The sequence below is a fragment of the Lutra lutra genome, chromosome 3 (genome assembly GCF_902655055.1).
Source record: "Lutra lutra chromosome 3, mLutLut1.2, whole genome shotgun sequence".
NCBI lineage: Eukaryota > Metazoa > Chordata > Mammalia > Carnivora > Mustelidae > Lutra > Lutra lutra.
The window spans coordinates 180,718,410-180,862,588 of NC_062280.1; positions in this window are offsets into that span (position 1 = coordinate 180,718,410).

The window sequence follows — 144,179 nt, forward strand, 5'->3', positions numbered from 1 at the left end:
AGTAGGATGGAAAAGGTACATTTCATTAAAAGATCACATTTAAGCATTAGATTCTTCAAGGTTATGAAGGTGGCCCAGGTGGCTGGTTGAAGTAATCAGGAGGAAAGAAGTAGGAATTGAAATTTGAGAGGTAACACAAGGCCAATCAAATAGTATCTGTAGCCCATTACAGTGATATTGCTGCTTGTCTGTGTAAGATAGGAAATCACTGGAGGGGGTGGGGGGTTGTGTATAGACAGAAAAATGACATTGACTGGCTTACAGTTTCGAAGTTTCACTCTAGACACTCAAGAATTTAGGGAATAAAGGAAAGAAGAAGGAGACTCCTGTGATGTTCAAGGATAGCCTTCTACTGACTAAGAACAAGTGATGAAGAGTTAGAAGTAGAAAGAAGCTAGGTATATTTTCATGGTAGTGACAACAGCATTTGCTGTTATATTTATCATGCTTATGAAAGAGAGAAAACAAGGATGACTCCAAAGTTTTATACTTAAATGAGAATAAGAATGGAGTTGCCATTAAGTGAAGGAGAAAACTTCAGGTGAAGGAACATGACGTATGTTCAAGGAAGAAAGAACTGAAATTGGGTTGTGGACGTTGATGGATATCTGTTAGGCGTGGATATGAATTGGTTTGATGGATTGGAAATTCCAAACAGTTGTCTGGTCTGGGAGAAAGACTTGACAATTATTGGTACATAGATGTCATTTAAAGACAAAATTTGGTGAAAGCATAGAACGAAATTATTTAGATAGGCAAGAGAAGAGGATCAAAACTGAGAACTGGAATAGTCCAACCCTATCAGATGAAGAATTCACAAAGTTATTAAGAAGAAGGCATGATTTTCCAGGTAGGCATTGAAGTAGTATTTTGTGGCTGCCATAACAAATTACTATAAACTTGAAGGTATGAAACAGTAGAAATTTATTCTCTCACAGTCGTGGAAATCAGAAGTTCAACAAGAGTTTTACTGAGCCACATTTCTTCCGGAGACTCTGGAGGGAATCCTACCTTGCTTTCTATAGCTTTCCCCAGGGTTCCTCTACTTTTCTGCACAACACTCTAATCACTGCTTCCATCCTCATGTCACCTTTCCTATAGGTACCAAAAACATCTTTGCACCCCTATTTATAGGATAACTGTGATTGAATTTGGGGCCTGCTTAGAAAATCCAGAATATTCCCATGTTTAGATACTTGACCTGATCACCTCTACAAAGACCTTTTTTTTTTCCTTACAGGTTAGCCTTTATAGGCTTCAGGGATTAAGAATTGTTATTTTGGGGTAGCTGTTATTCAGCATAAAAATACAAGTGTGCTGATCAATTGCAACAGAAAACCTAAAACAGAAAATCACTCATTAAATTTAGCAATATTGAGATTATGTGTTCTTGAAGAGAGCAGGTAATGTGTAGTCATGTGAGTAAAGTCCTGAATGAGGTGGAATTAAGAAAGGGAGACTAGGAATCACACAATGATTTCAAAGAATTCTGCTACAAAAGGGAATGAAACAATCAGATATAAACTGAAGGGTAAATTTAGACCAAGTTTTGTTTTGTTTTGTTTTTGTTTTTTGTTTTTTGGTTACTTTTTAGGATTAAGGAAATGTGATGGAGGTAGAGAATGGGGATTGATGATGTTTTAAAGGGAGATGCAAATATCACTGTTGATGTTGTTTATTAGGTGAATTCCCTAGAAACACACCTTAACATAAGAATGAGTTCAAGTAGTATATTTGAGTAATGGAGAGAGACAAGGAAGGGAAGGAAGCCAGTAAGTGCGTGTTATGATAAGAGGAGCGCTGTGGGGAATTGGTGTTCAGTTCCACTGAGATTTTGGGATACCGTGTGGAACACAACTCAGCGTTTCATCTGTCAAGGAGCAAGAGAGTTAAAGTACTTTACTCACTAACTCTTGTCTGTCATGGGATGAGGGCTGCTCTGAGGAGTCTTCACTCCAGAATACTTCTGACCCAACCTGTGCTTAGTCTAAGCATATCCCTACAGATGAAGTCCTCTTGGAGAGAGTCATAGGTGTTGGAATAGGAATTCTTCACAGTTTGTGAGCAAAACTGGGCTATAGACAATAAGAACTGCAATAAAAGGGGAGGCATGTGGGATTAAATCTCAAAGATCTTTGCATATTTTGTTTAAAAGCTTTCACATTGCCTACTGGGTATCTATCTATATGAGTCTATATGTATATATTTAAATTGAGTGCAAAGGAGAAGTTAAATAAATTAGTACACTGAAGCCTAGATGAAGACATCCTTACAATTCAGCATCTATCACCTTTCAAATAAATGTTAATGATGGCAGTTACAAAAATTGTTCCCAAAACCTAATGAACTTTATATGGTGGAAGTGACCATTGCATGACTTGTATTTCTATAATATGGAAAGCAGAATCTTTGCTTCATTGAAACAGCAAAAATATTTTTTGAATGTGTGCCAAAGAAACATTTTAACCCTAGAGACATGGTTCTTAATTTTTTAATATTTGCATTGATGATTTAACCTTTGCTGGAAAAGAAATGTTTAGTTTCTGTTCAAGCTATTTGAACAACAGCATTATGGCCCTTAGATAAATTTAGCATATAATGAGCACAGGAAGATGGACAGATTTTTATTACCATCTGTCTTTGGGAATTACAATGGAATTAAATATTGTTTGTTTTCTCTGATAAACTTACTGAAAAAGAATGTCAGGAATTATCGATGGCAAAATGAAATGTGTATATTAGCTGCTTTCCATTTCTGTTGTGTTTTTGTTTGTTTTATATGCTGACAATTTCCTTGAAATTGATTGGTTATTAAAGAAATAAGTATATCGTGGTTTTATAAATCTACTGAAAGGAAAGTCATTATATCCTTCTAGACTCTAATAGATTTTAAAATGGCAGACTGATTCTATTCACAATACTAAGATACTCAAACAGTAACTATATTCAATTTCTAAGCTTTGCCTTTCATATTTTTAGATAAGATAATATGTATCTTTGTGACCTTGAGAACATCTTTTAAAACACTATAGTCAGTATCTCTAATGTCAGGAAGTACACATCTACTCATAACATCCTTCCTCTCTGCCTTTTGGAATTTAGACCAATCATCACCAAAATCACAATATTTCTGGTTGGTTTTAGCTTCTTGCTGTAACAAAAAGTTGATTAAGCCCTGAGAATATCACTTTATCTGCAGATCTCCTAGGTTCTGTATTAGTTTCAGTAATAAACTGTCAGAAATTACATAGCTTAAAGCAATAGAAATTTTTTTGGAATTCTGGAAGTGAAAAGTTGGAAATCACAATGTGGGCAGAGCCACACTCCCTCTGACTGCTGTACAGAGGAATCCTTCCAGCCTCTTGTAAGCTTCTGGTGGTTGGTAACAATCATGGCATCCCTTGGTTTGCCGCACATCATTCCAATCTCTACCTCTGTCATCATGTGGACCCCCCCTATGTGTCTATATGTATGTGACTCATTTTATAAGGACACCAGTCATACTAGCTTAAGGCTCACCTTAGTGACTTTGTCTTAACACAATTACATCTACAAAGGCTCTATTTCCAAATAAGGTCACCTTCCCAGGTACTGCGGGGTCAGGATTTCACCTATCATGTTGGAAAATACAATTCAACCCACAATAGTCACTGACTACTTTTTATAAGTTTAATTTAATGAGGACTAGTATAGAGTAGTATAGTTTTTTTGTTTGTTTGCCACAGCTCTAATAACACTGGATTGGGAAATGTTCTCTTTCTGAAAGTCACTTTTAAAACATTTTGCATTCAACGTCCATAAACACAAATGGATTTGAATCTTGTGTTTTCTCATTATGGCAACTAACGCCCTCTCATTTCTTGATGATTTTAACTCACTCTAAATATTTAAATCTATGTTAACCAAATATTAGTGGTTTCCATTCTATCTGTGGAAGGTCCCTTCACAGTCTGGACACTTGACGCCTTGAATATATCTCACCCTATGATCTTTTCTCCCATCCTTCTGGGGCCAATTACTCCATGGTTATACCTAAAACCTGTGTCTTAATCAAAGGCAACATGCTATCCATAATCAAAACTCCATGCATGGCACTTGCTGGCTATTGTGTCCTATATTTTAAGCATATATTCTCCAGTTTTCTCTCTCTAAAGAGTTCCTCCTACTTTTCATTTTGTGACTATCTGAGCTCCATTAATTCTATCAACTGTACATTATCTTCAGTTTGATGTGTTCACTTTACTTTTTTAAAAGCTGAAATTCCATAGTCAATAATTTTTATGATTGACTCTCATTCTCTTCAGCTCAATTTCTTTGTCTACTTTGTAGTGCTCATATGACAAAGCAGCCTCAGTTAAATACAAATTTTTGCCTAATAAACGTCCAACCTCTGTAGTAGAACTTAGCTGAAATACATTATGTAACGGTAACCATGTTTTACTATGTTTTTAGATTTCTTAAAATTATTAAATATTTAAATTTCCATAATTTTCCTGAACGTCTCCTATACCTCTTTTTTCAAACTTTTTAAAAATTGAAATGTGTATATTAGTTTTAGGTTTCTAGCATAGTGATCCAGTATTTTATACATTATGAAGTGATCTGTTGGTTATAACTACAAAACTGTATCCTTAATGTAATTTGCAACCTTAAGTGTGCTCTTACTGCTGTCCCCAAATCTTATTTTTTGTATTCATTACTCACTCTACCTCTCTCTTTGGGGACTATTTCATAACCTTTTAAATTCTACCTCTCCATCCATCTCATTGGAATTGATTGATTATATTGCTTCCTATTTCACAAGGAAAACGAAAACAAGAGTGGAAAGATTCAGATGTCGCTGTCATTATTGCCTGTATCACAAAGATCTTGCTGAGGAAACCAGCATGGAGAATAATGATGACGTGGAGCCAATGTAAACAGACTTTTATTCTTGAACTATTTCTTTCTGCTAGTGATTTTAGGATCATTTTGCAACAGCTTGGAAGGCTGCTCTATGTTAGGGCAAACTAATACTTTGATAATCTGATATTACAAGGGTTTTTTTAAATATCTTTTTTTTTTTTTTTTTTTTACCGTGATGCCAGTAATTTGTGAGGAATCCTGTAGTTTGCATTTGGATGACTTCAGTATACTTGGACCTTTTTGATTTGACCTAAGGAAGCACTAATAGGCTTTGAATGTTGCCTGTGTGTTTGAGAGACCTGAAGTCATTAAGATCTAATATCAAAAATTGGAAGCCAAGTAACTTGTGCAGAAGGAATACAAGAAAACTGGGTGGTTTGGTAAGCAAAATTAGGGTGGGTACATATGCTAGATTTTCTGGTTTTCTGACATTGTAATAAAATTTTTTTTGTTGTGCTCTTTCAGTTTCCAGTAGGAAGTGTGTAGAGGATCTTAATAAAATTGAGTTATTTGAAAAAAAAAAAAGAGAGAAAAAAAAAGCAGTAGAAGAGGGCTTGATCAGAATTCTATCATCTTACCTATGGAGATATTTGCATGCACAACCACATAATATGGGCTCTTACCAAAATAAGGAAGATGCACATTTGTATCATTTTGAGTTCTGTTTGTACATTTGTTTTTACATGGGCAAGTCCTATTTCATCTTGTTCCTAATTTTAGAACTGAAATAATTTAGAGAGAGGACTGACAAAGTCTTTGTGTATATGTATATATTTGTATGTGTTTGTATGTTGTGTGTGTGTATGTGTGTGTGTGTATGTTTTCTCAGAAAGGGTGTTCTAGTTTTCAGCAGATTCAAATCTTTAACCTGCATTGATGTCATAAAAGATTGTAGAATATTTTGTATAATTTGTTGGATACAATCTACACTGATCAAAGGAAATTAATCAAAGATTCTTATCTGTGAAATTGTCTACATTTGCTATCTGCATTGGATGTTGTATGTCACAATATTTTGCCTCATTCATTTTCTCTCCTTTTTATGTGCTATGTTTTCCTCCTCCTGCTAATAAATTTCAATTAACTAATTCAGAATATTTTTTATTTTGTATAAGGACACAGTTTAATTATTATACAGAAGATGGCTGGTAAAAATTAAAAGACAATAACACATTTTATAAATGAAAATATTTGTTTGTATTTGTTACTTTGACATATATACACATTCAAAAAAATCTACCTTAGTGGACTGGAAGTTCCATAAGGAAAAAAATTGTGTGTTTATCTTTGTATACCTCACCTAACCTAGCAAAATGTCTGGATCCATTGGTTAAAGTTTTTTCAATCCATGATTTACCAAAGAAAGGAAATATAGCCATTGTTTACTGAAGATTTAAACTCAGCTGTGAATGATTTCCTTATGATTTTTCATGCATTCCTAAAACTCTGGGATTCTATAAAGATCATGGCACCATATATCATCAAGATGCCTTTTTATGTAGTTTACTATTGATTTTTTAGATGAAACATGTGGTTAATGGGAATAATGGAAAATATAGCTATCTTCTCTGTAAGCACATGAAATACAGTGAAAGTAAAAGATCTTCAGAAACATGTTATTCAGAACTAACTCAACATGGGAATTGCTCTATTCTAACATTACATGTGATTAATGGGTGGTATAATTCCCATGTGCATTGTCACATTAAAGAGTTCCATCAATCCAAAATTTTATTGTTAATGGCAATGAGCACTGTGTGTAATAGCTGACACATTAGCACAGAAATGCTTCTTTTTTTGTCACAAATGTATTGTTGAAGCTGTTTAATACTTGTTTGCTTACCCATAATGGTACAAAATGCATCTATAATTACTGTCATGGGGCTGAGACTATACCATCTGGTATGAAATAGAAATGTTTGTATCTAGGCTTACTAGAGCAGAATATATATTCTGAGCCATTATTGTAAAGCCATTCATTCTATCTAATAACTTCTTCACTATATGAGCACAGACTAATGAGTATAAACACAGTTGAGGCTGAAAAAGTTTAAGAAAATATTATGTTCTATAGAAAGTGCTTGATCTCTCAGGAAAAAAAAAAATAAAGTTTATCTTCAGCACCATTTTTGATGCTACTCGATGTCCAAAAACACATTTGTCCCCTTGTGAATATCAGAACATCCTAAGGTTAAATAAGACATAATTTTTCAACCTGAGTATTGCTTATGGATTCCTTGTTTTTATTTCAATAATTATATTATCTTGGGTTTACACTATTTCTCTTTCCTCTTAGTAAAAAAATATCGAAAGCCTTTCACCTCTTCCATGTATTTCCTGTCTATAGAACATCTTATTATGGTGAAAAGGAGTCATATTTTTTAAAAAAGCACACTAGAACAAGATATCCAAAACCTATACAAAGAAAATCATAAGATTACCTTATCCAGAGATGTTTGTGACATAAAAGAGATGTGAACAAATAGAAAACCAGTTTATTTTCTTGAATAGAAATGCTCAAGAGGTATTAGTTCTCCCTGAGGTAATTTATGCTTTAATGTTACCCATTAAAATAACTAGTTGTTATTCTGGAGATAGATAAATTGATTATAAAACTTATTTGGAAGAACAAGCAAAAAAAAAAAAAGTAAACAGAAAAATACTGGGGGGAAAAAAAGAGTGAAGAGAGAATAAGTAGTCCTGCCAGATATTAAAATATATTTTAAAGTGTATATAATTACAATGGTGTGTTATTGGCAAATGAGAAGAATGATCAGCTGATGACAGAATAGAAAATTAATTTCCCCATTTGTGTATCTATGTGGCCACAGTGGTTACATTTCAGACCAGTAGAGGTATTGACAGACTTAAATAATTGATGTGATTAGCCATAAACAATAAAAAAACAAAACAACAACAACAAAAAAATCTAAACCCATTCCTGTGTATGGATGAATTTCAAATGGGGCAGAGTTAAATTAAAAAACCAAACCAAACCAAACCAAAACAAAAACATAAAAGAACTGGAACAAAATATGAATAAATTCCACTTGGCTCTTCTGCTTGGCAGGTTTTCTTTCCTGGTCTGGCCTTCATTTATCTCAGTTTGGCTTCATCACATGTCTGCAGTCAGATGATGAGTTAAGTGGGGGAAGGGCTGGCTTCAGATGGCCTTATCCCTAACTCTGAAAGTCAGCTGGGGTTGTATGTCTCTGAGCATCAAGCCAGCTAGTCCAAACTAGGCTGAGTCTCAATGCAGGAAGTCAGTAACTCCCAAAGTGCAAGCATTTTGCAGCCTCTACTTGCACCTGTCACTCAGCAGTGCTTCATTGGCTATTACATTGCAGGTCCCTGAGTCAACCCAGCTTGCAGGGTTGAAAAACAGACTTCATTTTTTTTTGGAGAGGAGTGAAAGCTTGTGATCAGTTTTACAATCTACTATACCTGAAAATGAACAATAAACCATCCTAGCCATGCATCAAATCCAGAACCACTAAGGGAAAAAGATAGATAAATTTGATAAATTAACATTTTTTTTAGTTCATGTTAAAATAAATCATAAGCAGAGTAATGAGAAATCTAATTGGGAAAAAAAAATTTGTCACATATCACAGACAAGAAGTTATATTCCTACCATAGAAATACCTTCTAAAAATAGACATATAAATAACACCAACCCAACTGGGGAGGGGCATTAAAAAATGTGAAATACAGAAATAAAAAGACGTTTGCAGAAAAAAGAAATACAATACAAATTGTTCTTAACAGTATCTAATTATGCTCAACCTTTTAAGAAAAATAAAAATAGAATTATATTGAAATATCAATTCTCACCTGTTGGATTGGCCAAAATTTAAAAGCTTAAACTCAGCTTCTGTTGGTGAGGTAGTGAGAAAAAGTTCTTATATGAAATATTGGGAATCCCAATGTTTCATATCCAAGGAAGAGACTTGAGTAATATTACCAGCATAGCCATGTTCCATTTGATGCAACATCTCACTTTAAGGAATTTATCTTAAACATAAAGTGTCAAGTATATGAACAGAAAAATGAACAAAGCTCTTCATTGCTGAACTGTTTTTCATAGAAAAGACAGGAAAAAACCCAAATGCTTATCCAATTGATTGAATAAACATCCACACAAAGTGAATTCTGTAACCATGCAATATTTTTTTTATATCCTTCTATTGGATGATTATTTGGATCTGGACATTAAAGAAAACTAAGCTATATTTAAACATTAGTGACAGTTAGGGCCACTGGGTGGCCCAGTCCGTTAAATGTCAATTCTTGGTTTTGGTATGGGTCATGATTTCAGGGTCTTGAAAATGAGCCCATGTTGGGTTCCATACTCAGTACAGAGTCTGCTTGAGACTCTCTCCCTCTCCCTCTGCCCCTTCCCCATTCTCTCATTCTTTCTAAAATAAATAAATAGGGGCGCCTGGGTGGCTCAGTGGGTTAAAGCCTCTGCCTTCGGCTCAGGTCATGATCTCAGGGTCCTTGGATCAAGCCCCGCATTGGGCTCTGTGCTCAGCAGGGAGCCTGCTTCCCTTTCTCTTTCTCTGCCTGCCTCTCTGCCTACTTGTGATCTCTATCTGTCAAATAAATAAATAAAATCTTTTAAAAATAAATAAAAATAAATAAAAAATAATTATGTCTATCAATGATTTATATTAATTATTAATGATGGTTATGCAATTGGAAATTTTAATGCAGGATATTTTAAATTATTAAGACATATTAATAATTATTTTTAATTTTTCGGAGTAATAATGATAACCTGGCTATTTTTATATTGTCCATAAATTTAAAGACACATAATGCAGTATTTAAAGTTCAGATAATGAATGTGGGATTTGTTTTAATAAAAAATGATGGAAGAATGTGAATGAAGATACTGATAATTGGCTGTAATTAGTAATTTTTTTTAAAAAGATTTTATTTATTTATTTGACAGAGAGAAATCACAAGTAGGCAGAGAGGCAGACAGAGAGAGAGGAGGAAGCAGGCTCCCTGCTGAGCAGAAAGCCCGATGCGGGGCTCGAACCCAGGACATGGGATCATGACCTGAGCTGAAGGCAGCGGCTTAACCCACTGAGCCACCCAGGCGCCCCTGTAATTAGTAATTTTTGAAAATAGTGAATGGATAAGTGGATAATTTTGTGTATGTATAATTGTATGTATAATTTTACATAACATAATATTAAAATAAACAAACAAAACAATCATATTTACTTTCAAATATCATGGAGAAGCAAATATTATGAGTTTCGCTATACCAAAATGACTCAACCAATATTTCAAATAAATGTCCTGAGATAGATTTGCTAGAAATTTTATCTTGGGAATTTTGTTAGATTTTTTAAAACAAGCTGGAAGTCAGGAAAGTTTTGCACTCGTGACCATTCATGGAAGCTTAATGTAAGCCTCTTCTATTTACTCCTGGACCCTAAACATTAAAAAAAATAATAGTAACAGTGGAGTTATTTAGAGAATAACTGTCAACAGGACCATTTGCCTTAATTTAAGATTTTATGTTGCGTATTTTCAAACAAAATTGGATAGAATAGATAATTACATTTAAGAGTTATATCAGATATTTTGAAAGCTTTAATAGTATCTCTTGAATAATTCAAAATTTGCTTTTATAATTCCACAAAAAAAGTATGATTATGTTAAAAGCATTCACTACTAAAGAAATAAAAGAGGAAGTGTTTATTAATGTTGCCTAGTACGTAGAGGCATAAGCCTTTTCTTAAAGGTCAATAGGCCACAGGTAAAGGGTTGGAGAGTTGTCAGTTTCTCAAAGGAAGAAAGCGAACGAGGGCTCTAAGAAAAAATAGCAGCCTTGCTACAGTGCCAAAACCTGACAAAGATTGGCAAAGAGGTAGAAACCACAGATCGATAACAGTATCATTTATAAATATACATATGAGTTCCCTACATAACGTGAAAGTATAGAGGTTCATGTTTTAAGAAGGATTAAATATGAGTAAATAGTTAAATATGTTTTATAATAATAATGGATCTGAGGACTAAAAGCATGAATTTCCTGAATAAACATCTAGTAATCATTTGACAAAAATCAGAATAGATCTTAATTAAAAAGTAAAGCCCTTAAGTAAACTAGAATTAGCAAATAAATTTTTGCATTATATGTATGTGTGTGTGCAGAGATATGTATGCATAAATTTATATGTATGTACAAGTGTGTATACATGTATACATGTAGGTGTGTGTATATAAATGCCTAAATATATATATATTCATGTATATGCAATCTAAATTACACATCATGTAGGTATGTATATGTTTATATCCACACAATACAGACACACACATATACTTTTTACATATATAGATGCAAACATCTGTGTGTGCCTTTCTATGTATGTCTGTATTAGTCCTTAAGCCAGGATCATATTTAATTTGGTTTAATTTTAGGCAGTCCCATTAACATCAGGAACAAAAGAATAACCAACATGTTTCTATATTTAATATTGGAGATGATGGCCTATAGACTTTTATCAAGTAGAATGGTATGATGTGTATATAAGTGGACAAAGGTTTTATGACTAACATATCTAAGCACTTGTCAATATCAAATTTTAAATATTATTTTATTTATCTAGTCTAAGAGGATCAGTTGAAAATTGTGACTACAAATAAATTCAGTAAATTACTGAAGTATAAAATTATTATGCAGACATCATTAACTCGCCTATATAAACTTAATTTGAAAACGTAATGGAGGAAAACACTGAAAGGTACAACTTCTAGACATAAGTTATATCTAGACATAAACTTAACAAGAAATGTTCTAGATTAAATAAGAATTCCCTTGGGAGGTGGTCAGGGGATGGGCTAAATGAGGTGGATATTAAGGAGGGCACTGGGTGCTGTATGTAAGTGATGAATCACTAAACCCTACTCCTGAAATGAATATTATACTATGTGTTAATTTACCAGAATTTAAACAAAAAATTTGAAACAAACAAAAAGAATTAACTTCAGTACACTTCTGAATAACAGAAAATTAAATTTGAACATAAGAAAAGCTACTTAATAATTTTCAAGAGAAAGAATAAGCATCACAAAAATATCATGTAGGTCTTTTATTAATATATTCAGATGTAATCTAATACATTTCTGAAATTAGACAATTTTAAAATTTATAAGAAAATAAACAAAAATACTATAAAAATCCTCTGAAATAGTACAGCAAAGGTGGTGCGATGTCCTCATCCAATTTAGTATTTCATGGTACAAACAAATGAATAGATGGTATTTTAACAAAATATAAATTCCTAAAACAGACACAAAGACTTATAGTAAATTTAGCATAAATTACTTATAGTAATTTAGCATATAATAAGTTAGAATTTCAAATCAGTGGTACTTCAAATCAGATGTACTTTTAAATCTGGTTGCAGTAAAACAAATGTATTAGAAAATAAAACCATAAAATCTAATGCTATGTGAATTGTTAAATAAATTGGAGTGGCTCTGGTATTACTAAACATTACTAAAAAAACAGAAATAACAAAATATTCATATATCTGACTACAGAAAATTATATATTTCCCCTTTAAAAAAAGACAGCATTCAAAAACAAATATCATATTAGGAAAAATAATTTAAAGCATGTATCACAGATAAAGGGTTAATTTTTCAGATACAGATGGCTCTTAGACATCAGTAAAAGAAGAGCACACATCCCTTTAGTAAAAGTCACATAAAAGAGATAGACAAGTCTTAAAAATATATAAATGGTAATAAAACATACGAGAAGGTGCTTAGTCTCACTCATAATACAACAAATATAAATTAAAACTACAAGTAGAGACCATTTTTCACCTATGTGATTAGCAGACATCCAAACATTGACAATATATTCTATTTGCGAAGTCGTGGAAAATAAGACACTCTTGAACATGGCTTTTGGGAATGCAAAACCTCAATGTGGGGAATTTGTCATCCATTGTAATTAAAATTAAATTAAATTTTCCCTTTGATTCTGCAAGTTTCTTCTGCAAGTTATCCTGTGTTTGTACATCATTATTTGTTATAGCATTCTTTCCAGTAAGAAACAAAAAAGGGGGAAAAAAAACACAAAATACTTAGCTAAAAGAGACAAGCAAACCATGAAAACAGACTTTTAGCCATAGAGAACAAACTGAGGGTTTGCTGGAGGGGAGGTGGTCAGGGAGTTGAGTTAAATGGGTGATGGGCATTAGGGAGGGCACTTGTGATGAGCACTAGGTGTTGCATGTAAATGATGAATCACTAAATTCTACTCCTGAAACCAGTATTATGCTACATATTAAGTAGTCAGAATTTAAATAAAAAGTTAAGACAATACTTATCTTTGGGGATCTTATAAAATAATTTATGCTATAATCACTTACTGGAATATTCAATAGCAATACAAAAACAATGAGAAAGATGTCTCTACTTAGAAATATTTCCAGGATATATTGCTAAGTGGAGAAATATGATGTTGAACAGCACACATAATACAGTGTCTATTGTGAAAGAAAGAAGAAAATAAAAATTTTTCTCATCTGTATAAAGAAATATTAGAAAAAATTCCTGAAACCTAAAAACTTATTCCCTTCAGGATTTAGAAAGTAGGTATGGGATTAATGAAAAAGTGGATAGGGGAAAGAGTTTTTGCTCAATACTAGCTTGTATTATTTTTATTTTAAGCTATGTAAGTGTTCTAACAATATATCACCTCTTTGAAAAAATAACTTTTTAAAAAGACACCATCTCAAATATTGGATGACATGATAAAAGGTGCATAGTTTGGGAATGCCTGTGTGGCTGTCATTAAGTGTCTGCCTTTGGCTCAGGTCATAATCCCGGGGTCCCGGGATGGAGCCCTGCACCCAGCTCCCTGCTCCTCGGGAAGCCTGCTCCTCCCTCTCCCACTCCCCTTGCTTGTGTTCCCTCTCTCACTGTGCCTCTCTCTCTGTCAAATAAATAAATAAAATTTTAAAAAAATTTAAAAAGTGCATAGTTTGAAAAGAGTCCCTGAGCATACTAGTAATTATTGAACATTGGGAAAGGGTAACTGTGGATACAATTAGTTAGCCTGTTGCCTGTGTAGTGATAGAAATTGCTCTTCTGCCTATTATAAATAGTTCTGTTCTGAGAATAGCCTTACTTTAAAGGAGTAATTTTGCAGTGTCTTATTGTAACCAGCCATCGTAAGGCTCAGCACATTTCTTAGGCCATCAATTATTGATGTACCAAAACCAGAGATGACTTCTAATTTGCTCTCATGAACAATTGTGTATGGGGATTTTTATAATTACTTTATCATTTGGAGGCATATTTTACATAACACTATGAAAATGACAGTGCTGCTGGCTTTCACGGGCAATGGATGCCAAAGATGACAAGGCCTAGTGGTTCAAATTGATAGGATGCTTGTTTTTACTTCATTTTGATAAATTCTGAATGTCATTTGTTCTTTAGGTCGGTACTTCATCTTTAGAGTCAGCTTTGTACATCCTGGAATCTGTCCTTAATGTCTGCCTGTCGATCATGTGAGTGAAGTCAATATTTCTAGACTGTTTTCCAACTAACCCAAACCATTTCCTGCTACAGGCATAGCCACTAGTGCACAAGAGGAAATACAATAGAAACAGCTGGTCCAGAATCTGTAGAGATTTTCTAATTCTACTGGGTATTCTATATCACAAAATAAGTAGTAAGCAAAGTCTCAGTGCCAAGCCTGAGTAAAAGATGATTTAAGAAACATTGTTATAAACTCCAGGATTGTAATAGCTGATTTTAGGACTTGATATAGTGGTTAGAAACCTCTCCCAATCCAGTATATAGCCATGCACACATGTGTGACAAGTGTGTAACATGGAGGAAAATGTTTGAAAAAAGACAATCTTCCTTCTGTACTATTCTTTTTGGAATCTCTGAGCGATTAAAATTCACATTTTCTCTTGGTTTTATGAGTACTTCAGCACCAACCCTTGAAAAATCCAGATTCCTAGAAATCCTTTTTCAACCTATTATAACTCAGGGGCACCTGGATGGCTCAGTGGGTTAAAGCCTCTGCCTTCAGCCCAGGTCATGATCTCAAGGTCCTGGGATCAAGCTCCACATCGGGCTCTCTGCTCAGGGGGAAGCCTGCTTCTTCCTCTCTCTCTCTGTCTCTCTCTGCCTGCCTCTCTGTCTACTTGGGATCTGTTGGTCAAATAAATAAATAAAGATCTTAAAAAAAAAAAACCTATTATAACTCAATTAGCAGCAAAGTAAAGGAAAAAGTGAAGTTCTAATCATTCAAAACCCACAACCTAGGACTGTTGCAAAGTTCTCTTTCTTTCTGAAGATATTTATATGCTAATATTAAGTATGTTGTCAATAAAATTACTATAATTTAATAAACCTGCTGTCATTGAGTTTACATACTCACTGCTCTAGAGTAGGTCAAAATTATAATTTATACTTTAAAAAATTATTCAGTTCTGTAATTATTTTCCTCTATGTATTTTCTAAATTTCTGTATAAATCCTCATTACTTTTTCATGTTTATTAGCTAGAAATCTATCTTACTTTTAGTTTTCATGTAATCTAGATTTCTAGCTCTCAACTATCACACTCTTTCCTAACTCATTAAGTTCTTCATTTATATTTACTATTATGTAATTCTTATTTCCATCCATATACTTGTGTTCTTTGTTTTCAATAATTGGAGTTGCATACTCAACCAGGTGATTTTAACTCTACTTTTTATTGATAAAACCATATAAGATAGAGAATTTTCTCTGAGCCTCAGTGTATCTGCATCTGAAAGTTTCTTATATTAGTATTTCAATTACCTCTCTTTTCTAGAAAAATCAAAGTGCAGTTTGTATTCCTCATTTGACATAACAGAACAGCTGCTTAAAAATATAGTTGTAAAAATTCCAGATGGAAGCCGGTGTTTGATTTCTGAGTTTTTAAAATTAATTTCTAAGTCTACTGCAATAGAATCAGAACATATTGCTATAACTACTATTTAACATTTTAATTTACTTCTGATTTTTTCCTGATAGTTATAGTATACACACATATAATCTTTTAGATCCACATTAGCAATAAAGTTCCTTAGATTTTCTAGTCTTTCTCTATTAATTTTCGTTCTTGTCCTCTTGAATCATACTGGAGTGAATGAAGTGCATTAAAACCTTTTTTTGTTGTTGTTGTGTTTCTATTATACCCCTATTTCCTGCTTTAAGAAAAATTTTCTCTCATATCTGCTGCATAGCTATGCATGTCTAATGTGTTTAATTATAATATTTAGCAGTGTGATGTGCAATCATTGTCTTATGCAATATTTCAGTATTAATTCTATCCATTATTCTTTCTGCTTTCTTTATCTTTTCATGTGAATACATATGCTTAATCTTTTTTTTTCTTTTACTCTCTTAGAGCATAGTTGAGTTGTATTTTTTAGAGATAAGAATATATTTTTTAGAAACAATCCTCTTAATTTGTTTTTGATTTTAAGTATTTTGAATTGTATTAAGATAATTATGATTTTTAAGAATTTCTTTTGTGTCCATATTTTTTTCCTTGATATTTCTAATTTTGCTTATTTATGCTCCTCTCTTTCTTTTTGATGACATTAGTCAGGGTTCACCAATTTTATCAATTTTTTTCACATTATTGTTTTTTCTTCATCAGTGCTTTAAATTACTCCCTTTTTTAACACACAGGGAATATTTCTTCTGGTTTCCTTAAGAATACCAGTCCTATGCCTGTGTCCCATGAATATCATTCTGTTGGAGACAGATGATGCCTGTAGCTTGCATGAATCTTGTATGGGAGGTTGTCTATAGGGGTCTACCAGATGCCTGATGGCTGCAGTAATAGCCTCTAGCTAAGTAGAGCTCACTAATGGAAAATATGTCCACTACATATCAGCTCCCCTACACCTTCCTGCCTTAGTAGATCTTTCTCTCCACTCTGATTTATTCTTTCAATAATTATTCTTCTTTCCCCAAATTAAGTCACATGTGTGTCTGGGAAGAAACATCTTTGCAAAAACATAAGTATTTCTCTCTCATAAGTTCAGTTGGCCATTTCTTTCTTTGAATCTTTGATCTGGCATATAAGTGTGCATTAGGCCAGGAAGATACATCAGGATTGAAGCTGTAGTGAGAAAAGAGAGCAAGAGGAAAACAGAACAGGCAATCACAGATTAATTCTTCATGATATAACTCTGCAACTTTATTCCAATAGGAATTTAGCCACCCTTTATATAATACATTCGTATCAACTTCAAAACAAGTTCTATATAGGTCAGAGCTATTATTAATGTCATTATTGATGTCATGCGGTCTATCTAATAAGTAGCATCATGATGTTGATGTTCCCAGGGTGTCTGGATAAGCATTCATTAGTTCCCAATAGTGCCATCTCACACTGATTTTTCTTCTTTGGCTATGAGAACTTAGGGTCACCTTAAGGGAATGTGCCCTTTGTGGCTCAATAGCCATTAGTGTAAACAGGTAATTTTGAGAAGAATCCATGCTGATAAAATGATTAGGCTTGCAAAGTGGGGAAGACCATTATGTATGCAGGAAGTGCAGAGATCCTATGGTTCACAGTAAGTTATTTTGTATGTGATTATGTTGCATCTGAGTCTCTGCTGAGTAACATTAAGACAGAATTTTAATGAAAACAAAACACAAAATAAATGATTAAAAAAAGTTTCATTAAAGACCTACTTATTTTTGTTGGGGCGCCTGGGTGGCTCAGTGGGTTAAGCCGCTGCCTTCGGCTCAGGTCATGATCCCAGGTCCTGGGTTCAAGCCCCACATCGGGCTTTCTGCTCAGTGGGGAGCCTGCTTCCTCCTCTCTCTGCCTGCCTCTCTGCCTACTTGTGATTTCTCTCTGTCAAATAAATGAATAAAAAATCTTAAAAAAAAATAAAAAATTAAAGACCTACTTATTTTTGTTATCATTTCTCTTCTTACAAATACCATTAACCATATTCAAAAAATATTAAATGACCATCATCAACTGTGTGTGCAGTAATATGCTGGAACAACAACAAAAAAATCTTGGTCCAAAAGGGATTTGGAGTTAATGTTTACCAAAGCCCACTTTCATTTTATAACATATTGATTCTAATTTAAATAAGTGCATGTTTATGTATAAAATTCATCATTACATGATTACATGGAGAAACAAAAAGTTATATACACACAGATATACATAATTTGGTCTTTTTTTTTCAGATTTTTTTCCCTGAAAATGCATGTGTGTGTGCACACACTCATATTTGCATATAGTGTTTTTATCATTCTGCTTTGAATTTCATTGTTCTTTTTTTTTCAAAAATAACTCATTTTACTAAGTCACATATAAATACATATCAAGAATTAATCTAGATAAACTGTGTTCCATGCTTGCAGTGTTTTTATTTTTGAATGATGTGTTGAACAAACATCTTACAAGTACATAAAAGACTTAAAAACATTATACTTTCTAGGAGGTAGACTATCTATATCTCATGAATAACTGTGAATCATCTTTATTTAAAGAATATTCACATGGTATTAATTATAGCAGTTATATAGGATGCATGGAGGATGTAATAACCATTATGACTAACTATCAATAATATATCAATAATAGTTTGCATGTTGATTTCATTAAACTGCAGAAATCATACAGGCTTTATATTCCTGGTAAGGAGTTTGTGGCTAGAATGAATAAGATAGTTGGTGAATGAATGTAGGTCTCGTAAATATGTGTTAAATAAATGAATGGTGTTGCTTGTCCACAATTTTGCTGGCTCAACCACTCCTTGTAATGATTTTCAGGAGGGGCAGATCAGTTTTGCCTTATTTTATGGAAGAGTAAGGCCTTTTCTGGGCACTCTTTGGACTCTGTCTTTCCCTCTGTCTGCTCTAGCTCACCATGCTTCTGTAAAACTTAGCAAAGATGAGATATATTTACCAGATTTCCCCTTTTAGGAAGATTTCAGCCAAACTTCAGAGACCAACTTAATGTCCTAGAATCCTTAGAAAACAAAACAAAACAACAACAAAATTCATAGGTATTGTCCCAGGGAAGATTTATTCACAAATATAATAGGCAGAATCAACATGCAATTTTAGCTGAACTAGAAATAAGGATCTACACTTTCTAGACAAAGAAAGAAAACTATTGCATTTTCTTATTTATATGTGGAATTTTAAAAACCTGAAGTCCTAGAAATAGAGAGTAGAATGGTGGTTACCAGGCTGAGGGACAGGAGAAAGGGGGAAATGTTGATCAAAAGGTACAAAACCTCAACTAGAAGATGAATGAGTTCCAAGAATCTAATGTACAACATGGTGACTTTGGTTAACAATATCGTATTACATCCTTGAAAGTTAAGAGAGTAGATCCCAAAAGTTAACACTACCAAAAATGGTGATTTTCAGGGGGATGGAAGTGTTAACTAACCCCATGCTCTTATTAGGTTTTTTCTTTCATGTTATGACTAGACCCTTATGACTAAACCCTTTTTCCTGATAGGTAACGAATCTGCTGTTTCATTTTTATCACGATCATTGTTCTCTTTTTCCCTTCTAGTATACAAAAGACAACACAAGAAATCTACAATTAAAACATCCCTGAGGGAGGAGTCAAGATGGCAGAGAAGTAGCAGGCTGAGACTACTTCAGGTAGCGGGAGATCAGCTAGATAGCTTATCTAAAGATTGCAAACACCTACAAATCCAACAGGAGATTGAAGAGAAGAAAAACAGCAATTCTAGAAACAGAAAATCAACCACTTTCTGCAAGGTAGGACTGGCGGAGAAGTGAATCCAAAGCGAAGGGAAGATAGACCACAGGGGGAGGGGCCAGCTCCCAGCAAGCAGCAGAGCAACGGAGCACAAAATCGGGACGTTTAAAAGTCTGTTCCGCTGAGGGACATTGCTCCAGAGGCTTAACCAGGGTGAAGCCCGCGTGGGGTCAGCATGGCCTCAGGTCCCGCAGGGTCAGAGAAGGATCGGGGATGTCTGAGTGTCGCAGAGCTTACAGGTATTAGAACGGGGAAGTCGGCTACAGAGACAGAGCCAAGGAGTGAGTTCTAAACTCGGGGTTACCTTGAACCGGTCGCAGGCTCGGTCAGCTCGGAGCACGGCCAGAGGCCAGGGTGACGGGAGTCATTGGGCGCTGTTCTCTGAGGGCGCACTGAGGAGTGGGGCCCCGGGCTCTCAGCTCCTCCAGGCCGAAGACTGGGAGGCCGCCATCTTCATTCCCGCCCTCCAGAACTCTACGGAAAGCGCTCAGGGAACAAAAGCTCCCGAAAGCAAACCCGAGAGGATTACTCAGCCCAGCCCCTGGTAAGGGTGGTGCAATTCCGCCTCGGGCAAAGACACTTGAGAATCACTACAACAGGCCCCTCCCCCAGAAGATCAACAAGAAATCCAGCCAGGACCAAGTTCACCTACCAAGGAGTGCAGTTTCAATACCAAGGAGAGCATCGGAATTCCAGAGGAGGAGAAAGCAAAGCCGGAGCTCATGGCTTTCTCCCCAAGATTCTTTAGCCTTGCAGTTAATATTTTTTTCTTTTTCAAATTTTTTCTCTTCTTCTGCTAAATTTTTTAAACTTTTACCCTTTTCTTTTTTAACGTTTTTTAACTAGTTTAGCTAATATATTTTTCCTTTTTATATTTTTTCTTTATTAATTTTCTTCTTTTGTTTTTTTTTTTTTTCTTCTTTCTGAACCTCCTTTTATCCCCTTTCTCTCCCCTCACAATTTGGGATCTCTTCTGATTTGGTTAAAGCATATTTTCCTGGGGTTGTTGCCATCCTTCTAGTATTTTACTTGCTCCTTCATATACTCTTATCTGGACAAAATGACAAGGTGGAAAAATTCACCACAAAAAAAAAGAACAAGAGGCAGTACCAAAGGCTAGGGACCTAATCAATACAGACATTGGTAATATGTCAGATCTAGAGTTCAGAATGACGATTCTCAAGGCTCTAGCCAGGCTCGAAAAAGGCATGGAAGATATTAGAGAAACCCTCTCGGGAGATATAAAAGCCCTTTCTGGAGAAATAAAAGAACTAAAATCTAACCAAGTTGAAATCAAAAAAGCTATTAATGAGGTGCAATCAAAAATGGAGGCTCTCACTGCTAGGATAAATGAGGCAGAAGAAAGAATTAGCGATATAGAAGACCAAATGACAGAGAATAAAGAAGCTGAGCAAAAGAGGGACAAACAGCTACTGGATGACGAGGGGAGAATTCGAGAGATAAGTGACACCATAAGACGAAACAACATTAGAATAATTGGGATTCCAGAAGAAGAGGAAACAGAGAGGGGAGCAGAAGGTATGTTGGAGAGAATTATTGGAGAGAATTTCCCCAATATGGCAAAGGGAACAAGCATCAAAATCCAGGAGGTTCAGAGAACCCCCCTCAAAGTCAATAAGAATAAGTCCACACCCCGTCACCTAATAGTAAAATTTACAAGTCTTAGTGACAAAGAGAAAATCCTCTAAGCAGCCCGGGGAAAGAAGTCTGTAACATACAATGGTAAAAACATTAGATTGGCAGCAGACTTATCCACAGAGACCTGGCAGGCCAGAAAGAGCTGGCATGATATATTCAGAGCACTAAACGAGAAAAACATGCAGCCAAGAATACTATATCCAGCTAGGCTATCACTGTAAATAGAAGGAGAGATTAAAAGCTTCCAGGACAAACAAAAACTGAAAGAATTTGCAAACACCAAACCAGCTCTACAGGAAATATTGAAAGGGGTCCTCTAAGCAAAGAGAGACCCTAAAAGTAGTAGATCAGAAAGGAACAGAGACAATATACAATAACAGTCACCTTACAGGCAATACAATGGCACTAAATTCATATCTCTCAATAGTTACCCTGAATGTTAATGGACTAAATGCCCCAATCAAAAGACACAGGGTATCAGAATGGATAAAAAAACAAAACCCATCTATATGTTGCCTACAAGAAACGCATTTTAAACCCAAAGACACCTCGAGATTTAAAGTGAGGGGGTGGAAAAGAATTTACCATGCTAATGGACATCAGAAGAAAGCAGGAGTGGCAATCCTTATATCAGATCAATTAGATTTTTAAGCCAAAGACTATAATAAGAGATGAGGAAGGACACTATATCGTACTCAAAGGACCTGTCCAACAAGAAGATCTAACAATTTTAAATATCTATGCCCCTAACGTGGGAGCAGACAACTATATAAACCAATTAATAACAAAATCAAAGAAACACATCAACAATTATAAAATAAGAGTAGGGGACTTTAACACTCCCCTCACTGAAATGGACAGATCATCCAAGCAAAAGATCAACAAGGAAATCAAGGCCTTAAATGACACACTGGACAAGATGGACATCACAGATATATTCAGAACATTTCATCCCAAAGCAACAGAATACACATTCTTCTCTAGTGCACATGGAACATTCTCCAGAATAGATCACATCCTCGGTCGTAAATCAGGTCTCAACCGGTATCAAAAGATTGGGATCATTCCCTGCATATTTTCAGACCATAATGCTCTGAAGCTAGAACTCAATCACAAGAGGAAATTTGGAAAGAACCTGAATACATGGATACTAAACAGCATCCTTCTAAAGAATGAATGGGTCAACCAGGAAATTAAAGAAGAATTGAAAAAATTCATGGAAACAAATGATAATGAAAACACAACAGTTCAAAATCTGTGGGACACAACAAAGGCAGTCCTGAGAGGAAAATGTATAGCACTACAAGCCTTTCTGAAGAAACAAGAAAGGTCTCAGGTACACAACCTAACCCTACACCTAAAGGAGCTGGAGAAAGAACAGGAAAGAAACCGTAAACCCAGCAGGAGAAGAGAAATCATAAAGATCAGAGCAGAAATCAATGAAAGAGAAACCAAAAAAACAATAGAACAAATCAACGAAACTAGGAGCTGGTTCTTTGAAAGAATTAATAAGATTGATAAACCCCTGGCCAGACTTATCAAAAAGAAAAGAGAGAGGACCCAAATAAATAAAATCATGAATGAAAGAGGAGAGATCACAACGAACACCAAAGAAATACAGACAATTATAAGAACATACTATGAGCAACTCTACGCCAGCAAATTTGACAATCTGGAAGAAATGGATGCATTCCTAGAGACATATAAACTACCACAACTGAACCAGGAAGAAATAGAAAGCCTGAACAGACCCATAACCAGTAAGGAGATTGAAACAGTCATCAAAAATCTCCAAACAAACAAAAAGCCCAGGGCCAGATGGCTTCCCGGGGGAATTCTACCAAACATTTAAAGAAGAACTAATTCCTATTCTCCTGAAACTGTTCCAAAAAAATAGAAATGGAAGGAAAACTTCCAAACTCATTTTATGAGGCCAGCATCACCTTGATCCCAAAACCAGACAAGGATCCCAACAAAAAAGAGAACTACAGACCAATATCCTTGATGAACACAGATGCAAAAATTCTCACCAAAATACTAGCCAATAGGATTCAACAGTATATTAAAAGGATTATTCACCACGACCAAGTGGGATTTATTCCAGGGCTGCAAGTTTGGTTCAACATCAGCAAATAAATCAATGTGATACAACACATTAATAAAAGAAAGAACAAGAACCATATGATACTCTCCATAGATGCTAAAAAAGCATTTGACAAAGTACAGTATCCCTTCCTGATCAAAACTCTTCAAAGTGTAGGGATAGAGGGAACATACCTCAATATTATCAAAGCCATCTATGAAAAACCCACCGCAAATATCATTCTCAATGGAGAAAAACTGAAAGCTTTTCCGCTAAGGTCAGGAACACGGCAGGGAAGTCCGTGATCACCACTGCTATTCAACATAGTACTAGAAGTCCTAGCCTCAGCAATCAGACAACAAAAGGAAATTAAAGGCATCCAAATCGGCAAAGAAGAAGTCAAACTATCACTCTTTGCAGATGATATGATACTATATGTGGAAAACACAAAAGAATCCACTCCAAAACTGCTAGAACTTGTACAGGAATTCAGTAAAGTGTCAGGATATAAAATCAATACACAGAAATCAGTTGCATTTCTCTACACAAACAACAAGACAGAAGAAAGAGAAATTAAGGAGTCCATCCCATTTACAATTGCACCCAAAACTATAAAATACCTAGGAATAAACCTAACCAAAGAGACTAAGAAACTATACTCAGAAAACTATAAAGTACTCATGAAAGAAATTGAGGAAGACACAAAGAAATGGAAAAATGTTCCATGCTCCTGGATTGGAAGAACAAATATTGTGAAAATGTCTATGCTACCTAAAGCAATCTACACATTTAATGCAATTCCTATCAAAGTACCATCCATTTTTTTCAAAGAAATGGAACAAATAATCCTAAAATTTATATGGAACCAGAAAAGACCTTGAATAGCCAAAGGAATATTGAAAAAGAAAGCCAAAGTTGGTGGCATCACAATTCCGGACTTCAAGCCCTATTACAAAGCTGTCATCCTCAAGACAGCATGGTACTGGCACAAAAACAGACACATAGATCAATGGATCAGAATAGAGAGCCCAGAAATAGACCCTCCACTCTATGGTCAACTAATCTTTGACAAAGCAGGAAAGAATGTCCAATGGAACAAAGACAGCCTCTTCAATAAATGGTGTTGGGAAAATTGGACAGCCACATGCAGAAAAATGAAATTGGACCATTTCCTTACACCACACATGAAAATAGACTCAAAATGGATGAAGGACCTCAATGTGAGAAAGGAATCCATCAAAATCCTTGAGGAGAACACAGGCAGCAACCTCTTCGACCTCAGCTGCAGCAACATCTTCCTAGGAACATCGCCAAAGGCAAGGGAAGCAAGGGCAAAAATGAACGATTGGGATTTTATCAAGATCAAAAGCTTTTGCACAGCAAAGGAAACAGTTAACAAAACCAAAAGACAACTGACAGAATGGGAGAAGATATTTGCAACCGACATATCAGATAAAGGGCTAGTGTCCAAAATCTATAAAGAACTTAGCAAACTCAACATCCAAAGAACAAATAATCCAATCAAGAAATGGGCAGAGGACATGAACAGACATTTCTGCAAAGAAGACATCCAGATGGCCAACAGACACATGAAAAAGTGCTCCATATCACTTGGCATCAGGGAAATACAAATCAAAACCACAATGAGATATCACCTCACACCAGTCAGAATGGCTAAAATGAACAAGTCAGGAAATGAGAGATGCTGGCGAGGATGCGGAGAAAGGGGAACCCTCCTACACTGTTGGTGGGAATGCAAGCTGGTGCAACCACTCTGGAAAACAGCATGGAGGTTCCTCAAAATGTTGAAAATAGAAGTACCCTACGACCCAGCAATTGCACTGCTGGGTATTTACCCTAAAGATACAAACGTAGTGATCCGAAAGGGCACGTGCACCCGAATGTTTATAGCAGCAAGGTCTACAATAGCCAAACTATGGAAAGAACCTAGATGTCCATCAACAGACGAATGGATAAAGAAGATGTGGTATATATACACAATGGAATACTATGCAGCCATCAAAAGAAATGAAATCTTGGGCGCCTGGGTGGCTCAGTGGGTTAAGCCGCTGCCTTCGGCTCAGGTCATGATCCCAGGTCCTGGGTTCGAGCCCCACATCGGGCTTACTGCTCGGCAGGGAGCCTGCTTCCTCCTCTCTCTCTGCCTGCCTCTCTGCTTACTTGTGATTTCTCTCTGTCAAATAAATGGATAAAATCTTTAAAAAAAAAAAAAAGAAATGAAATCTTGCCATTTGCGACGACGTGGATGGAACTAGAGGGTATCATGCTTAGCGAGATAAGTCAATCGGAGAAAGACAACTATCATATGATCTCCCTGATATGAGGGAGAGGAGATACAACATGGGGGGTTAAGGAGGTAGGAGAAGAGTAAATGAAACAAGATGGGATTGGGAGGGAGACAAACCATAAGTGACTCTTAATCTTCCAAAACAAACTGAGGGTTGATGGGGGGAGTGGGTTGGGAGAGGGAGGGTGGGGTTATGGACATTGGGGAGGGTATGTGCTATGGTGAGTGCTGTGAAATATGTAAACCTGGTGATTCACAGACCTCTACCCCTGTGGATAAAAATATATTATATGTTTAAAAAAATGATAATAAAATTTAAATTAAAAAAAAAAAAACATCCCTGAGGAATTCTGATCAACTTTATTCAAAAGTATTTCAACCTGAGGAGATCTTGAGCACTGCCTTTCCCTGGAAATCAGAAGAGGTAGGAAAGAGTGGACATGAGAGCAATTCTTTAAAATGGTAATTGTGGCTTAGCTTATTTAAGGTAGGAATTAAAGTGAATACCTGAAGAAAAATATCTAGTTTTAAATATGCTGGAGAGCTAAACAAACAGACAAAAATGCCAGAGAAAATAGAAGTCATTTTTTTTTTAAGATTTTATTTATTTGACAGAGAGAGATCACAAGTAGGCGGAGAGGCAGGCAGAGAAGAGAAGAAGGGAAGCAGGCTCCCTGCTGAGCAGAGAGCCCGATGCGGGGCTCGATCCCAGGACCCTGGGATCATGACCTGAGCCAAAGGCAGATGCTTTAACCCACTGAGCCACCCAGGTGCCCCAGAAGTCATTTTGATAGTAGATTAATACTTTTGGTCCTTGGGAGAGCCATAACAAGAGATGCCATTCAAATGCACAATGAATACATGAATACATTCCCAACCTCACTGGTCATCAGAGAAATAAAATTTCAAACCAAAATACATTATAACCTTGTACCTAAGGCAAACGGTATGATAAATAAGATGATGGATAATTACAAGACTGGTATGGAGGTAGAGCAATTCAAAATCAGACAATGTTGTCGAGGGGGTAAATTGGTACAACTGCTTGAGAAAAGTGCTTAATAATATTACTAAAATTGTGTATATGCATACCCCTGCAATATATTCCTCAAAGTTACTGACAAACATATATACCTATGTGCAAGAAATGACATATTAATAATGTTTATATTATGAATTATAATAATCTCAAATTAGAAAAAAGAATACTAGTATAATAACTACTAGTATAAGTATAGTATATACTACTAGTATAATGAATAACTACTATATTATAACTAGTATAATAACTACTAGTATAAAGCAAGGTGTACATATACAATGGAATAAAACTTAACCATGAAAACTAAAGTTCTGCTGCACACAACATTGATGGCTCTTGTGAGTATATTATGAAAATATTATTTTTTAAAATATTTTATTTATTTATTTGACAGACAGAGATCACAAGTAGGCCAAGAGGCAGGCAGAGAGAGAGGAAAGGAAGCAGGCTCCCTGCTGGGCAGAGATCCTGATGTGGGGCTCGATCCCAGGACCCTGGGATCATGACCTGAGCCGAAGGTAGAGGCTTTAACCCACTGAGCCACCCAGTGCCCGTATTATGAAAATATTATTAAAAATAAAATATAAAAGGGGTGCCTGGGTGGCTCAGTGGATTAACCCTCTGCCTTTGGCTCAGGTCATGATCTCAGGGTCCTGGGATCAAACCCCTCATCTGGCTCTCTGCTCATCAGGTAGCCTGTTTCCCCCCTCTCTCTGCCTGCCTCTCTGCCTACTTATGATCTCTCTCTCTCTCTGTCAAATAAATAAATAAAATAGTATATATATATATATATATATAAAATCAATTATAATATTTATATTATTTGTAAAATAACATAAAATATTATAGAATACTTACATATTATTTTATAATTAAAGATAGTGACTTCTACTGGGGAGCAACTGTACAGAATGGGGTAGCATGTGACCTGGCCGATGGGATGTGTGTGATGTCACTGCATCTTTGCCAAGTGAACGCATAATCTTGTTTTATGTATCTGTTTAAAAATACTTTGTTGAAGATATACCTTGAATTCATTAACATTGAATTTATGTCGAGCACTATAATTCGTGCTTTAATGAACCTTACCTAACACAATGGTTTTATCTATAACGTGTCTCACAGAATTCCTGTGCCTGGAAAGCCCACAGAGCACCTCAGCAGTATCTTAAGAATCAATTTTAAACATTAAACAAAATTTATGTAAAAAAAATAACTAACAAAAAGCACAAGAATGTGAAAGACATAGCACTAACTAGGAAGTAAAAATGACACTTAAAACATGAGAGCTACATCAAAAAGGCAGTGTTGTGACTTTGTTGGAGCTTGGGTGGGAATGTGCGCTTGGGTGCTCCTATTTTTGCTGCTAAGCAAGTGTCTGAGAATGGCCATGAAATTACTGGTAGTTTGGTTTCGGGGATTACCCGTCAATTTTAGTGAGTAGCAGAATTCACTAATACAGAATCCATTAAAAATGAAGATAGGCTCTGTGCCTATGTGAGTGTGTAAATATATGATACATGATATGTATCTATATTTATACTCACATATTTGTTTTTTTTTCTGATTGTATATATGATATTGTTTCCTGAACATGGACATTTTCTAACAAGTTTAACTGGTATTTTCATTCTGACGCAGAGCAGATCCTAGCCATTTCTCATCAATCTCATCCTGGAGAGGGATGATATACTCCGAATAGTTCATTTTCTCACCTCCTTCATGCCTGGAAGCAAGACTTCGGGGAACCTAAGACTCTTAACCAGCAGGAAGTCCCGTGGTGCTGACTTCTATGCCAATGCCTGTGTCGCAAAGTTTTCTTCCACATTCTAAAACAAAATTCTCGTCCCTAAACAATACCCAAGATTGCATTACTATTCCTCATTCTCTCTGTCTTTGACCATGATAGTGTCAAGGCATGCTTTTTCTACATGATCATTTCAGTTGCATAGAATTACTTAACCATCTGCCAATAACAAGGCTGGAATTTACCTCTGAAACTTTACCCTTTTCCTTGTGTCCAATATTTCTTCTAATTAAAAAAAAAAAAAAAAAGACCATGACATTGCCATCCTGTTGCCTCTTACTTTCTGTGTCAGCAGAATCAGATTTGTGCTCAGCAAGGATGGCCTCTAATAGCTCAAAGAAAAGATGTTATTTCCTCAAGAGTTTTCCCAACAAGTTTGTTAACCAGTCATCAGTCATATAGTCTTTAGTGTTAAGTTTAGACAAGTAAATCTAAAAAAGTAAGAAGTATATTCTAATCCCTGATGTTCTTGGTTTGTTTGTTTTTATTTGTTTTGTTTTTAACTGATACTGCCAAACAGAGCAATTTGATAGCCTTCATGTAGACCATCTGTGAACTGGTCATTAACTGGCCCAGTCCCCAGAGAGATGACAGCACCAGCACTTTGTTTCCTATTTTCATCCCTATTCTACTTTCTAAATCTGTCCACTAAATTATGCTTTCACATAGGCTTTGGCCAAGGATGGATGACTCTTTTCTCAAAGAGTAGCTATAACCAGAGACGTTACCTTTCTTTGATGTCATATACTGCACCAGGTGCTCCTTGGGAAAAAGCTTTGTCATCCGAGAGACTTGTGTATGCTGTGTATGTGAGATTTTCATTGTGTGCATGGGTAACTTAAGGATGTTAATTCAGGTGAGAAGGAAAACAGGGGAGGAGGCACTGAGGAAGAAATATGGAGATATTACCACTGTGACCCATTGTTACCAGAGTATTCTAAAATTCTTGCTTGCATGCTAGCATGTGACTTACAGAGAGACAACAGTTGATATGCACCAAAGCACAGGCTCTGTTTCTTTATATCTGTACCTCTGACACCACTGAAATGATGTATTGTTGAAGCCATGCCTTACAGGATGTCCAACGATGAGAAGGAAGTAGTGGTCAGAACATCAGCCCATCTGTGGCTCAGGGGCTCTGGCCCCGTCTGAGTCTGAAACCTTGGTGTTCCCTCCTTGCCTGATGCCCAGTCCCATGTAACCTACTGGCTTCTGCATTAACCTAGGAGTGCCTCACTTGTATATGTGCATTTATCTGGGAACTTGCCCACTATAATGAACTGAATAAGCTGTTTATACACATAAAAAATGAAATATAAAATGACCTACCAAAACAATTGAATAATTTCAGCTTAATTCATTTTTGTGTCTATTTAATAGACATTTGTGTTTCCTTTCTCTCTAAATTTGCATTGAAAGACCCTGCCCAAGCTTATAAGAACATTCATTACATTTATTTCCTAAAAATTCTATATGAAGTTCAACTCTTTAGGAACACTCTCCTTTCTCCAGAGATTTGGCAGAGTTTTTCCTGTTCTTTTTTTTTTTTTTTTTTGAAGATTTTATTTATTTATTTGACAGACAGAGATCACAGGTAGGCAGAGAGAGAGAGAAGGAAGCAGGCTCCCCATTGAGCAGAGAGCCTGATGCAGGGCTCTATCTCAGAACCCTGGGATCATGACCTGAGCCGAAGGCAGAGGCTTTAACCCACTGAGCCACCCAGGCACCCCAGTTTTTCCTATTCTTGCCTTTGTCTTAATGACTGGACACTCAGTTTATCATTTCTACAATAACAAATATAGTTCCCTAAAACTAATGGTACTATTTTTGGGGGGTGGTTTTCTGAAGGAAGAAGTGGCTGAAAGAATAAAATTAATGATGGGATAGTATTCAGCTAACGTTTGTGGAATCCACATGATATTCGATATGGAATATATGTATATATACAAGATATACTCCGTTGTATGGAATCCATACAATATTAGATCCGCTATTTTACACCACAAGTTTGTTTGACTCTATTTTAAGTACATGTTTCTTCAGTACTTTCATTTTCATATTCTACACTCAAGATTATTCTAAATCATCTTGTTTTTTACACTCCTGTTCTGGGCTACATATTGTCTTTGCTTGTTCTTCTCTTTGTTCTTTGCCCTGTGTCAGGTTCCACAGAACTTTGCAGCAATTTATAGCTCAGTGAAAGGTAACTGGAGTTTTATGACCATTAATTATGTAAAGAAGTCAACCAAGATATTTGGTACCTGTGTCCATAACTGCAACCACTCACTGAACCTCGTATCTATAGAAAACAGCTGTTCTGGAGTAAAGCAGTTCCCTCTATCACGGACTGACTGACCTCCATTTGTGCCTCATGACTAACATCTCAATATAAAATGTAATTTGTTAGAGTGCTATTCCTGCGATATTCTCTCAATTTCCAACCGAATTCATCTCTTCATTATTTTCTCTCATGTCACTTTATTTTCTTTTATGCACTTCTCATCACTGAAAAAGAAAAATAAAAAGATTTTTTTAAATACTGGTATTCCCATTTGGATAAAAATTTCATAAGGACAGAAATTATTCACTGTGTGTCTTTTCTGTAAAGCCCTGTCTGCAAGAACAGAATATCACAGACTAGGAGGCTTATGAACAATAGAAATTTATTTCTCATAATTCTGAAGGCTGGGAAGTCCGAGATCGGGGCACTAGCAGATGAAGTGTCTGGTTAAGGCCCACTTCCTTCACAGAAATCTCCTTGTGATATCCTCACATGGCAGAAGGGACAATAGAGCTCTTAGGGTCCTTTTATAAGGACACTAATTCCTTTCATGAGGGCTCCACCCTCATGACCTAATCACCTCTCAAAGACCCCTCCTCCTAACACTGTGACATTGGAGATTAGGTTTTGAACATATGAATTTAAGGGGACCTATTCATTCCATTGCATTTTGTGTATGGTTTCATTCACTATGGTGAGTCCAGCACAGAGCCTGCCCAGTGCCCAATGCTCAGAGACTATTGCTTCAGAGAATTTAAAAACATAGTATTGATGAAATATCTCCAGATGTCCATACGTGCTTTTCAGGACACTCATCTCTTTGCCCTTCATGCTCTCTTTCAGCCACAGTCTCTCCTGTCCCCTCTGCCAGTGAGTCTCCAAGGTACCACAGCAAAAGACATGCCCACTAGCAAGCACACGTTCCTAGCCACAGTGTTTGTGAAGAATCAAGCCGAGTGCAGGCCCCCGTGAAAGAAATAAGGTATGTTGCCTTCTGGGTGTACATGGGTGTGTATGTAGGTATTATTTAGCAGCAGGTGGTATAGCAAATGAACCAAACTAGGCAGCAGCCAGGCCCTAGTTCCTGAGCAGTTGTCAAAGGACACAATAAAGATGAGTGAGATTGGCAGAAAGAAACACTTTTTGTGGGGCTGCCTGGGTGGCTCAGTGGGTTAAGCCTCTGCCTTCAGCTCAGGTCCTGATCTCAGGGTTCTGGGATCAAGTCCCACATCAGGCTCTCTGCTAGGCAGGGAGCCTGCCTCCTCCTCCTCTCTCTCTCTCTCTCTCTACTTGTGATCTCTCTCTCTGTCAAATAAATAAAATCTTAAAAAAAAAAAAACACTTTTTGTCTATTTATATACACTAGCATAGGATTTAGCTGTCTTTCAGCAAAAGCACTTGGAGGCCCAGATGTAGGTTTCTGAGATTGATATGATACTTCGGAACAAGAGCTACCTCATTCCGCCCAGGCTAGGTCAGCTCTACACCCCAAGAGCCAGATGTAGAAAAAGAAATTGTCCTGCATGGACATCCTCAGCTTTTACAAGCTGTCCTGGCCTCTCATAGTGGATGGAAGTCAGCCACATTTCAAACTGTTGATCTTGGAAAAGGTTGATTTCACCATTCCTAATTTTAAATCTACCTCCACCTAGCAGTTCTCATCAATGGTATGGCATGTTAGGACTGAGTTTGTATTCCCCATTCTTTATAGTTCCTAATTTCTACTGGGGTTTACGAATTCCTCTACATAGGATTACTTGATTGTTGGGTTTAGGAGAAGGAAAAGTCTGCTCGGGACGTCCTCCTAGGCCCCCTCTCTTTTAGATCCTGCTGCCTGAAGATAAAGTAGAATATATTAGCTTGCCCTTTGGGTCAAGTTTACAAAGGCGATTCTCCCTGGCAAAGGCATTTTGCATATCTGGTTTTGTCAGTGACCCTTTGAGAGAATGTATCACACGAAAGAAGTACATTCGCCTGCTCATTGGCTCCATAGCCAAAGCTGTGTCTCCAATCTGCTTCATGAGTATTAAAGGATATCTTCTCTCTCCCTCTATTTTCTTCACCTGTTTTTTTCTCAGTTAGTTGTGAATGACAGAAAAAAAAAGAAGGGTTGCAATATATTGGCCACTCAGAACTGCACTGTGTAAGGAGCAAGGAGACTAAAAAATATGTGGGGGGAGAATCTGCTTGGATAAATAAATTCATTGTAAGGAAGGTGACCATGGAGTAGAGGATTAAAACATGAGTACATTTTCACTAGACAAAAAAGCAGGTTGGGAATAAGGCACAAAAAGCAGAAACAACAAGTAAACTTTCATGTTGTAAGAACCAAAGTCAGTTTACTTACGGCAGACTTAGATTTCAAGATGATGAGGAAAAGAATGCAGTGAGAAAGGCAGACAGTGTGCATATGATATCTGATACCCTGAAACACTGGTATCATTATTATTATATTATAAACCTCATATAAGATGTGTTGTAATGACAAGTATTGAAAACTTCAGGACCTTCTAGCTGAGGGTTAGCCTTGTGGTATTATTGAAAATTTTTTTTCCATGTTCCACCTTTTATTGCAGTATATGGATTTCTTTTAACCAAATAAAATTACACAATGTTAATACTGACAAGAGGACAGGGGACAAGGATTTCAATCTACTGGTGCAAGAAATAAAAGCTTAGCTTTAGGGGCGCCTGGGTGGTTCAGTAGGTTAAGCCTCTGCCTACAGCTCAGGTCATGATCTCAAGGTCATGGGATTGGGATGGAGACCCACATGGGCTCTCTGCTCAGCAGGGAGCCTGCTTCTCCCTCTCTCTCTGCCTGTTGGGCTCCTCTCTCCTCCCTGCTTGTGTTCACTCACTCTCTGGCAAATAGATAAATAAAATCTTAAAAAAAAAAAAAAAAACTTACCTTTAAAAGAAGAGCTGATGGTTGAAAAACCAGTAAAGTCTCTGGGTTTGGTTTGTTTGTTTGCTTCCATTAAACATAACAGAAAGTTCTGTTGAGTGGTACTAGCCTCCTAAGGAAGGTGTAAGTCAGTCGGTGTCCAGTGGTTCCAGACAGGTAGATGAAGACATTCTGAGAAAGAGGTTGCATAATTTCATTTAAATTTCATTTAAAAAACAAAAGGTGAAACCAAACTATAAACCAATGCCTGTTATTTGCAGCTATCAGAAAACACCACTTTTCTTTAAGGAAAAAACCTGGGGAGTTTTTGTGGAAAGGATCTATAGGTGTTAAGTGATCATGGTTGGGGAAGAATAGAGTCTATAGGAATAATGAATTTGACAAAATGACTTTGAGACCTGATGAGTTATGGGAATATAATTTATTTTAAAATAAGTTCTCTAGTTAAGAAAAAGATGAGAGATGCTAGCGTAGCTGATCTAAAATGCCTCTTAAAAAATGCCTCTTAATAAGCATCAATAAAACACAATGAGCAAGGACAAGCAAATAACATCAACAAAAGTTCAATTTCAAACTTTAAACACTAAAAAAAAATCAGAAATTAGGTATCTCAGCATGATAAAACATAATCCCTAAAGGAAAACATATTTTTATGTCTATGTTGGTAAATATTAATGCTATGCTAATAAGCACTATTTTAGTTCACATACCGAATCTATTTTCAAAACAAATCAGAACAGAAATATTTTTCAAAATGAGTATTAAATTAAATATAAACACAAAAATTCATTTTGTTTTTTTATATTAAGAATCTATTTTTTCTCCAGTTTTCCTGCATAATCTAAATAACAATGAAATGTCTCATTTATTTTTAAAAACAAACAAAAAAATCTCTGAACATAATTTGCTAGATAAATAAACCTGTTGGGATTGAGAGTCTCACTGAATATTAATACTAGGACAGAGACACTTTGGAAAATGTCTCCATCTATTGAGAGCTCCTTATATAAGACTGATATTATTACTTCTCCAGGTAATTTATTATCTAGCTATGTTTTCTTACACAGAGTTTTAAACATAATGCAAAATATTCTTATTTCTTCAGTGTAGTTTACACATTCTTCTGTGTGTAGCCTAACTGCTCCTATATAAAAATAGATTATTTTATGCTTATCTGTTATCCCCACTATATTGAAAACCATATAGGTCAGAAACAAATTATTAGTGTTCTATTTTTAATACTGAGCAAAGAACATGAGACATAACTCTTAGTCAAAGATGATTTTATTGAATTAAAGATGTGATTAATATGTATTTGATGTTCAACTTCAGACACTTGAAACAAACTGGATTTTCTATTATACAACAAGGTATATAAAACAATTTCATTGGGGCTCCTGTGTGGCTTAGTTGGTTAAGCATTTCACTCTTGATTTCAGCTCAGGTCATGGTCTCAGGGTCCTGGGATTGAGCCCCACATTGGGTTCCATGCTCAGCCAGGAGTTTGCTTAAGGATTTCTCTTCTTCTCCCACTGCCTTCCCTCCCCCCCTCTTTCTTGCTCTCTAAAATAAATAAATAAATGTTAAAAAATAATTTCATCAATGGCCTACTTTCAAAAAGATAGTAATTGGTATATTCAATTTTGTTACAATTATATTATAAAATCATGATCCATTATCATGTGGATAATTAAAGACAATGAATAAGTTATTCATAAAGGTCAACAGTAAGATTAAAGGAATTTACATATAGTCAAGTAAAATATTCCCAAATAAAGGTTTTATTTTTAAAAAAATACTATTGCTATCCCAAATTACATTACAGTAAGTTTGACTTGGAAATCAATTTCTATCTTAACCACATTTTATTTAAAACACTTTTTAAACATACATTAATTACTTATTTGCTATATATCACAAGTTTACATATTCTCTTAGAAAAATAAGTCAATATAGAACAACCAAAAATCACATTACCTATTCAAATAAAAGACATTCTTAGAGGGAAAAAATATATATGTATATTTAGGTTTGGTTGTTTTAATAATAAATAATGTTAAAATTTAAAAAGTTAAGAGTGCATGGTAAAAACTCTAGAGTGAACACTGAAAACAATACAGAGGTATAACTAAAAGCTAATAGAAAAATTTAAAAGAATGAAAAAATATATTCAAATAATCCATGTTGATACAGGGAAAATATACAGAAGAAGGAAAACCGGAGAGGACAAACAGAAACAAAATAAGAAAAAAGTGTTCCTAAATCCAAATACAGGAATGATTACATTAAATACTACTAGACTATATACTTGAATTAATAGGTATTATCAGAATGATTAAAACAGTGAGCCCCAACTCTATGCTATCTACTAGAGATGCACATCAATGTAAGAACACAGACACTTGAAAAATATCTATGGAAACAGAGATATAACATGCACACAATAAATATTAGAAGGCCAGATTTGGATATTAATATCAAAATACAGAGCATTATCAGAAATGATTGAGGACATTTCATAATGACAAAAAAGTGAATTATTTAAAAACACCAACTCTAAATAAGCATGCTTCTATTAATACCATTTCAAAATATATGAAGCAAAATTAACTAAAACTATTCACTCCTGAAGTTATAGAAAAACTGGACAAAAAATAAAAACAGGAATTATCTGGAAAATAAATGGAAAGACATTGAATTCAATTATAAATGAAATGGATTATAATATTATGGAATGAAGCAAAAGCAGTGCTTAGGAGGAAATGAACATCTTTAAATGCTTAGTGTAGAAATAAACAAATGTCTAAATTGTAATGATCTTAGCTTTCACTTTAAGAAATGTGAAATGAAATAGTGATTCAGAACCAAAGGAAGTAAAAATAAATAATAAGAAGAAAATCCATGCAAATAAAACAGATGAGCAACAGGTAAATAAATAAAGCCTAAATTTATATTTTAAAATAATTAACAAAATTTATTTATAAAAAATGGAGAAAATCTTAAGTTATTAATACCAAGAATGAAAGAAGGTTGCTATAGATCCTATAGAAGTAGAAAGAGTGAAAGAATTTGATGAATAAACCTTGAGAAATTTGACAATGGACAATACAATTTTTTGAAATTTCTGATACAAAAACAAAATAATCCATTTATGACCATGCGTATACACACACACATGCACAAACAGATTGAATTTTTTAATCAAAATATATTTTCAAAAAGAAATCTCCAAAACTAGGTGCCTTCCTTCATGAATTCTGTCAAACTTTTTTTTTTTAAGATTTTATTTATTTATTTGACAGAGACCACAAGTAGGCAGAGAGGCAGGCAGAGATAGAGGGCGAAGCAGGCTCCCTGCTGAGCAGAGAGCCCGATGTGGGGCTTGATCCCAGTACCCGACGACCATGACCTGAGCCAAAGGCGGAGGTTTTTTTTTTAACCCACTGAGCCACCCAGGGACCACTCAGTCAAACATTTAGAGAAGAAATACCATCATTCTTGTACAAAATCTTTCAGGAAATAAAAGAATAATTTTTTGACATTTTCCCCTCACAGTTTTTATTTAAATTCTAGTTAGATAACACACAGCATAATGTTGGTTTCAGGAGTAGAATTTAATGATTCTTCCCTTATATACAATACCCAATACTCATCACCACAATTAACCTCCTTAATACCCATCACTCATTTAGCCCATACCCCACTCACCTCTCTCCATCAACTCTGTTTTTTCTCTATCCTTAAGAGTTTCTTATGCTTTGCTTCCCTCTTTTTTTTTCCTTCCCCTATATTCACCTGCTTTGTTTCTTAAATTCCACATATACATGAAATCATTTGGTATTTATGTTTCTCTGACTAACTTGTTTGACTTAGGATGATATACTCCAGCTCCATCCACATCATTGCAAATGGCAAGATTTCATTCTTTTTGATGGCTGAGTAATATTCCTGTGTCAGTGTGTGTATGTGTGTGTATACCACCTTTTCCTTATCCATTCATTAGTATTCTTTCCATAGTTCAGACATTTGGACTCTTTCCATAGTTTGGCTATTGTTGATAATGCTGCTATTAATATCAGGGTGCATGTGGCCCTTCAAATCAGTATTTTTGTATCCTTTGAGTAAATACCTAGTAATGCAATTGCTGGGTCTAAGATAGTTCCATTTTTAACTTTTTGAGGAACCTTCATACTGTTTTCTAGAGTGGCTGCACCTATTTGAGTTCTCACCAAACTGTTAGAGGATTAACCTTTCTCTGCATCCTCACTAACATCTGCTCTTTCCTGTGTTAATTTTAGCCATTCTGACATGTGTGAGGTGGTCTAAATTATAAGTTTTGATTTGTGTTTCCCTGACAATGAGTGAGGTTAACCAGCTTTTCATGTGTCTATTAGCCATCTGGATGACTTCTTTGGAAAATATGTCTATTCATATTTTCTACCCATTTCTTAACTTGATTATTTGTTTTGGGGTGTTCAGTTTGATAAATTCTTTATAGATTTTGGATACTAACTCTTTCTCAACTCTATCATTTGCAAATATCTTCTCCCATTCCATAAGTTGCTTTTTAGTTTTGTTGACTGTTTCCTTCTCTGTGCAGGTTTTTATCTTGAAAATTCCCAACAGTTAATTTTTACTTTTGTTTCCCTTGCCTTTGGAGACGTGTCTAGTAAAAAGTTGCAATGGCTGAGGTCAAAAAGGTTGCTGTCTGTGTTCTTCTCTAGGATTTTGATGGTTTCCTGTCTTACATTTAGAACTTTCATCCATTTTGAATTTACTTTTGTGTTTGGTGTAAGAAAGTAGTCCAGTTTCATTCTTCTGCATGTTTTAATAGTCCATCATAACCCTAATAACAAAATCTGATAAAAACATTACAAACATCAAAATACTGAACAGAATATTTGCAAATCAAACCCAGGAATATACAAAAAGAGTCATATTTTGCAGGGTAGCAATTTTTTCTAAAAGTTCAAAATCAATTTGACCTTCAAAATTCAAACAGAATATTTTACATATTAAGAAATAAAAGATAACCTACAAATCATTTCGATAGATGCATAAAAATCATTTGAAACATTAACTGTTGGGATATCTGGGTGATTCAGCCAGTTAGGTGTCCAAGTCTTAATTTTTGCTCAGGTCATGATCTGGGGGGTTCCAAGATTGAACCCCGCATTGGACTTTGTGCTCAGCAGGGAGTCTGTTTGGGATTCTCTCTCTCCCTCTACCCCCGCCCCCTAAAATAAGTAAGCTAATCTTATAAAAAAAAGAAAATTTAACACCCATTCATAATAAAATAATGTCAGCAAACTAGGTTTAGATTTTCTTCATCTAATATCAAACATCCATGAGAAATGAATAGCACATAGTAGCTATGAATGGTCCATTTCTTTCCCCAGGAATGACACACAATGTAGAGTGCTGATACTCACCTACTTCAAAATTTTTCTGGAGTTTATAGTCAAGAAGAAGATTAAAGTGAATAAAAAAATCAAAGATAAATCTCTATTTGCAAATGAAATGATGATTTCCAAAAAACATATAATAGAATCTGTAAAACAGCTATCGGAAATAACAAGTTAATTTAAGAAGGTAATAGACTATAAGCTTTATATATAATACTGAATGTCATATTTACATCATATTTATATACCAGCAGTAAACAATTGGAAAATAAAAGTAATTTACTATTGATGTGGCAGACTGGGTCTGAGGACCCAGGGGAGAAGCTCCAGGGAAGAGGTCCCACAGGACCCTCTAAGAGGGTCCTTGACTTCACACAGAATGGAAATCAAACATGAGCTAGCAGGAGGTAAAAGGGAGATAGAGAGAGAACAGATACAGGGAGGGTATACAGGAGGCTCAGAAGGAAAGGAGGGTATCTCATATTTGTTTGGGGTCTGGGGTTTTTACCTAGGCTGGTGTTATGGTGTACGCAGATTCTTAGACATCCAGGAACTGGTTTGAACAAAGACAAGGGTTCAGGTATTATTCCTTGGTGCCAGGGGCTCCTAACTCCAGTGGTCTGGAATGTACATATGATAGCTTCATCAGGTCATTCTCATGTGGTCCTTCCTTATATGTTATTTATTCTAGAGAATCATTAACTCCTTGTTCCCTGCAAGGAGGACATATGTTAGTTGCCTTACAAAACATGTGTAGAATGGGGTGGGTGTGCAGGCCCTAGCAAAAATAGAAGCTTGTAAAGAAGTAAAGAGAAAAAAAAAAAAAAAAAAAAAAAAAAAAGCTTTTTCTCTCATGGGATCCCTCTGGTTTCCTGTCTCAATATTGTAAATAAATAAAAGTAGTGTATCACTGTAAGTTACCAAATATATTTTTTAAAAAACCCTTACAGTGAAATTTAACAAAACATGACCAAGATCTCTACATTGAAAATTACAGGGTGTTGATGAAAGGAATCAAAGACTCTTAAAAGTAGAGAGATATACTATGATTCAGAGGCTAATTTCATGAAAGGAATCTAATAGTCTGATGCTAGCCCAGTCAGAACTTTTTGGAAATGCATAGGATCAAGAATGTCTAAAGAAATCCTGAAAAATAAGGAAAAAAGTTCGAAGACTTTATATGATTTCAAGATTTAATAGAAAGCTATGTTATTCAAGGTAGGATAGATATATAAGAATTATTAAACAATTTTTATTTACTGACCACTATAATTTCATCAATATTTCCATGTTTTCATAAGTGTAGCAGCTTTGTATAGCTCAATGCCGTCATTTATGCTGCAAAATAGAACTATATATACAGTGATATTTCCTCTCCTGTTTGTGTACTGACATCTCCCCTTCTCCCCTTACAGATTTTTGTTCCCTGCTTCTCTCAAAAAAATCTGTAAGACTTTTTCTTTTTTTTCTTTTCTCTTCTTCTTCTTCTTCTTCTTCTTCTTCTTCTTCTTCTTCTTCTTCTTCTTTTTTTTTTTAATGTTTTGGGATGATTAGAACAGTGGTTGTTTGAAGGAGACAATACTAACAATGCATTCATTTGTCAACATACACAAAACTGTTTAGGAATTTCACTGTTTAGGCCACCATTATTTAGTAATAATTTGGGAAGTAAAGTAATCCATTATAGGACTAGTATGCAACAGACTTTCTACATTAAAATGTATTTGTGAATATATACCACATCTTCTTTATCCATTCATCTGTTGATGGACATCTAAGTTCTTTCCATAGTTTGGCTGTTGTGGACATTGCTGCTATAAACATTCGGGTGCACGTGCCCCTTTGGATCACTACATTTGTATCTTTAGGGTAAATACCCAGTAGTGCTATTGCTGGGTCGTAGGGTAGCTCTATTTTCAACTTTTTGAGGAACCTCCATGCTGTTTTCCAGAGTGGCTGCACCAGCTTGCATTCCCACCAACAGTGTAGGAGGGTTCCCCTTTCTCCACATCCTCGCCAGCATCTCTCATTTCCTGACTTGTTGATTGTAGCCATTCTGACTGGTGTGAGGTGGTATCTCATTATGGTTTTAATTTGTATTTCCCTGATGCCGAGTGATGTGGAGCACTTTTTCATGCGTCTGTTGGCCATCTGGATGTCTTCTTTGCAGAAATGTCTGTTCATGTCCTCTGCCCATTTCTTGATTGTATTATTTGTTCTTTGGATGTTGAGTTTAAGTTCTTTATAGACTTTGGATACTAGCCCTTTGTCTGATATGTCATTTGCAAATATATTCTCCCATTCTGTCTGTTGTCTTTTGGTTCTGCTGTTTCCTTTGCTGTGCAAAAGCTTTTGATCTTGATGAAGTCCCAATTGTTCATTTTTGCCCTTGCTTCCCTTGCCTTTGGCAAAGTTTCTAGGAAGAAGTTGCTGTGGCAGAGATCCAAGAGGTTGCTGCTTGTGTTCTCTTCAAGGATTTTGATGGATTCCTTTCTCACATTGAGGTCTTTCATCCATATGGAGTCTATTTTTGTGTCTGGTGTAAGGAAATGGTCCAGTTTCATTTTTCTGTATGTGGCTGTCCAAATGGAATACTATGCAGCCACCAAAAGAAATGAAATCTTGCCATTTGTGACGACATGGATGGAACTAGAGGGTATTATGCTGAACGAAGTAAGTCAATCAGAGAAAGACAATTATCATATGATCTCCTGGAATGTGAGGAAGTTGAGAGGCAAAGTGGGGGTTTGGGGAGGGAGGGAAGGAAAAAATGAAAGAAGATGTGATCAGGAGGGAGACAATATAAGAGTCTTAATCTCACAAAACAAACTGAGGGTTGTGGGGGGCATAAGGAGAAGGTGGTTGGTTTATGGACATTGGGGAAGGTATGTGCTATGGAGAATGCTATGAAATGTGTAAACCTGGCAATTCACAGACCTTTACCCCTGGGGCTAATAATACATTATATGTTAATAAAAATTAAAAATTTAAAAAAATGTATTGGTGAAAATGCATTTCACTTATTAATTAAAACACAGCCTCCTTGGCTTATGCAAGGAAAAAAATCCTCTTTTTACTATATGTGCAGTAATTGGGCAGTATATTGCAGATGAGATCATACTGAATTCCTAATGACTACTTTTCTCCTTTGGCCTTATTTAAGCAGTATTATTATTTTAATTTTCTGTGATATCATCAAGGTTAAGTTTTTGCTTACATATCTTGACCACTAATATGAACTTGCTAATGCTTCAATTCCATGCTAATTATGAATGATCTAATTAAGACTGAAATTCTTTGAGATATTCAGAACAAAATGTATTGATTAACTTTTGACCTATGCCACAGGAAATGGTGAAGAATCCAATACTGATTAATATACAGGAGTTACTCTTACCATCTGTTGATAGAATTTCCTTAAAAAACAAGATAATAGAGACAGAACTGGGGCAACTTGTCCTGTTACACTAGTTCAGCCATTCCACTATTGATATTCATAGAAAACAATTTGCTCATGCAGGAAGTGAACACACCATAGAGACCAGCCTGTTATGGTTTTGAGGATTACTTTTATATTGCCAAATGCCAAAATACTAGGATTTCTAATATGCAATTAAGCTTTTACTACCTAAACTTTCCATATTAAATTTTGCAAATATTTTCTCTGTTGTTGTATTTTTGTTAATTTAACACATTTTTAAGAGGTTGGAATGGAAACTTATGTTAAGCAGATTAAAATCACAATGAAAACCCTTTATTTAATCATGCTGAAAGGTAGGGTAGGGGATGCAGTCAAAAAAAAATATTAGAAGGCACAACTACAATTATTATAAAAAGCTCAATAGAATTCTTTCCAAAAATAAGCTGCCTGTTTCATTTTTATTCATGATTACATACAAAATCTTTATGAATCTATTGTGATAATCTATGAGATATATACATGTTAAGATCTCAGTGGTTAACAGAATTAGATATTCTCCCACTCGTATTCAGTAATATATATTTTTGTCTTCAATTTGCATATAAATTTTAAAGGATAAGAATTACATCTTTGATAAAGACCCTTCCATTTATATTTATCCCATTACCTTAAATTCATAAGATTCAATGTAATACTTGTTTCAAATTAGAGTATTCTAACATTATGCATAATTTGGAATTCTACTTTTCTAATTACTGTACTGACTGGATGTAGTAACAGCAGAACTTGAATGAGAGACTCTCAAGCCAGACACTGTGGGTTTCAGTCCTCTGTCTGGCACTTACTGGCTCTGTGGACTTGCTTGGGTAATCTATATAACTGACTCATTTTATTCTTTGTTACAAAGGAGATCATAACTTCTCATCCACAGTGTTTTTATGATGATGATATAATATAACCCCCCCCCAGGATATCATAAGTGGCAGCAAAATAATTTTCCTCATTTTTTAAAGTTTTTTATTTAGAGTCAAATATGGGCTGAACACATTCTTTTTATTATTTGTCTAATTATCTTTTTAATCCTTCTAGGTGGGTTAGGAATAAAACTGAGCTCTCTACAGTAACCAGGCACAAAGAGGAAGAGGACTGGGGCAGTAATAGGAAGTGTTGAGACTGTTTCAAAGCAGAGAACATAAGTCCTCTGTAAGGCAGGTTGGTATTAGTTCCCGGTGATACCTGTCATGTTAAAATGCTAACCCAATGTTGTCAAAGTTTCTTATTTTTTAGAAGAAGCCAGTGATCTGTATTTGTACTTGAAATCCACCATTGTTTAAAGTCAGGAAAAAATTAAAATAATTTCAGACTTTGAAGAAGCCGGCATCATATGAGACAATAAAAATATGTGATGGTTATGTGTTTGGTACTTGGAATTGGCATGACTAACTCAACTTCACAATGCAGCAAGAGAAAACTTACAGTTTGCATAAGGTCATGAAGCACAGAAATGACTGAGCCAGTATTTTAAAGTACCATCCAATTCCACATGCTCTTTTTATGGTGTCATGGCTTATGGTGTCATGATCTCCAGGCCAAAGTGCAGAATTCATATCCACTTGACTACATTCTCACCTTTACCACAACTCAGAAAATGCCTTTCTAAAAAACCAAAAGTCAGTTTCAAAACATTAAATTTTTTCTTACGTTTTTATTTTAATAACATCTAGAACTACTCACCATTATTACGTAGAGCTTCCTTGTTGAATACTTAGAAGAATTGGCCCCCTTGTCTCCTTTTCTACACAGTTACTGCAACCACTTGTATGCCAGACCAGCTATGCAATTTGTAGGGCCCAGAGCAAAATGAAAGCATGGGGCTCCTTGTGCACCCACAAACTGTCTATGACATGCAGTGAGATGCCATCTCCTAATTAAGCAAGTACCACACTATCCACAGATAGGGTTCAAGGCTCACTAAACTTGACTTAAATTTTTTTGTTTTTTGGCTGATACTTTATTTTTTCAGTTTTGTTGAGATATGGTTGGCAGATAACATTGTGTAATTTGGGTACAATTTGATGATGTGATATATGTATATATTGCAATATTAGACTCCACATTCCCCTTTTATGTTTTCAACATAATATTAACAAGTTAGCATGGAAGAGAATAAAACAAATAATGTAAATGATTAACAGTGAGATAATGGAAAATACTCAGGAACATTTATATAATTGAATATTACTATATAATTTTGAAACTAACACAAAACATTAGAAGTATTTACACTGTGACATTTGATAGAAGAATTAGATATGCAATAATACATAGATGTAGGACTATCTATATTTAAACCATAAACAAAAATAAATATGTCAATATATAATGGTCTATGTGAAAATACAAGTAATAATTTAGTAATTTCTTTAAAAGGAATTATTATTTATCCATTACATTATTTTTTAAAAGATTCTATTTATTTATTTGAGAGAGAGAGAGAGAGACAGAGTGAGAGAGAGCATGAAAGGGGAGGTCAGAGGGAGAAGCAGACTCCCCATTGAGCTGGGAGCCTGATGTAGGACTCAATCCCAGGACTCCGGGAGAAGGCAGAAGCATAAGCAGAAGGCAGACGCCCAACCAACTGAGGCACCAGGCACCCTCCATTACACTATTTAAATAAAAACTTTAAACTACAAAAAATATTGTTGATAAATCTGAAGGGATGATGTCTTTTGAAACATATTTTAGGATTATCATTGAAAATTAAATATATTTAATTTAACTTTAACATATTCTTCAGGAAAATATTTTTTCTTTTTTAAATATAAGGGTGGTAATGATAAACATCTTAATAATTATAATACTTCTATACAAATTTAAAATCACACAAAAATCTCTAGTTAATAAGCTAAAATTGAATGTGAGTTCGTTCTAAAATATGTCATATAGTTAATGTAAGTTGGAATGAAAAGGTATAGTTTGCCTGAGCTAACTGACATTCAGTCTTCCTCATCTCTATTCTCTCATGTCTAGAAAATGTGCTCAAATCTAGTCCTCATAAATTCTTGGAACCCATTGCAGGTTTAGGGTATCTACACAGAATCTTAGAAATGAACAGTTAGTAAACCACTACCAAATAAGAAGGGTCAGTCAGCATTTCTTTTTGACATGGAATTGTATTTATAAAATAATTATCAGTGAGGAAAAAAGAATAAGAACCTCTTCTAAATTGATATGGAATTGATATCCTTTTCTAATACAAGGAAACTACTCATCAGTCCAAATTCACCCCCTTTGTCTTTCCATAAATTACTCTCAGAACATAAAAATAGACTACTAGTCAGCCTGAAAGTTTGGCAAACTGTGATTTTCTCTCTTTATTTATTTTTATAGGTATCACATGGCAGGCAAAATGAAGATGTTTAAGGATATGGCCAGACAGATATGTGTTCAAAGATACAAGTTACCACCTAGCAGTTGTTATCCTAAGTCCTTGTCAACTTTCCAATTAATAAAATGAGGATACACACATACTAGCCTAAAGGGTAAGCTACTACAACCAAAGTAAAAATAATAGCATGATAATAATTAAGAATAAGCGAAAAACAAAATAAGGTAAGGGTTAAATTAATATTTATTTTTCATTCCATCTGATACTGATTGCCTTATTAATCAGGATCGTATGTATGCTCTGTATTTTGAAAATGTTAATAACGAGCTTCTTAAACTAATAAAAGGGAGAGGACAGTAAAACATGGAAAAAGGGAAAAGAACAGAAAGAAGAAAGAAGTAAATAATAAAGGAGAAAGGTGGTAAAGGAGAGTGGGGGAAACTTACCTGCATTTTTCAAAGTAGTACTATTAATACTGCTCAATATTGAGTTTAGTGAAACAATAATGTCTGTGGTTCAAAAATATTTTCTCTAGTTTTCTAATCAACTGTGCTATTCAACTCCTTACAAAGGATGGTTGATGATCAATTAGGCCACATTCTTTCACAATTTCACTTAATGGAAATAACATTCAGGATATGGAGAACTTATGTTACTGTTACAGTTTAGTACTGAAACTATGTATCATTTTCTTCAGTAACATGTATTTTAATGGGAAATTAGGGACAGGAGTAACAAGGTAAGCTATTTTTAACATAAAAGTTTATTTGAAACATTTTCTTTTCAGTTTAAACACTTAAAAACAAACAGAGAACAAAGTTTACATGCATACAAAGACAAACACAAAGATATAGTCAATAAATTTAATTAAAAACAAGTCAATGTTTTTGTATGGGAAACTAATATTTTGGGGCTGCTTGCTTTGTTTTTCAGATAACAAACCTGCATTGTTCAAGGGAATGAAATAATTTATCTTATGTATTAATGCTATGATTAATCAGTGGGTTTGGAATAATATGTTATTAATTAGTATTATACTTACTGTACAATTGAAAGATTATTTTAAAATCAGCTAAAAATATGGCTTGAAAAATATTTATTCTATATTTACATAAAATTCCACCAATTTGTAAATGGATAGTCAACAAACTGGCATTTCTACATTCTTTCCATGTGCTTAGAATTATATTTTGTTTTGAAAAATGTGAAAAACAATTCTAAAATAAATTTTGTATTATATTATTGTTAGGAGAATGTCTGCATTATATGAATGGAAGTCTCTATCCTTGGATATGCTATGAAAAGATTGATGGGGGCATCCACTCTCAAATACAGACAGCCAGAAGGAAAGTGGCAAGTACAGAGCAGTTTATTAAACTGAAAGGACACTCTCAAGGTGGGAGAGCAGACAGTGTTTTAGAATTGGATAATGGTGGTTTTCTGGGCTGGGAGGACCTGTTGCACATAGTGAAGTGGTCTCTAATGGAGGGTGCTTCCAATCATTTGGGAAACTCCTATCAAAGGTTGGGATGGGGCAATTTTGGACCCTAGAATGTTTGTACCTCTTGGCAGCCTTTCTGCATTGGGGCTGGTAGAGGGATAAAATGCCATGCAAATGTATTATTATGAGTCTAGGTGTTACCACTCCAAGAGGTAAAGAAATAAGCTCTCATAATAAATGAAAATAAAGAATAATTGAAAAGACAAATAGAGAACTTTATAAAAATAATAAAAAACCCAAACAAAATAATTAGACTTAAATTTAAATTGAACAGAAGGGAACTCTCTACCTGAAAATGGAATGTAAAATATGGGGGAAAAAATCATTGGATAAGCTTAAAAGTGAATGGAGATGACTGAGAAAGTAAGTAAACCTCTAGATTGATCAACAACAAAAAAATACAATCTGAAGAAAAAGACAAAAAAAGGATTAAATAAAAATAACAGAATCTCAGAGTTGTGTAGGATAGTTTCAATATATTAAACACATTTGAAACTGGAGTCCTAGAGGGGAGGAGAAAGAGAGAATGGGACTAAAAAATTAATTTAAGTGATATTGGGCTGAAATGTTCTAAATTCAGTGAAATACTTATATTTATATTAAATTTATAGATCTAAGAAGCTTAGGAAACTCCAAACAGATGAAATCAAAGGGAAGAATGAGTTGCCATATTATAGTCAACTGCTAAAAAGCAAAGATAAAGAAGCAATCTTGAAAGCAGCCAGAGAAGAGTAAACAACATGGTTTCTCTGGATGCTTTCTATTTCTTCAAGCCCTCTACAGTGGGTTCTCTATATTTAATACTCAAAATAACAGGACTTAATAATAATTATAATAATTTCACACATGCTATTTAGCTATCACATATTCCCATTTTTACTAAAGAAAAGATGCATAGGATACATATTAAGTGGGGAATATTATTATAGGAGTGCCAGGGTGGCTCAGTTGGTTAAGCCACTGCCTTTGGCTCAGATCATGATCCTGGAGTCCCAGGATCGAGTCGTGCATCAGGCCCCCAGCCCTGCAGGGAATCTGCTTCTCCCTCTCACTTTCTCCCCTCTCATGCTCTCTCTCTGTCTCTGTCTCTCTCTCTCAAATAAATAAAATTTTAAAAAAGAACATTATTATAAGTTCTTTCTATAGTTTCAGGGACAAATTCAGGATTTTCCTCTTCTTTAAATCTCAAAATGAAGAAGAGAAGATGAAGGAGAAAGAAGGAGAAGGAGAAGAAGGAGGAGGAGGAGGAGTAATAAAGAGAGATGGGGCTTTTTCTGCATCCAACAAAATTCAAGGTATAGATTCATAAGTTGTAATTGGTGAGATGTGAGTGAGCAGTTATTTAAATACATGTTAGAGTATAAATAGGTCTTTGAAATTTGGGAAGACTGAGAGGTGAGAGTCCAGCTCTAAGTGACTCAAAAGAAGAGTAGTCAGCTTTTGTAATATAGTCCTTTTCTAAATACTCAACATCACTTGGCATCAGGGAAATACAAATCAAAACCACAATGAGATACCACCTCATACCAGTCAGAATAGCTAAAATTAACAAGTCAGGAAATGACAAATATTGGTGAGGATATGGAAAAAGGGAATCCTCCTACATTATTAGTGGGAATGCAAGCTGGTGAAACCACTCTGGAAAACAGTATAGGGGTTCCTCAAAAAGTTAAAAATAGAGCTACCCTGTAACCTAGCAATTGCAACACTGGGTATTTATCCCAAAGATACAAATACAGTAATACAAAGGGGCACCTGCACCCCAATGTTTGTAGTAACAATTTCCACAATAGCCAAATTATGGAAAGAGCTCAGACATCCATTGACAGATGAATGGATATCCATACACACACATATACATATATCTCACATATATTATACAGCCATCAAAAATGAAATCTTGACATTTGCAATGACATGGATGGATCTAGAGGGTATTCTGCTAAGTGAAATAAGTCAATTGGGGGAAGACAATTATCATATAATCTCAGTGATATGTGGAATTTGAGAAACAAGACAGAAGATCATCAGGGAAGAGAAAAAAATGAAACAAGAAGAAACTACAGAGGGAGACAAACCATAAAAGGCTCTTAATCTCAGTAAACAAAGTGAGAGTTGCTGAAATGAAGAGGGGTGGGAGGGATGGAGTGGCTGGATGATGGACATTGGGGAGGGTATGTGCTATGGTGAACACTGTGAATTGTATAAGACTGATGAATCACAGACCTGTACCCCTTAAACAAGTAATACATTATATGTTAATATGAAAAAAAGAAGTAACCACACACACACACACACACACACACACACACACACAATTGTCCTTTTCTGTGAAATACAAGAGAGGTGATTAGAAGTCATGAAAGAAGGGAATAGAAATGGTCATCTTGGGAGAGAGACTTCCATCATCATTAGAATTACAAATATTGTTATAATTACCCTCAGCATATTTTCCTTCTTATCATTATTCTTCCTTAGTGAGAATCAGTTAGATGGTATAAAGGTAAAAAGATGGGCTAAACTTTGAACCTTGAAAATTGCAAGTAATAGTAGAGTAACAATGGTTTTGTTTATTATTTTAATCCATTGCTGCTCTACTATTACCTGCAATTTCACAAAGAATATAACTTTGTTCTTATAGTTCTCTAAGTCTTTGTTCTAAGTCATGGTTGAAATTTCTTTTTAGACTTTTTTTAAGGTATTTTTTTCAGGAATTATTATGTTTCAGAACATTTAACTTTAGTAATTATGAAATAATTGTAATGTAATACTTGTAATTCGAGCTAATAAAAGTTCAGATTCAGATTAGAAAAATTTTTAACTTTTGGCTTTTTGTTTAAAACCTTAAATTGGGGCGCCTGGGTGGCTCAGTTGTTAGGCATCTGCCCTCAGCCTGGGTCCTGATCCCAGGTTTCTGGGATCAAGCCCAGCATCAGGCTCCCACTTGGTGGGAAGCCTGCTTCTCCCTTTCCCACTCCCTCTGCTTTTGCTCCCTTTCTCCCTGTGTCTCCTTCTGTCAAATAAATAAATAAAATCTCAAAAAAAAAAAAAAAACTTAAAAACTTAAATTGACAGGTCTCTTATTTTAACTTACTGAAATAAAGAATTTATTATAATTGGAAACTTGCTGGTATTTCATTCCTGTTATTGGTTTAGTCTTTGGTTTGAACTGTTTAATAGATTTTCAATTATTTCAACTCAACATAAAATTTCAGCTTTGTTTTCCTTCTAAACTTATGTAAATCATAATAAATTCTCCTGGACTCGTGTGACATATTATCAATATTCCTTTCACTATTTAACTTTACAAACAGAATAGCCAGTCTGCTGGTCAGTTATCATATTGATCAACTTTACTGCATTTTAGAATATTTATTCAATTCTTGCATGACCTATTAACCACTAACACGAAGCTTATATTTTGTGTTATTAAATGATTCAAGCCAAAGACTAAACTAATAACAGGACTGAAATACCAACAAGTTTCTGATTTTAATAAATTTTTTATTTCAGCCAGTCGAAATGAGAGACTTGTCAAATTAAACAAAAAGCCACACTGTATTACAAATGTCATAATACAGGGTTGAGTCCTTTTTTTTTTTAATGCATATGTAACCTACAATTAAGTCAAGCAGTTTTCATGATTTCAAAAGTTAGAATATTTCCAGATTAAAAATTTTCTTATTGGATATGCCCTAATAAAATATGAATTCCAAGTGTGGTAATCTTAAAACTGATTTTTATAGTTATGAGGAATTCACATTTTTAATATTATATACATTTATATATATATTTATAAATATTATATACATTTTAAATATTATATATATATATATTTAGTATATATATCTTAATGTAAATGTTTCAAAAAAAAACATGTTTTATTTTAATCCATTTCTTTTATTTTAATCATCTGGGTTGGCATGACCCCAATTCACAGAGCTTCATTTATTGGAACATGCTTCTATTGCCATAGCAGAAGGACTCACAATGCCACATGCTGACATAAGCTCAAAACAAAACCATGAACTAAGATATACCATTCTTGGAAATTCATATTACAATAGTCTTTAATTTTACTTTATTCTTGGGATAACACCTTACTCATGTGAGGACATCCTATTTTGAGAATTCATGCTTCTGAGCTCAAAATACAAGCCCAAGAATTTCTCAGATAGCAATTTCAAAATTTTGAGATAAAACATCTGAATTCATCGCTGAACTTCATCTTTAGTCCAACTACAACAAGAATACACATAAAGCTAAAATCTAGCATAGGGGACAGGGAGACTCCAAATTATTATCACCTTATTTTCTTTTCCTTTCAGGCATCTTATCCTGAAGTTGTAGATGATCACTGTAGATGATCCTTTCCAATTCCGTATGTTAAAGGTTAGAGAAAAAAGAGCATCCGGTAACTTATGGGTTTGCCTCTTGTTAGTTCAGAAGGCCACTGCTGCAACCCAGAGAGGTCCTTAGAGAATGAGGATTTTCTCTGACAGCATAATTTCCCCACTATCGAATTCATTTTGAGGAAAAATTGTCACTTTCCAGTTGATCAGGGGTCACATGTGGAAACAGAGACCACAGAGCATCATAATCATTCCCTACAGGTGAAGACTCAGTTGGAGTGTGAATGGCAATGGTAACAAGACAAAGAGCTTCACCACTAAAATTCCATCAGAGAAGTTATTACAGTGTTTGGCTCTATGGATTCTGTCGAAGAGAAATGACTTTTGCTGCTGCCGACTGCTAGCTGTAACCCCTGCCAAGTTCTACATAGAGGCTAGTAGAACAGCTTGTTGGAATTTCAATAGATGCTGACTCAGGAAAAAAAAAAAAAAATAGTAGTGCCATATACTCTTCATCCGAGCTGCATCATGACTATCAGAGAATTAAATATATAGTCTGTGTTTATTTCCAAGTGTAAATCCAATTTGAGAAATCCCCAATTGTATGGCTCTCCCAGGCATTTGGCTTGGTACAACTTCACAATCATATAAAACTTGCCGAGTAAGTAAATGTTTAAATCTAAAAGAAAACTATTTTCACTGTGATAGCAGCGGTGAGGCCCGCATCCCGCCCCCGGCCATTTCATCAGCTTAGTTATACCTTCAGAGAAAAGAACAAGTAGTCACGTCATCACTTTTTTGTGTGTGAATTTCAGAAAAAAAAAAAAAAATCCTTACCAATTAGAAATGGATAAAAAAACATTGCAAGTTCCAAAGAGTGGAACATAGAAGAATCAATATTTCAGAATGCATAAAATGCACCAATAAGACTGTACCTAGATAGTAGTATACAAGGAAGAAACTAGTCAACAGTCATGGAAGCCTTATGTCATCTCACACACGAGGTATTGACTGGTTAAAACAGGCATTTATACAAATGTCCATTTGTGAGATACTATTCTTCAAACATTTTTAGGCCCCTAGAGGAAAGATAGTCCAAATTTTGTTAAGACTATCAGAGAATGTAAGGCCATCTATCTCATTGAATTAAAAGGTTTTCACTGAAACTAAATATATCTTTGCTGTTGATCTTATCTAAGTTAAAATCTTTACAAAAGAACACCATTGAATCTGATCCTGTGCCAGAGAAAAGCAATACGGTTCTATTACATTTTACCAAGAAAGAGGAAAAATAGCTTTTTTTTTTTTTAGCATTTATTATATCAGTCAATATCCTCAAACGGGGCAATATTTATACCTTTAAAGAGTATTTAAATACATTAAAATAATTTAAAAATAACATTTTTGCTTATATATCATGATCTTCTGAAGAAAATCTTGAGATAAAGAAAATAACTTACTTATAAAAAACTCACTCCCTTTACTTCGGATATGGATTAAAACAGCAATTCTAGATGTCATTAACAACATATGATGAAAGCATACTACAAGGAAATCTGATTATCCAATCTAAAATTATTTATTTAAATTTGAAACAATAGGCAAAGATAGCCACCTGCTTCCAGGAGATAATGGCTTAGATCTTCCTCTGTTAACACAATTAAAATATTTTCTTCCTTTCTATAAATTGTCTTTTCATTTTCTTGATTCTTTCTTTTGCTGTGCACAAGTTGTTAAGGCTGATGTAGTCCCACTTGTTTACTTTTGCTTTGTTGCCAATACTTTTGGTGTCATATCCAAAAAATTAATTGCCAAGACCACTATCAAAGAGTTTTTCCCCTATGTTTTCTTCTAAGATTTTTTTTTTAGTTTCAGCTTTTGAATTTAAGTACTTAATCTATTTTCAATTAATTATTGTGAAGGATGTAAAATAGGGTTCAAAACCATTCTTTTTCAGATGAATATCCAGTTTTCCCAAAACTATTTATTGAAAAGATATCTTTTTCCCCTTGTGTATTCTTGGATTCCTTGTCAAATATTAATTGACTCTACAGGTGTGGGATTATTCCTGGCTCTCCATTTTGTTCCATTATTCTAGGTGTTTGTTTTTCTGCCAGTAACAAACTCTTTTCTTTACTGAACCTTTGTAGTATAATTTCAAATCAAGTGTGATGCCTCTAACTTTGTTTTCCTTTCTTTTGTTTGCTTTGTCTAATGGGATTTTTGTGGTTACATATTAATTTTAGAGTTTCTTTTTCTATTTTTCTGGGAAATACCATTGGAATTTTTATAGGGATTACATTGAATCTATAGATGACTCTGGGAAATATGGACATTTTAACAGTATTAATTCTTCCAGTTCATGAGCACAGGATATCTTTTTTTATTTATTTTTATTTTTTTAAAGATTTATTTATTTATTTATTTGACAGAGAGAAATCACAAGTAGGCAGAGAGGCAGACAGAGAGAGAGGAGGAAGCAGGCTCCCCGCTGAGCAGAAAGCCCGATGTGGGGCTCGAACCCAGGACCTGGGATCATGACCTGAGCCAAAGGCAGCGGCTTAACCCACTGAGCCACCCAGGCGCCCCTCAGGATATCTTTTTATTTGTGTGTGATATCTGATAGGGGGTTAACACCTAAAGTGTATAAGGATTTTATACAACATAGTAACAGAAAACAATCTGATTAAAAAATGAGCAAAGGACCTAATAGACATTTTTCCAAATATGACATACCAATGGCTAACAATATATGAAATGTTGAACACATCACTAATTATCAGAAATTTGAAAATCAATACCACAGTGAAATATCACCTCATACTTGTTAAGATGGCCATTATCAAAAAGATAAGAGATAATAAGTATTGGTGAGGATGTGAAGAAAAAGGAACACTTGTGCACTGTTGTTGGGAATGTAAGTTAGTATAGTCATTATGAAAAACAATATGGAGGTTCCTCAAAAAATTTAAAATGGAATTACTATATGATCCAGCAATTCCACTTCTGCATATATTTGAAGGAAATGAAATCACTATCTGAAAGAGATGTCATCACCTCAGCTTATTTACAACAGTCAAGACATGGAAATAATGTAAGTCTCTGTCAATAGATGAATGGATAAAAAAATGTCAGGCATATATACACTTGAATATTATTAAACAAAAAAAAAAAAAAAAAGAAGAAGAAAGAGGATATTCTGCCATTCACAAGACCATAGATGAACCTTGATGGCATTCTCCTCAGTGAAATAAGTCAGAGAAAGATAAATATTGTATGATTTCAGTTACACGTGGAGTTTAAAACAAGTCTATCTCATAGAAATAGAGAAGACTGGTGATTGCTCTGGGCTGGGAGGTGGAGGAAATGTAGAGATGTTTGTCAAAGGGTACAAATTTTCAATTATAAGATGAATAAATTCTGAGGATCTAATATACAGCATGATGACTATATTTAACAATACAATATTGTGTTTTATGCTTGAAATTTGCAGAGAGAGTAGATTTTTTTTTTTTTTTCTTTTAAGAGAGGGAAGAGTAGAGGGAGAGAGGGAATCTTAAGCAGACTCCATGTCTGGTGCGGAGCCCCACTTGGAGCTTGATCTCACAACCCTGAGATTAAGACCTGAGCCAAAATCAAAAGTTGGATGCTTAATCAACTGAGCCACACAGGCACCCCAAGAGAGTATATCTTAAATGTTCTCATCACACACACAGAATTGGTAACTATGTGAGGTGGTGGATGTGTTAACTTGATTTGTGGTAATCATTTCACAAAATACACATATATCAAATTAATACCTTGTACACCTTAAATGTACACAGTGTAATTTGTCATATCTCAAAAAAGCTGGGGAAAAGATATCACTTCCTGTGTCTTTTGACATTAGAAGAAGAAAAATATAAAAGTAAAAAACCTCATTAACTAGCATTTCAGTTATATTTTATTTTATGTGTATAATCCATTGGGCTTTGACCTAAAAAAATTTCAGGATGCATCTTTACATCCCATCAGACTGAGATGGAAAAGAGATCATAAAAGGCTATGGAAAATAGAAATTGTTTGGTTCTCAGTGAAGTTGAAGAGCGTAAAGCTCGGTAACAATAACCTCTAGGTACTCAAAATGAGAACGAAAAATACAAAGCAAATTCAGTGAACTGCATCAATCTGCCCTCAATTACAATAAAAATTAACTTGAATGTTTCTAATAAATATGCTGACACCTGCTTTTTCCATTGGTAGAATTAAATTCAGACATCATAACTTCATAAAGGGCAAGCCAAAAACTTGAAAATGTTATAAAAAGCTATAAAAAGATCCTAATTGCATTCAAGCTGGAGATGTTTCCCCAAATGGCTGAAAGTAGTTTATAATTCAATTCCCTCTAAAGCTCCAAGTTTCAGTCATTTGTTAGTTCATCCCTAAATTGGTAACTTCTAGTAATTATTTTGTTTGAAGGTTAGTTTTGTTCCTTGTTGTGTTGGTTACAGACTTTTTCTCCACTAAAATACCTTTCATCATATCTAAGGCTGAACTACTCCAGCTCCAAAATTATCAGTTGTTTCACTTTCCAATAGCACAAGACTATTATAAGTTCTCATCAATACCAACAATAATTTTAGTAAGAGACACAAGCATATCTTGAAAACTAAAAAGTATATGTACTCCTATCCCCTTCTGTGGTAGTCTTTTCTAGATAAAATTAATACTTTAAAAACTGTGATACATATCTTAATGCAGAACACTTTTGTTCATTCCAGGTGTAAATCAGTACACAATTTAGTGTTATCCAGGAGGAGGGAAAGGCAGAAAATAATTTTTCTGGATTGCTAAACTTGTCAATTGTTTTAGATTCATGACAAGTGAACTCAAAACACTAATGGCAGAAGCTTCCTGTCGAAATATTAGCTGTGTCCTATTTGATTTGTTATGAATTCATGCCTTTAGCATAAATAATCTCATGGTTATTTAATCCCTGCATGTTCATTTCTGTTGTTTCACAATGACCGACCTTCATGGGCCACCGAGCAGTGAACATTTCTATTACATATCCTTACTCCCAAATCTTCCTTTTGCTGAAATTTTTCATGTTTTCACAACAACAAGAAGGTAACACAGATATGCCTTTATATGCCTTTATGTGTCCTATATACTGATCACAGGAAAAAAAAAATATATATATATATATGGCCAGTTCTAGTATAATGATTCTTTTGAGAATGTAAATTTGTTCCAAGGAAGCTGATATATCAGGGAACAATTTGAGAATAATGCATTGTGTTTGTTAATGCATGATTTCATCTGCAGAACATTAAATAAATGCAACAAATTGCACCTGATTGAACCAAGAGGAATAAGAATGTGCAAAATACACACACAAGCACACACTGTAAATGTCTACCAGGTACCTCGGTTCAGTGTGTGTTTTGACTCGGATCCATCCACGTGTGCTGTTACAACTTATAACTTTGTCTGAATGACAGATAACCCTACTTCCACCTCTTCACCCTCACTCAAAAGATACAAGTTTTCAGAGACTACTTTTTAAAAAGATTATTTATTTATTTATTTGACACACAGACACAGAGAAAGAGCATAAACAGGGGGAGTGGAAGAGGGATAAGCAAGCTTTCCGCTAAGCAGTGAGCCCAATGTGGGGCTCGATCCCAGGACCCTGAGATCATAAGCTGGGCCAAAGGCAGACGCTTAACCAGCTGGGCCACCCAGGTACCCACAGAGCCTATTTCTATGAGCAAACTTCAGTTTTCATGCAAGGAAAGATACCACATACATCGATGTATCCTATTTATGTATTTCTTAACAAATTAACATGTCTAAAACTGTGCTACACCTTTTTATTAGTTTCCTGTCTTGTTTGTTTGTTTGTTTCCCTGAAGAAATTTTGACTGTTGTGCCCCAGAACCATTTCCCCCATAAATCCTGTTGCTTCATTGTGCAATTTTGGATAGCTTTGATAATTTTGCAGAGTGGTATGATTTATAATGAGATGTATAATTTTAGACCTCAAAATTTGAAATTCTAGATGAAATGGAGGCATTAAAAAATTGAATGTACTGAAGGTGACTCAACAGGAGAAAAAATATAAAGGTTACCAAAAATTGAACACTAAAATAACAGCAAAATTCAATGGTTTCATATGTAACCTCAAAAGCACTGATAATTACTAAATTATGAAAATTATTCTAGAAAATAAAAATGCAAGAATAACTTTATACCAAAATAATAAGTAACTGTGCAGTTATTATCAAAATTATACTAATTATATCTGAAAATCATTCCTAAATTGACTATACAGAGAAATAACCATAAAAAACATTAAAAGTACAAATGATGGACTCAGAGTTTTCTCACTACTTTTAAGAGACAAAAGCATCTCCACATCAATAACTAGAAGTAAATAATCCAGTGGAAAAACTGACACAGGCATTAGTAAAGTTTATAAGATAAAAACAAGCTCCTTAAAATTATAATCAACTTCTCTACTGGAAGGAAATAAATTTTTAAAAATGTCATTTTTTCCTACAATGAATGTAAAACATGAGATTTGTAATTTCTACTTTTGGTGAAAATATGAAAGAGTTGTCACTAATCAGTGTTTACTGTTGGTTGGGGCATAAATCTGTACATTTAGATTGACTTTACCTAATAATATTAAAAGTATGAACTATCCATAATTCTGCTCTCCTACTTTCAGGAAACTAGCATAAAAAATAATCATTTTAGGGGATAAATATGTATGCAAAAATATAACATTTCATGTCTCTTTTCCATAAATAGGTGGCAAAATAAACAAAATAGACAAACAAATAACTAGATAAACAAATAAAATAAAATAAAATAAAATAAATAAAATAAAAATAAACAAAATAACTAGAGTAGAGGTTAAATAAAATATTTTATATCTATGTGATGACTTACTCAGCAGCAATGAAAAGAATAATATAGTACTATGTACATTTCATATTTCATAAAATAGAGTATAATCTGATATTAAACAGTGTGTGTATAGGGGTGTGTGTGTGTGTGTGTGTGTGTGTGCACGCATAAACATAAATAACTCTCTGGAAAGATATTCACTCAACTGTTAACAGGGTTACCTCTTGGATGGAATTGAAGAGATATGTAGAGGTGAAAAAAGGAGTTAGAATTCTTACAATACATTCCTTTAAACAAAAAAGCATTGTAACTTTTAAAAAAACTCTATCATTCTCTATTTCCCAAATTATTTAAAAATTGAAATATAAAAAAGCCCATTAGGGAGAATTGCAATCGGGCCTTTACAAAAGAAAGAATTGTCTCTCTCAATGTTACTTTGCATACAATAACTAGATGTGTTTCAGTTCCCTCCAGCTCCGAAATGTAGCTTTGTATGATCTGTAGCTTTATATGATCACGCACAAAAGGCAATCTTTCACATTTTATATGGAGAAGGGAAAAAATTATTCAAGTATCAGTAGAGACAACCAAATCTCTGTCTCCAGCCCACCTGATACAGTAAATGATGGGCACTGAATCAGAATCTAAAGGCAGGTATTCAGGGTTGTCAAGATACAATGTATCTTATTCTTCAATATTTACATTGACACATAAGCTGCTGGTGATAGGTAGTGACTGGTTGAGATAAACCTTGATTATGTAAAGACAGAACAAGAGATAATATTGAGCAATGTGCAAGACTGGTGAAGAGAAAATTAAGAGAGATCATGTGGACACTCGGTTTCTACCTTTTTGACTTTCTTCTCACTGAGAGTTGCACTTTGAAGTCCATGAAATTAGCTTTTCTATACATTGCTTCTTCATTTATTTGAATGAACTTGAGTGAGTTTCAGTTTATATCAACCAAAATGTGTTTACTTAGAACATTCTCTATGATTTTTCTCTAAATCTACAATTTGAATGATTTCACTTACCAAACCACAAATTCATTTCTACTAAATCCAAACACACAAAGTACACAAATTCTGAGCACAATGAAATAGTTATTTCATTTTTTTCATAATATCAGTGGAGCCTATTATTTTATATTTAAGAAGTCCTTCCTGTGAAAAGGTGTCAAGAAGTTGGGAAGAAACCTACTGAAGATATTATTTAAATGTGTAACCAAAATACTACTTAGAAATGGGTTTACTGCATTTTCTAGACTTTGTCCATAACCTATAATTCTGCTCAATTAATTAATTTACTAATGTTCTTTGTTTGACAGGCTATAAATACTTTTTTGAAAAACAAAGCAATAAATGAAGACATTTTACTGAATTTAACTTCTGGATTGCAAAGATAATTTAAGAACATAATCTACCTTTTAGTTACTATAATTACTGATCTTATTTATGGATAACATGACCATTTATGTTTGCATTTAAACTTCCTCTGAATTTCCTGTAAGCTAAGAATTTCAATACCAGGTGTGTGCTAATTGCCTATTGTTGTATGAAAAAGCAAGGAAAATAAAAGACACAAATAAAATACTTCCATATCCACATTTGATAGTAATTCAAACCAAGAAGACTCCAGAAGAATTATGAAGACATCAATATTCTTGGATGTGGTAATCCTTTAATGCTTCTCTTTCTGTCTCCATCTTTTATGTCTGCAAAAAAAGAATCTAAAAGAATATGGTTGAAGGCACATTTGAATGAATACATTAGTGGATTTCTTTTCTTTCTTTAAGGATATTTGTATTTAAATCTTTTTCATCTATATTTGAATAATGAAAGATGCTGCATTGCTAAGAAGAGTGGCATCAACAGTGAATAGTTAAATGCAAGTTTAAGTGAAGGAAAAGAACTTCATGGTTATCTACTGAGTGAAGTGGGTAGATCAGTCTTCCACCTACATCCAAATCAATCTTTCTTACTCTTTTTATGTACCCATCCTGTGATTTCTAAGTACTTTGCTACTAATTATCTATCTGTGACTCTCTTCTGAAGACTGCCCTTGAGCTATTTATCTGCTGTGTTGGCAAGTACAGGGAGCAGGAGGTACCTGTGTTGGGACTTTGCCAAGTCATAAATTTGCTCAGTTATTTCCCCTGTTCTGCTCTGTTTCCTTGACTTCTTTATCAGTCTTAACTCGATCGCTTCCTTCAGAGCTAGCTCCAGTACAAATTCTTATTTAAGACCTGCTTGTGGAGCACCCAACCTAAGACAACACCTTTTTATCTCTCATGCAAGAGCACACACAGCACACCTGCACACACATACACACGGACAGCAACACAGTGATAATTATGGTGCAGCAATAAATAGACTGATGACTAAGCCCTATTATGAATGACCTTGCTTTATTCATTTTAGCAATATTTTTTCTTTTGAAGCAATATTTCCAGATCACTTTCACCACTATTATTTCATATGATTTAAACAAACAAAAAAAAAAAATGAAAATATCTTACATTACAAATTAGGAATCAGAATTAATATAGTTCACTGTAGGCCTACTTCCCTTGACCGTATGATTTTAGAGTATAAGAACAGATGTTATTAATCAAAAATTGAGAAAGTGTAGCCATGACTGTTATGTGAAAAAAAAGAACAGAAGTATATTATCTTACTGACAATTTATCCAGTGTACTTATCTATTAAATGATAAGCACCATGGGTGGAATTATTAGAATAGGGAGTCTAAATTTTTTTTTTCCTGTTTGATTTGGTTACTTTTTAAAAATTTTTTAAATTTTTTAAAGATTTTATTTATTTTTTTGACAAACAGAGATCACAAGTAGGCAGAGAGGCAGGCAGAGAGAGAGGGAGGAAGCAGGCTCCCTGCTGAGCAGAGAGCCTGTTGCGGGGCTCGATCCCAGGATCCTGAGATCATGACCTGAGCCGAAGGCAGAGGCATAACCCACTGAGCCACCCAGGAGCCCCTGGTTTGGTTACATTTAAGAAATATTTTCAATCATGTAATAAAATCTTTTTTCTTTAAGCTATCAGAGCTCCACCTAGTAGAGCCTCGGTTCCCAAAGTATTGGATTTGGAACACTGGTAATTGTTAAAACTTGCTCCTCAATGAAATCATTTGAATACAAGGAGGAGTTTATATAAATGGATTTGATAGGGTTAGAATGGGACCCAAGAATCTGAGTGTTATGTTTTGTCAGGATGAATTAGTAGCCAGAATACTGTATCAGCCTCTCTTGGCCAGAGTCTTAATCCTTTCTTTCTTACCCGGTCTCAATAAAGATCAACCCTTTACTTCTAAATCATCATTTTTATTCTCTCTTTTTTAAACCTCATGGACCTTTATAATCTAGACCAGTGTAATCCAATAGAAATATAATATAATCTGCATTTTTAATTATAAATACTATGCTGAACACATTTTTCAAAAGCAAAATTAAACATGTAAAATTAATTCTCATACTGCATTTTACATGGTCCAGTATATGCAAAATATTGATTCGACATAAAATAAATACAAGAAATTACTAACTAGATAGTTAACATTGGCATTTTGGTACTGCGTCCTCAAAATGGGGTGTGTCCTATATACATACAACCCATCTCAATCTGTATTAGTCACATTTAAAATGTTTGAGAACTATCTTATGGACAGCTGTGGAGCCTTTTTTTTTTTTTTCAATTACTTATTTATTTTATTTTAGAGAGAGTGGGAGAGAATCTCAAGTAGACTCTATGCTCAGCTGGAGCCAAGGTGGGACTTGATCTCACAACCATCAGAACACCTCCTGAGGCAAAACCGAGACCTGGCTACTTAGCCCATGGTGCCACCCAGGCACCCCATGGAGTCTTTTTTTGCACTTGTTTTGTTTGTTCTTCACTAATCATTTTTATGTTACATATGAAGTGTATACAGTATTAAAAAAATGAAGATGAGAGGATCCAATTAATTACAAATATTGGTAACTCAGACTCAGGGTCTATTCTTCAAATGCATGTGCCTCCCAAAGTGTGTGTCTGTGTGTGGGGTGTGTGTGCAAACACTTGTATTCTCACAGTTTCTATGGGTCAGGATTCCAGTGTGGCATAGCTGGTTGCCTCTGGATCAATGTCTATCATGGGGCTGCACTCCAGCTGTCACCCAGGACTGTGTGCAGCCTCAACAAAAGATTTAACTGGGGGAAGGTGATTTATTGCCAAGCTTACCAAAATGATTATTGTCAGGCCTCAGACATTCACCACATTTGCCTCTCCATGGGAATGAACATACTACACACATGGGCAATTCAAGATAAAACAAGAGAGCGCCCAAGACAAAAGCCACAGTCTTTGATAATCTAATCATGAGAGTGAGACCCATCATTTCTGTCTTTATCTTTTGGATAGAAACAAGTAAAAAAACTCAGTTCACTTTCTAGAAGATGAGGTGAGATAATGGCGGGAACACCAAGACTCAAGGATCACTGGGATCATGTTAGAAGCCACCTAACCTGGGCGCCTGCGTAGCTCAGTGGGTTAAAACTCTGCCTTGGGCTCAGGTCATGATCTCAGGGTCCTGCGATCCAGCCACGCATCAGTGGCTCTCTGCTCAGTGGGGAGTCTGTTTCCCCTCTCTCTCTGCCTACCTCTCTGCCTACTTGTGATCTCTCTCTCTCTCTCTGTCAAATAAATAAAATCTTAAAAAGAGAGAGAGAGAGAGAGAGAGAAGCCACCTAACCATTGTACTCTTCCTGGTCCCCAGTGACCCACATTCCTTCCACATGCAAACTATACACCCCTCTACTTCAGGTCCCTCAAAATCTCTTCTCATTACAGCATTAGCTCAAAGTTCAGAATCTTGCCTTCTGGTTCAGATCCAAGTGTGAATATGCCTCCTGTGCCGTCACTCTAGTACATCGAGCACATTCTCTCTTGAGAATGTGTACCTATCACCTTAAAGGATAGGGCCAGCTTTCTGCATGTAGAATCATGGGAGTTCAAAGACTTCTCCTCATTCTACAGTTATTTCTCAGCACAATCTGGGATTGTTTCTGCCATATAAAGCACTTTGAAGAACTCTGACTTTTCTGAAAATCTTCTTGGGATCCCCTCCATTACACCAAAGCCACACCCACAAATCTCCTCCAGATAAAACTTTCTCAAAGGGGTGCTTTGAGGAGAATGGGGAGGCACACCCTTGATGGCCTTAAAGGCACACTGTTTTATGTGGCAGAATACTGTTCTGAGATACCACCTGAAGGCATTCTGAAAAATTTTAAAAAGATTTTATAGTCACACTCAGTTTCCCTTTAGGCCACATTATTCTGGTAGTATTCTGGATTGGATTTTTGCTCTGAAGCCATTCATTAATTTTAGCATTTTTTTTTTTTTGTTTGTTTGTTTGTTTGTTTATTTGTTTTCTTTCTGGAGGGTTTGGAATTTTCAGAATCCTTAAGTCCTGGCTCCTTTTTATTTAAGTGTCCTTCCCTCAATATGTCTCATCTCATTCCTCAAACTAGTATCTCCACCCAGAGATCTATTTTTTTTTCGATGTATATAGTGTCCATTTCTCTCCATTTTCTTGGGTGCTATGTGGCTAAGTAGCAACATTTAATTCATTATCAATCCTGTAATAAACAGCTAGATAAACCTAGCATTTTGCAAAGTATAGCGGGTAGCATTACCTTCAGGCTTTGATTAGAAATGCTTTTCCTGGACCTAGTGATCTTCCACTTCATTCCCTACCCCCCAACCCCAGAGTAAATCAACCTTCTTCAATTTATAAGATATGGTGTGATTCAAAGGTAAATATCATAAAACAGATTGTTAGGACTGCTGTTTATTTAGGCAAGATGACCTATTTCAACTTCTAACAACCAGCTGGGCTCATGAAGCAAGAAATCAAATATAAATTTGTGGAATTGTCGGATTATTAATATTGAGTCATTGAGTCATCTTACCTGAAGACCAGTCTGGAATATAGTGTTAGGGTAACGGTTCTGAGTTCAGACAGATTGCCAGAAAGCTCTCCCGGATACAATCCATAGATCATTTGAACTATTTACGTGGACGGTGCCCATAAACAGGGTTTCACAAGTTACTTTTTACAGGGAAATTAAATGATGCACCTTCCACTAAACAGACCAAACCCTACCATGTAAATGAAGCAACTATTCTCAGCAAGTGCAAGCTTATTTCTGCTAAGTAGGTATTCAATCTGTACATACAGGAATTAATTTACAACATGTACTGGATAGTCTATGGTCAATGGAAATCAGCAAAGTATGAGAAACTGGTTACCAAGAATAAATTGGTAATATTACCTGGGCTTCCAGCATTTTAATAAGCCTATCTAGGATCTGTGTGGTCTGTAATATCATGATATGCAAATGAAAAGAGAACTAAGAACCGGGGTGGGGGAACATCTTAAATTGCCGTAAGTCAGACCTACTGAATGTTTTTTAAATGAATATTCATTTATTTCCACATAGATTATATCCTTATGTATGAATGTAACTAACACATTCCAGTTGCCTAGGAAACAAAAACAGTTAAATTTAAAATAAACACAGAAAATATGTGTTATTTTCAGGGCATATAATTAATATTGCATACTTAATACAAAGGAACAAATAATGTTAATAACAAGTCAGTTTTTTGTTTCTAAAATTTGATTCTCTAAGTTCCAAATTTTAGAAACTCTAAATGTGTTAAGTTTTACATTTTTTAAAGATTTTTGTTTATTTATTTAAGAGAGAAAGAGCAGGCATGAGCAGGGAGAGGGGTAAGGAGAGAAGGAGAAGCAGACTCCTGGCTGATCAGGGCACTGGATGTGGGGCTCAATCCATCCCAGAATCCTGGGATCATGACCAGAACTGAAGGCAGTTCAGTCAGTTCTGCCATAACTGACTGAGCCACCCAGGCACCCAAGGTTTACATTTTGATTTGTACATTATTTTAAATTGAATTTGTATTATTTCAAATTGGATAGCAACCATTTCTCTCCATTTTCTTGGGTACTATGTGGCTAAGTAGCACCATTTAATTCAGGAGTTCTGACCTTGGTTTAAATTTGCTTACATCTGTTGCACATCTAACATTTTATTGCATGTTGCAGAAAAAAAGTATCTTTTTTTAAAAGATTTTATTTATTTATTTGATAGAGATCTCAAGTAGGGGGAGAGGCAGGCAGAGAGAGAGAGAGAGGAAGAAGCAGGCTCCCCACTGAGCAGCAAGCCCCATGTGGGGCTCAATCCCAGGACCCTGGGATCATGACCCGAGCCAAAGGCAGAGGCTTTAACCCACTGAGCCACCCAGGCGCCCCACAGAAAAAAGTATCTTAACACAGGAGGCAAGTTCATTCAGGGCAATACAAGTGGAAGTATAATTACAGTTCATAATTTCAGTCCCTGTGTGGAAAGAGAACAGTTCGTGTACAAGTTCCTCTAGTGGTGATATCCTCATTGCACAAGCAAATGTGGCATGTATTTCAAGGATATTCCATCCGGAAGAAATGCTTTTTAATGTTTGCAGTCATGGTCTTAGTCAATTAAATCTTAGTCAAGACCACAATTCACAAATGTATTTATCGGCCTGTTAAGCAAAGTGAAGCAAGGAGGAGCTGATTTTATTGGGGATAAGGGAACATTTTTGGAACTAGACCAAGCTCACCTCAGACCTGACAGAACAGGAACGAACAGCTTTTGAACATGTGCAAAGTATTGAGTCTGCTCTTCCAGCGACATGTCCCCTTGATCACGTTCCTCATCTAGGACTGAAGGACAGGCATATTAATTCAGAGGAAAGAACCTGTCCCACATGGAGCAGGAAGGGTAGTGGCAGAAAGCAATGTGTATTGTGTTTGCAGTATTTCAAAAGCTAGGAGGAGGTGAGGCTATTTGGATGTGCACTGGAAAAAGAATATATTATTTTTCATTGGGTCCCTGAAAAAGAAACTTGAGAAGCACCAGTACCAGCCCTTCTGAGCAAAGCAAACCTTAAGATCTTACTGGGGTCGAAAAACACACAGATAAAAGTCGAGTGGCACTGCATTCACATCAATATTGCTTAGGGGGTTGCTTTTGCTTTTTTGTCTGTTTGTTTCTCTCTCTTTTTTTTTTAAGATTTTATTTATTTATTTGGCAGACAGATACCACAAATAGTCAGAAAGGCAGAGAGAGAGGGGGAAGCAGGCTCCCCGCTGATCAGAGAGCCCGATGTGGGGCTCGATCCCAGGACTCTGATCATGACCTGAGCTGAAGGCAGAGGCTTAACCCACTGAGCCACCCAGGTGCCCCTGTTTCTCTTTTTTAAGCCTGGAGTTCTGTTTGGAGAAAACACTGGCTACCATCACATTTCTGCTCATACCAAGCACATATCCTATTCAGGATAGGGTTACTAGGAGATAAAGATGAATGGAAAGAAAAATCAAGACATTTCAAATATTGAAAATATGAATTAGACTATGAAATGTCTAAATGTTTCTGCCAAATATTGAGAAGTGGCAAGACTGAACATTTAAAAATAAGCAAAAAACAAGAGACTTAACGTTACATTCAAAGAGAAAAAGAAAAGGTTTCCATAGATAATAGCTCCTCCTCCCAAGATGTTGCATTTTAGTACCATAATTAACATTTTAAAAGATCGTTTTAAATTTTTTTTTTCTTGTTATTATAGCAATAGTGGCTCATTGCATAGAATTACAAAACAGCCTCCTGACGCAAGAGTTCTCGAAGTTTTAATTTCACAGGTGGTGGAGTCTGGACAGCCGCCATGGATCAGAGAACAGCCCGTCAAAGCCAAAACTATTAAGTCTAATCAAGTTCAGGTTATATGAACTCATAGTACATCTCCCAACACTGCTCTATTACAATATATTACAGTTTCAATGGGTAGTAGAAACTTACACCCTTGAGAGAACTGAGAAACTCAAAGATCTCTATCCTCAGTTTAGAAGGATTATAGAACTGTCACCATCTCAGAGAAAGGGCACGGGAGCACAGTCTCCATTTTGTGCTTTTGATGGGTAAAGCCTTCTGAGAGAAATCAAAACTTTAAGGCAAAGCTTCGTTTAACTATTAACTATTTCAACTGTTCAGAGTGGATGGGAATCCACAAGCCATAAATAAACATAAAAATCTAGTTGAAATTGATTAAACACTTGGAAAGCCCAGTAGGAAAAAAATTCCTCTGAATCTTCAAAACCATGCCACATTAAATATTCTCCCTGAAAAGAGTCTTCATTGAAGATTGGCTAACAATACAGTAAGTAAAATGTAAGTTAGTTAAAACAAACAAACAGACAGACAAACAAACCCCACTGATCCTCAGTGAAAGTTAACAAGAAAACAGTGGAGTACCACATTAAGACCTTTAATAAAATTTCACTTCTGACAATGTTGGACTTTGTGTTTTACAAACCCTCTCACTGAGGACAATAGGTTAAGCTGAATGAGTTGTGTGTGTGTGTGTGTGTGTGTGTACGCACTTTTTGAAATGATAGTGGAAGGATCCCAAGGTTGAAAGAATTTGAATGGCTCAGATCCAGGAGTAAAGTTATACCAAGAGTGAGGAGCTCGGAAATTGTATTTTCTACCCTCCATAGTACTATATATTTTAAAATTGTTTTTGGAGAGGTTGAATTTGCTTTAAGCAGTCTCATGGGCTGGGGAGATTAAGAAAAGAGAAAAAACAAAAAACAAAAGGTTACAGGGTGCCAGAAAAAGGAGGAACTGGCAAGTGCTCATGATTTTAGTTGAGACCTCAAAGGGGCACAGCCTGGTAGCAAGATGCATTGTAAATAAATACTCCAATTCAGCAAAAGATGAAGCCCCGCTTAAATTCGCTCAGTCATTGATTGATTTAAAGTGAACCAACTCTAGCACAGCTCTCCTTCCAGAAAAAAAGTGAACCATTGTTGGAGAGAAGTGACCCAAACTCTCAAGTATCTCCCTGATATATCATGTTGCATATCTGGCCATTGTTAAAAATAAGCAGAATTGTGTGATGAAAATATATAATTTTTTAAAAAGCAAAAGTCAAACAAAAGATACAAGTGGAAGAGCAGATAATATAATCATTAAACATGGATTCTAAAATAATTTTATTTCTGGGGCACCTAGGTGGCTCAGATGTTAAACATCTGCCTCCCACTCAGGTCATGATCCCTGGGGGTCCTGGGATTGAGCCCTGCATCGGGATCCCTGCTCAGCAGGAAGCCTGCTTCTCCCTCTCCCATTCCCCATGCTTATGTTCCCTCTCTTGTCTCTCTCTCTCTGTGTCAAATAAATAAAAAAATCTTAAAAAAATAATAATAATTTTATGTCTAACTGTTAGGTTCAAGGAATGGTCAGGGATTTTTTTGGAGCAATAACTGCATATTACAATAATCATACAATTTTGCAGATTAAAATACAATAAGCAAATAGAAAAAAAGACATATGGAACAACAGATTAAATACAACTAAATCAGTAATAAGTGAACTGGAAGACAGGTTAGAAGAGAGTATCTGCAGTGAAGTTTCTACATGCAAAAGGACAGCCGTCACAATTAATGCTAACATATCTGCCATTGTATTATCATAATGGAAATTGAGAGAGAGTGGAAAAGAAATAATACATATATATATATATATATATATATATATATATATATAAAAGGGTAGCTGAAATTTTCAAGCTATACAGTCAGAATTTACTATAAACCTCAAGCAGATGACTAATAAAAGGGGAAAAAAAACCTACATCTTGGCATATCATTTGAGCCACAGGGGAAGAAAAAGAGAAAACAAATTATTAAGATTGCCAAATATAAATCACATACTGTAAAGAAAAAAATGGTATAACCAGGACCAATGATAAGGCTGACATCTGATTTCTAAGCAGAAATAATGGAACCCAGATGAGTTAATAAAAAATTCAGAATGCTGAAAGAAATAATTGTTAATATAGATTTGAAGTGTTGAGAAAATATGCTTAAAAAGAAGATATTTTCAAACAAATAAAAAATTAATTTTTCTTTTGCAGATCTTTTTTTTTTTTAATTTTATTTATTTGATGGAGAGAGAGACAACGAGGACAGGAACACAAACAGGAGATTAGGAGAGGGAAAAACAGACTTCCCCACCTAGCAGGGATCCTAATGTAGGACTTGATCTCAGGACCCTGGGATCATGACCTGAGCCAAAGGCAGATGCTTAACACCTGAGTCACCCACGTGCCCTAGCAGTCTGATGTTAAAGGAAATAACAAACAAGGTCTTTAGGTACAAGAGAAATAAATCAGATAGAATCCTAGATATGAAAGGAAGACATGAACAGCAAGAAAAAGCATATGAGGGTCCATCTTAATAAATATTGGTTACATAAAACGACAATGAAAACCAACATAATAATTAAAACAACAGCATATTGTGGATATAAAACATAGAAAAAATATGTCAAAAGTAGTGCATTGGTACTGGCATAAAGATACAGAAACATACCAGCGGAACAGAGTAGAGAGCCCACAAATACATCCATTTATGGCAAAATGATTTCTGGCAAGGGTGTTAAGACTACTACAATGGGAATCAAATAGAGTCTTCAAGAAAATAATATTGAGAAAACTGGACATTCACATGTGAAAGAATGAAGCTGGCGTGCTTCCTTACACCATGTGCCAAAGTTAATTAAATATGGATTAAAGACTTAAATGTAAGACTAAAATTATTAAATTCATTAAAGAAAACAGAAGAGAAAAGCTTCAGGGCATTAGATGTGGCAATGACTTCTCGGGTAGGATACCAAAATCATAGACACCAAAAGCAAAAATAGGCAAATGGGACTCTGTCAAACTTAAAAACTCTGTGCATCAAAGGAAACAGTCAGCTGAGTGAAAAAGCAGTCTAAAAAATGGGAGAATATAATTGCATATCACATATATGATAAGGGGTTAATATCCAGCATATAAAAGGAATTTCTGTAATTCAACAACAGTAGTTGCAAATAATGCAACTAGAAGATGGGCAAATGACTTGATGCACATTTTTCCAAGGGTATCCAAATAGCCCATGTGCCCACACAAAAGTACTTAACATCACTAATCGTAAGAAAATAAAAATCAAGACCGATGAGATCACCTCATAGCCTCAGAATGACCACTATCAAAAGAACAGAAAATATAGTGTTGATGAGGATGCAAGGAAGGAGCACTGCGTGCTTTTGGTGGAAATGTCAAATAGTACCAGCACTATGGAAAAGAGTAAAAAAAAAAAAAAAATTAAAAATAGAATTACCTTATTATTCAGTGGTCTCACTTCTGGATATATACGTATACCCAAAGAGCAAGCAATGTGAAATAATCCAGCCACAAAAAGAAATATACTGCACGATTACACTTATATGAAGCATCTAACATAATCAAAATCACAGAAACAGAAAGTAGTAAAATAGTTGCCAAGCACTGGGAGGAGGAGGGTGGGAAGTTGCTATTTTTTGTGTATAGGGTTTCAGTGGTACAGGATAAAAATGTTTGAGACATCTATTGCACACACCAGTATGATCACTATAAAACTCTACACTTAAAAAGGGTTATAATGGTAAGTTTAATTATGTTTTTTATCACAATAAAAAAAAGTGTAGTACTTCAATTGAAGAAAGGTGACTAAGTAAAAATGTTCTAATATTTTTGAAATGGTAGAGAAGTATTAAAATCACTAATTTATATTGTATTTCAATAAAGTAAACACATGGTACTCACTAAATAACCACTAATCAAAGACTAGGTAAGATGGAATAACAAAATAATCAAAAGAAAGAAGGGTGTATAAAGCAGAAAGGAATAATAGAAATAAAATACCAAAATGGTAGGTTTAAATGTAACTATATCAAAGGCATAAATCAAGCATAAGTGCTAAGGACTCAGCTGAAAGACAAAATTTTCATATTACATTAAAAAACCTTCTGGTTGGGGTGCCTGGGTGGCTCAGTGGGTTAAAGCCTCTGCCTTCAGCTCAGGTCATGATCCCAGGGTCCTGGGATCGAGCCCCACATCAGGCTCTCTGCTCAGCAGGGAGCCTCTTCCTCCTCTCTCTCTCTGCCTGCCTCTCTGCCTAATTGTGATCTCTGTCTGTCAAATAAATAAATAAAATCTTTAAAAAAAAACTTCTGGTTATTAAAAAAAAAAACATTTTAAACATAAGAATACTGAAAATTTCATTGAAAAATGATTGAAAAGTTGTACCATACTCATACAGAATAAAAGTTGATGTAGCTATCTTAGCATGAGATTTCAAGCAAGAAAATTGCTAGAAACTATAAGATACCTAGGAATAAACCTAACCAAAGAGACTAAGAATCTATACACAGAAAACTATAAAGTACTCATGAAAGAAATTGAGGAAGACACAAAGAAATGGAAAAATGTTCCATGTTCCTGGATTGGAAGAATAAGTATTGTGAAAATGTCTACGCTACCTAAAGCAATCTACACATTTAATGCAATTCCTATCAAAGTACCATCCATTTTTTTCAAAGAAATGGAACAAATAATCCTAAAATTTATATGGAACCAGAAAAGACCTTGAATAGCCAAAGGAATATTGAAAAAGAAAGCCAAAGTTGGTGGCATCACAATTCCGGACTTCAAGCCCTATTACAAAGCTGTCATCCTCAAGACAGCATGGTACTGGCACAAAAACAGACACATAGATCAATGGAACAGAATAGAGAGCCCAGAAATAGACCCTCCACTCTATGGTCAACTCATCTTTGACAAAGCAGGAAAGAATGTCCAATGGAACAAAGACAGCCTCTTCAATAAATGGTGTTGGGAAAATTGGACAGCCACATGCAGAAAAATGAAATTGGACCATTTCCTTACACCACACATGAAAATAGACTCAAAATGGATGAAGGACCTCAATGTGAGAAAGGAATCCATCAAAATCCTTGAGGAGAACACAGGCAGCAACCTCTTCGACCTCAGCTGCAGCAACATCTTCCTAGGAACATCGCCAAAGGCAAGGGAAGCAAGGGCAAAAATGAACGATTGGGATTTTATCAAGATCAAAAGCTTTTGCACAGCAAAGGAAACAGTTAACAAAACCAAAAGACAACTGACAGAATGGGAGAAGATATTTGCAAACGACATATCAGATAAAGGGCTAGTGTCCAAAATCTATAAAGAACTTAGCAAACTCAACACCCAAAGAACAAATAATCCAATCAAGAAATAGGCAGAGGACATGAACAGACATTTCTGCAAAGAAGACATCCAGATGGCCAACAGACACATGAAAAAGTGCTCCACATCACTCGGCATCAGGGAAATACAAATCAAAACCACAATGAGATATCACCTCACACCAGTCAGAATGGCTAAAATGAACAAGTCAGGAAATGAGAGATGCTGGCGAGGATGTGGAGAAAGGGGAACCCTCCTACACTGTTGGTGGGAATGCAAGCTGGTGCAACCACTCTGGAAAACAGCATGGAGGTTCCTCAAAATGTTGAAAATAGAAGTACCCTACGACCCAGCAATTGCACTGCTGGGTATTTACCCTAAAGATACAAACGTAGTGATCCGAAAGGGCACATGCACCCGAATGTTTATAGCAGCAATGTCTACAATAGCCAAACTATGGAAAGAACCTAGATGTCCATCAACAGACGAATGGATAAAGAAGATGTGGTATATATACACAATGGAATACTATGCAGCCATCAAAAGAAATGAAATCTTGCCATTTGCAACAACGTGGATGGAACTAGAGGGTATCATGCTTAGCGAGATAAGTCAATCGGAGAAAGACAACTATCATATGATCTCCCTGATATGAGGGAGAGGAGATGCAACATGGGGGGTTGAGGGGGTAGGAGAAGAGTAAATGAAACAAGATGGGATTGGGAGGGAGACAAACCATAAGTGACTCTTAATCTCACAAAACAAACTGAGGGTTGATGGGGGGAGGGCGGTTGGGAGAGGGGGGGTGGGGTTATGGACATTGGGGAGGGTATGTGCTATGGTGAGTGCTGTGAAGTGTGTAAACCTGGCGATTCACAGACCTGTACCCCTGGGGATAAAAATATATTATATGTTTATAAAAAATAAAATTAAAAAAAATTGTATATATTAAAAAAAAAGAAAATTGCTAGAAACAGAAAAAATTTCAATTCATAAGTAGAATTTTTAGTAGGAATAACAGAGTATCCAAATAAAGGGCAGATTTTCTACATTAAAGATTTGAAAGGTGCAATACTGCAAAGATATCAGTTGACTTCAACTTCATGTAGAAATTCAATGTAACCCCAAAGAAAATCTGAATATATAGGATAGGATAATTGAAACACTATTTCTAAAATACATATAGAGCACTGGGTGTTTTATACAACCGATGAATGACTGAACTCTACCTCTGATACCTCTGGTAGTAATACACTATATGTTAATTAATTGAATTTAAATAATAAAAAAAATCAAACCCATTACCACATTACCTTACCTAAAATACCTTTTAATGATTTTAACTGAAGAAGAAAAATAAAATTCCTCCTCAAAAAGTTCTTCATCAGTAAATCAGAACTGAGAATTACTGAAAAATTCTCAAGAGCCTGCCTTTCAAAAACGCTCCAGCTAATTTTAATATCTACTAATATTTGGCAATCACTGCTTTAAAGAATCTTGTGTTTTATTTTTTACATAACCCTCGCATCAAACATAAATTTTTTTTATGAATGAATGAATGAATGAACGAATGAATGAATGAAACATATAGAAATGCAAAAGGCCACCTAAGAAGAGCTAGAGAAATCATGAAGAACAAAAAGTTGGAAACTTTATTCTACTAGATAAAAGTACTTGTCATAAAGATTCGGTATTGGTATAAGGTCAGGTAAATATGCGAGTGGAATGATAAAGAGATCTGAGAAATGGTTACTCACAGGCATGCATGATTTATATTTATGATGAAGTTGGCAGTACAGGGAGCAGAAGAAATGAAAGACTGGAAACACATGAAAACAATGCAATGTTTTCAGCAAATATAAATGTTATATAAAAATGTCAGAGCTTTGTTTATATGACAGGATATGCTTGACCCAAGAGTTTAGGCATGTTCAGGGGAATTCACCAGGTTAAAAAAAAAATAAAAAATTAAACTCAGGTTGTATCATGTTCAAGAGCATGAAGGAATGGGAACCTGGGAAACATTTTGCAATGCGATAGAAGGGGTTTTGTTGAAGGAGACTGAAAATGAGAATAAAATATAGATTGTGTAAAATTAATAATTTTAAGATTTTAATTTTAGATAGCTAGGAAGACCATTCAGTTTGTAGTGTGCATTATGAGATTTTACCTACTAAGACACGAGGAAAAGATGATGGCCTTGGGATATTCTGCCCATTTTTCATAAGGGTTGTCTTGGTAATAATCTAGTAGGACTTTGGTGTTTCTCCACCATTAAACTGAAAGAAATATCTGCGAAAAGCAATATACTATTGAAAATAAACAAAGGAAAGAATAGTGTTACCATTAGCCATCCGTGAAAAAAAAAATGGTCTATGTGTCTACTGTTCAAAACACTATCTGAATTGGTATATGTGTCTGCCATTCAAAACACTATCTGAAACCTTAAACCTCGCCTAATTCATGGTGCACCCTTTACTACTTTAAGTGTTTTCCTCAGACTCTGAATTATTGTACAGTTAGCATCTTAATGACTATATCATCTTGATATGTGACACCTTCTGTAGAAATGAGAAGCAGATTTAAGAAGACATGTCAACAATAAAAAGCATTAAGTTAATTTATCTGAACACTTTAGGGAAAAATAATTCCACATTTTCTGAAATGCTTCATGTTTTTAAACCTGTTGTCACTGGGTCAGAAAATAGTATGCCTCTGAAATTTGGGGTATTAACATTTAGGACTAGAGAATCCTGAATACCAGATCATTTACTGTGAATCTTGACAATTTAATTCAATATTATCAATAAGATGTAAAATGAAATAGAGAAAGGTATAAACACATGGTTGAGTGGACATATTTATCTTACTGCTATGATAATTTAGACTAAACCCATTAGCAGAAATCCCTTGGTAGCAATGGATTTAAGGTCACTCATTTTATAATCAGACCTTATAAAAATGCAAAACTTACTCAGCAGGAACAGGAGTGTGAAACAAGAGTATCATCAGCAGGAAACAGGGCTCTAGGAAGAGTATTTGATTCAACACAGGATTTGGAGCTGAAAACATACTTACCCACTCTGGAAACAGCCAATGCATATTAAGAGTATTTTCCCTCTGATCTCTAGTTTTCACTCTTCTTTCTGTGCCCTCTTCTCTTTACATTCCTTTGATGATTTCCCTGGTTCTCACCCTTATCTCTTATCCTCTCAAAAAGACTAAAATTGGCAGTCTTCCTCGGGAAGACATAATCTACCTTAGGTTGCTGTTTAAAAGCCACAAAATTTCAGGGTTTGAATTGTATACAGAAAAGCAATCAAACACATCAACTGGAAACCACCCCACCCTGTGAGAGGATAGACCAAGGCAAACAGCGTGTTCCACTTACCCTCCCTGCAAGGCTGTACAAAGCGAAGGCAATGCAGGCGTAGCCTGTTGTATGGCCCTTGAAAGGGTGTTTACTCCTGTATAGAAAAATAGGTTATACTTTTTGGGGGGCATGGAGTGTTTGAGAATCATTAAATGGTTTCCTACCATCAAAACAAGGTTGATTCTTCTCCTGGAAAAAGCAATCTGAATCTTAGAAAATGTATCTTTTCCACATTACAAGTTCTCATCAATGTAACTGGTAGTTTTGGATCTAAATGGAAACAGACATTAAAGGTATAATCTGTAATTTGGTTCCAAAGTAACTCATTAATATACACAGTCATCATTTTTTGTACAGTACACGAGTAGCCTGCATAACACAAATTAGTCTCTCTCTGTTTTTTTTTTTCCTTTCATTTTTTATCATATTATCAAAAAAAGAGCTAGAGAGATTTCTTTCAGATTTTGGAAGATCTGTTTGACATTGTCTACCTCAAGACACAGTGCAGGCATCCCCATTCTTCCACGCTTCACTTTATTGGGCTTCAGGGATACCACGTTTTTTACACGTTGGAGGTTGGTGGCAACCCTGTGTCATGCAGGTCTATCAGCACCATTTTTCCAAGAGCATATGCTCACTTTGCATTTCTGTGTCACATTTTAATTATTCTTGCATTGTTTTATACTTTTTATTAATATTATATTTGTTATGATGATCTGTGATCAGTGATTATGACTTCCTCGAAGCTGAGGTGATCGTTAGCATTTTGAGCAATAAAGCATCCATAACTAAGGTATGTATCTTTTTTAGACCCAAAGATGTTGCACACTTAATAACTGAGTACAGTAGAGTGCAAACATAACTTTTATATGCACTGGAAAAACAAAAATTCATTTAACTCACTTTGTTGTTGTATTCATTTTGTTGCAGTGGTTTGAAACCTTCCTTCATTTGACATCTGCAAAATCTGTTCTGGGGAGACTCCGAAGTGTACCTCAAAGCAATAAGTATTTATCCATAAGAATAGTGACAAACATTGATTTATTTTTGCCATTAAGCATTTTGATTGAATTCTAAACATGAACAGTGGTTTGATTGAAGTACAACATATACAAAAGAGTGCGCAAATAAACTCTAATTGCATAACTTCATGCATATTCTGTATAAACACAGATCAGGAACAATAACATTTCCAACCAAGTGGAAACCCAGCTTCCCAGTTGTTACGCCTGAAAAGCTCATTAATACATTGGCTTTGGTTACCGTATGGTAGTTTTGGCTATGTAAAATATTATCCAAGTTGAACATAGAACATACACAAATGGAACAATTAGAGCAATTTGAGGAGATTTTTGTGTTTGAATCACCATTTTGTTTGTGTGATTCATCTACTAGCTCTGTAGGTTGTTAATTCTCATTTCTCTCCACAATTCAATGCAAGAATAAACCAAAATTTATTATATATCCTTGATGAACATTTGGTTTTGTTCTTGTTAATGGTGATAAGGAGTAGTAAGGAGTAGTAAGAAGTAACAAATAGTAAGAAATACTGTGAACATATTTCTGACTTTATTTTCCCAGGACTCTTTTTTTCTATTAAATTTTTGCAACATCTTAAGATGTGTAAACATAACATTTTTTTTTTGTCTTTCTTCTTTTCTGTCACAGGCATTCAAGGCTATTAACTTCCTTTTCATCACAAATAACAAATTATTAAACACTGTATTTTTTCTTATTCAGTTCAAAATATTTTCTATTCCTCATTGTGGGTTCTTTTCTGTCCCCTGGATTGCTTTGAAGTATGTTTCATTGTAAACATTTATGAGTTTGCGTGTTATTTCTCTGTTAATGACAGCCAGCTCAATTCCACTGTGGACAGACAAAGTCTCTAGTTGGTTATCGTACTTGATGATTTGCTGAGACTTGTTTTCCATCCTATGTTGTGGTTACTTCTGTAAATGGTCTAAGTAAAACTGGAAACAATGTATGTGTCGTTGTTTTTTTCATTCAGTGTAATGCTGAATGTGTGTCAGTCAAGGCAAATTTGTCAGTTGTATCACACAGATCTGATTTTTTTATTGATCTTTTTTGCTGGTTTAACCAATTAGAGACTGACAGAGATGCTTAAATTTCACCAATATCATTCTAATTGTATATATTTCTACTTTTATTTTTGTTAAACTTTATTTATACGTGTTGAAGTTATAAGTAGCATGCAAATTATACCTTCTAGGTGAATTACTGTTTTATACTTATGAAATTTCATTACTTATTTCTATTTATGTTATCTGCTACATGTGATATTTAAAAAGATACACCAGCTTTCTTCTCATTAGTGTTTAATTATGTATAATTTTCCATGTTTATTTTAAGCTTTTTGGTTTTCCTATTTTTAGGGGCTATGTTTTATAAAGAGTACATAGTTGGATTTTTTCTACCCAACTATATGCAAGAAATATGTGAGAAATTGAATTGTACCACATCCTCACCATGAACTACTATGGTCAGTATTTTGATTATAGCCATTTTAATAGGTGTAGTAATATTTTGTGATTTTTATTGGCATATCCCCTATGTCTAATCATGATGAAAACTTTAAAAAAATACTTTTTTTTTAAATCACTTTCTGATTTATACCATAATGTGAAGTAAGGTACAACAATTTCCCAAATACTCCCTTCCCCCACACATACATAGCCTCCCCATTATCAACACCCATCACCAGAGTGGTGCATTTGTTACAACTGATGAACTTACGTTGATACATTATTATTACCCACAGTCCACAGTTTGCCTTCTGGTTTGCTTTTGGTGTTGTACATTCTATGGGTTTGAACAAATGTGTGACATGTATCCATCATCATAATATCACATTGAATATTTTCACTGCCTTAAAAACCCTCTGTGCACTGCCTATCCATCCCTCTCCTCAACTCCAACCTCTGGCAAGCATCTATACTGTTATTACCATCTCCATCGTTTTCTCTTTTCCAGAATGTCATAGAATGGAAATCATACTGCATATAAACTTTTTAGATTGATTTATGTCACTTAGTAATAAGATTGTAATGCAATATGAATAATAGGAAGTTTCCTCCATGATTTTTTATGGCTTAGTAGCTCAATTCTTTGTAGCACTGAATAATACTCCATTGTCTGAATGAACTACGGTTTATCCATTTACATACTATAGGGCATCTTGATTGCTTCCAAGTGTTGGCAATTATGAATAAAGCTGTTTAAACACCTGTGTGCAGGTTTGTATGGACATAAATTTTCCAGCCCCTTTGGGTAGATACCAAAGGAATATGATCACTGGATCTTGGTGGTAAGAGCGTGTTTTACCAACAATGAATGGGAGTTCCTATTACTCCACATTCTCACCAGTATTTGGTGTTGTCAGTGTTCTGTTTTTGTCCATTATAATAGGTATATAGTGGTATCTCATTATCGCTTTAATTTACATTTCCCTAATGACATATGGTTATAAATACATCTGTATCTATAGAAATAGATAGGTATAAGTATATATATATATAAATACATAAATTATAAATATATATAGATTATAGATATAGATTATAAATATATCTATAGATATAGACAGTGAAATATATATGGTGTGGATACCTGTCTCTGTGTCTCTGTTACATTTTGATCTACAAATATTTTCTCCCACTTTGAGCCTTGTCTTTTTCATTCTCATATGAAAAGCATTTCTGAAATTTACTTATTTTTTGTTTGTTTGGTTGCCTTTGTTTTTGTTTTTGATTTTCCTGCTTGATGTCATACTCTCCAACTATATACAGCTCAAAATTCAGCAATTGCCCTCAGGGGGAAACCGTTGAATACAGGAAATCATTTTCTATTCTTCTATAGTAGGTTTTTCGATATCTTGATTTTCTATCTTCCTTATTTTGTACTCATATGTAAGTGTGGACATACACAAATGATTCCTATTAAAAATGTATGGAGGGTTGTTTTTTTAATATTGATTCAAAAATATTTTTATTCTTATACTAGGTTGATAGTGAAAATTTGATAGCTGAAAATTTCCAGCTTGAAAGTCATTTTCATTTAGGGATCTTGGGGGCATTTTTGTTTGGATTATTTTCAAGTTTCTTGTGTTAAGAAATTTGATCTTTTTTTTTAATTGTTGAAGTCACATATTTGGCCTGATAGAGATATCAGCATCCTCTAGCATTTGTTGCTAAGATCAGATGGTGATTGTCACAGGTTGAATTGTCCAGGAAGTGAGCTCTGAGAGGAAGATCTGCATACAGAAATACACTGAAGAATGCTTTCTTGTTCAAAACCTGTTGGGAAAAGAAATAAACCTTATACTGATCATGACTGAATGTAAGCTGCCTCTAGCTTGTAGAGTAAAGTGGGAGTAATAAGGAGATAAGGTGACTTACTTTGGTAAGGTGGCTCTCCCTACTGCCAAGGGCAATGCCAAAAATTGGAATTCTATAAGCTGTCAGCTAGCCATTGAGAGAATATATAATGCAGTCTTGAAGGGAGGGCTGATCTGGGCAGTGCCCCCATTACAACGTACTTAAGTGTATGTCAGTTTTCCTTCAGTATGCTGGGAACTTGTGGCATTTTTGTTTTGAAACTTATGGTTTCATCTGAGGAACATATTAAATTAGTTGTCAGACCATTTAGTAGCCTCTCAGCTTCCATTTTTGGTTTTGGGAATTTTATAAATAAATCCTTTAGTCTTCTGATTTTTATTTTTACATTCTTCATTTTTTGATATTTTGTTCCACTTTTTAGGAGAGTGAAATCTTCCTAATTTCATTTGCTACCCCCATTTCTATCTTGTCTGAATTTTGCAAATGACTTCTTAAAGTTGCTTTAAAAAAAAAGTGAGAAAAAATAGGTTTATGTTTTAGTTTCATGTCTGCACTTCCTTTCTTATCTATGATATAATAATAATTTTTTTTCTATTTCTTTTATTTGTATTATTTGTTTGTTTGTTTATTTATTTATTTATTTGCTTTTGCTTGCTTCCTGAATCATCTATGTTTCCACCAGATTTCTATTGTGGTCTCTTTTTTAAGAGCTAGTCTTTACTGTACTGTTTGATGATTCTCTGCTGTCAGCACGCATTTATGGGAATTCATGAAAAGGAAATCGGGAAGCTTATGTTTAATATTGGAACTAGAATGATTGGTCTCAGCAAAGTGATAGAACACCAAGTGGCATTTATTATTAAGGGAGCCCCCCAATGCCGATACTTAGGGATGTTTTCTCAAGGGCCGTTCAGGTTCTCCAGGGATTTGAGGGGTAGTGTACTCCAATCTATTCCTAGATGTGTGTTTGTACATGAGTGGACGAACACAAGCATTTGTGTAAAGCTGGTGGTCAGAATTCCAGACAGGAGAGGAATACAAAGTAACCTGTAGGATTTCCATGAAGCAACATGCAGATTGACTCACTTTCCACTGTCCTGTAAACTGAGTGAGAGGCTCTTCCATTCAATTTCTCAGGAAAAATATACTTTTTCTTTCTAGGATAAGGAGGATGGAATCTCAATCTGAGGGTGCTCACAGCTTTTTTTTTTTTTTTTTCCCCTCACTGTTTTTTAACCATATTCTTGTCCAGACTCTTATCCTCATTCTGATTTATATGCCCCTGGATTTCCTATCCATGAGCCTTCTTGAGTTCTAGATTTTGAGGGGAGATTCGTCTTACTTTACTTTTTCCATCCTCTAAGATTCTGTCAATGGTACTAATTCATTATTATTTTTCCTTTAAGGGTATCTGTTCTTGCACATTAATATTTTTTCTATTCCTTCCTAAAATTTTATTTTATTTTTTCTAAGATTTTATTTATTTATTTGACAGACAGAGATCACAAGTAGGCAGAGAGGAAGGCAGAGAGAGAGGAGGAAGCAGGCTCCCTGCTGAGCAGAGAGCCCGATGTGGGACCCCATCCCAGGATCCTGGGATCATGACCTGAGCTGAAGGCAGAGGCTTTAACCCGCTGAGCCACCGAGGAGCCCCCCCCTTTTTTTTAAGATTTTATTTATTTATTTGACAGACAGAGATCACAAGTAGGCAGAGAGGAAGGCAGAGAGAGAGGTCCTTCCTATAATTTTAATGAACTTTCAGAAAGGTGGAAAATTGCACACATGGGTGCAAATTTTTAACATGATATCAGTATTTTATAGAGCTTTATTAATGATTTTTGTGCACTTCTAATTCATTATTAGTGTTCCCTCTAAATTTTGTATGGAATAAGCTAATGTATTGACAAAGATACTACTGTGTAGCAGTGTTATTTTCTCTTATGGGTAAAGAGGTACATAAAATCAAATATCAGGATTTGGAAATGGTAAAATCCATTAGATTTGTAAATAATTTAAAAGTGTTGATGGATTGCTATGTGAATTTTATATGTGAAACCAGAATTTTATTTATCAATATATTCATACTGTAATTCATAGAAAACTTTTTGGGAAATCAAAATGAAAATACTCCTCTGAATGGCCCTGTAAATGCAATCCATTCAGCAAAGCCAAATTCTGTTTAAAAACTTCCATTAAATGCTGTAATAAATGTGCATTTGTTGAAGTTGTGAATTGAAATAGCAAGTGTGTGAATGTATATATACTATATGGACTATATGTATGTGTATACTTTGCTTCCAAAATTTCCATACAACTATTCCCTGATATTAATTTATTTTTATTAGTAAATATTTCCACTGTCCAGAGAATAATAAAATCATGGAAGATACTATTCCATTCCTAATGTTTCTGAATCTTTCATCATAATATTTAAGAACATAATTAGAAAAACAAACCAGCGATGAACACTTCCATTATAAATAATATTTATACAAATAAGAACATGAAATTATTTCCAGATTTTGGGATAAGTCTTCACTTAAAAGAATGTTTATCTTTGATTTATATTTCTTTTTATCTATAAAACAATTGCCAAGAAAAAGTGCCAATGTTGAACTGTGTAAGTAATTCAACTACAGAAAATCTAGGGAACAGACAACAAGGTTACCAGCAATTCCTAATCAGGGTTTTCGTTAGACTGGGGAACTCCATGAGTGCTTGCATGCGCGCGCGCGCGCACACACACACACACACACACACACACGCATAAACTATTAAAGAGATTAAAATTAGTGGGTAGTTTGTAGGGAGATAGATAAGAATTATTTTTTTTCTAAAGTATTGGATTGGTAATGGTTATTCAGAAAATGTGATCATCATGTGGCCTTTGCATATTATTGTAATCGTAGAACTGCTTGCTAGATCCTGTTAGGGTACGGAGTCGACCACCCCTCAATTAGACAGAGAACACTCTCAGTAATGCAAGTCACACAGCGAGGTTTATTTCCAGATGGCTGGGGTCCAAGTATCTCCCCGGCGCAGTGGGTTTCAACAAGGACCCCGAGCACTCAAAGCCAAGGGTTTATATAGCATTTTTTTAAAAAAACATCCAACTCACAGTAACTTTCCATCACTTCAGAGACCATACATACTTTTGGCTTGCGCCCCCTGGCGGTTTAGTAAGATAAGCTCTTTTCAACATCTGGTCCCCCTGGCACAACCGCCTAGCCGTCCTGGTGGTTAAAGCTGATTAGCTGCAGCCGGGGTATTGCAGGGTGGGGTACTTTCTTGGAACTAAAGCAGGGAGGGGGTCCCTGGAACTAAAGTAAAGTAGGGGAAAGTTCAGCCCTTGGGCCTGAGATGGCTGCCCAAGCTAAGATGGCTGTGCTTATGCTAACCCACTCTTAAAATCCACAGCTAGAAAATTAGAAAGCATTCCTTAGTCAGTTCTTTAGTTATCCCAGATGGCGAGAGAAGAGAGTGTCAGTCTCACAAAAATGTGAGAGGAAAGCAAAGGTTGAAAGGTGAGAGCGTCCTACACAAGCTTCCCTCACATAATTTTTCCAAGACTTTCAGAATGAAAACTTAGCACAGTATATTTTAAAGCAGTTTTCCTTCTTCTTCTTCCCTTTTTTTTTTTTTTTTTTTTTCTCCCATGAGTCACTGCTGCTTCACCAATTAATGGAGAAAACAGGTTCTTACCTGACTGGCTCTGGACAGAGAATCACGGCAGTTACTGAGCGCAATGCCCAAAGACATGACAACTGGGTCTGGGTTATTAGAGAAAATTAGAGGTAGGAAACATTCCGAAACATTCCCTGCTGAACTTTTGACTTCGGAAGTGGTAGTGCTTCCACCCTGTTTAATGGGTTTGAAGTTTCCATCCAGCAGAGTTGTAGCAGCGTCCTGTGGTCAGTTGAATGGACTCACGCCGTGTACTTTGTGCTAGAAATCCTTTCATTTCTCTGGAGTATTCTTTCTCTACATAATAGGAAACAATCGAAACCAGAGAAATCAGTTCCCGTTTAAGAACATTAACACATAAAATGGGCATTTATACGAGTCTGCTCATTTTATTTGATTTTTATGTGATTCAAAGGACAAAGAGCTCCTTGGTTTGCTTCAGTTGAATCTCTGTCAGAATTAGAAGCTTGTGAGCTAAACGATTAGATTATATTCCCTTTTTTGTGTGGAGATATTATGTACTTTGTTTGAAACATTTTGTTCGTGATAACTCCAGGTGCAAAGATGAAGATGAATGAGAGACAGCCAGAGAAACCTGTGAATTTGCTGGCTCTTCTGAATAATGATATATTATCTTTTTTTTTCCTTTTTTTTTTTTTTTTTTTTTTTTTTTGCGGGGTTGGGGGGAGGGACAAGAAAGGAAGAAAGAGTAAGAAGATCAGAATCAGGTTGATCCCCTATTACTTATTTAGGCCTTTTGGCTGAATAACATTTACTTATTCATACTCTGTGGTAGTGGACCTAAAATTTTGCATGACATTCACAAATCCACTCTTTTGCTTAAGTTAAACTTATCAGTCAAATAAATATTGATAGGTAAGTTAGTAGTACATTCCGATTCTATTCCTGTACTTTGTTAATTAACATAGTAAAAAAAAAAAGGAAAAATAGTAAGAGAAAAACTTAAATTACAATCCACATATGAATTTCTTCTGATTTCTACACAGCATAGGTATTCCTGGCTTATTTCCTACATATATATAAACTTCTACCTTCTCAAATGCCTTTATATCTCTACCAAGTATGTACATATTGATTTATTCAGCAAATAATTATTGACTATCTGCCTGTTAGGTGACAGATGCTTTAGTATCCATGTTTCAGGATTCACATCAAATGTCACCTTCACCACAAATCATATTGTACCAGTTAATTATAAATAACTGGTGTATATTTCCAATATACACATTCATTATTTTAGCTCATTGAACCTTAGAGAAATGTGATTTATGCTCTTTTGTGCCGGGAATGTCCAGAAATCCCTGTACCAACAGATGAAAGATTACCCCAAACTTTGCTGCAAAAGAGAGGAGAAGGCAAGGAGGTCAATGCTCAGAGGTGAAGACCCTTTTGCTCTTCTTTGCTCCCACTTTTATTGGTTTTTCAGGATAGTCACAAATCCTTATCACTGTTTCTCAAGCACGACACGTGTGACAAGGGGTCTTACTGAAACTAGGAGGATCTGTTTATGGGAAAAATAAGATATGCTAATATGTGTGTTCTACTAAACACAGCCTAAGGGACAATGCATACAGCTCTTAGATCTTGGGGCCATCTGGGCTAAGAAAGCTTCTGGAAGGCAACTCCCTGCGGCATTCCAAGGCAGAGTGGTCAGCAAGCCTTGAAATTCCAAAGGCCCACACCCTCCCCAGAAACCTTACTTCACCCCCAGCAGCCACTGTGTTACATTTTAAAAAGCCAGATAGTATGGCTGATTTCATGTTCTACATTAACCCCAACAGTTCAAAACTGTTCTGTGGATTTATTGAAATTTTATAGCGATAGAAGGTTAGGATAATTGGATATATAATACATGGCCACTTGAAAAGGAAAAAACAAAACAAAATAAAAACAAGCAAAAAAAAAAAAAAAAAAACTATCCCAATAGAAAGAACCAAATAGCAGCTGTTTCACCTCTTGCAAGATAGACTTACAAGTCACACACTGTGTCCCTTGGTAGCAGGTGAGTGAGTGTCTAATGCTAGCAAATACTCAAGGGATGGTAATATCCTTGATGAAAGGAATATCAAGTGATTTATTTAAACACTTGAAAATAATCACAGTTACCATTCTGACCACAAATTACTTACTTTTCTCCCATATACATATTAAACCTCCCCAAATCCTCCAAAGTCTCATTTTTTTCTTCTTTTTCTTTTTTTTTCTTTTTTTTTTTTTCAAGTGGCAGAGGGAGAGAAAGAGAGAGAATCCCAAGCAGGCTCTACACCCAGCAAGGAGCATGACATGGGACTTATCCCACAACACAGAGGTCATGACCTGAGCCAAAATTAAGCGTCCCCGCTCAACCAACTGTACCACCCAGGCACCCCAGTTTCTATAAATCTTACTGGAGTTCATTAGAAGCTTAATGAATTAATGGAGATTTATGTGGCACAGCCTTACTACCTTTACAAACTTGTTGTCTGTTTGAATGACTTATGAGACACCGCTGTAAATGTTTCTAAGACCTTAACCAACCACTTTAGTATCACACCCTTGACTTTTTCTTTACACCACATTTTCCTGACAGCAAGCTGAATGTGATTTTGCTGGGAAACCACTCCTTAATTTGATAATTATTTAGGGATTCTGGAGAAATCTGGAAAGATTCGAAATAGTTCTATTTTTGAACCCACTCAGGTCTTGGTTTTGTTATATACAACAGTGTATACTTTAGTCTCTAGGTTTCTTTAACCCCAAAGCAATCCTGCCTGGGTTAATAGATAAAATATCTTATATCATCTCTCTGAAGATACTGATAATGTTATTTATTATCTCAAATAGTAATTTACATATAAGTACATATGTATTTACACAGACATACATGCACATAGCATTTGCCTTGTCTCTATCTTTGTTTAAATCTTCTATTTACAAAGTTTAGTTTCCTTTTTTCATGCTGTAGGTTTCCTGAAATCGTTTTTAATTTTGGTCATCAGTTTAAGTGAAAAATCACTTGGAAAAATCTCTTGGAAAAGAATTATGTTTTAAAGTGTCTGGTCTAAAGTGGGAAATTTGGAGGGAAATGAAGCTGGGTATACTTTGTATTAATTTATATATGGAGCTATAATTTTGGAACACCTGGCTCCTTTCCCATCATGGCAGCCAAATCTTACTTAAGACTCTATCCTAGTTTTCCCTCAGACATGAAAATGCACTCTAGAGTATCCAGGACAATCATCCTATTTATTTACCAAGCTAATCTCAGAGTATTAGTCCACGTTTAAATGCATGAGCCAGACAATTTGCAAATAAGAAATTGATACACAAGAGAAACCTTTTCTTAAAGTTAATTGCTCTTGCAATTTCTGTTAGCAACATCTCTTCATAGCCTTGCTTGGCCCTGATTTGGATTTTTCATTCACAGCCTTGATGTAAGAATGATTTTTGGTTGTGGTTGGTTCTGTCTTATGTCTGAAACCACTGAGAGTTTTTCATGTTTTTCCAACTTTGATTGGAATTGACTGTGTGTGTGTGTGTGTGTGTGTGCACACAAGCACACATGCCAGTTTGGGTTCTGCAGGAAATAGTTACCAAGACTGAATAAGGGTTTACTGAGCGCTTCTATAAAGTGAGGAGAAGTGAGTTGGGGGTAATCAGGGGGGAGACAAACCATGAGAGATGTGGACTCTGAGAAACAAACTGAGGGTTTTGGAGGGGAGGGGGCTGGGAGGTTAGGTGAGCCTGCTGGTGGGTATTAAGGAGGGCACGTATTGCATGGAGCACTGGGTGTGGTGCATAAACAATGAATTTTGGGTCACTGAAAATAAAGTTAAATTAAATTTTTAAAAATACCATTATGTTAGGGGGGGAAAAAAGTGTAAAGAGGAGAAGATATTGAGGTAAGTAGAGGAAGCCTGTGAACATGAGTCAGGTCTGGCTCCACTGAAGAGAAACTGGGAAGGAAGGAGAGGACATGGAGAGTCTCAGACTCCAGTGTAGCTTTGCGAAGTTTGCCCAAGCTGATGGAGAGGTGCCAAACAAAGACTGCCCACTAGAGAAGTCTTGCCTTGCTCAGGAAGGGCTCAGTTCTAGAAAATCCACCATTTTTAGTCATTGGCTGGGAGGAGCCAGGGATAGCTAGGTCTTGGTTCCAGTGCTACGATGAATCCTGAGGCCATCGCAGCTGGAGCTGTCAGCTAATTCTGCTTCACACAGCAGCTTCTCTCTTAAAAAAGATCTAAGCAATCTATTCCCAGGTCTCTGCCACAAAACATTTCAGAAATTCTTCAAATGTTATAGGCTCCTCATATGGTCTTCAAGCAGAGCCAAGTATTTAAAATATTATACCTTTCTTCTATTACTCTTTTGAGGACAGAAGGGTAAATACTTAAGATGTGTCAATCATATTAAATATAAAAAAATACTTTAGATGGAGATATTAGGGTTGAGTTAATTTGGTATCAATTTCTATGTAACAGATTATATAACCGGTATTTGTAATTCTAACCTACTTAATGGCAGAAGTTTCACTCTTCTTAAGACCTGGTTTTTATGTCTGAAGTCTAACCATAAAATATTTTCTAATGTATCTCAAACAGGAGAAAGATGAAACATTTGAAGTTAGTGTTCTAGTACTGTTTTTTTATTTTTTTAAGAAATAAAAATTCAAATGAACACTGATAAAAGTCACAGTTCTATCTCCTCCATTCTAATTTGAACTCTGAATAAACGTTTCTATTCTATATTTCCCCTCACTGATTACTCAATTATAGAATACAAAATCACCTTCTTTGAATCAGTATGTGCACATTGCTAAAACATGGATAAAGATGCTTAAATAGTTTCTAAATTTTGCTGTAGAATTGTTTTTATTTTCTTATTTGTCAGGCAAATTTTTATTCCTTTTTCTGCTTTTGTTTTCTTTTTTTTTTAACTTGTTGCAATTTAAGCTTAACTGTTGGCAGAAAGCAAAAGGAAGTGCATCTATTTTTGTATGTTTTTTTTTTTACATCACTGAAATTTAATGGTTGAGACTGCATGCTGCCCTTTTATACCCCCCACTGTTCTACTTTGTGTTTGAATTGCTTGACCTGATATAAAATTTACATTTACATTTCTAAAATTGTAGCTCCCTCTTCAAATTACTATGAAGCTGGCCAGCTTCATTTCCCTCTGTATATGTACTACAACTTTACAGTGGAAAAAATAGTTCAAAAAATAAATTCAGATTTCTGCCAACTACTATATAACATAAATAATAAGCATTTCTAAACCAATGTACTCTAAAGAATCGATATAAAATATGCTTTACTAATTTGATGTTCAATATTTATAATATTAAAAAAACATACAGATGTTTATTATTAAATAACATATTAATGCCCAATGTCTCTTTACTTAGTTTTTAATACCAAACTTATTTCTCTTTAGAGAAATAAATTCAGTGTTGATGAGTGAAAGACATCAAAAGAAAATACAGTTTTAGTTGACTATGTAGTGGGTTGGGATCACATGACATGGGTCCTGGACCTATTTTACCACTCAATTAACTCATGACCTGAGGATGTGTACTCAGAATTTCTGTCTTTTTCTTCTTCTATAAAATAGAAGAGGAAGTAGGAATGGGTAAGTTCAAGATTTAGAGTACTCCATTGCTTTTTGCTGTTCCTCTGAAATAGCCAGTATATTATTTTTTATCTAATTAAGAGTATTAAATTTCTAGAAATGCCCCATTTTCAAAATAAAAAAAGAGAAGAAACATTTATGCTTAATAACTAGAGCTAATTTTTATTATTTATGTTATTTAACAATTTGAGGCAGTCAAACCATAAGACTCCTTGTTTTATGAATATTAAGAAATCTAGGGCACCTGGGTGACTCGGTGGGTTAAGCATCTGCCTTCAGCTCAGGTCGTGATCCCAGGATCCTGGGATGGAGTCCCACGTTAGGCTCCCTGTTCAGCATGGAGCCCGGTTCTCCCTCTGCCTCTGCCTCTCCTCTCTCTGTCTCTCGTGAATAAATAAATAAAATCTTTTAAAAGAAATCTAGAAAAAGATTCAAGTTACATCTGAGGACATATTTGACAACTGAAGCAGTGGGAGAAGTTATTATTATCTCATTATTATGTGAGAGATTATTATTTCTTCACACTCTTATGGAAAAGGCATACTGAATATAGGCATTTAATTTTTTAAGTGAATGCCCCTCTCATGGTTAACTATAATTTAATGCACCTTAAATAATTGACTAAATAGCTGGGTCTCATCAATGTTGACCAGGTATCTGTCATTCTGTTTCTATTCCAAAATACATACAACATAATTGGAATCACTTATATGGTAAATAAAAAAGCAAATTGCTGGCCATGGATAAGTGTAGTTATATGACATAAATAAATTTAAAAAGCATCAGTTCAATAAGAATATTAACAATTCTGAAAATGTATGCACTCAAAATATAACTCAAAATTTTACAAAGCAAAATTCAACAGAAGGAATAATGAATCTGCGAATGAATCTTAGTTTTTAATGAATCTTAGTTTAATACTTTATACAATTCTAAAATAGCTGATAGAAAAAGCAAACAACAAACCAACAAGTATGTCTACAATCTTCAAAATACAATTAAAATTTCTAATAAGGTGCTAAAATTCATAAACAATATGGAAAAGCAAAATAAAGGCACAAATATCACTACCGTAGGTGATATTATGGTGTTCTGCTCAGATACCCTAAGAGCTGACAAATCCATCTTTCAGCTTCTGGAGACAGTCTGGCCCTTTTCCTCAACTGAGTCAGCTCTGAAGGGTCAGCCAAGCCTCACAGCTTCATATAAGATTTAAACTGTGCACCAGCTTATTCTTCTACCTCATCCTGCATTCCTAATTTCCCTTTAGGTATTATCTCTTAAGAGTACTCTTCAATAACGCTCCTGTATTTTATACCTGTATGGTATTTTCCATAACAAAATTTGTTTCCAGGAAACTGATTTTAAAATAATTGGTACCAGATTTGGGCGATCTTAGGGAAAAAGTTTACAATAGGATTTTGGGACTGTATCACTTGCTGGCTTGCTGATGAGAACTGAAGTAGGCATAGGGTTTCTTGGCATGGTCTAGCCATGTTATTGTTATATTTTTCAATGGCAGAAGGAAAAATAACTGTCTGGTGAAATCTCTTCGAGACTGGATAGGTATGGAGGAATGGTAATTATAATGACTATGTAATTTTTTGCCTGTTGGTGAGCAGGGTGGATGCACTGAAAAGGGAGAAAGTCAGGTTTAAGATGATTAAGCATCAATTTAAGGACAAAAAATTGAAAGCCAAAAAGCAACCCTGGAAGGATTTTAGGAAACCCTAACCTTCTCTAGCCAGAAGACAGACAGACTGGAGTTTCCATCTTTAGAGAACAAGTCTGAACTTGAGAAATGGCTCAGGTCTGGAAACCAATCAAGGGGTTATGATTTTAACATTGGTATCCTAATTATCCTCTGTGATTTTTTATTGTATGAATTAAGTAATATCCTTGATGATGATTCATGTATCATATTTCTGAGAAAATCATATTTTATTAATTTTCTCCATAAATTTCTATGGGTTGTGATTCTGACTGCTACTTAGATTTTGCCTTTGATTGCACTACCCAGCTTTATCTGTTTTGGGATTGTATTGTTCCACTTAGATTCAGAAGCTCAGAGTCTATGATGCCATTGCCTAACTTCAGCACTGGACTACAGAGAATGATCGTAACTTAGTTTCATAACAAGGCTATTGCCTTCACACCAGTGCATTCTTTATTGTTTTGATTAATGGGATGTCCTCTTGGCCCACCAATGGAAAGCTGTAGACTGTTAAGTTTTCTGGCACACTAGAGTACACAATTTTTGTGACTTTAACTCTGTTTCCCCACCCCCCCCGCAATGGGCAATTCTAGCATTTCTTCCTCACTTACTATGGGCTGCCGTTCCCCCACAAAGTCTCTCATAACTATCTCACCAGTATATCAGCACGTCCTCCCAAGGCCCTTTCTAGGGTATTAAATCTTAAATCACAAAAAATGCTCCTCCATTGTTAAAATCTCCCTTATCCACATTTATAATCTATTCTTCAATCCAACACCCTCTGGCACACTCTCATCCTTAGTCTCTCTGATGTAGCTGGTGCATAGAGAGATTTTGCAACTCTATTGGCATATAATCCCTTTTCACACTATATTCAGACTACACTAACATCTGATCCTTATTCCTGACCTGGTTACCAACATAGGGGATGAAGAAAAGATTATCTCATGAAGCACCTGCCTTATTTGAGGCTTGTGCATGATATTTCACAATGAGAGGCTACCCACATTCTATCAATACAGAGTGGACACTGATATATCAATTTCCAGACTGATTATGATCCCATCTCTCTTTACTGGGTCCCTGATCTTAGCTGAAGACACTTAGCAGGGCGGAAAATTCAACTTTGAATCTCTGCCACTCATAAATTTAAGTCGTAAGGCTGGATCTAGAAAACCAATAGGATAGAAGTAAGAATAAGATTAGTCACCGTCCTTTTGGTGACTCGTTGGGAAATTGTGCTTCCGATTTGCTGTAGACTGAATGTTTGTCTCCCCCGACATCCCTATGTTGAAATCTTAGTCTGTTAGGCAGTGTGGCCGTCAGGAAATGACCAGATCATAAAGAAGCACATGAATGGGATTAATGTCCTTATAAAGGCAGCCTGAGAAACTCACTTGCTCCTCCCACCTTGTAAGGTTCCTCAGTAAGAAAGTGGGCTCTCACCAGACATCAAATCTGCTTAGCCTTTATCTTGGACTTCCTAGCCTCCAGAACTGTGAAAAATAAATTGCTGTTTTCTATTAGTTACCCAGTTTGTGGTATTTTTGTTATAACAATTCAAACAGACTAACACAGCCTTCTGAAATCCTGGGCAATACAGTTCTAGATACCTTGCTTCCCAAAGGGGTCATGTTCTTCCTGGAAAGCATATTAACAGTATCACTTACCTGTAAGCTCTGGCTGTGTCTGGTCACTTCAGTCTCCTCCTGCCAAGAGATCATCAGGTAAGAAATGAAATCACAATAATCTGCAGGGATAATGACTGTTATCATCAGGGAAAAACAGGGTTTCCGCTACACAATGGTAGAAGGGAGGGATGTTTAGTTCAGGTGACTGATATTTTGAGCTCATGAACCCAATTTTAACTGTGAATTCACACACAAATACAACAACCATGGTATGAAGAAATGAAGATATTCCAAGGGTTATACTCTTCAAGGCTGTATGCCTGAGTTTTCCCACTAGGCATTCCACCTACACTAGCCTGAAGTGCTAGCTAAGGATGAGAGAAATCTAGACTCAATGATGGAATAAGGGATGATGAATTTTAGTTCCTTCCTTGTAATCAATGTTGTTCCATTAACTGTTATAAGTTTCTCAGAAACAGGACCAGCAAGAATCCTGTTTATAGCTGGGGCCAACTTACTATGAGAAGCAAATAGATATGAGTGGGGCCAGAAGGAAATTATAGTGGATAATGCTTCCTTCCTCTTTGCTAATATGCACATGCCTCAGTTGCTGGGCCTATAACCTGCAAATGATTCATGGCTATGTCTCTCGCTGACACTAACTCTTGACTACTTTCTTTCTTTCTTTTTTTTTTTTTTTTTTAAAGATTTTATTTATTTATTTGACAGAGATCACAAGCAGGCAGAGAGGCAGGCAGAAAGAGAGAGAGAGGAGGAAGCAGGCTCCCTGCTGAGCATACAGTCCAATGTGGGACTCGATCCCAGGACCCTGGAATCATGACCTGAGCCGAAAGCAGAGGCTTTAACCAACTGAGCCACCCAGGCGCCCCTTGACTGCTTTTTTTCAGGTGTCCTTCACCCAATGATTGGCTAGTGATAAAAAGACCAATTTCCTTGCTTAATTTTGAACAACTCAGAACTGCTATCCCCATCCCAGAGCTGCTCATGGAAGGCATGAGAAACCAGAAAGTCTGAAAAGTTGGAGTAGGGAAATATTTGAATAACTTATATATCATTTGAAACAATCAATGGTCATTAAAAGGTGATGTCAATTTTCTCAGGAGCTGAGGAGATAGATATGTAATTATGTTATGAAAATTAAACATCTACATGGACATTTTAGTATTTTAACACCTGACTGCCAGGACAAATGTCAATAAACTAAACTGAGGAAAAATTATTACTTGCTGAAAAATAATTGTGACTATTTCTAGAGTGCATAGCTTTTTTCATATATATTAAAATAAGTTTACAGATTTTTTTTATATTGTCTTTAGTTTGGGCATCTACATAACATCAACTTCATAAAACAAGTTTCTCACTCTTTCTACATTCTGCAATGACTAATAGAAGATAATGAATAGTTCCTTGAACGTTTGATAGAACTCACCCACCATCTTGACTATCTTCTTTTCTGATGGAGAGCTTGCCTTGCCATTTCAAATTATTCAATGCTTATTCATCTATAATTTTATTTATTTTTTTTTCCAAAAATTGATCCATTTAGTTTAGCTTTTCAAAGTTCCTAACATAGATTTAAAGTAATATTTAAAAATTATTTTTAGGAGCCACACACCATCTTCATTCTGTATTTTATTTTCACATTCATTTCTTGATCAGTATTTTTTTTCTTAAGATTTATTTATTTATTTGAGAGAGAGGTTAAGAGTGAGCAGGGAGAGGGGGAGAAGGAGAAGGAGAGAGAGAGAGAGATTCTAAGGCAGACTCTGCGCCCCAGGTGCTCCACTGGCCAGTCTAACAAAAGAGCATCTATCTTATTATTTTCAAAGATTTTATTTTCTTCATCCTGTTTTGTAATTCTGCCCTCACTATTCTACTTCTTTCTTGATTTTTTGGATTTACTTTGTGGATCTTTAACCCAACCTTTGATATTCAAATTTTCAACGCATTTTCTGTTTATGTGTGCCTCTTGTAGAACTCATTCTGTTGACACTGTGTGTGTGTGTGTGTGTGTGTGTGTGTGTGTGTGTGTGTGGTATTTTAATGAAATCTAAGACTGTCTGTCTTTTCAATTGTTATGTTTTACGAATATACTCAAAACTGGGTTAGTATTCTCTAGAATATAGATATATTTTACCTCCCCTTTTATGCTTTCTGTCCTTTATTTTTATACTCTCAAGTCATTTGATCACTCTTGCTTCCCATATCTATTGTATCATCTGTCTCGACACTTTTTCTCCTCAACAATGTCTACAAGGTGGTTTTTTGTGGTGCAATCTTTCCCAGGCATTATATGTTTGAAAATAATATACCCGTCCACTTAAATGACGATTTGGTTAGACACAAAATTTTAGGTTCAAGTGTCTTTATCTTCAGCATGGAAACAATTATGAACCTGTTAATTTTCCCCCAGTATCATTATTGAGAAGCTTGAAGCAAATATGATTTCTGTTCATTTGAAGGTGAACAATTCCTTTTCTCTGGCAGTTCCTACAATCTAGTTTTTGTTTGTTTTGTTTTGTTTTGTTTTCTAGTATCTTGCTGATTTGAGAATATTCTGTTTGCATTTGCCTACGACATTGTTACTATGATCCTAGGATGTGCAACTATTGATGCTTTTATTTTTCTGTATACCTACTCTTATATTAATGATTATGCTCATTTTGTATTTTACATCACATTTGCTTTAAACACTTTTAACTTTAGTTAGCAATAAATGTCTATGTTAAATAAACCAAATTCTGTAGCCATCTTCTTCTACACTCTGAGTTACTTAACATGTGCTGCCAGGACTATGAAAATCCCAACTGAGCTATAGTGAAAACACTAGTGCCATATCAGGAGAAGTATAGCCCTCTGGCTCCTGGGAGCTTTCCCCTTCTCCTGCTTGAGCAACCTGAACCTGAACCAGCACATATTTTTTTTTTTAAAGATTTCATTTATTTATTTGACAGAGAGAGATCACAAGTAGTCAGAGAGGCAGGCAGAGAGAAAGAGAGAGGAGGAAGCAGGCTCCCTGCTGAGCACAGAGCCTGATGCGGGGCTCGATCCCAGGACCCTGGGATCATGACATGAGCTGAAGGCAGAGGCTTAACCCACTGAGCCACCCAGGCGCCCCCCAGCACATATTTTTGCATAAGTAACATGTGTAAGCAAAGCAGATGCTGTAATGGTCCCCTCCTGCAGAAGGAGGATTTACTGCACTGTGAAATTTGTAAGCAAGTCCACTATGCTAATTAGCAAGAGGGAATATACTTACACAGGCAAACATTAACAAGATCTCTAGACTGCTCTTTGGCTCTATGTTACTAAATTGCTTTCCACTGATGATCCCTAACCAAAGGCCCTGTTCTCCATATGCACGGAGATCATGCTGGCCAAAAGAACAGAAGTAAAAATGATACTAAAACCCTAAATCTCATGGGAAGACATAGATTTCCCTCATGTATATATCTTCCTGACACCACCCAGAGATTAAATAAGCCATCATCAGGGCCTGGGTGACTCAGTAGGTTGGGCATCTGCCTTTAGCGTAGGTCATAGTCCTAGGGTCCTGGGATCGAACCCCACAGCAGACTCTCTGCTCATCAGGGCAAGGAGCCTTCTTCTCCCTCTGCCCCAATCCAGCTCATGCTGTCTCTCTCTCTCTCTCAAATAAATACATAAAATCTTCAAAGATAAATAAATAAATAAGCCATAACCTAGTTTTTACCTTTCTAATCCATAAAATCAGGAAGTTAGAAATTAGACCATATGCTAAATAAATGTGGAGGTTCTAGCAAAATGTTAGTTTCAGTGAATAAAAAAAATCAACAATTCAAAAAAGATCAGCTAATGGTAGCCACTGGTTAAATTGCCATATCTATGTATTATAAACTTCAGAAAGAACTGAATATATGTGTACTTTCTGTCAACCAGCAATTGTTCAATAAATAGCTTATCAGTGGTATTATTCAGTTTTAAAGCACTTACATGAACTATGTGTCTTATGCACATTTACATTTACTGTATTAGAGAAATAGAAGCAATTTTACATATTTGAAATGCAAACTGAACCCAGTAAAAATCATTCACCTTGGTTCTTAATCTCATCTAAATCTATTTGGTATGTGGTTTGGGGCAGGTCTCAATCTTTCTAGACCTCATTTTCTTATAACATAAAAGAGGTATTATTAAAATCACTCAGTACTTAAGAAAGTAATTGAAATTTGGAATAAACATTATTCATGGGGTTATTATAACGGCAAGTAGAAAGAACAATTCCTGAAACTGCAAAGTTATACATACTTAAAAAAAAAAAACAAAACTATTTTTCCCCCCTCAGACTCACTGAATATGCTTTCTTGGCTGCATTCTCTGAGAATTGTAGATCTTCTCCTTAGTAGTACCCAGGGGATTTATTTAATGTGGAAAATTATAATGCAACAGAATGATAAGTTGCAGAATGAAGTAAACATTGACAGTTAATTTACAGTTTACTTAAGGAACATTTGCTACAGCAACTACCAGTATACTGAGGCACAATTCTGGTACTGTTCTAATGTTAACCACCTCATTTTACTAGGATCTGCTGATGTATGTGAAATCTTTGATTTGAATCAGTAACAGATTTATCTCATTAAAAAAACCTGTGACTCATTATTTTTAGTTTCCATCCACAGACTTCTATGTTCCACATATTGGACTGGCTCATAACGGTGAGCGTGTCACAGTTCTTCTCTCAAAGATTCCAGGTTTTAGCTGGAAATCTAAGTAGCTTCAATGCACCAAGTATTATAGGAGCTAGAGGAGCAGAGAAAATGGATCCACTTGGCAAATGCTTTGGAAAGATTATCATATGAGGTTATGTTAGAGCCTTATGCAGTTCGCTAGGAGATCAGGACCATAAATGTCATTCTAGGCTGGAGGAAATTAAGTTCAAATCCTCAGATACATAAATGTGGAGTGTTCAAAGAATTACAAAGAGTTCTGAAGTCTCTCAGGAAAAGTGAGTCCACCACTAGGTTATGAAATACATTCCCACTTACCATTGATTTTTCTCCTTGCAATCAATGCAGTAAAGTCCCTTTACAAATGGACAAGGCAGTGGCTATCATATACTAATGAGTGTAACTCAGGTTGGTGTTCAACCTGGTGGGAAAAGATAGAGCCAAGTAGAATATTACGTACGAAAGAATAATTTTCACACAAAATATTTTCTGTAAAAAAAAAAAAAATCAATCCATAAAAATAAATAAGAAATTTCAAGCAAAGAAGACTCTGTATTTATAAAATTCATTTCTGGGAATCTTGTGTTGAAAACATATTCTAAAGAACTTTCTCCTGAGAATGGTCTTGACTAAAAAAAAATAAGAGGTGCTTTTTTGGATTTCTCAGATATTTTAATTCAGACATAATTGAATAATCAGCAAGACAAAAACACTTGACATGGTACTACTTTATTTTATATTTAAAAAAAATTAGGCTTGGGGCATCTGGGTGGCTCAATCAGTTTAGCAGCTGCCTTCAGCTCAGGTCATGATCTCAGGGTCCTGAGTCAAGCCCCACATCAGGCTCTCAGCTCAGCAGTGAGCCTACATTTCCCTCTCCTTCTTCTGCTTCCCCTGCTTGTACTTGGCACTCTCTGTCTAATAAAAAGTAATGCATAAATAAATAAATAAATAAAATCTTTAAAAAAATTTTTGTTAGGCTTTTTAATGTCTCTAACATGTAGGGAAGTTTAAAATTCTAAATATTTTATGTTTCTATGTTAATGTGAGTAGGTGAAAGAGAAATACTTATTACTTAATCTTATATTTGACACTGTATTTTTTTTTTAAGATTTTGTTCATTTATTTGTCAGAGAAAGAGAGAGAGCACATGCAGGGGGAGCAGCAGGCAGAGGGAGAAGCAGGCTCCCTGCTGAGCTAGGAGCCTGGTGTGGGACTGGATCCAAGGACCCTGGGATCATGACCTGAGCTGAAGGTAGCCACTTAACCAACTAAGCCACCCAGGCATCTCTACACTGTATATTTTTTACACTAGGAATATTTATTTTTATTTTGTTTTAATCATGTCATCGCTAATCTCAGAAAAACATATTTGGAGTAGAGCAAATACATTTGGAGTTTTCAAAAAAAGAACTGAAGTGAAAAGCTTACACTTAAGAAGAGTACATCTGGCTGTGTATTAGGGAGAGTAGAATAGGCTGCAATAACAAATAGACCTAAATACCATAAACATGAAGTGTGGTGAAACACAGGCTCATTCCATCGATAATTCTGCTAAATGGCGTACCTCATAGGTCTTCTCCGTAGGGGGTCGGTGGGGGGTGGTCAGATCTTGAGGCTTTTTCTACTTTATGGCTCTGTCAACCACCATTACTTTGTCCTCAGATTCATCTGCTGGGAGAAATAAAGAGAAAATTTGGAGGCACGACTTCTTCAATGCCTTACCCTGGTAATCTCATCCAATACATGCCACGTTCTCTCAGTTTGGATTTCATAGCACAGTCCAACATGACTGTAAATGGGACTATGTGCCAAGAAAAAGAGAAGCATAGAGATTATGTTGTGTCAGTATCGATATCCACTACAGGCTGCTAGTCATTACGTATGTGGGACCTAACACTCATCCCCAAAGTGAAGTCCAGACTAGCAGCAGGACTACACTGCAGGTTCCTTGAATTTGTAATGATGTCTGAAATGTACAAATATTTCTCAGGTAGGATTACCACAGAAATTATACCATGCCAGGACCAGAAGTAAAGTGTCATAGTAGTAACAACCAACTAAGGTGTAACCTTACCTAACCTAACCAACAACAACTAAGGTGTAACTTAGTACACGAAGATTGGAATTAATTATATATTTGTAATATTTATATATTTTATGTATAATATAAAATATAGTTTATATGTTTCTCAATATATATATGCCTCAATATATTTGGGATTTCTCAATTTCTCATTTAATGTGAGTAGTTGAATTTCTCATTATATTAGTCTCATGCATAGCTAATATATTTGAAAAAAAAAACTAAGGTGTTAAGTTTTTCCCTGTTTTCCATTATTTTTCTCATGTCTTTATTTATACTGGAAAATGATGTGATAAAAATAAATTACTGCTTTAACAAAGTAGAGAAAATTTATATAAAAAAGAAAATAATATACTTTTAAAATCCATTAATATATGGTAACAAGCCCATTTTAATTTTTAGGTTAATCCTTATACTAAATGATTAGACCAGGTTCTGTCTCTGTAATTCTCCATGCTTGTGCATTAAGCTGCCATTCGTTACATCTGTTTGCATTAGTCATTTTGACTCATAATGCATGGTAAAATAAAGAATAACTACAGATAAGCCAGAAAATGTGGTAGGAAAGTATGATGAATCATTATGCTATTTTTTATTAGGCCATCTGGATGGTAATTATACTGATTTGTGTATTCTTTTTAAGGTGTAAAATCATGGTACAACGATCTTGTCAGACCATTAAGTGAGTTTTTGGTGACACGTCACTTGAAAAAACACATATTTACATGATTTCCAAATGATTTACACATTTCCAAAGTGTAAAATCTAATAATACTCATGACCTTAAAAATATTCATTATTGACATAAAATTCTAAACAAAAATGTCAAGATTGCTAGATATAATATTCTAGTTTCTGATGTAACTGATAATTCTTCAGCAAGGCTTTTTTGCATTGTGGCACAATCAATCACACATCTAGAAAATACCTTGTAGCTAGAATATAAAACAAATGGCTGGTTGTTACAGCTGTAGGATTAGAAGAATGTTATCTATAAATCAGCATTAAATACAACTTTAATATCCATTTCATTTACTATTATTCATTGATCAGTTTAGTTTTTTTTTTTAATTTTTTTTAAGGTCAACTAAATACAATTTTTTTTTTTTTATTTGACAGAGAGAAATCACAAGTAGGCAGAGAGGCAGGCAGAGAGAGAGGAGGAAGCAGGCTCCCCACTGAGCAGACAGCCCGATGTGGGGCTTGAACCCAGGACCTGGGATCATGACCTGAGCCGAAGGCAGTGGCTTAACCCACTGAGCCACCCAGGCGCCCCTGATCAGTTTAGTTTTGTGGTACAGATAGGATGAGTCAATTAAATTCTGTCCTACATTTTTCTAAAGAATTAGAAGAGCTAATGTTTAGTTGGGAACTTGGTAATATACAATGATTATCTCATTCTGCAGACACTAGTAAAGCTTAGTGTGATACTGACCAATGGAATATTAGCAGGAGTGGTAAGTAGTACTCCCAAGGGTTGCCATTAAAAGGAATGTGTGTGATTTCCTCCTTCTACTTCCTCTTCAGGTCAGAATGGAGGTAAGGGAATTTGAAGTTGGAGCAGTCATCTTGGACCCTGAAGGGACTTCAGAAATGGAACTTAGGGATGGTGGAGGAACCTATGTCTGCCATTCTACATGGGAAAGAAATAATTTTATCAAAGTCATTTATATTTCTCATTAACAGCTGAGGTAAGTCCTAATTACAGTATATAGTGCACCTTGCTAACACTTTAAAACACTTTAAAAGAGAGCTTTTAAAGATTTTATTTATTTATTTCACAGAGAAAGATCACAAGGAGGCAGAGAGTCAGGCAGAGAGAGAGAGGAGGAAGCAGGCTCCCCGCCAACCAGAGAGGCCGATGTGGGACTCGATCCCAGGACCCTGAGATCACGACCTGAGCCGAAGGCAGAGGCTTAACCCACTGAGCCACCCAGGCGCCCTAAGACAGAGCTTTTAGAGTCACCAGGAAAGTTGTACCAATTATTTGTTTAATTACATATGACTAGTCATTAGGACAGTATGTGAAGCCCATCTTAAACAATTATTGAAAGAGGGGGGAAAGGAAAACTTACATAAATCAATGATTTTTCTTTCACCACTAGTGATCTTTGAACAAATTGCAAAATTTTTAAAGTTAAGCTGAATATTTTTATTAATTAACTGCACACCAGGGCCCAAGCACACAGGAATGTATAAATTAAAAGGAAACTGCTGATTCTGTCCTAGTCTTAATGAAATACATTGGTTTACCTTCATCTGTCATGAGTCTAAACCTCTTAAGTAATATTGCCAAACACTTTACCTTTCCCTTATTGCATGAGGAGTGAAGCAATAATGTCTTTTTTTTTTTTTCCCATCCTCAGCTCTAGGCTACTTGGACATTGTTAATTACTAAACATACTTTGGAGTCACAGAATATGCACAAGAAGGTAAATTTTATAAAACTTTAAGTTATGAAATAAAAATAAAGATTCATGCTTGCCCTATCTTTTTTTTTTGACATTTATTGCCATACATTATAAGTTTTGAAATCCTGGTTTGCCATGATTTATAAACACATATATTTTTAATACTTTACCATCAAAATGAAATTTTGCTAGGGAAACAAGAGATTACAGAAGGGATGAAAGAGAAGGCTGCCTTATAAATTTAAAAAATGAAGAAGAATCTAGAAGAATTCCTATAGGACATCCAACAAGAGGAAATATTGATTATGGTGTGTTTAAGTTTTCCACTTGCAAGTATTATTATTCATTATGGTCCAATCAATAATTTAGCAGGTCTAGAAAGGCAAACCCACAGACATATATACATACTTATACTTGTACAAATATGTGTGCATCCCTAGTATCACAAAGGTTTGGAAAAGCTTACAACAAGAATGTGTAAGACCAATTATTGTCAAAATATGCATAAGAATTATGACGCAAGACCAGGGAAGATAATGATTAGTGTAAAAAAGTAAATAATGGTTTGAAAAATATATACTCTACTTATTGAAGACATAACTGAATTATTAATTTATAATGTTAATTGATAAAATACTGATCTATTAATATTTTAAATATAAGAATGTAAACTCTTGTCTCGCTTTCCCAGCCATGGCGAGATTTCGGGAACCTGCTTCCAACTGACATACTAGGTGATGTCATAAAGTTTAAGTCTAAAAACACTTGATGGACGTGGTATAGATGCAGGTAAAACATCATTATTAATGGGATGCATTAAAAAGTAATAAAAAAGGATAAGCAGGAAATATTAAAAACCTAGGATGAATTGCAATCATCATCCATTATAGAACAGAGGAGGAGTCAGGGTTTCCAACTATAAAATTTTCTGATAGAAGATGACTTTTGTTAAGATTCTCAGCTTTTTTCCCAACTGAATTCCTTTTGTCTTTTCATTGATTTATTGTGTCTTTCCACTAAATAAGGGGCTATCCCCTATCCTTTTTAGATGAGCACCCGGGCTTTTCAAAAGCTAATTGTCAATTGACCTCTTGGTGCCTTGGTTTTCACATATGAAGAAATAGATAATGATACATAACTCCAAAGTTTGTTGTGACCACAAACAACAGGGAGGGTGTTTTCTAAAATAACTAGATTGTGCCTGCAATGGAGACTCAGTTACTGTTAGAGTCCCTGTTCTTCCCTTGATATAAAAAATATATATATCTGGTTTAATTTTATAGAAGGATAAAGTGTCCAGATCAGGTGTCTTACATTTGATACTAATATAATGTTTTTGAATTCTGAGTTTTGAATTTTATGTGTAAGAAACAATACAATATACTGATATGTAACAAAAGCTCTAAATTCAGACAACATAGATTGAAGTCTGGTCTTGATCACAAGTCAACAATTTGATGTTTAAAAAAAAAATAGTTTCCCCTTGAACAACACAGGTTTGAATTGGGCAGGTCCACTTATATGCAGATTTTTTAATAAGTATAATACAAGACTATAAAAGTGTTTTCTCTTTACGATTTTCTTAATAACATGCCACTTGCTCTAGCTTACATTATTGTCAGTATAATGTATAGTACATACAACATACAAAATATGTGTTGATCAACTATTTATGTTATTGGTAAGTCTTTTAGTCAACAGGAAGCTATTAGTAGTTAAATTCTGGTGGAGTCAAAAGTTATATGTGGATTTTTGATTATGTGGGAGGTCAGCACCCTTTACCCCTGCATAGTTCAGGGGTCAGCTGTATTACTTAGTCTCTCCAACCAACCCATTTCCTAATCTAAAAGTGGGGATAATGATAATTCCCCTGATATATTATTAAGAGTTATATAAGACTCCCAAAAAGGAGTTGGAATGGTTCTAGCATAGATATAGATAGATATAGATATAGCTTTTAAATATATATATATACACATATGTCTATATATGTGTGTGTGTGTATATATATATATATACACTTTGCTAACTAATATCAGTAGTAGTAATTATTATTAATCATAAAGTCTTATTAGCTAATGTTAGCAATAATAATTGTACCATAAGAAAATACTATTTACTGAAAGAAGGACAATAAAGACTATCCTCATGATAATAATTTAAAAATTACCAGATATAGGAAGAAGGAACAATAAAATCATAATATTATGATTACTTTGGATGCTCAGGCCAGCAGCCACCCTGGAATAGCTCTTGCTTTAAAGGAGAAATAGAGACTCCTTCCTTTAGAATCAAAGAAAACTGCTTCTAGTACTTTAAATTATATATTTTTTAATTAAGGTCTGAAAGTCTTCTGGGTTGTCTATTATTATGTAATGATGGAGCCAGCATTTGGATACTGATTTGAGGAGTCTCTTCTAATGTGTCCCTAGAGCAAAAGTGGTTGTGCTGTTCTTTGTATGAGGTTACTACATGGGATTTTATTATGGAAGACCGAGATTGAGTTCAACTCCCCTGCCATGAAACCCCACTGTACTTCACTTCCTGAATAAAGTTTGACTTAGAGTCTTCAACAAGTGTCAGAATAATTTTTTTAACAGGGTTGCTAGCAACAAAAGCCAGCAACAAATGTCAGAATAATTTTTTTAACAGGGTTGCCAGCAACAAAACCAGAAATAAATGAGAATCACTGAATTAAAGGTTTTTTTTTTTTTAATTAGAGTATTTGTAGTAAAATATATTCTATGGAAACACATTATCTAGTTTCAATAAATGACCTTTTGAGACATGTGCAAATGTTACCTTAGCAAACTCAGTTCCTTGGAGGGGAAAAAAAAAAAAAGAGATGTATTTTGAAGATGAGAATATATAACGTTTCTGTGACTTTAAAAATAACAACATGTAGGGACGGGCACCTGGGTGGCTCAGTCCATTCAGCATCCCATTCTTGATTTTGGTTCAGGTTCTGCCCTCAGTGTCTGAGATCCAGCCCTATGTCTTCCAGCTCCGTGCTCAGCAGCGAGTCTGTTGGAGAGTCTCTCTGTCTCACTCTCCCTCTCTAATGTAAATAAATAAATCTTAAGAAAAAAAATTAGCAACTGTATTAAAATTAAAGCTGTGAAGTTGTGCTTTGATAGGTTTTCTTTGCTTCACATTGAAACCTCTGACCTAGAAGTCTCAGTCCAGAAAGAAACAGAGTCGCTTCAACTCTCTTTGTGTGTGAATCTGCTCCCTTAGATGCTAAATTATTGGACTTAGCAACTTGGCATTGTACTTTGGTTCTCTGGGTTTCATAAACTGGCTCAACATGAAGCACTAGTACATGCACACCTGCCTTCAAAAGATGTAAAACCTTCAAGCATCAGAGGAGAAACCAGAAGTCAGATACCGGCAGTGGAGAAGTGAAGCCAATAGGGAAAATATCGTGATAGCAAGAAAGGTGAGAGCCGATATTCTGAGAAATAGACTGAAAGAGATAAAGTAAGATATTTCTAGGGGAATAAAGCCAGCATGGAACCAGCATGGAATTTTACATGCATCATCATTGTTACCATCACCACAGTGTAGTTTGGTGTAGAGATGAGCAATGGTCCTGCTGCCTTGGAAACATAGTCATGCTTATGATGTAGAAACCATAACCTTGTCCTTGAAATGTATGCCTCAGGGGACTTCTTTACTAAGATACTGTGTCTTTAGTACAGTTAAGACAGTACTCTTGAAGTTCCTTTGTGTCCTGGTCTTTTTATTTCCTTTATTTCATCTCTCGTACCAAAAATTTGAGTATTAAATCTCTCTCCATTCCACCTATGCACCGAATGGAATTGTCCAAGGTCCTGGAATAGCATTTGCTGTTGGGAATTCAGTGCTGCAGAGTCAAGTTTATTTTTGTTCCACGTGAGATCAGAAGGGGAGCTTGAAGCCAGAGACTGGGATGTTGAAGAGTTCCTTCTCTCCTAAACTCATGGGGGGAGGGGGTAAGAAATATAAATAAGAGTTAAGATTGTAGAAAAATATAACTAAGGAAAAATAGTATTGCTGACCACTATAGACTTACCAAAAGTTGCAAGAACAGGGGCTCCTGGGTGGCTCAGCCATTGGGCATCTACCTTCTACTCAGGTCATGATCCCAGGATCTGGGATCAAGCCCCACATCGAGCCCCGCATCAGGCTCCCTGCTTGGTGGGGAGTCTGCTTCTCCCTCTCCCATTCTCCTGCTTGTGTTCTCTCTCTCACTGTGTCTCTCTCTGTCAAATATATATATATATATATATATATATATATATATATATATATATATATATATTTAAGTTGCAAGAAAAGAGAAACATTTGGAGAGGTAATCAAATATCTGCTAAAGAGCGGAACAAATTTGTGGATTCCACAAGGACCGCTCCAGAGCTCCCTGGCATTGGTGAGGTTATCTTTTCTCTCCAAACCCTCCATCCTTGCTGCTCTATCCTTTGATGCCTTTCCAGGTTGATGTGCCTTGTTTGTTAGGTAGTCTCACCACTGATAGGAACATTTACAGAATCACTAACCACACAGAAAAACTCGTATTCTGACCCAGAGTTCATGTTCTTCTTTGCAGATTCCTCTACTTGTGGTTACATGACTGTTCAAACCAGTCTGTCACATTTTGCTGTTTCAGATAAGGCTCACACACCCACATCCATGTCCTCTAAGTGCCAAAGACACAGTCAAACGAACCTTTAATCTCCTGACACCATCCCTAGATTTGAGGTACAAAGAGCTTCTGTGCATCACAGTGAACATAAGAGATACACTCAATTTTTTGACAACAGTTTTTGAAGAAATTCTCACACCAGAATCCTTACAAAATCCTCTTTAACTACCCTCTACTTTCTCAGGCAAGTATGTGTGTTTCCTTTCATTGGAGTATATGGTCATTGAATACCTGCACAGTTTGGGTTACATGGGTGCTGATTTTTTTTTTTTTTAATTTGCTACTGTTTTCCAGTTGTTTGAAATACCTTACCCCAAGTGATTATGATAATCACATTAAAGAAAGGATGGGAAGAAAGTATGGAGAGAGGGAAGAGCAAAAGGAAATAAAATAAACATAATTAGATAAGATGTAAAAATGACCCCAGCACAGACCACTTAATTTACAAGGCACAGAGCACAAAAAAATTGAGGGCGTCCTGTTCAAAATTTATTCAGAATTGCAAGATGGCGGGGTGCCTGGGTGGCTCAGTCAGTTAAGCGTCTACCTTTGTCTCAGGTCATGATCCAGGGGTCCGGGGATTGAGCCCCATATTGGGCTCCCCTAGCAAGGATCCTGTTTCTCCCTCTGCCTGCCGCTCCCTTGTTTGTGTGCTCATTCTGTCAAATAAATAAATAAATAAATAAACAAATAAATAAATAAAATCTTAAAAAAAAAAGAATTGCAAGATGGCAACATCAAAGCTTTGAATTCTATGTAACTCAGTATGTCACATATAACCTTACCTGGAATACCAGAAAAATATAAATTAATTATCTTAACTTATTCAAAAATCAGAGAGAAAAATAATATTATTGTCAAATATATACTTATTTTAAGTAGAAAATATATTCTGATTTTAACTTAATTTAAATGATTTTAATTTTATTTACATTTGGGTGTTTTAAGGATGACATATTTCCATTCCAATGGTGTTCATCAAGAACTACATATTTAGTTGTTTATAAGTTCTATCCATAGAATATATACCGCAAACAGTGATTGTGATATACCTAACAAAACTGAAATTAACTAATATTTTTTTTTCTTTTTTGCTCTATGCCTGTAATCGCTCATTGTCATTTACACATCTTCTTGCATCCTAGACATACTATATTAAACTTTTGAACACTCTCTGCCAGAATTTTTGGCTGTGGAAGGCATGTAGTCTCCAATAAAAAAAAACAGATAAATCTCCAAGGAAAACTTTTACTACTGAGGGGATATGGTATTCTTAGTTTCTAATACCTTTTCTTAAAACCCTACAAGCTCAATTTAGAAAAATTATATTTTGCCATGAATCTGACAATTGTTTTCCACCTACAAATATATTGGTCTTGCTTCCCCTCAGAAGTTTTCTCCCTAATGTAATTATTGCTTTTGTTCTACTTGTTCTATTCTTCTCAAGAAAACTTGTTTTAGATTTATTGGTTCTTTATTATTTGCCTTCTCTATTAATAAATCACACCTAATTTTTTTTTTATTTTTTTGCCTTTTCCTAAGATTAATCACATCTGTTGTCTGTGTCACTGAATCAGTTACACAGTCGCAAGGCATCAATTCTGTTCTCTTGCAAACATGCCATAGCTTTTGCATTTCCTTTTTTTTTTTTTTTTTTTTTTCATTTTAAACTGTCCTCTCTCTTTCTGGTATCTTATTTTGTTACCCAAACACTGTTGTTAGGACTGTATGTTCCAGTTTCATGGGGACCAACTGTTCTCTCATTCTGTGGTGGAAACTAAAGATCTGTGGAATTTTCTTCTGCATTGGTCAATAAGTCTTTTCAGATGTATGCCATTTTTTGGTTTGTGTATCTTCATATGTCTGTCCTTTCATTATTTGTCCTTATTTTGAATTGAGTTGGATTCGACAAGTATATGCCTCATGTTTTATCTGTCTCCTCAACTAATATCTTTGAATGTTCAATATTAGCCCAGTTTTAAGGTTTTCTAAATGATTTGTCTGAATGGATTGCCCTGCTTTGACACTATGTATGGTTTTCTATGTAACTGTCCACATCGAACCAGACATCAGATTGATGTCTAAAACTTCCTTTCAAACTCTTACTTTCCAGAGTGTTTCACCCAGTGTACTTCCTCACAGAAAAAGATAATGGCTTCTCAAACTCTTAATGTATTGTTATCAAGCAATTTGAACTGATGGAGAACATGAATGAAAGATCTAAGGTATGCTCTGCTGAAAAGTTTTGCCTTTTTTTCCTCATTAGTACTTCAATTTTTTCATTTTTATTTTATTATTATTATTACTGTTATTATTTTTAGTATTATTTTTGTGTGTGGAGACTCCATCTTCTAGAGTAGAAATCACAACTAACTAGTATCCTGCCTTGATACCTATTTTACTTTCTGCTTTGAATGTTTTGGGAGGGACTAGGGTCTAGTTTTCTGGTATGGGACTTATGTCTTTGAGATATTGAAGTACAGAAGATATGGCAGTGAGTCTTTCTCACTCTACCCTGCTATCTGCTTTTTTTTAAGTTATAATTTTATTATAGTATTGGAAAAAAGAAATAAATTTTCTTTCATTTTGTATTGCTTTGATCTCTATCAATTCTGTTTAATATATGTCGAGGATACTAAAGTTTTCTCTCATTTTCTTATCTGATGTAATTTTCTTTGTGTATGTCTATTTTCTGTCATCTTTGGTATTTTTAGGAGATGGTGGGATGTGTTTAATTTAAAGTTCCTATATTGACTTAATTATGACTGTGGTCTTCAGTTTATAAGCCAAAAAATTTTAATGCAGGTGGCATTCACTTGAATGAACATGTAAGGGTAGTTTCTAACATTACAGTCCCCAGAAGAGTATATGCATCAGTTGTGAATCATTTGAATCAGTTTGATTGTTGCTAGTGGCTACTGTTCAAATTAAAATCTTTGGATATTTTCAAGTATGAGCATGACTTAATCACAGTAAACATTTAGAAGTATTACAATGGCAAAAGTCTGTAGATTAAGGAGTAGAAAAAATACAGGTGGAAAGTTCTGTTAGGCTGTATTGGATCAACCCAGAAGATGAGGGTCTGGACCAAGATAGTGGTTGACAGCAATAAAAAGAAAAGGCATTAGATATTAGTAGGATTTTATGATTCATTAAATAAGGGAAATGGAAAATATGTTTATAATAACAAGGGCTTTTTTAAATTCCAAATGATATGTGGGATTAAGTAATAAAAGCCCATATAATCAAGTATTTGATCATTGAAACTTTAGTCATTATATTTCATTCAAGCTGCTATATACCAAAGTACAGAGGTGGTTTATAAACAACAGAAATTTATTTCTCACTGTTCTCAAGGCTGGAGGTCCGAATCAAGGAGTCAGCATGGTCAGGTTTTAGTGAGAGCCATCTTCCTAGTTGTAGACTGCAGACTTCTTGCTATGTCCCCAGGTGATGGAAGCAAACTCTTTTAAAAGGGCAGAAATCTCACTCCTGATGGCTCTGTCCTCAAGACCTTATCTATCTTGATTACATCCAAAAGCCCTACCTCCTAATACCATCATATTGAGAGATAGGGTTTTAACATATGAATTTGGGGAAAGGGGACACAAGCATCCAGTCCATTACATATTAATTTTATAAGAAGAAGTATTCAAGAATATAATTACAAAACATCTTTGGATAGCTATGAAATTCATGAAATTACATCAAGAGACAAAAATAAACTATGGATATATAAAATGTATGATATGAGTCATGGTTCCCTTTGGTAATGGCTGTATAAAGCAAAATATCTAGAAGTTCAGAAAACACACTAATTCTGGCAACAAATCCTCCAATTATTCTTAGAAAGCTGGAAGGTTAGTTTGAGAGTTAAATACTTAATCATTGATTAATGATGTGGTCAAGGATTAAAAGAACCTTTGGGCTTTGCACTATTTAGTTAATAAAGGAGAATTTTTTTTTTCCAAAGTTTATTCTCATAACGTATTTTAGAATCAGTCCATGATACAATTTTTTGGAATGCTTTTTGACTTAAAATAACAACCATGGCCTAATTCCCATCATGTCTAAAGTAAATCCCATGTTTGGTGATGGATGATGAGTTTTTTTGTGTGTGATAATGGTTATTTTTCTTTACTTTCAAATTTTCTAGCTTAATAGTTTTCCAGAATCTAGAGAAAGTTATACTTCCAATACATTCATTTTCTAGCCACACAGTCATGCCTAGTACAATATTGTTGGGATTTAAGAAAGCTCAGTTAATAATACAATCCTTTTCACACTACCTGGTGGATTTGTCTGTGATATTTCTTCACTCCTCATTTTTGCATGGAGAGAACGTTCCATTGAAGTATTATAGTGGGCACAGTCAAGCATTTTCACTCACTTCTAGTAGGGAAGATATAAATTATCTGGGGAGTGAATTTGGTAAGATGAACAGAGAATTAATATGCAAGCCCTTCTGATTCTTTTTGGGATCTGTCCTCTGTAAATAATTCTACAATCCCATGGTCTAATTTTTGAGGTTACAATTACCAAAGTGGATTGACCAATGACTAGAGGCATAATTCTAATTTGAAGATATCCACAGACCTAAGCCATATTTTCCAAATATTTAGATGATCATAAAGTGCTATTTTCATTTCCAACTATTCTTCTTGTTTGTCATTTGATTTTAAACTGCATGAGGAAAAAAGGAGAGAAACATTATTTATTAAACCTTCAAAACTCCAGCACATGGCATTAATTTTAGAATAAGAAATCTGTTCTTTTTTCTTGTAGTCCCTTCTCTTATTAAAATATACTACTGTTCAGGGGCACCTGGGTGGCTCAGTGGGTTAAGCCGCTGCCTTCGGCTCAGGTCATGATCTCGGAGTCCTGGAATCAAGCCCCGCATCGGGCTCTCTGCTCTCTCGGAGAGCCTGCTTCCTCCTCTCTCTCTGCCTGCCTCTCTGCCTGCTTGTGATCTCTCTGTCAAATAAAAAAAAATATATATATATATATACTACTGTTCAATATAGTAAGATTAGAAAACAATAAAAGGAGTACCACTCTGTTCAAAAAGGCAAATAAGGATTTAAAAATATGGGTCTGTGACTTGGCTGTGTCACCACTGGGTAAGTATTATTTATGTTCTCTGATTATTGTTTCTCTGATAACTTTATTGGTAAGTTGATGGAGTTAGTCAAAACGACTGTAGGGTTTTTTTGTCCTTTGAATTCTTTTGTAAATCTCAATAAAGTCCTTTCTTGAAACAAAAATGAAAGAGCAACCCCCCCCCGCCACTGCAAACAAGAGTGAATAAATAATTATTTAAAAATTTAAAGATCTATAGTTTAACAGATAATACCACCAAAGTTCTTGATGTCAAAATTGTACTTTTAAAATGGTAATTTTAAAAATGGCGTCCAAATTAATTTTTAAAAATCTATTATACTCATTTAACCCATCCAATATAAACTCATTTTCAGAAGCACGATCATATCCATCCGTGATTTGAACATTAGCAAAGTGAGATTACATTTCTAACAACTAAGAGGAGTTTATTTGAGAGCCAAGTAAATGATCCTGAAAATAGCTTTACACCAATGGCTTCTAAATGAAATTTAGGACAGTAATCTTAATTTCACCAGCTGTTCTTATTGGAATAGGAAGTCTCATGAAAAACACAAAGCTGAAAGCAGGGATTTACAAACACATGTTGTAGGTGGTCAAGCAAGATCTTAAAACAACAAACTTTCTAAATTGAAGCCCGAATATATATATTTTTTTAATCTTAGTACATACCACTGCTTTTCCAAGTAAGGAGAAATCGTTTGTGACAGTATAATTCTATATACACAAAAACTTATAAACTATTATTTAAAGGACCATTAAAGATGATTTATAGTTCAAAGTACCATCTTGGATTTATTTTTCTTTTGATACTATTTATTAACCATGAACCAGATGCTGCAATGATCTCAAGCAAATAAAAAAAAAAAATACAGTCAGATTTTTGCTACTTATTTGCATCTGTTCCAAACATATAAAAATGTAACTATGTTTGAATATTTAAATAAGGAAACTATATAATATTTTCTGATCTCCCTTTACATAATCAGAATTCCTTAAGCAGGAGTCAGGATATACAAAAAAGCCATATTGTAAGTTTAAAATATAAAAAAAGCTATAAGACTGATTTCTCCTACTTTGTCACATATTTAACACCTTCAATTAATACTTTATTTTTTTCCATTTTAACCTTTCCTTCTCTATTGTATCCTATCAACAAAGACATTATATTTAAAATAAATAAGAACACCTTAAAAACTTACCTTTCTTTATTCTAGCAATTGTCCTGTTTTGAATTCTCCTTCTCACATGATAGTTTGGAGAATTATCTTCATATGATGCATGTACTTCATCACTGCCTTTCACTCTTTGAGTAACCCCTCATCACATCCACTCAAGACAATCAAACAAGAACATTTTTTCCAAAACAAATAGTGACTGTCATGTTCCCAAACACAATGACCTTTTTAAATATTCATATCATTAACTTCTCCTTCTCATTCATTGTAACTGGACTTCTCACTCTCTTCTTTTGGATTCTGAGACTCAACAGTGTCCACTCCCCATCCATAATCTCTTTGACTTTAATTTGTGCCTTGATTGGATTTTCCATATAGCCTAATGTCTACGCTTTGACTTTTGCCAGGGCAAATTTCTGGGCCCACTGTTTGCCTATCTCTATAATATGTCTCCAATGAATTTTTCATGTTTTATTTAATTTTTTATTTTGTATTTTTAAAAATATTTTATTTGTATTTATTTTTGTGAGTGAGAGAGAGAACGTGTATAAGCAAGGGGAGGGGGTTAGGAGTAAAGGTAGAAGGAGACTCCCTCCTGAGCAGGGACCCCAATAAAGGACTCCGAAGGACCCTGGGATCATGACCCAAGGCAGTTGCTTAACTGACTGAGACACCCAGGCACCCTGAATTTTCCATGTTTTAAACTTTCTTTCTCCATGTTTTCAATGGAGTCCTTATATTGGCAAAAAGAAATATATTAAATCCAAATAAGTTTTTCTCTAAACATCAGAACTATAAGTGAGTCATAGATTCTAATACATTTCTAATATGAAATACTTGATTCTCCTACATACTTAATGCTTCTTCAAGTTCATTTCAATAAGTGGCTCCATTATATACCACATTATTCAAGATTGTGTCATGGGAATATTTCTGCACATCTCTAATTTTACTCATAATAAGAGCCAAATACTTTAACAGGGAATACAATATCCTGGATGTTATGTCCACTGCCTAACTCAATACCTTAAAAATGTGGGGCACCTGGGTGGCTCAGTCAGTTAAGTGTCTGCCTTCAGCTCAGGTCATGATTTCAGGGTCCTGGGATCAAACCTGCATCAGGCTCCCTGCTCAGTGGAGAGCCTGCTTCTCCCTCTCCTTCTGCTGCTCCCCCTGCTTGTGCGCATGTGTGCTCTCTCTCTCTCCTGTCAAATAAGTAAATAAAATCTAAAAAAAAAAAAAACCTTAAAAATTTGCTACATTGAGAAGTCTATCTCCACAAAAGTGAAGTAGACATGTTTTTCCCTGTTATTTTTCCTAAGTATGACTACAACCCCTGGACATTGTATATTAAACAAATATAAGAAAACTTTGACAGAGAGAGAAAACACTAGAGAACTTGGGGCCCAAAGTACAACTCAGTGTGTTTTCTTTTTGCCTCATATATCTTAGACTTGGATATGAAGGAGCCAGCAACCCAGAGACATCAATGGATACAGACAAAGAGAAAAAAAAAAAAAAGAAAAAACAAAAATTCAACAAGAGCCTGCTCTCTCTAGCCAAAGGATCAGGTAAAAAGAAGCTTAACAAGACAGAAAACTGTGAGGCAAGTAATGCTCATTCCAGCCAAATGCCATGGAAAGATGTGTGGTCCTACCTTTGTCAGCAAATACCAAGTGGGAAGCCTCTGGATCCCCTCTTGTAAAGCTGTAATAAGGTGCTCCAACACTTCTGTCATATTGGTATTGAGAAGGCCAAGCAGGAGTCAGGACGATCATCTTCACTGGCTGCTAACAGATGCTGGTCTTCCACAGTGTCGCAGCAAACACACCAGAGTAGCCCAGCTTACCACCGACCCCCGACAATAATGAGGTGCCTCTGTACTCCACTTGTCATACCAAAAACCAGGAAGATCTTAAACCCAGTGAAAAATGATAATGAGTAGATTCAAAACCTGAGATAATAGAACTGTTAGAATTAAAGCTGTCATGATAAAAATGTTTCAATGCGGGGCACCTGGGTGGCTCAGTGGGTTAAAACCTCTGCCTTCGGCTCTGGTCAGGATCCCAGGGTCTTGGGATCGAGCCCCACGTCCGACTCTCTGCTCCGCGGGGAGCCTGCTTCCTCCTCTCTCTCTCTCTGCCTGTCTCTCTGCCTACTTGTGATCTCTGTCTGTCAAATAAATATATAAAATCTTTTAAAAAAATGTTTCAATGAGCAATTGTGTGCACACATGAAATAATAAAAACTAGAAAGGATCAGAAAAGAAATGTTAGATGTAAAGAAGTACCAAACAGAAAATTTCAGACTGAAAAATACAATTACCAAAATAATTTTGACAACAAAACCTTAAAAACCTTCATAAATGGAATAAACAGGATATTGGTGGGAACACAGGAAAGATTTGATGAATGGGAAAATAAAGGAAGAGAACTTACTCAATCTGAGACAGGGTGCAAAGAGAATGAAAATAAGTGAATAAAGCTTTAGGAACCTCTGAGAATACAACAGAAGGTCTAGCATTCACCCAGGAAGAAAGGTGAAAAAAGGTAAATTTTAAAAGTACTTGAAGAAATGATGTCTTAAAACTCCCCAAATTTGAAAATGATTTAAACCTACAGATTCAAAAAACTAAACATCAAGACACATTTTAGTCAAATCTTGAAATCTGAAGAAAAATGAAAAACAATCTGGAAAACAACATAAAAAAAAAATGGACACCTATCCTACAAGAAAAACAAAATTTGAATGACAGCAGATTTCTCATCAGAAATCAAGAAGGCCAAAAAGAATAAGAGCAGAACTTTTTTTAGGATTGAAGAATAAATACTATTCACTCAGAATCTTATACTCAGCAAAAGTATACTCCAGAAATGAAGGGGACATCAATACATCTGTTGTCTACCCTGAAAGAATGACCAAAGGAAGAAGTTCTCTAAAAAGAAATGAAATGTTTCTTTTCTTAAAGGTACATTGGAATGTGAAAATGGAAGAAAGAATATGGTAAGCAAAACTATAGTTAAGCACAAGAGAATTCACTTTTTTTGCCTTCTAAATTTTGTTTGACAACTGAAGTAAAATTGCAACACCGTGTGATGCAGTTCTAAATATATGTATAAGAAATATTTAAACAATTATATTCTAAAAGTGGGAAGTTGAGAAAAGAGATGTAAAGTCTGATAACATTTCTATACTTTAGTCACACTGTTAAAATGACAATACCAGTAGAAAAGTTGTGTGTCTAGTGTATACCTAGAACAACCAGAAAAATCACTAGATAAGTAAAAAATAGAATTTCAAAAATGTATGGGCAAGCCATAATAAAGCAAGGAAATGAAAATAATACATATATATATGTTTTATATATACATATACATATATATGTATATGTAAAACATATATATATGTTTTACATATACATATATATATTTTATATATAAAATACATATATATATAATGATTTAACAGAAAACAGAAAAATAAAATGGCAGATGAAAGCACTAACAGATCATTAAATGCAGATGGTCTACATATAACAATTAAAAGACAGAAATTGGCAAAAAGGATTAGAAATCATAACCCAACCATATGCTGCCTACAAGAAACTCGCCTCAAATATACTGATATAGGCAGCTTAAAAGCGAAAGCATGAAAAAAGTTATATCATAAAAATACTAATTAAAGCAAAGTAGAAATGGCTATATTATACCAAAAAAGTAGATTTCAGAACAAATAAAATTACCAGAGACCAAGAGAAACATTATTTAATGATAAAAAGGGCCAATCTACAAAAAGACATAGCAATAGGTACCAGCTTGTCTAGAGCCAAAAATCAATTGATCAACCTGGACCTGAAGCTAAGTCTCACACCTTATTAAAAAATTAACTCAAAATGGATCGTGGACTTAGATAAAAAACATAAAATTATTAAGGTTTTAAATATTAATATAGGAGAAAATCTAGGGGTAAGGAAAGAACTCCGACCCAACACAAAAACACTATCCATTAAAGGAAAATTTGACCATTTGGACTGCATCAAAATTTAAGACCCAAAATTTTGGGTCTTCAAAAGATGCTGTTAAAGGTTGAAAAGACAAGCTGCAGAGTGGGAGAAAATATTTGCAAACCACATATCTAGCAACAAACTTGTATCTAGAATATATAAAGAATCCTCAACACCCAATAGCAAAAATCAATTCAATTTGAATATGACCAAAAGACAAACATTTTACCAAAGAGGATAAACAGATGGGAAATTAGTGTAGGAAAAGATGTTATATATCATTAACCATTTGGGAAATGAAAATTAGGACCACAATGAAATGGCACTATACACCTATCTGTATGACAAAAGAAAAACAAAAATAATAGCAACTCTTATTGTTGTTGAGTATGGGGGGAAACTAGATAACTCATTCTCTTGCTGTTTGGAATGTAGAATGATACAATCCTTCCCCAAAACAGTTAGGTGGGGTTTGTTTGTTAATTTGTCTGTTTATTAAACTAAACATGAATTTATCATATAGCACAGCAATTGTATTCCTGGACATTTATCTGAGAGAAATGGATATGTTCCCACAGAAACCTACTCACGAATATTTATAGCATTTTTACAAGAACAGCAAAACTTGAAGATAATTCAGATGTACTGGAATTAGTGAGTGGCTAAATGAATTGATATATCCATAGCATGGGGTACTATTTAATAAGAGGGATGAGTTATTGATGCATACAACAAACTTGCAGAATCACCAGAGGATTAAACGGAGTGAATAAAAAAAATTGCAAACAAGGTTACATATTGTATAATGCCACTTACATGATGCTTGTGAAATAACAAATTATAAAAATACAGGACAAACCAGTAGCTGTCAGGAATGAAGCAGGAGAGTGTGGGAAGGGAAGTAGATGTGGTTATGAAAGGACAAAAACATTGTGGTGATACAGTATCTTCACCACGTCAAAGTCAATATCCTGATTACAATATTGAGTGATTCTGGATATGTGTTAGCCAGAATTTTTCTGTCTTTACTTGGTACAAAAAGCAATCCAACGTATTTTTAACTGTTTCTATTTAATATTTTTTGTCAAACATGATAACTACTCTCAACTTCCAAAAAGTTCTGTAATACAAAATATGAAAATGTAATTTTTGTTTAGTGTTTCTGGACAATTTATGTTTTTCCTTATATAATAGGAACAAATGCTTACTGATCAAAGTTAGGAAAATTCCTAATAATAGCCAACGTTTATTTAGAGATCATTATATTGCAGACATTGTATTAGGTTCTTTGTAAATATTATCTTTGTTCTTTGTAAATATTTTATCTAATTCTCAAATGATAAAATGTTAATCTTCTCTATATCATTCCAATTTTAGTATATGTACTGCTGAAGCGAGCACTGTAATTGTTTTTTTTTTTAATAAACAAAACTGCCATATGACTTCATGTGTAGTCCAAGTAAACAGCAATGAAAGATCATTGTATCTACTTCATGTCTTTATACACCTAGATTCATTCTTGTACTATAAAGCTTTCCTCTGGCTAACATATATCCAGAATCACTCATGTTCTGCAATGATCTCCCTATGGCTATTTATTTTTTTGCAGTCAATTTACAATGAAGTAACTCCTCAGTACTTCCTTCTATTAGAAATCAAATCTTCTCCTGCTTTGAACAGTGCTTTCCTCCTACATGATGTAGCAGCTGTTCAGAGAGCTTCGTAGACCATGATTGCATTTCAGAGGGGAGAAAAATGATCCTGGGTACTGTTTTCTCAATTTTCCCAGCGATGGACAAGTGGCCTTGGCCTCTGATGTTTTTGTATGCTTCTATTTCCCTCGCCATGATCTCCTCACCTGTCACAGGATCTCTGCCTCTGACATGCAGTACCTAGTGAGCATCAGGTCCTGAGGAAACTCAGCATGTTTTCAGTTTTGGCTGTCAGCAACCACATTAAGGAAAGAAAACAATGACAGTACAGAAACAATCTGGCATTTTATTTGTCCACTTTTCTTATGTTTCGTATGAAGTCATTAAGTCTTTGTCAGGGAAAATGTCATCACTACTCACAGAAGAGGGCCATGTCAAAAGGGTGTAAACAGATTAAATAATTATTTCTGAGAAAAGGTGGAACACTGTCAATCGCAGTGTTAAAATTTAACTATGTGTTGCATGTATTTAGTTTTTCTAATGGTTAATGATATTTTTCTGTAGAAAAAAAATCACTCATGAGAATGTTTCATTCTTTTATTTTCTGAAGACTGGCCATGTATCCTCCACATTTCCTCATTTAATATCACAGACTCAGAGGCTATGGGGTAAGGCAGACATCTACTCTTATAGTCCCATTTGAACTTTAATTCCTTAGAGGCTTCCCTAATGAGAATAGAAGACACTGAGTTGAATAGACTGATGAGTGGAGAAGTGGGCTTTCTCCTCCTGGATTGTATGGACACCCAGAGTGGTACTTCTACCCTCTGACCATACCACCATCACACATGATGCCCATATGTGTTGAATGAGACCCATGAATGAGAAAAACAATTTTAAAGAAGAATATTGTTCACTAGCAATCTCAACTCACATCATGACAATGAGCTGTCTTTGAGATTTAATTTCATAAACCTTCTTCTTGTCAAGCTTTTAATAACACTGAAATTTCAACCTACTTTTAAGGTGGTTTCTTATAACCATTGTATAGGCACAGAATTCAGAAGCATATATAAACATATATGTGTATATTTTTTAATACTTAATTATAATAAAGTACTTATCCATTCCTCTCTCTTTTAAGAGAACTATCAATATCCTGCCTGTCAGAAGGTTAATCTACTATGTTAAAGTGATTGATCCTATGGTATTGTCTACAAAATTAATTCAATATCCCTCTGTATTCTTCAGCAGAAACTATGATTCCAACATTCTTCCCCATTTCTTCTTTCAATACTTTCCTATATTTCTAACATTTCTACAGAGCTAGAGTATTTATTATTCCTTGAATGTGTCCTGATTTTCAATGTCATTTGAAGCTTTCCTTAAACTCCTTACTCTGCCAACAGTGTGTTTCCCTCTCCTTTATTTTACCTCACTTCTCAAGCTTACTTATTTTCAAAATGTCTTTGGGACAGATGACTTCTGGAATCATGGCTTGGGGGAATTCTGTGGACCCCTTCCCTGAAGAAATAATAATAAGAGGTGAAAATTAGAAAAAAAAAAATAAATGAGCTAAGGAACCATTTAAAGTCTCTGTAAACTGGCCAAAGGACATGCAACAAGGTTTTTGGAAGAAAACCTACTAAGTCTCATAAAACTGAGTCTATGACAGTTGGGTCATGTCCCCACTCCCGACAAGATGGCAACTACATTCTGAAGGGGCGACCAAGAATCCCTTCCCTAGATTCCAGTCTAGGGCAGCAGTTTCTCCGCAGGAAAGGCAAGGTACAGCATTTCTCATCTTCCAACTCACTGTTTGAGGGATCCCCTCCCTCTGTGCAGCCCTCACTCATAGGATAAAACCTCTATAATAGACACAGTAGTTGAAGAAAACTAGAGACCCCAGTCACCCTCCCTTCAGCTCACTTGTAGCATGGAAATTCCATACCCAGAGAAGCAAGCTTTGAACAGAGAGAACTCCTCCTGACCAGCTCATTGCTCACAGAACAAGGGCATCACTCTGAGAGGAGAAGGTCCCTGAGCTCAAAAATTGCCAATTCTGCAGGTATTGGTAATCAGTAACTCACGTTAACATGAGTCAGGGAAATAACTAAATATTTTCATCAATTAATTCATCATTTTCTGTATTTCCCTAAAATTATAATTGCATAATTGCTGTTTCCTTAAAATCTATAGATTGTTAACTTAGAAGAGATAATATAATACAGATTTTATGTGTCCTAAAATAACCAACCAAAGAAAATGCTTACACAGCCACATTAGACATGACAAAAAATACATTAAAAAGTATCTAGGCTCTATGGGGAGAACATTAGAAAAATATTTTTAAAACCATAAATATTAAATAAAAAACTTTGAAACAGAGACATGAAGTAAGATAAAATAGTTTAAGTTGCAATAACATGTATGAATTATATTTACGAGTAATGTTAAGTTATATAAATTTGTTTTTAAGTTATATATTTGTTTTTAAGTTATATAAATGAAATAGGTGACTTACTAGTCCTACTTTAAGGTTTATACATGGAAATCATGACTCATAGATGTTTTAGTTTCCTGGTTTGTTTATATTTTTAACACTGAAGGAAATATTTCCAGGAGAAGTGATGATAATCACATGGGTGTACTATATTTAGCAAGGCATTATATAATGGTTTTCATCTGACATAAAACATCTGGAGACACAAATCAGCAAAGCCTTCTGTTTCTTACTTTGGATAATTATATATAAATCTTCATTCATATAGCTTCTGCTTATTATGGGATAGAAAAAGTAAATCAGATTGTGTGGGGAACGAGATGTGCATCTGTAAAAGAGATAGTAAAATAAGAATCTTTTAAGGACTCTGAAAATATTTGGGAATGCACCAGATATATCACTTTTTAGATTTAACAATTCTTGTCAATCATGAAACAAATTAAATATGAAAAAGTAGCAATATATAGAGTTATAATAAAGCATCCTCAGGCTCAGGGTAACTGGGTTTGCGGGGTCAGTATCATAAACAGCTGGTACACTGATTCCCACAACCTAGTGCGAAGCAGCCTATACCTCTCCCACCGATAAGCCTTATCCTGTTAAAAGAAGGAGCCATAAAGAGAAAAGGGTATTAGTATAGAAATTCACACCTTCCCCAGCCCAGCAAAGACCTGAACGTACCTTCCCTGTGTTAGTTCTCTATACTGCGCAGTTTCAGTACCCATGCATAACGTCATAATTTCCAGTTGTCAAAAGACTGGGCACTGCTTAGCTGTACTTTCTACTCAAGATCTTCCAAGTCTCCTGTCAAGATGTCAACTGGGCTGCCTTCTCATTTGGAGGTTCGGTCAGGAAAAAATTCACTTCTAGTCTCTTCCAAGTTGCTGGCAGAGTTCATTCCCTTGTGCCTCAACTCCTAAAAAGTTTACAGAGACGGTTTACAGCAGGCTGTTTGCTTCTTCAGGGCCAGTTAAGAGCCTCTTGAAAGGGCTCTCACTAATTTGGTCATGTCCACCCTAAACTGCCTTTTGATTACTTCAAAATCAGCTAGTGAGAACCTTAACTGCACCCAAAAATCCTGCCATGTATTCAGAGAACATAGAACCTAATCCTTGGAGCAAGATAGAGTTGTAATCACAGACTCCACTCAGACTTGAGGGGACGGGATTATACAGAGTGTAAACATAAGCAGGCAGGAATCTTGGGGTTTATCTTAAAAGTCATCCTATTTCTGTGCTTTTCAGTAGTAAGAGGGACAAATTAGGAACACCCATTCCTGCTCTTTTTTGCTGACTTTTGGTTATTGTGTTTCTCTTCTGCGATAAAGCCTACTTATTAGCCTATCCCTTGTGGAATTCAGAAGCATCCTGATTTATGTTGCCAAATAGAGAGCCATATGGGCTCTATATTGTATGGCAAGTTGACAGTTTGCCTAACTGGATGGTTTACAGTATCTTCCAATTTTGTTTAAAGAAGGGTGTCTGTGCATGTGTGTGTGTGTGTGTGTGTGTGTGTGTGTGTTTGCACACGCATGGGTGTGTACTGAGAAAATAAGGTTTACAATATTTTTCTCAACTCAACTCCATCTGCTTATAGATGAAAGTTATTAAGGTGTGGCAGTATAGTTTGTAATCATTTGAATCTGCACGGGCACTCTGCTAATTACTAGTGGGCGATATAGGACAGTTTGTACCTTCTCTGTGTGTTTTTATTTTTTTCAATGAAAAATGGAGATACAGGGGCGCCTGGGTGGCTCAGTGGGTTAAGCCGCTACCTTCTGCTCAGGTCATGATCTCAGGGTCCTGGGATTGAGCCCGCATCGGGCTCTCTGCTCAGCAGGAAGTCTGCTTCCCTCTCTCTCTCTCTGCTTGCCTCTCTGTCTACTTGTGATCTCTCTCTGTCAAATAAATAAATAAAAAATCTTAAAAAAAAAAAAAAGAAAAATGGAGATACAAAGTACATTGCTCATATGGTGGTAGTGGTACAAAATTGAGTTAATGTTGGCATAAATGTGAATGTTGATGTATTTCCGTGTTTCCTGAAGTAGTAGTATTCAAAAAATCGGGAAACAATACTTCCATGGTTAACCAGATTACTTCAAATAAAAACTTGGAAGTTAAATGAACATAATAAACATGTCATCCTTGAACAGAACTGAAAAAATGTTTTTAGACCCTCATTTGATTGATTTCTACTCTGATCACAAATAAACATGAACCTAAGACACACATGAAGCAGAACCAAATTTTAAGATTCAGCTCATGGCTATTAAAAATATAACAATACATGTCATACATTTACAATAAATTCATCAAAGGAACATTTATTTTAGCTTAAACTGTATCTAGAGTTTAGCTTAAACTCAACCACACTCTAATGAGAATTGAAATCAAAAGTACCTACTCTATATAGGGTACTGCCTAGGATCTGGGAATTTAAAGATAAAATTAACACCTTTTGGGAGAAATATCCTACTACTAATAGGACATATTTGATGGCTGTTTCATGATCTATATTGCGTTTTTGACATATATATATATCTGATTTAATCATACTCCAAAATACATGAGGTATATATATGTCACTTTTTTCAAAAGAGATTCAACCTTAGTCATTTTCCAAAATATTCAAAAGCTGTCACTTGAACCGTGTCTTATGACTCCAAATCATTTGGACTTAGCCTCTATCACATTCCCTGTAACATTCTACTGAGTGAAAAGAGTCACACTGATTCCTTCATTCAAGTAAGGGATTCCTGTTCATCATGGTTTAATACATGACTCCCCACAAAAATGTTTGCTATTTGGTAGAAGTTAAATCCCTAAAAAATGAGCACTAATAATAGTGCATGCCCTAGTAAATTACATGCTCCTTTTTTAAAAATATGAAGCATAAAAATCCAAAACAGATTTAGTGAAATTAAAATAACCACAAATGAAAAAAAAAAAAAAAAAAAAAAAAAAAAAAAAAAAAAAAACGACAAATCCAGTCCAGTGCTTTATTTCTTTAATCAGAATATTTGTTTACCCAGACCTTGATCTTGATTCAAAGTGCCATTTCCCCATATTTCTTGACTCCTCACAACTACATTTTACTTAATTTTTAAGTTATTTTATTAAATAAAGTGTGTTTATTTCTTCCTGTATTAAGAGTATGTTTAGGAGAAGCAAACTGCAGTTCTACAAGCATCTTTAATCACAGACTTTCATGTATTCATTTGTGATGCAATTTTATGATATGGAAGACAGTTCCATGTGAGATTAACAGCCATATATCTTCATTAAAGGTTGTTGAGGAAAGTACAATGATTTCAAATTTGTAAGCATATCGTTAGGTCAGAAAGAAAAGCAGTAAAGCCTATTAACTTGTTTTTTATGGGTGTATGAAACTTTTATAATTAAAAGAGGAAAACAATGCTTGGCTTCTTTTAAACAGTAAAGAGAGTGAAATACAAAACTGATTTTTATATCTCTTGTGTTTTAATTAGTATTTGAGCTATTACTAGAGAATTTTAATAATGTTATTAAATTTTGGGTTTTCCATTAAGATTGACTTTAATGAACTACTTTTCATAAGAACTACTCAATGTGTCTTTCAAAATGTTATCAGAGTTTCTTTTAAATCTTTTGAATTTTATTTGACAGTCCAGCCAGACTATTCAGATGCAGTCATATTTCAACCCAGAAATGTTCGGATATTTCCCAGTCATTTTTTAAGCCATATTTTTTTCATGCACACATTCATGGTCTCAGTCCTTAATTCTCCTTAGACTAAAATTGTCTTCAGTCTTCAATAATATAATATAATACTGGTACTTGTGCCCTTACTAATGCTAATGCTGCTGTTATTACTGCTACATTGGTAATGGCAATCATAACAATAATAAGATATTTTTCTGTTGTTTCTCTGGCCATGATATATGCCTATATACATTGCACAGGCAATAACATATTTCATTTTTATAAGATGCTGTGTTTTAATCATAATCATATTAATCATTTTTTACATACCGGGAATTATAATTACTCACATTCATACAGGCAATATGTAGTTGAATTCATTTTACAGTCTTTAGATTCTGGATTTTTCGATCAAGAGATAAGGAGGTCGGGGCGCCTGGGTGGCTCAGTGGGTTAAGCCGCTGCCTTCGGCTCAGGTCATGATCTCGGGGTCCTGGGATCGAGTCCCGCATCGGAATCTCTGCTCAGCAGGGAGCCTGCTTCTTCCTCTCTCTCTGCCTGCCTCTCTGTCTACTTGTGATCTCTCTCTGTCAAATAAATAAATAAAATCTTAAAAAAAAAAAGAGAGATAAGGAGGTTTTTCTTATTCCTGGAATATTCTGATAGAAATCACCTGTTTAGTGCTTATATGCTCTCCTTTTTCAGTATTTGCATAATTCCCTTTTCAGAGTTTAGATTTCTGATTCATTTGGTAGTTAGCTTTGTATACAGTGTGACATATGCATCCAACTCTACCTTCTTTCCCAAATCACTGTCCAGTTAGCTCCACATGATATATTTTTAGATCATCTCATTTCTCCACGAATTTGAGATGCTGCTTTTAGCCCATGTAAAATTTCTACATGATCAAGTCCATATCTGAATTTCTATATGTTCCAACATATGCTCATACTTCAGCAGATAATCACTTAAAATATAGAAGTTTTATGATAAATTTCCCTAGCTGATAAACCTTTGCATGATTCAGGGTTCAATCAGAGAAGCTGACTTCCCTGCGTACTTGTTAACAGAAACGTGTGTGAGACTGTGGAAGATGAGTGAAAAGAGTCTGTCTTTTGCCTTTTGATTTGATGCAGAATGCTAAAGCATGAAGAGGAAGCAGTCAAGAAAGGAAGCTGGTACAAAGTGGAGGAGAGCAAGGACCTGTTGCCACACACAGCAAATAGGTGGATACTAATTGTGTTGTCTCTCACCACTCCCAATGCCATGATGTTGGTGTCCTGCAGAGAACTTGGCAAACCCACACAGACCTCAGCCTGTATCTCACTGCACAGTTGGGGAAGGCACAATAGCTTCTGGGGAACTGCTGTCCTTTGCCCATGAGGTGAGCCAGAAATTAACTACCAACACGTATGAGCTGAAATAGCACCTGGTGCTTCTTCACTGCCTTCTAATTATGAAAAAGACAAGGATGCTGCTTCATGTTCACCTTCCAAATCACACACAGTATATCTCCCCTGGCCTCCCCTAACCAGAATATGTTGGGAAGAAAAATTTTCAGAAAGATAATATAGCAGAGTCATGCGGATGTGCCATAAAGCCACTGCAGTACAACTCATAAACCCAGCATCCGAACAGGACTCCTCAAACCATATGTAGCTTCTCAATAAGACACGAATGGAGTCATGTTCCACCAGCTCTGGTACAACTGCTGTACATGCAACTGAAGACAAGCTTGCTCTTAAATCCCCACAAAAAGATATGAAAACTGTTTTCCCCCTTTAGCTGATGTTCATGGTTTTTCTGCATGGGTCTCACTCCCCTGTTTACAACATAGATACTGAGATGTAAAGTTAACTACCTTTAACATACTTTGTTGTCATTGATAAGGGAAGGTTAAAGGGGAAATGCTTATACATGCATAATGTCGGGAGTTTAGCTAAGCTACTCCATGTTATTGCTGCCTCAGTCTCCATTTTCTTTGGCCAGGCAACCCATGGGGGCCTCACACTAGCCTGTCACACAAGCACATGCTCTAGGTAGGAGTCTCCAAACTCACAGCCTTTCTGGTAAACAGTCTCTTCTGCCTCCCAACCCCTTAGATAAAAGCCCATGGAGATTACCAAAACCCCACTTTTTTGTTTGTTTGTTCGTTTCAATTGCCCAATCTGGCCATAGCCTGGGAATCCCAAAGCACTCTACCCATGGACTCTAATAAAGGCACTTGACCAAGGTTCTATCAATTGCTTTGCCTGCACTTTTCCTCAGTCTCCCTCGCAGCCCCTCCAGGTATGCTACGGACTTCCTCCAGGACCCACGAGGGACAAACTTCTCTATTTCAATTTCTCTTGTGCTCTTTTCTTAAACCTTGGTTCAACATCCAATACCCCGAGGATTTACTTAAATGTTCTTTTAAAAAAGCCATAACACATACGTACACAAACAAATCTACTCGTATGAAAATAAGAAAGGACTACTGACAACTATGTAGTTTTGTTCCTGCAACTCTTCTCATAATTACAGCTGGATTTGTCATTACCTTCTCCCCCTAGCCAATCTATATGTCGTTGGTCTTAGTATCTCAGCTGGTTGTGTTTTCTGTTGTTGTTGTTGATGTTGTTTTGTTTTGTTTTGTTTTTGCCAGCTGGGATGACCAAAGCCTTAGTCCCTAGGACATGAACGACACTGGGATTTATGTTGTTTCCCAGTGACTTCAATAACAGGACATGGCAGTACTAAGGAACACCCTGAGAAGATTTCCTACCTTCCAGATGTATTCGTCATTCTTCCTTCTGTAGCAACCCCAATTCAGCCTCAATTATCAAAATCAATCATGGTACAGTAATGCCCTTCTTTGCCAGTTGGCTTGTTGGTGTGAGGCACTCAAAGTGTTTATGTGGCAGTCTCAACTTCTCCATGAAAGGAACCACTGTTTGTGCACTGTGGTGGAAGTACCCCTGATCTGGAATTAAGAACTCGACACCATGGACGGGACTGGAAGAGATTATGCTGAGTGAAATAAGTCAAGCAGAGAGAGTCAATTATCATATGGTTTCACTTATTTGTGGAGCATAACAAATAGCATGGAGGACATGGGGAGTTAGGAGAAGGCATTTGGGGGAAATTGGAAAGGGAGGTGAACAATGAGAGACTATGGACTCTGAAAAACAATCTGAAGGGTTTGAAGAGGTGGGGGGGTGGGAGGTTGGGGGAACCAGGTGGTGGGTATTAGAGAGGGCACGGACTGCATGGAGCACTGGGTGTGGTACAAAAACAATGAATACTGTTATGCTGAAAATAAATTTTAAAAAAATGATTAAAAAAAAAAAAAAAGAACTCGACATCTCCAGAGCCCAACGCTGCAGGGATAAGAAAAATATTTTGCCTTTTGATTACTACATGATTATCTTCATAAATATATTGCCACTGCATACCCCTTTAGTGCTAGAACAGAGTCAACAATACCTTAACATATAATCAGATTAGAAAAACAACTCCCAGATAACTAAGAATCAATTCACAGAACATATCCGTTAAGGTTTGTTTTCTGAAAACATTTTTAGTAGAAAATTGTCTGTCAGTTCATGTTCAATCAAAAAAGCAGAACCACTAGAAGGGAGATAAAAGACTGTTTTTAAGGCTCTTGTCATTGTATCTGATACTGCAGCTTGAAATCTACAGAGCAGGCAGTCAGGAATAAAAACTTCTCGTACTTTCCTTTTGTTTTTTAATTAATTTTGGAAGGGGACAGTGCTTCTCCTTTGATAGTTGCAAATATTACACATGCAAGTTTATACTCGTTTTGTAAATTATTCAATTATTTTCATTACATCTGCAATCAATCCTTCTCAAGATGGGTTTGTTTAATTTTTTTTAATTTACTTATATTTATTTTTATTTTCTTTTCTATTTACTTTTTTCCATTTGGCAAGTTTATCTTAGCTTGAGTTCTACTTTTGCCATCTCTTGTCTCTTTCCACACTTTGTGTTTAGTAGTTTTTTAAGTTGCTGAGGATGTGCTCTGAAATCCTGAAGAAATTACTTTATCTGTAACTCAAGACTCCTACCCTTTGGTAACATGGAAAACCCACAGACTCAGACCTCAACCCAACAGATAGGCCCATGTAGTTTTCTTTGCCCCCTCAAGTGTTATTTTTTTCTTCCTGTTGTTGTTATTTTGTGTTTTGTTTTGTGGGAGGGGATGGGAGAGTTTCATCTTTATGTAAATATCTTAGGAGAGGCAGTTTATGTCATAGTTTTACATGTGAAATCTCATATGAAATTTCATTTCATAGGCATGAGAGCACAACCATCTCCCATCTCTGAGTGGAAGTCAGACTCCTGGCTTGCCCTCTCATCATGCACTTTTATCAGACTTAAGGGTTAAATCAGTGGTACCGCATTTCTTTTTTCTTTTTTTCCCCTTTTTTGGGGGAAGAGTGTCTTTATTTTTTATTTTTCAATTTTATTTAAATTCAATTAATTAACAAAAAATGTATTATTAGTTTCAGAGGTAGAGGTCAGTGATTCATCAATCTTAATAGTACCCAGTGCTCATTATATCATGTGTCCTCCTTAATGTCCATCACCCAGTAACCCCTTCCCTCCATCTCCCTTCCCTTCTGCAACCCTCAGTTTGTTTCCTATCATTAAGAGTCTCTTATGGTTTGTCCCATGTTTCTTTAAGTGTTCATTAAAATTCCTTACCAAATGCTTTAAAGATTTTGCACAATTTAATTTGGAACTTAGCAGGTCATAGACAAATTTTCAAGACAGTTACATGTGTTAAAACCACCTTGAAATCATTTGTGAGGAATATACTGAGTTTAAAAGGTAGGATGTAGAATTTTATTTCAAGACCTTTGCTTATTGGGGAAGTAGAGAGCTGATGTTGGTGTCAAGAGGAAGAAAGGATAGAAGATAGAATTTAGAAGGACATAGTGACACTGTAGGCAGAGAAAAATGATGTAGTAAATGTAATAATGTGTCATTTCTTGAGCACTTACCATGTGCCAGAATTTTAAGTTAAATGATTAAGGTAAATTATTACCCTAATCCTCATCTTATTGAATAGATGCTATTACTATTATCATTGTTATTATTGGTAAATTCAAGAAATTATAAACTTGATAAATTTGAGAAAATAAGACATTAAGTCACTTATCCAAGATTATACACTTATTAATTTAATACAAATAGAGGCTATCTGAATACAGAGTACCTGGAATCTTAAAAATTTTATCCGATGAGGAAGGGGAGTGATGAATGAAATATCATTTGCTTGATAGAGGCAATTATTTTTTTTCATTCATACACATATCACATATATAAAGAGCAAGCTGATCAAATATGAGACCAACTGGCGTAGCAAGAGCATGCAACCAAAATTGAAGCAAGGTTAGTACAGAAGTCTAGCATCGACAAGCTAGAGAATTCAATTTTATTATTTTCCTATTTTGATTTTCTATTATAACTTCTTAAAAATATTTAAGGAAGGAGCAGAGCAAAAATAGCAAATAAACTAATATAACTGAACATGATCAGGGATAAAATGACAAACCAAATTTCTGTTGCTTTGTTGGAGGAGGTAACAGAGAGGACATGAGCCTCAGTTGCCCCAAGAATTAGATTCTGAAGTTGGAGACACCTCACCTTCTCCCCTGTGCTTGAAATGTACTCTCGCCACTGCTCCCACAGTGGAAGCTGATTCAAGGACCAGACTTGAGAAGGCAATTGTTGAGACCATCTGTATAACCATCCCTCAGAACAATGTACTGCTTAAAATATAACCTATGAGAAATTATACTAGTTACCAAACATGCTTACATATAGGCTTAAAAAAAACATGTATTGGCAACAGGTCTCTGGGGGAGAGGACGATATTAGTCCTTGAAGCCAAGCAGCTGGGGATGCCCGACTCTTTCAGGATGGACAACTGCCTGCTTAATTTTTCCCTTCTCTCCCCTTCCCCAGAGAGCATCAGCAGTTAGTCAGACAATCCTTTCTTTTGGGCTTGCTCACTATAGGTCATGTACTATGTAACCAGACATATTTTGCCTTTCTTCTTATGTTTCTACAAGACTCATAGCCAATGTGTAATCTACTCCAGCTTTGTTGATTGTTACTCACTTTCTAATAAATATGAGACTAAGAAGTTGTTCAGGGTTGACAGTCTTCTTTACTGTAGCCCCCTGCTCCCATTCTATTGCATCTAACTTGTTTGTGCCTCATTCTCCCGTGCACCATCAGGAGTCACATCTGGGATTGTACACTGTGACTGAATCCAGTTAAGACTCTAAATAAATCTTTACATCATGGCAGGTGGGTGCAGAGATCTGTGGCTACCCAAGACAAGCCTCAATGAATATTATCCTCAGTAAGGAAAAGCTGTCAGACTTCTCTTTGAAATCAGGAATACGACAAGGATGTGCACTCTCACCGCTCTTGTTCTTCACAGTACTAGAAGTCCTAGCAACAGCAATCAGACAACAAAGAGAAATAAAAGTTATTCAAATTGGCAATGAAGGAGCAAAACTCTCTTTCTTCACAGATGACATGACACTTTATATGGAAAACCCAAAAGACTCTACCCCCAAACTACTAGGACTCATACAGCAATTCAGTAACGTGGAGGGATACAAAATCAGTGTACAAAAATCAGTTGCTTTCTTATATACTAACAATGAAAATACAGAAAGGGAGAATAGAGAATCAATTCCATTTACTATAGCACCAAGAACCATAAGATACCTGGGAATAAACCTAACCAAAGAGGTAAAGGATCTGTACTCGAGGAACTACAGAACACTAATGAAAGAAATTGAAGAAGACACAAAAACATGGAAGACCACTTCATGTTCATGGATCAGAAGAATAAACATTGTTAAAATGTCTATACTACCTAGAGCAATCCATACTTTCAATGCCATCCCGATGAAAATCCCACGAGCATTTTTCAAGGAGCTGGAACAAACAATCCTAAAATTTGTATGGGACCAGAAGACACCCCAATTTTCTAAGGAAATTTTGAAGAAGAAAAACAAAACTGGGGAAATAATGTTGCCTTATTTTGAGCTTTACTACAAAGCCGTGATTACTAAGACAGCATGGTACTGGCACAAAAACAAACACATAGACCAGTGAAACAGAGTAGAGAACCCAGATATGGACCCTCAACTTTATGGTCAAATAATCTTCGACAAAGCAGGAAAAAAATGTACAGTGGAAAAAAGACAGTCTCTTCAATAAATAGAGCTGGGAAAATTGGACAGCTATGTATAGAAGACTGAAACTCAACCTTCTCTTACACTATACACAAAGATAAACTCGAAATGGATAAAAAACCTCAACCTGAGGCAGGCATCTATCAAAATCCTAGAGGAAAACATAGGCAGTAACCTCTTCGACATCAGCCACAGCAACTTCTTTCAACATATATCTCCAAAGGCAAAGGAAACAAAAGCGAAACTGAATTTGGGGGACTTCATCATGATCAAAAGCTTCTGCACAGCAGAGGAAACAGTCAACAAAACAAAGAGGCAACTCACAGAATGGGAGACGATTTTAGCAAATGACACACAGACAAAGGGCTGATATCCAAGATCTATAAAGAATTCCTCAAATTCAACACATACAAAACAGATAATCATGTCAAAAAATGGGGAGAAAACTTGAACAGACACTTCTCCAAAGAAGACATACAAATGGCTAACAGCCACATGAAGAAATGTTCATCATCATTAGCCATCAGGAGATTCAAATCAAAATCACATTGAGATACCACCTTACTGCAGTTATAATGGCCAAAATTAACAAGACAGTAAGCAGTAAGTGTTGGAGAGGATGTGGGGAAAGGAGAACCCTCTTACACTGTTGGTGGGAATGCAAGTTGGTGCAGCCACTTTGGAAAACAGTGTGGAGATTCCTTAAGAAATTAAAAATAGAGCTTCCCTATGACCCTGCAATTGCACTATTGGGTATTTACCACAAAGATACAGATGTAGTGAAAAGAAGGGCCATCTGCACCCCAACGTTCATAGCAGTAATGGCCACATTCACCAAACTGTGGAAAGAATCAAGATGCCCTTCAATGGATTAATGGATAAAGAAGATATGGCCCATATATACTATGGAGTATTATGCCTCCATCAGAAAGGATGAATACCCAACTTTTCTATCAACATGGATGGGACTGGAAGAGATTATTCTGAGTGAAATAAATCAAGCAGAGAGAGTCAATTATCATATGGTTTTACTTATTTGTGGAGCATAAGGAATAAAACAGAGGACATGGGAAGATGGAGAGGAGAAGTGAGTTGGAGGAAATTGGAGGGGGAGAGGAACCATAAGAGACTGTGGACTCTGAGAAACAAACCGAGGGTTTTGGAGGGGTAGGGGTTTGGAGTGAACCTGGTGGTGGATATTATGGAGGGCACGTATTGCATGGAGCATGGGTGTGGTGCACAAACAATGAATTCTGGAACACTGAAAAGAGATACAAAAAAGAAAAGGGGAAAAAAAAAACCCTTATAAGTAAGTTCCTTTGCTTGTTTAACCTGTCACCTACCAATGGAATGGCTGACTCTTTCTTTGGTCTCCCTTTCCCTCTGTGTTGGGTGGATAGTTTGTGAACCAACATGCTTTCATTATATTTGCTTGAGGACATATATCAAAATCTCCAAGTCTTTATCAAAGAGTTATACTAATTTTCTTACTAATGAAAGACAGTGAAGGACGACCTCTAGATTACTTTCTATCTTACTCAATCCACTGGTATCAAAGATGCCCTTGAAATAGTGGAGCTGGTTTGAGTGTGGGGAAAGAATGGGTAATAGTACAAAACCACAGGAAGATGAAAGGAGACTGATGCAAGCAAGGAACTTGAAGAATAGGACCGAGGACTCAGTGAAGCACAGTGGGAAACAATATAACAGAACTCCCTACTGATGAGAAGTGAGACCTTCCAACATCCCATGCAGTCGTGCTGGTGTCTGAGAATGAGCAACTCAATATAAGCAAAAACCTCATGCTGTGAGTGAGGAAAAGGAGTGCTGCTGAAAAAGATAATGTGAGCCATGATCAGAGTGATGATTAAGTTGTTTCTCGCTCAGTCTCTCCCTCTCTCTCTATATATATATGAATATATATATATATATTCATCAAAAATATATTCAAAATGTATATAGTATTTATAGAATTCTATAAATGTATATATGTATACATATTCAAAATGCATATAAAGAATGAAAATAGAAGGACTATCCTAGCATACTGAAGATTTCACATACAGTTAAGAACATATAAGTAATACATTTGTTAGGAACAGAAAATAAGAAGAAAGGAAAATAAATAGTGGTCTAGGCTTTTAAAAATGTAATTTTTCCCTCTATTCTTTCTAATATACATTCCTCATTACGACTTTTGCCAGACTTTTCTTTAGCAAAAATAACGTGTTTAAATGCATATAGCCATTTATGGGAATTCATTTTGTCAGTTGAAATGTTCACTCTTGACATATATATCTTTCTCAAGAATGAAGTCAGAGCCTACTTCATTTTCCCCTAATTCATTTTCTTTCTTTTATAAAGAAAGTGTATTTATTTATTTGAGAGAGAGAGCACGAGGGATGCAAGGGCAAAGAGAGAGGGACAGAGAGTCTGAAATAGACTCCCTGCTAAGCAAAGTCTCCATCTCAGGACCCTGAGATCAGGAACTGAGCTGAAACCAAGAATTGGCCTCTTAACTGACTGAACCACCCCGCTGCCCCTAATTCATTTTCCTCCTGACTGCATGTCCCCCGTTGTTTTTCTTTCTCTCCACCTGCCCCCTCATTCTTATTCTCTTATCTATAAAAGGATTTCTTTTGATTTATTTAAACTTTGATGATATATTTATGTGACAAAATATTCCCTGAGCACCACGTAATACAAAAGATGACTTTTTTGAGAAATAAAAGATAACAAATATTAATCCCCTGTCATTAGCACCAATAGAGTCATCCTTCGCTCCCTCTCATCTCCCACACCTGGAGGTTTGTCTCCTTCTCTGTACACACAGTGTGGCATTGCATAATCAAAACCTCACTCTGAAATCTCTTGCCTGGTAAAGATACCTCCCATTGCTCAGCACTGGCACGGTCTCCCTCCACAGGCACGTTAAATCTCTATTGTGAATGTTCTGTATTCCTAGAATTATTTTGGCTGTTCTTTCTGAAGGCGACCATTGGCTGACTGTCCTACAGAGCTGGGGTGTTAATGGGCTGCTGCTCTGAGTCAAGCAGGCTTTCTGACATGAGTGGGCTTTCTGTTTGTGTCCAGGCTGTATCAAATGCCTCTCTTCTTCCGTGTACCAGGCCCCAGATAAGAGGTTGAGAATTTACCTGACATCCCTTCCACATCTGTGGCCTCTTGTCATTTACCTTTTTTTTTTTTTACATTAGTAAGAGTTGAAGAAATAGAAATGTATTTCTATAGAAATATAGAAATGTAGGGGGCCATGGTACCCAGACCCACTGTCAGCAAGCTCATTTCTGATTTGATGGTTCTCCTCTTCTCCTCTTCTTCTTGTATCAGGAAACTGATCATATACTTTCCTGTCACTCCATTTTTAACTTAATTTTGATGTATTTATTTTATTTTTTTAAAGATTTTTTTTTTATTTATTCATAAGAAACAAAGAGAGAGAGGCAGAGGCAGAGGGAGAAGCAGGCGCCCCACAGAGTATAGAGCCCTATGCAGGATTCTATCCCAGGATCCTGGGGTCATAACCCCAGCCGAAGGCAGACACTTAACTGACTGAAACACACAGGTGACCTAATTTTACTGCATTTAAATTGTTATATTTAAATTATGTTGTAGATTATTTACTTAATTTATTCAAATCACTGCATACAATGCAATACAAGTTATTACCATATGAAAATTACTATATACAATATGGTTTAAATTTTTACTGCATTTAAAACGTTTAAACTGCATTTAAAATAAAGCATAAAACATAAAACTGCATTTAAAATTAAAGCTATTTTGGTTAATTGTCATTAAGGTAGTTAACCAGGATCTGGGTATAAATATAAAGTTTTATTGTTAGGTCCCTATTCTGCATTTTTGTTATTTTTGATACTATCAAATGTAGTTAAGTAATCATATATTATAAAAAACAGGGTAACTAGAAGAAAATGTCATTTTTTATTTGGATTGTTCTTTCATGACAACCTTAAAATATAAATGAGAAAGATATATAAATGATTAAAAATGGCATAATTTACAGCATATAATTCAAAATGTCTACAGATTGAAGCACTCAATAAGCCAAAATTGAAAAAAAAAATGCAATATGTATTAAGTTGATATTAATAGTCTATGGTTCTAATATTGTTCTTTTGTAGGAATAAATTGTCATCCCTTTTTTGAAGTTTACTTTTTTTTTTTTTAATAGAGAGAGAGAGAGATCACAAGTAGGCAGAGAGGCAGGCAGAGAGAGAGAGATGGGGAAGCAGGCTCCCTTGCTAAGCAGGGAGCCGACACGGGACTCGAACCGAGGACCCTGAGATCATGACCTGAACCGAAGGCAGAGGCTTAACGCACTGAGCCACCCAGGTGCCCCTGTCATCCCTTTTTTGGAGGGCACTTTATAATCTAATTTTTTTTTTTTTACAAAACAATCCCACTTGAATGAAATTAAACCTGAAGAAATAATTTACAATCCTGCAATTCCACTGCTGTAAATTTTTTCTGGGGAAATACCTGAAATGGATGTCGTCTGCAATTCTTATGTATTATTTAAAATTGCAACCAATTAGAAGCAAGGAAACTAAATGTCCAATGAAATGGAAGAGGTAATAAGTTTGTCTCATACAATGTAATGTAGTAATATGCATGAATTAATACTATTAGGGAAAATATTTAATAAAGAGGAATCATAGATGTTGAACTGTAGCAAAAATATCATTTCTGTTGGGCTTTCTAAGTTTTTATAATTTTTATTTTATTAAAATAAATTTTATTTTATTTTATTAAATTTTATTAAAATTTGGGACCTGGGTTAAAACTTGACCCTTGAAACTAAATTATGACTGTAACTAGGGAGATCTGCAGGGAGATTTACCTCCCTTGAAGGTATGTGATTACATTTCCAGGAGAAATATGAGGTGGAACTACTGAAACCATTCCTGAGTTGTAAAACTGAAGAAAAGGGATTCACTTCCTGGAGGAGGAATTTATTTACATTTTAAAGAGTAAAGGGCCTGGACCTTTCTTTTTTGTATTTCCAAGGAGAAATTGTTTGCTCTAGGGAGTGAGAGACCTCCTACTCAGGAGAGAAGAAACAGCTCTTCCTCTTGTATGCAATTACCCACCTTTGTTCTCCATGGGCTCCTCACCACAGTAGACTCAATTATGTGTAACATGACATCTCCCTCTGATCAAGTTGACCAGGGGCTACACAGGGCAATAGGGTACTGGTGTGGTGATTACTATGAGTAAGTAAGAATGATCTGTTCTGCTCCAGAAACCTCATATTGACATTTGGGATAATATTCAGAAGTATAGATTCTAAAAATCAGAACATACTAGTAAATGAAAACCTATGTCTTAATAGATGGTGTGATCCTACTTCCAGAGCTTTTGTTTATTACTTGTGCTTGTTTATCCACAATTCATTTAGTTAGCATATACAAACATAATAATACAGATCAAAAGCTAAAATACTTAAGAATACAGTAATATACAATGGTAGTTTAAGTAAAATGTGCTTTAGTAACTGTTTTTAAATATTTAAGTACACTTTACCAAGACTTAATTTATACACAAAAAAAGACATTCATTTAATTCTAAAATATGATATAAATGTAATTATGCAATAGAAAGTCTCTTGTGTCTGGCATTTTTTCACTTTGCAGAATGTTTTTAAAAGTCAGCCCTGGTTTTTTGTTTAGTTAGCTTTTGTATATCAGTAATTTGGACTCTTACATTGCTGAGAGGTATCACAGGAATATACCAAGATTCGGTGATCCATTCATTTGTTGACTGATGTCTGGCTTCTTTCCAATTTTGGCTTTTGAAGAAATATGATGCCTGGCTTCTTTCCAATTTTGGCTTTCAAAGAAATAACTATGAGCATCTTTTGTATAAGTCTTGATGTGAACAAGCGTCTGTTTTTTCTTCAGTAAATACACAAGAGTGGAATTGCTGGGTCATCGGTCAAATTTATTTTTCATGAAATTAGAAACTGAAAAATTATTTTCCAAAGGTCATGAAGATGTTTTATCATTTTTCTCTAAGAAGTTGTTTAGTTTTTATGTATGTATGGATAGATGACCCATCCACATAAGGTCCTTTTCTAGGTAGCTTTTTTGTACAGTTTGAAGTAAGGTTAGAGATTCACATTTTTATTCTATTCATTTCAACATTATTTCTTGAAGACATTATTCTTTCTACATTGTCATCTTTGCCAAGCATCAATTGGCCATAAATGTGTAAGTCCATTTGGAACTCCCCATTCTATTCTATAATTATAATTATCAGTTTATATTAGGTCTTGACACCAGGTAGCATAATCCTCTAATGTTTTCCTTTTTCAGACTTGTTTCATCTATCCTAGATCCTTTGTATTTTTAAATAAATTTTATCAGCTAATCAATTTGATTAAAAATTAATAGGATTGTTAATAAGTTTAAAGTTACTTGAAACCAAATGTCATCTACAAGCATATGTATGCAAAAGTGTGTTCATAATTGTCTTTTTCAATTTTGAGAGTAGTTCTAAGAGTACAGATTTTGGTTTTCTTTTTTTTTTTTTAAGATTTTATTTATTTATTTGACAGACAGAGATCACAATTAGGCAGAGAGGCAGGCAGAGAGAGAGAGGAGGAAGAGGCTCCCCGCTGAGCAGAGAGCCCGATGTGGGACTCGATCCCAGGACCCTGGGACCATGACCTGAGCCGAAGGCAGAGGCTTTAACCCGCTGAGCCACCCAGGCGCCCCCAGATTTTGGTTTTCAAACACTGTATTTAATAATATATAGTTGTTAAGCAGTATGACCCTACATACTTCATTTATATCTGCCTATGCATTAATTAAAAACATCCTTCCACTAATTGCAATACATTTACATTTAAAGAATTTTCTTTTAGAGAACTTTTATCCAAAATCTTTCATTTCCTTTTTAGGGATTCTGAGAAGCAGATAAATTGACTCTATTTCCCTAACAGCTAAAATGTGAAATATATTGAAAAGTTTATGTATTTGAAATAAGATTTTGAACAAAAATGCCTTTTAATCTCTTTTTTGTGGAGGAATAATAAATAAGGGACAGAATATGTTATACCTGTTTGTCATCTTACAAAAGAGGAAGTATTTTGTAATTATGCATTTTTGCATTAAGGAAAATGTATTCTTATGCACAGAAATATCAGATTTACTTTGGTTGTCTACGAAACTGAAAATATATCCCCACAATTTCATGTAATTATTTTTATAAAATTATGTCTTTACATTATTACTATCTACTGGAAATTTTACAGATGTCTGAATTTGTCATTACCCAGTATAAAAATAAATTTAAATGTTTAATAACAGTATTTCCTCTTTTAAGAAAGACTTGTGCATATCCTTATTATATTCTACTTGTAATATTTCTAATATCTTGTAGCTCTTATCTCCCTTAACTCTCTTATAACTCATAATCATTATTAATAAAAGTATGTGTCAAATCTTTGAATGTGGTATATTTATTTTAAAGGATATTATACAAAGAAGGACTAGTAGTTAATTTACTTATTTAATTTGTCATAGAATTAATAAAATGCATTCTGATTTTGCTGAGTGCTGGTGAACTAGAGGTTCATTAAACATGAGTTTATTTATTTATTTATATTTAATTTTTTTTAGTGAGAGAGAGGGAAAGACTGCGAGAATTGTGGGGGTGCAGAGGAAGAGAGAGAATTTTAAGTAGGCGTCCATGTTCAGTGTGGAGCCCAGTCAGGGTTTATGATTTAACAACCCTGAGAACATGACCCAAGTTGATATCAAGAGACTGTGGTTTAACTGACTGAGCCACCGAGGCACCCCTTACCACACTTTTAAATGATATAAAAACAGAATATGTAACAAATATCACATAAATGTTAAACAAAATAATTAATGTTTATTAATGAAATCACTGTCAATTGGAATTGGTTGATAAGGATTTATGAGAAAGGTCTGTTGGTTGACATTTGGCTAAATAGATGATAAAGAGGTAAAGAATGAGGGCAAACCTGATTACTAGACATTTGAACCAAAGTATGGGGAAACAGCCTTTCCACCAATGATTCACCTAATGGTATTTGCCAAGTACATATTCGCATCTATCTGTTGTGTGTTCTTATACTGTGCAACAAAACAAAGAACAAAAAAGATCTTCCTGACTTCATGGAGCTTACAGTCTAGAACCAAGTCTCAGCTAAATTTTTCAATAAATGGCCATATAGTAAGTAATGTGAGTTTGTGGACCAAAAGGCAGTGCAAGGGATGTTGTAAATGTGCTCAACTAACGTCACAGAAAATAAATATCCTTAATGTTTTATAGATGATATATAAAATATGATAATAGTAAGTAAGATGAATATAATACATGAATATAGTTGAGTTGGAGTAGGAAGGAGGCAGAGGGCAGGCCATGAGGGTGTGGCAGGCAGAGAGCACCAAAGTCAAGATGGCCTTTTGGGAGAGAAGAGAATGCAGTCATGTCTCCAGTGGAAGGGAATTCTTAAATGTTCAGTTATGTTCAGAGACCAAGGGGATGGAAATGCCTGTGGTCAGTGGGTGTGGAAAGTAAAGTTGTCTATATAAAAGGTAAAAACATAAATTAGACAGCAACAGGTAAAGTGTGTAAGGACCTGTTCTGATCTCTGATGCAATTACTCTGTAGTTTGTAGCTTAAAAGCAGCTACAGACAATACGGAAATAAATAGGCATGGCTATGCCCCAGGGAAGCCTTATTTATGGGCACTGATATTTGAATCTGAATCTTATACCATTTTGAATTGTAACAGAATCTTATTTATTTACCCACTTAAAAATGCGAAAAAACATTCTTAGCTCATACATGAATGGACCGTGGTCCACAATGGGCTCACAGTCCATAATTTGTTGACCTTCGGTTGGAAATGGTGTATGAAGGGATAAAGAAAAATATGCAGTTTGCCTTTGTTTTTCAAACTAACTAGCTAGCTAACTCTATATAACTATATAACTATATAACTATATATATGGCTAATTGAGAAGCCAATTAAGATATATTTTATACACCTGCTTTCCACCATTTTTTTAAAAGATTTTATTTATTTATTTGGCAGAGAGAGAAAGCAATCACAAGTAGGCAGAGAAGCAGGCAGAGATAGAAGGGAAAGCAGGCTCGATGTGGGGCTCAATCCCAGGACCCTAAGATCATGACCTGAGCTGAAGTCAGAGGCTTAACCCACTGAGCCACCCAGGTACCCCGCTTTCCACTAATTTTAAAATAAAATTTTAGGGTCACATGGGTGGCTGAGTCAGTTAAGTGTCTGACTCTTGGTTTCAGCTCAGGTCAAAATCTCATTATCCTGAGATAAGGCCCCACCTTAGCCTCTCTACTCAGCATGGAGTCTGCTTGGAATGCTCTCCCTTCCCCTCTCCTTCCCCATCTGCACTTCCCTTTGGCTCACTCTCTCTCTCTTTCTCTCTCCCTAAAATAAAAATAAATAAATGAAAACTCTAAAAAATAAAAAAATAAGACTTTATGAAAAAACATAAACCCATAAAAATAAATAAATGCATAATAACATAAAGCTAAAATCTTTAATAATCAATAAATACTAATACTTTACCATTTAATCGAAAACTAATATATTGATTGTAATCAGTCATCAAAGAAATCTATATACCTAACTGAATGAAGTAAAACTCAAAAAGTTTGTGTTTCACATCCATGTTTAAAAATGTATTCATTATTCATACTAAGTTAATAATCTCAAATCACATTACTAGTGTTCAGTCTGACCATTTGGGAAATCAATGACCACATCACACTAAATAGCAGCAAGATTGATACATTAGTCTGGGAGATTCTAGTGAGCAGATAACAATTCTAGTCTCAAGCACAAGGCATGACATTCTCAGCACAACAGACAGTGTACAGATATGAGAGGGAAGTTCCTGAAACCTGGAATGCATACAGGGTGGGGAGGAACATTTCATTTATTATAAAAAGTTTGTTCCACATGCCATTACTTGGAAAGGGAGATGGGGTCCTGAGCTAAGAGAGTACTGGGTAAAGGCTTCAGGGAGGGCACTGTTCCATAATAAATTGAAGGTGCTTTGAGTACCTTCCACTTTCTGTTTTATTCACAGAGAATTCTTGCAGTAAATATTATACCAGTGATGTTGATTGGAAGCATGAAAAATAATATATCCTATGTTCTGATTCACATATCCCAGCCTTAAACTTGGTAACTACAACACTGCTGATTATAGGCTCAGGTTTTTATGACTTATTTTTTAAAACCAATCTTACTCCATCTCTGCAATGACACCCTCAGGATACACAGACTTAAGATTCTCATTACATCTTTTTTTTTTTTCTTTCCTGAATGTACAGACATATACCCTGCTAAAGCAGAAATGTGAATTTAATCAGATGCAATATAGCATCTTTAAAAAGATAGCACATATCTAACACCTGTCAGCTCATCAATGTTTGGTCTACTACGCTACAAATTACTACATATATCATTCCTGACACCTAAACTGATGTAGAGAATAAAACACAACTTATAAATTTTGTAAGACACACAAGCAAGACATATGCAGCAGAGTATATGTTCTCAAGCTTGTTCTTAGACACTTAAAAAGTAATGACAACCTGGGGCTGCCTGGGTGGCTCAGTGGGTTAAAGCCTCTGCCTTCAGCTCAGGTCATGATCCCAGGGTCCTGGGATCAAGCCCCGCATCAGGCTCTCTGTTCAGCAGGGAGCCTGCTTCCTCCTCTATCTCTGCCTGCCTCTCTGCCTACTTGTGATCTCTGTCAAATAAATAAATAAAACCTTAAAAAAAAAAAAAAAGAAAAGTAATGACAACCTAAAACCATTTTTGTTTATCTGGGATATGTTATGCATATGCATAATAATTCAACTGCAATTGCAAAATTTAAAAATACACAGAGAGGCAAGGCATGAAAGACAGTTATATAAAGCAGGGAACAATAGATCACCCAATTAAATAAGATAGTTGTCTAGGGCAAATGCATGGAAAATGCAGCCTGGAGCTTCTGTGCTTCTCAGTGTAGAGGCCAAGGAAATCTGCAGGCACTTGAAAGACCAGAGACACAAACTGAACACCCCAGACACCCAAAAGAGGCTTTGTGATGCCAGCAGTTATTTTTGTTGTTGTTCCATTGTATTTTAAAATGTTGTATTGTGTCGTTTGAGAATCTTCTGGAACTTCCTGGATGAAAGCTTGAAAATCTGACCATAAACTATTTTAAATGCTTGAAATTTGTCAGCTTTATAAATGAGGATACCTAATGGGTACATAAGAACATTTTTCCAATTAGTTGTCAGATACTATCTGTCCACATATTTGTCCCCCCCCATCCTTGAATATTTGTATACTTTACTTGTAAATCTCAATCATTCAAATATCAGGGGGTTTAAGTTAAAATGGTATTTTAAAGCTACATTATTGAATTTCAATGTCAAAATTTATTTCCAGTATTCTTTTTCAGATCATTCATTAAAATAAAAATGTGAATCTCTAGAAGATGACATATGAAATAAACCAAAATAAATCATATGTGATTCTATT